The sequence below is a fragment of the Haliotis asinina genome, chromosome 5, assembly GCF_037392515.1.
Source record: "Haliotis asinina isolate JCU_RB_2024 chromosome 5, JCU_Hal_asi_v2, whole genome shotgun sequence".
NCBI classification, from domain to species: Eukaryota; Metazoa; Mollusca; class Gastropoda; order Lepetellida; family Haliotidae; genus Haliotis; species Haliotis asinina.
This window is the reverse complement of record NC_090284.1, coordinates 78,098,447-78,213,515: the sequence shown is the minus strand read 5'-3', so window position 1 is coordinate 78,213,515 and position 115,069 is coordinate 78,098,447. Positions and strand designations below refer to the sequence as shown.

Below are 115,069 nucleotides of genomic sequence, written 5' to 3'. Positions count from 1 at the left end.
ACACTGTTGTGTAGCCATGTTCTGACTGTCGATGTTATACACTGTTGTGTAGCCATGTTCTGACTGTCGATGTTATACACTGTTGTATATCCATGTTCTGACTGTCGATGTTATACACTGTTGTATAGCCATGTTCTGACTGTCGATGTTATACACTGTTGTATAGCCATGTTCTGACTGTCCACGTTATACACTGTTGCGTAGCCATGTTCTGACTGTCGATGTTATACACTGTTGTATATCCATGTTCTGACTGTCGATGTTATACACTGTTGTATAGCCATGTTCTGACTGTCCACGTTATACAACAATGTCGTGTAGCCATGTTCTGACTGTCGATGTTATTCAACACTGTTGCGTAGCCATGTAACTGGCTGTCGGTGTTATACAACAATGTTGTGTAGCCATGTTCTGACTGTCCACGTTATACACTGTTGTACAGCCATGTAACTGACTGTCCACGTTATACACTGTTGCGTAGCCATGTTCTGACTGTCGATGTTATACACTGTTGTATAGCCATGTTCTGACTGTCGATGTTATACACTGTTGTATAGCCATGTTCTGACTGTCGATGTTATTCAACACTGTTGCGTAGCCATGTAACTGGCTGTGGGCGTTATACAACAATGTTGTATAGCCATGTTCTGACTGTCCACGTTATACACTGTTGTGTAGCCATGTATTAAGGTAGGCGTTATACAACACTGTTATGTAGATATGTTCTGATGTCGACGTTATACAACACTGTTGTGCAGAGATGTACTATTGTCGACGTTATACAACACTGTTGTGCAGTCATGTTCTGACTGAACCTGACTTGGAATTCAGATTTTGTATAATTATTTGCATGCAGGCGAGATAGCCGCCCACACTGATGCCACTGTCACGTCGCTGTGTTCTGTCTGTGTATGCTGTGTTCGGGCTGTTGATCATGACGTTGCAGCTCCGGTGGATGACCTTGACCTCTCTACACAAACGGCAGCTGAAACACAGCTTGAGTGAGTTTGAGTTTCCACTATGTGTACCTCCTTTACAACACATCATGAGAACAAGCTGTAAAAGGCTTATACAGGGCGATGAAGCTGAGATTAACAGGACTAGCATCCTTAGTACCAAGGACCTTCACCTTCAGAAGGACCTAAACGTTCATATTGGTGAGTTGAGGTCATGCAGTAACTATCTGCGGTCAAGGCGATTCATTCACCACGCAATGAGAACGGAACTGGACTTTCCTATAGCTTATAGTATTTTAATATTTAAAGATTTCGATCAGTTTGTGTCTTTACTTGAGGCTATCTGGAGACCCCAGAATGTATACTGTGTCCACGTGGACTGGAAGAGCAGCCACGTGTTCCACGTCGCCGTGAGGAGACTAACGTCATGCTTCACAAACGTCTTCATTGCGTCTAGAACAGTGAGGGTGCAGTGGGGGACATTTACCGTCCTGGAACCTGAACTTGTGTGCATGAAGGACATGTGGAGGTTGCAAACAAAATGGCGCTATTTCATAAACCTGACGGGTCAGGAGTTTCCTCTGAAGACAAACTACGAGCTGGTGAAAATCCTCCAAGCATATAACGGCACGAATGACATCTTCGGGACATCTAGAAGGTAGGTACAGGTATAACCATCACGAGCATCACTTAACTCTAATCACGTCGTGCCCGATATGCACACTACTGCTGCTACTTCTACTACTGCTACTGCTGCTACTGCTACTGCTGCTGCTGCTACTGCTGCTACTACTACTGCTGCTACTGCTACTGCTGCTGTTACCGCGCTACTGCTACTGCTGCTACTGTTACTGCTGCTACTACTACTACTGCTACTGCTACTACTACTACTACTGCTACTGCTACAGCTGCTACTACTACTGCTACTGCTACTGATACTACTACTACTGCTACTGCTGCTGCTGCTACTACTACTACTGCTACTACTACTGCTGCTGCTGCTACTACTACTACTACTGCTGCTACTACTACTACTGCTACTGCTGCTACTGCTACTGCTACTGCTGCTACTGCTGCTGCTGCTGCCGCTACTGCTGCTACTGCTACTACTGCTACTGCTACTGCTACCGCTACTGCTGCTACTGCTGCTGCTACTGCTACTACTGCTACTGCTGCTACTGCTACTACTACTACTGCTACTGCTACTGCTACTACTACTACTGCTACTACTACTACTGCCCGATATGCACACTACTACTGCTACTGCTACTGCTACTACTACTGCTGCTACTGCTACTACTACTACTACTGCTACTACTACTACTGCTACTACTGCTACTGCTGCTGCCACTACTACTACTACTACTGCTGCTACTGCTACTGCTACTGCTACTGCTGCTGCTACTACTACTACTACTGCTGCTACTACTACTACTGCTACTGCTACTGCTGCTACTGCTACCGCTACTGCTGCTACTGCTGCTGCTACTGCTTCTACTGCTGCTACTGCTGCTACTGCTACTACTGCTACTGCTAATACTACTACTACTGCTGCTACTGCTGCTGCTACTGCTACTGCTACTACTGCTACTGCTGCTACTGCTGCTACGTCTTAGGGCTAAGAGTATTATGCTTACAGGCTAATTGTGCACTTTCTGGAAGTACAACCTTAGTCGTCATTTAACACATACTTGTGGACGATATGTTTACAGGGCAAATAAAGGTCGGTGGAGTGGAGCCTTACCTGCGCCACATGCAATAACGCCCATGAAAGGACCAGTCCACGTGATAGCGTCACGTGGCTTTGTCGAATTCGTTTTGCATTCGCACGTGGCGCATGATTTTCTGCAGTGGACGACAAAGACAAAGTACCCAGATGAGACGTTTTTCGCCTCACTGAACAACAACAAACATCTGGAAGTCCCTGGACATTACGCAGGTAAACACAGGTCACAGGTCATCGCTGTCACGACGTCAAAAAACCCCAACAAAACAACGTCTTCTCCGTGTCATAGCGTCTCTATGTCTACGGCGGCAAATAAACGTCATAGCTACTATGAGTCACGCAGGTAACTAAACGTCATAGCTTCTCTGTGTCACGCGGGTAACTTAACGTCATAGCTTCTATGTGTCACGCAAGTAACTAAACGTCATAGCTTCTCTGTGTCATGCAGGTAACTAAACGTCATAGCTTCTCTGTGTTACGCAGGGAAACACAGGGCGTAGCCCATCCGTCACCATTTGTGACATACCAGATGCACAGAGAACACATCTTACTTTCACGAGTTTCCACTTGTTATTTCACAACTACACACAATACCAAGAACACTCAGTTCTACAGCTAAATAGAGAACACTTTTAACTCTATCGAAACTGAGCAGCTAAATAGATAACCTGTATCTCTAACGAGGTGTAACGGCTCTTTGTCTCTAACGAGATGCAAAATCTGAACAGAGAAAATTCATCCAATTCCCTAATCGACCGAGACATTACAGCCAAGCGGAGAGCACTCCGCCATATCCTTCACTTCTACTGGAGCTGCTACTACCATGCTGAATATATTTGCCTTCAGTAAAACTGACCCGTGAAGGTCGAGGGGTAGAATAGGCCTTCAGCAACCCATGCTTGTCGTAGGAGGCGACTAACGGGATCGGGTGGTCAGATTAGCTGGCTTGGTTGACACGTCATCGGTTCCCAATTGCGCAGATCGATGCTCATGTTGTTGATCACTGGATTGTCTGGTCCAGACTCGATTATTTACAGACCGCCACCATATAGCTGGAATATTGCTGAGTACAGCGTAAAACTAAACTCACACACATTTCAGTAAAACTCTAGATCTGGTAACCAGTTGGGTGCCAGATACGTGTATTGTGTGTTACCTTTCAGCCGATAACCTCCAGTTGTGTAGTGAGTTTGTACACAGCAGGTAAAGCTGTGAAGTTACAGCACCATGACCAGTTTGCATTTCTGTATTCCAGGAGATCCAGAAAATAGAGACCGGAAGTTCTTTGGTCGCTATAAGATCTGGAAAGACTACGGTTTGCCCTGTCGGGGACGGTATGTCCGACTCATCTGTGTTTTTGGGGTGGGAGACCTAGCCAGGCTTACCACAGCTGTAGGACTGTTTGCCAACAAGTTCCACGCCAGCTTCCAACCCATGGCCTATCAGTGCGTGAGAGAATGGTACTTCCAGAAAGTAGAGCGAGAACTACATGGACACCTGGACTTTGATGTCAGCCTATACAGGCAACACGCGGAACGGGCTTCTCGTGACAGTAATGCTGTATAGCTGGGTTGCGGGTGGTGATTTAAACTCACGGTAAATATGTCTCCGAGCAATAAAGTGCAGATCATGTTCCGTGAGCATCGATGCATGACGTCTTCTTGTACAGAAAATCAAACAATTCTTTCAACATCGTTGACTGTGTGCTGGCGATGAGGTGACGGACTCTGGAAATGCGGGTTCGAATGCGGGCTCGAATCCCACATGGGACTCATCAGAACAACTGGAAATTTGCACTCCTTTTCTTCCTTGAAGTAGGATGGAATGTGTGTGTCTCCCAGTTCGACATACACAATGGCTGTATGGAGTAGTGGTTACAGGTACAATAGAGTATCATACGTCACTTTTCATACAGATTTGCAATATGATAAATGTAAAACGTCTTTATGCCGTAAATTCTCAAATGTATTTACATTTAGGTGCAATACAGCTTTTTCAGAAGAACAAAATTGACCTATGTTCTACAATGCCGAAATAAACGAAAAGCAACGAATAACGATTAACGATTTAGATGTCCAGAAGAAAAGTTGTAAAAAAAGCTCTGCTTCGAGACAAAGGTAAACCATTTAAAGTCACCATTTTCAACTTTGGAAACATGAAACAACTGTTGTAGAATGTGTAAAACTGTAAAAGAATCTTTTAAATCATTTTCTGCTGTTTGAGATTAATAAGTACAAGTAATACGCGTCCTTGATCTTGTGAAAAGGTGATTAAGAACATTTCAGTTTATCCTTGTTAACGTTTGCTTGCAAAGTAACATTTCTTCATTGTCTGTAAACACATAGCAATATGAGTCGCCAAAACGCAGCAATATTCAAGCAGTACTGGCATTCACTTGACGTGTAGGATGGTCCTATAGGTGATATAGAGTGTCTAGAATACATGATTTGACTGGGGTGGTGCAGGTGGAGACGACATACAATGCTGGTGCCTCCATATCACGGTTGCAAGATTTATTCAGCGCTAAAGACATACTGGGGTCACCGTGGACAGATCAAGAAATGTCACTCCACGCACAACGCCAGCTGGAGATAGGTACCCCGGTATTAAGGAATGAGGGTAACGTTTGTTTTGGCGTTAAGTGAGTGTTTCAGGTGCTTCATGACATGATGTATATACTGGTAATTCCAAATATCCATTTTTGATCAATTCTAATTGGCACCCACAGCTTTACTCAGAGTAGTCTTAAATCGTCTTAATTCAGTACTTCAGTACTGTGAACAACGTCTGACCATAACGTGTATTCTTTCTGTGTCTGTACAGAAGAGAATTTTCATGTTACTGCGACACCTTTGTTTAATAAAGTGGACATAATAAATTTCTTTACTTTATGTGACCAAATCATGTTTTAATCATCATTAGCTTAATAGTTTATACATTTCAATTTTAAGTATTGTATATAGTTAATATATAGTTTATATGTGTCAGCTTTTATGTGTACAAATACAATATAACAAACCCTCTCAGTTAAATGTATCCATGCACCCGCAGTCACTCAAATTAACAATATCCACTCTACTGGGTCAGGCCAGGTTCTGACCAATGCGCTTACACTCTGCTCATGCTTCTTTTGTCCTTCCGTCTCAGTTTCTCTGGTCATCTTACCACCTATTGTCTGCTAAGTTTTAAAGGTTTGGGTCACACATAGTTTGCTGGCAGTCAGATCAATATATTGGATGTTTTGTGGAATATTCTGGGATTTAAGGAGGAGTTTATTTATCAGGTTAGTACATATATTGTATATGTATTTATGGTATTGTATATAGTGTACTCCTTACAGAAGTGTTATAGTAATACTTCCGTGTATGACTGTATGTATCTATTGTTCTCCAACTAGCAGTACAATCGGTTGTATGTGTAATTTAAGTGAAATTTATCTACATTACGTCATTGAATATCAATTACCTATTTACATTAAATATGGCATATACAGTTGATCTCTAACAGTCTAAAGCTAACTAGACACAATTATAACTTAACATATGGCGTGAATGTATAATCGTGTGAATGTGATATGAAATGGTGAGAGTAGATGTGAGATTTGTTGATTGTAACATACATATCTTATTTACCATTATTAGTATTATCAAGGTTGTGTTTTAATTTTCTTAAAATGATCTGCGACTACGTGACTGCATGAGAGATTGTACTTTATAGGACTTAAGTATTAGATATGCATTTTCCTCAGCTATATGTGTGATATATTTACTGAATATTCTAAATAATTTACGTATGTATGAATAATTTTCATGTTGCTATTTATATCTAAAATGTATCTATCAGGGCTAGCTGTATTCCGTGAATATATGGAAAGTGTAATACATCTATATGCATGCTATGTTATGTATGCTAAGCTCAAATATGTAGTTACATATATGTATGTTTTCAGCGTGACCTCAAACGTTCATTTTAATGGAAATAAATGGCGGTCAACTGTGACCACCAGTAGCGTTGTGTTGTGTGCACCCCTCCACCAACATTAACTCCCTACCCGCTACTACATTTTGGAGCCCCCAGTGAGGAATTGACAGACACAGGAGAGAGAGACATTTATACTGGGGACAGACACCTAGAAACGCACCCATCAGATATCAATACGCGAGGGTGAGATGCTGATCGTTTCTTACACGTCACTGTAATTTGGTGTTTGCGCTACCTAAACCAGCATAACTATGCTTGTGTCATTTAGTGACTTCATGTTGTGACACAATCAAGGGAGACTACCATGCATCTGCGGATGTGTTTCAAAGACTTCATACTATAGACACTGGTATTTGTTCATTTAATTTCATTTTCGTTGTTTACAGTAGAACTTATTCTGTGATACTTTCACATGAGTATATCCTGGTCATATATGTCTGATCAGTATGTAATTCATACTTACTACCTAAGTACAACTACGTGGTGTATAAGTTACTTGTTTACTTACCTGAAGTATCCATAACTCAAACATATGTAGTGTAGATATCCCACTTTCCTGAAGTATCCATAACTCAAACATATGTAGTGTAGATATCCCACTTTCCTGAAGTATCCATAACTCAAACATATGTAGTGTAGATATCCCACTTTCCTGAAGTATTCATAACTCAAACATATGTAGTGTAGATATCCCACTTTCCTGAAGTATCCATAACTCAAACATATGTAGTGTAGATATCCCACTTTCCTGAAGTATCCATAACTCAAACATATGTAGTGTAGATATCCCACTTTCCTGAAGTATTCATAACTCAAACATATGTAGTGTAGATATCCCACTTTCCTGAAGTATCCATAACTCAAACATATGTAGTGTAGATATCCCACTTTCCTGAAGTATTCATAACTCTAACATATGTAGTGTAGATATCCCACTTTCCTGAAGTATCCATAACTCAAACATATGTAGTGTAGATATCCCACTTTCCTGAAGTATCCATAACTCAAACATATGTAGTGTAGATATCCCACTTTCCTGAAGTATCCATAACTCAAACATATGTAGTGTAGATATCCCACTTTCCTGAAGTATCCATAACTCAAACATATGTAGTGTAGATATCCCACTTTCCTGAAGTATCCATAACTCAAACATATGTAGTGTAGATATCCCACTTTCCTGAAGTATTCATAACTCAAACATATGTAGTGTAGTTGTCCCACTTTCCTGAAGTATCCATAACTCAAACATATGCAGTGTAGATATCCCACTTTCCTGAAGTATCCATAACTCAAACATATGTAGTGTAGTTATCCCACTTTCCTGAAGTATTCATAACTCAAACATATGTAGTGTAGATATCCCACTTTCCTGAAGTATCCATAACTCAAACATATGTAGTGTAGATATCCCACTTTCCTGAAGTATCCATAACTCAAACATATGTAGTGTAGATATCCCACTTTCCTGAAGTATTCATAACTCAAACATATGTAGTGTAGATATCCCACTTTCCTGAAGTATTCATAACTCAAACATATGTAGTGTAGTTATCCCACTTTCCTGAAGTATTCATAACTCAAACATATGTAGTGTAGATATCCCACTTTCCTGAAGTATTCATAACTCAAACATATGTAGTGTAGATATCCCACTTTCCTGAAGTATTCATAACTCAAACATATGTAGTGTAGTTATCCCACTTTCCTGAAGTATTCATAACTCAAACATATGTAGTGTAGATATCCCACTTTCCTGAAGTATCCATAACTCAAACATATGTAGTGTAGATATCCCACTTTCCTGAAGTATTCATAACTCTAACATATGTAGTGTAGATATCCCACTTTCCTGAAGTATCCATAACTCAAACATATGTAGTGTAGATATCCCACTTTCCTGAAGTATCCATAACTCAAACATATGTAGTGTAGATATCCCACTTTCCTGAAGTATCCATAACTCAAACATATGTAGTGTAGATATCCCACTTTCCTGAAGTATCCATAACTCAAACATATGTAGTGTAGATATCCCACTTTCCTGAAGTATTCATAACTCAAACATATGTAGTGTAGTTGTCCCACTTTCCTGAAGTATTCATAACTCAAACATATGTAGTGTAGATATCCCACTTTCCTGAAGTATCCATAACTCAAACATATGTAGTGTAGTTATCCCACTTTCCTGAAGTATTCATAACTCAAACATATGTAGTGTAGTTTTCCCACTTTCCTGAAGTATTCATAACTCAAACATATGTAGTGTAGATATCCCACTTTCCTGAAGTATTCATAACTCAAACATATGTAGTGTAGTTATCCCACTTTCCTGAAGTATTCATAACTCAAACATATGTAGTGTAGATATCCCACTTTCCTGAAGTATCCATAACTCAAACATATGTAGTGTAGATATCCCACTTTCCTGAAGTATCCATAACTCAAACATATGTAGTGTAGATATCCCACTTTCCTGAAGTATTCATAACTCAAACATATGTAGTGTAGTTGTCCCACTTTCCTGAAGTATTCATAACTCAAACATATGTAGTGTAGATATCCCACTTTCCTGAAGTATCCATAACTCAAACATATGTATTGTAGCTATCCCACTTTCCTGAAGTATTCATAACTCAAACATATGTAGTGTAGATATCCCACTTTCCTGAAGTATCCATAACTCAAACATATGTAGTGTAGGTATCCCACTTTCCTGAAGTATCCATAACTCAAACATATGTAGTGTAGATATCCCGCTTTCCTGAAGTATCCATAACTCTAACATATGTAGTGTAGATATCCCACTTTCCTGAAGTATCCATAACTCAAACATATGTAGTGTAGCTATCCCACTTTCCTGAAGTATTCATAACTCAAACATATGTAGTGTAGATATCCCACTTTCCTGAAGTATCCATAACTCAAACATATGTAGTGTAGGTATCCCACTTTCCTGAAGTATCCATAACTCAAACATATGTAGTGTAGATATCCCACTTTCCTGAAGTATCCATAACTCAAACATATGTAGTGTAGGTATCCCACTTTCCTGAAGTATCCATAACTCAAACATATGTAGTGTAGATATCCCACTTTCCTGAAGTATCCATAACTCAAACATATGTAGTGTAGATATCCCACTTTCCTGAAGTATCCATAACTCTAACATATGTAGTGTAGTTATCCCACTTACCTGTAGGGTTCTTGTATACCGGTAGATATTATACCTGCAGTGTATACTTCTTTATACCACTGTACATCAGTCATCAGTTACTATGGCGTCCGATGGTATGTCTGAAGAGACGACAGACCGACTTGTGTCTACTCTCAATGCACTGAAGGTACGCCCTAAGTCTGGCTCCCCAGAAGACTTTATGAACTGGATGCGTGAGTGCTCTGCTACCCCACTGGTAAAAACCGGAGGATCCAGAAGTACCATTTGATGCCAAGGCCAAGACAGATACAATAATCAAGGTGGCAGAGGTACCACGCTCCATTCTTTTCCGGAGATGTCAACAAGGATACCACACATGGGATTTGGTGCTCTGAGTTACAGTGCATCTTCCAGGACAGGATAAACTCGGAGGACAACATCAAGCAAGCCACCAGGAGACCGATCACTCAACAGTTTTACTTAGGTTAAGTCCACATGTTGATGCTACAGAGACACTTCTTGCCAATTTCTATTCAGCTAAACAGACAGAGGCGGAGTCAGTTGCTACCTGGGCTGTACGTCTAGACGATCTATTGGGCCAGGCCATCGATGCAGGAGAAGTTGCCTCTCACAAACAGGACAGGATGCTTAGATCCATGCTATGGACGGGACTTCTGACCAAGTTGAAGGATGTTTCTGGACGTAAATATGACCAGAGCCACACCTATAGTTCTCATCAGCCTTAGAAGAATAGAACAGGAACTCAGAAAGATGCTTGAAGAGTCGCCTGTCCTACTTTCCCACTCGATGAATGCAAAGAAGAATCCTACTCCTGGTGTGGCAGTTGTCTCTAAGAAGAATACGGAACTGGCAGAGATCAAGGGGGATGACCAGAGAACTTACCGGGGAAGTACCTGACCTAAAGAAGAAGTGTGATACACGCCCTCAAGCCCAGGCACAACCCCAAGTTGAGTCTTCAGGCAGCTGGTACCCGCCATTTCAAGGATTTCACACGATGTCATAACATACCCAGAGTCCTCCAGGTCGGTATTCACTCCCTACATTGTTTCGGAACGCTCGGAACAGCAACGCCCAGGGACAGCAAGCCTTCCGACCCAGCACAGTCATGCCAAGACAAGGATGGACAACTGAAGCCTATGGACAACCTACTCCCATCTGCTACCGTTGTGGCCAACCCGGACACATCAGCTGCAAGTGCACAGTTAGGATGGATCACAGTTGGGGTCTGTTAAACTGAGGAGGATCCACAGTACCGGGCGAGCTACGGATTTTAGTCTACAGAGTACCAAAGATGAGGACGTAATCGGTCTCTGGGCACTGCATCAGAAGTAGAAGTTGCCGTTCATGGCGTGGATACCAGAGCTACTGTATCAACCATGAGCGAGTCTTTTCATAGTGGTAATCTGTGCCACATCCCTATACAGCAACTACAAGGTATCCTTCATGTTGAGTGTGCTGATGGTAAGCCACTACCATACCTCGCAGATGTTGAAGCATATGTATGTGTATGTCACCAGTTGACCAGGAAGGTCTATTCTTAGTTGTTCCCGACAGTGAATAAAACGAGACAGTACCTGTTCTCATTGGCACCAGTATTTTGAATTTACTTATGGACAAGTGTAAATAGCAACATGGAAACCGATTCTTACAGTCTGCTAATCTCTTCACCACATGGTACCTTGCTTTAGATGCCTTGTACTTCCAGCGAAGCATCAGAACAAGTTATCCATAGTGAAGACTGTTGAGTGCAAGAGGATTATCATTCCACCTAACAGCGAAGTGAAGATTCATGGATATATGGGTAAACGGCTTGATTATTACCCCACTTGTGCTGTACTACAAGCCATGAGAACTTCAGCAATACCAGATGACCTTGACATTGCTCCAAGCTTAGTTTCCTACAATGGCTAACAGAAGAAGGGACTTGATGTCTATGTTTGTAATGTTACCACCAGGACTGTTGCTGTATCACCTAATGCCATACTATGTGAATTACAACCAGTGGCCGTTCAATATGTTCCTTAGATAAATGACTCTGTTTAAGAACCATTGATTGAGAAGATGGACTTTAAGGAAGCTGCCGTAACTCCTGATGAACTGGACAGAGGCAAAGATGTTATCAGACAGCACTTGCCATTCTTTCAACAAGGCATGTGGATGTTGGCTGTACTGACAAGATAGTTTATAGGACTGAGCTGACTGATGAGTGTCCATTTAAGCAACGACATAGACGGATTCCACCTCAGTAAGTAAGAGATCATCTCCAGCAACTTCTTCTTTGCGGGGGTCATTCGCAAGTCACATTCACCTTGGTCATCTAATGTTGTATTGGCATGAAAAAAAATGGCAAACTTCGGCTATGTGTGGACGTCAGACAGCTCAATAACAGGACCATCAAGGAGAGCTATTCTTTGCCGAGAGTAGAAGAGGTGTTTGATGCTCCTATAACTCCAAAGTCCTTTTGTTCCTTGGTTTCGCTGGTTACTATCGTAAGTTTGTGACGGATTTCGCAAGGATTGCTCACCCACATTGACGCCTGATGCCAGCTCCAAAGGGATCCAAAAGGACTAGGAAGGAATACTATGTCTGTACGCCTTGGTCATGGGGTAGAGAACAAGAGCCAGCTTTTCAGAAATTAAGGGGGTCATATCGTCCCCACCAGTATTGGGATACCGTGACTACACTAAAAGGTTTGAGCTACACACAGATGCCATGGACTTTCTTTCCCTGGAATCATAACGAGGATACGAAAATGTTTTGGTAATTACAGACCACTTTACCCGGTATGCCATTGCTATTCCCACACAGAACCAGACAGCAAAGACAACTGCAGAGGCCTTCTACACCAGCTTTGTTTCCATTTTACTGCGGCACCTTTGTTTAATAAAGTGGACTTAATGAATCCCATTTACTTTATACGCCATTATTTATCATTTACGTTTGGGGCATTATGTGACAATATAGGCCTTCGGCAAACATAACGTCTTACATTGTTATTCTGTAGATATCAGGGCATTGTGAGTTTCACTCCTTGATAGATACAACAATCTTCAAACAGTACCTCAGTTCATCACCTTCACATAATGCCTCTGTGTCGGTAATGACACCAGCTACATAGGCTATAGCCTTTTAATGCACCATGGAATGGAGATAGACTTACAACCGTTTCGTTATCACAACTGAAGTATCATCATCATCATAATGATGTTATCAATGTTTGAATAATCTTTGCAATAATAAAAGCAATAACTACCAATCAAAACACATTTGTATTTGCTACATTCAATACATTTATTGAAGACATCTTACAATTTTTCCAGACACCATTGAGAAAGTATTTGTTTCCTGATACATTATGTAGCAGAGTACTCAATACTCTTGTAGGCTGAAGAATAAACCTTACTAAATCAAGCGTTATCTGGTGTAGCAGACAACTTCCTGTGTTGACATGGCAAATTTGACAGCAGAAGCGAAAAGAAAGCTGGTTCTAGATGATTTGGAAAGGGGTGTGTCTAATGCGAAAGAGTTAGCTTACAGACATGACATTCAGTCAGGAGTGTGGAGTGAGCACAAGACAAGGACCGGGAGGCCAAAGACGTTCTGAAAAGCTACTGCTGACCCGCGACTTGGTCAGATTGTGAGTCGGGGAATATTGAAAAGCGTTGAGAATATCGGACACGAACTGTTTGAGAGGAAGTCTAGAAGTTGTAAGCAACAGGAATGTTCACGGATTACCAACTTCACTGCTGTGTAATATCGACGGTTCGGTAGAGATGAATATTCCGTATTCACGCATGGTGAATGAAATAGGAGAGCTAACAATGACAATGGATCATGGATGACGATGACGATGAAAACAAGTCTAATCAACAACAAATTCTCGCGTCGGTTTGTCCCATGTATACTTATTTTCGTTGCTAATTTTTTTGTTTATCATTTATTATCATTTTTTCATCGTTCCCAAGGGCACATCGTCACACCAAGGCAGAATTTTGAGAGTTTGTAAGTTTCACATACTTTGAGTTCAGTATTACCTACCCAACATAAAATGTAGGTTTATTGTTTAGTTGGCAATGTAGTTCGCCATTTTGTGTCATGATTTTGAAGGTAACTTTTGATTGTAATGAAGTTTTCCACAATTCCAAAATTTCCCTGAAAACAAACAAGAACCTTTTTGCATTTTGTTATTTGTTCTCAGTATGATTATTCATCCAAACTTCCAGTTCATTCTAAAATGTTTGTGTTTTGCTACATTCCCGATAAACATGACATATACTCCCAGTCAGCTCATTACGAAAACAACAAACATAATTTCCAACAACTTTCATTTTTAATCGTTAATTTTCAGTTAGATAGTACCAGGTGAAAATTTGTATTGGAAATCAAGTAGTCATAAAAATATTATTTTAATTGAAAGTAACATTAGCAAAAGATACGTGCCATTTAAGAAACACTCCAAGTAAATCTGCACGAGAAATCCAGGCGTAATGAAACATTCTAGGGCTGGTGCATGAGGGACCCGGCCCATGTGGTAGGAGCTGTTTCCTATCAAGGGTATAGAGATACGGGCTAGTAAACACCTCCCACCACATTAACCTTCTCGGCATCTAAACTTATTTCACTTCCTCCGTCCCCTTGAAAACTCTGGTCCAAGCCTCTACACAACGGAAATCCAAGTATCTCCCCTCGATATTTTTCTGGTTACTACAAGTTTCTTAACATTTCAAGTAGTTTCTTGTTGCATTTTTTTTTTCTCAAAACTTCGATTATTTTCGCGTTACTTTGTGTTTCTCCCAAAGAACTTTAAATGCTCGTGTTGCGTTAGTTATGTTCTAAATGGCTTTCATGAGTTCATCGTTTCATCGAATTCGTTGTTTGCCGGAGTATTTCGGTACTGTGATTATTTCGGTTTCTTTTAAAACTTTCGAATTTGCAAATGTAAGTTTTTTCATGTTAAAGTATGTGGTGAAATAATCATATTCTACTTGATATTCACTGACGAGTCCTATAATTTGAAAGAGTTAAACACTGCTGTTAGTATCATGTAATGCACTGTACACAAATGAAAACTGGTGTGATAATTGTTACATTCTGTATTTAAAAGTAATCTGCAGTATTCTGGAACACAAGACTAATTTAACATGGTGTCATACCTCGCGGAATGTATTTAGGCTATATAAATGGGCGAGCACATGCCTCTGTCAGATTATGTGAAAATATGTGTAAAAGTTTGACCACGTGCTACTGTTAATGGTATTATCAAGCACGTGCTGTTATATACTGTTCCATATTGTGCATTGTAGTTGTACTGCAATTGTATCTTGTAGTGCCACTGTCTTGTGGACTGACACTGCAATTGTTTTGAAGTAATTTGTATTGATTTGTAAATCTGGTTAACTGTATCCTATTACTTTAAACTGCATAATATACTTTCGGTCTTTAACGGTTTTACACTGATCCATTTTGCTGACAAGCGTCTTTGTTGACGTACTGCTGACCGAAATATAGCCAGTAATTTGGAGAGGTTGCACATGGACTGATAAGATATTGGCGATTCATGCTGACGGAAGGATGTTACAGTGACCAACATTTCTTGTAGAACTAGACCAGTCAGTTGTTTCAGTGTGGTCTGACCTCGGGTTGATAAGCACGGGACATTACCTCTGACTCACATACTGACGGTGTCACGTTCACTGCTGATTATAAATACAGATATTTGTCTGTGTTAGATACACACTCTCAGACATGAGCCTCCCAACTATCTTGTCTGTTGTCTTCCTAACATGTCTTCAACTTATTACTGCTGCTGACAAACCACACATCGTCTTCATCGTGGCAGATGACCTTGGCTGGAATGACGTAGGCTGGATCAACCCCGACATCCAGACACCGACACTTGACCGCCTCGCCCGTGGCGGCGTTATCCTCAACTCGTCCTACGTCCAGCCACTGTGTTCCCCCTCAAGAAACTGTTTCATGTCGGGCAAGTTCCCCTACCACACAGGGCTCCAGGATAATGTGGTGTTCATAGAGCAGCCCAAGTACATGCCAGCGGACATAATCACCATTCCGCAGAGGCTGAAGACTCTGGGCTATGATACCCACATGGTCGGCAAGTGGCATCTTGGCTTCTGTAACTTGAAGTACACACCCACCTACAGAGGTTTCGACACCTTCATGGGCTACTATGCGGGTATGGAGGACTATTTCACACACGTCAGGGACGAGCTCACTGATTACTATGGATATGACTTCAGGAACATGACAGATGTCTACAAGGACGCACAAGGGGAATACTCCACGTATGTGTTTGTGAAAAGAGCCATCGATATCATAATGAACCACGACAAATCCAAGCCCATGTATCTGTACCTGCCGTTTCAAGCTGTGCATATTCCACTACAGGTCCCTGCTAAATATTCTGATCGCTACAGCCACATTCATGATTTGAACAGGATGGTTTACAGTGGTATGGTGAGTGCTTTGGACGATGCTGTGTACAACATCACCACTGTTCTGGAGAACCTTGGATTCATGGACAATTTGCTTCTTGTGTTTACAACAGATAATGGTGGTCCGCCTGGTGATGGCGCTAATAACTGGCCTCTGAGGGGTGGGAAAGCCACATTATGGGAGGGAGGAACCAGGGGACCTGCTTTCGTCTACAGCAAGACTCTACTGAAGAAGAGAGGCTACACTCACCCTGGGATGTTCCATGCCGTGGACTGGTACCCAACGTTACTGGACATAGCTGGGGGTGACTCCAGCCTACTGGATATCGACGGGATGAGTCAGGTCGACATGATCCTGAACGGAGGCAGCAGCGTAAGGAATGAATTTGTCTACAACATATACGACGACCACTATGCCGCAGCTCTGAGATGGGGAGACCTGAAGCTGATCGTTGGTAGCCCTGGGTACTCTGGTTGGTACCCTCCTGCAGGGTCAGACATAGACGTCCCCGTCATGGACGACTCTCCCCTTTCAAGTGTCATGCTGTTCAACATCAGCGCCGATCCCACGGAGCACCAAGACATCTCCAAGGACAACCCCACCCTCGTCAACTTCCTCCTGCAGATGCTGGCCCTGAAGAATGGAACTCGGGTGCCTGCGATGGACCCACCCTCTGACCCTCGATCTAACCCGGCCAACTTTAACGGTGTCTGGAGTCCTGGGTGGTGCTAGTACTAGGCACTGACGTGCCACACAGTGTGTACGTCGTCTCTGACTATGAGGTTCCTGAGAAGTGTCTCACCAAACACAAACTGCCCTTCTCCACTGCACCAACACACGCGGCATCTAATACTTCTACACGGGATGTAGAGCTGTATGAACCAGGCAAATTCACTTTAACTTGTATATATTCTAATAAATATATGTCATGTAGTTTTTGAAAGACATTTTAGAAATGATACACGAAAAGGCGATAATTTTGGATGTCAACTTTTTTTTTTTATTTTGAGGGAGACGACAATTCTAATCCATGGCGTCCACTTTCCGCCTACCTTGCCAGTCAAGTGTTAATTATTTACTACCTTCCTTTTTTTATCCTACCGCTGTTGTTTAAAATATACATATTTTGCTGTCTGTTGCCAAATGTTCCATTCAGCCGACGAAGGAGTGTAACTACACTCTGAAACGTTGTGTATAACGTCCTCCTATGTTTAAATACTAAAACTATGATCATGTGTTGCTTGGAAATGGCAATACCAGTACCGCCAGAACGACAGAATCAATACCAGTACCACCAGAACGACAGAATCAATACCAGTACCGCCAGAACGACAGAATCAATACCAGTACCACCAGAACGACAGAATCAATACCAGTACCACCAGAACGACAGAATCAATACCAGTACCACCAGAACGACAGAATCAATACCAGTACCACCAGAACGACAGAATCAATACCAGTACCATCAGAACCACAGCAACAACACCAGTACCACCAGAACCATAACACCACTACAGTGGGAACCAATACTGAATATCAGTAAAACAACCAATACCATTACAAACATATGTCACTTCCACCAGAATCACCAATACCAACACCAGTACCACCAGAACTACCAGCACAACTATAACCAGAACCACCAATACCAACACCAACACCAGAATCACCAATACCATAGCCAGTACCATCAGAACTACCAGCACCACTACAGTCACGACCACCAATACCAACACCAACACCAGAATCACCAATACCATAGCCAGTATCATGGGAACTACCAGCACCACTACAGTCACGACCACCAATACCAACACCAACACCAGAATCACCAATACCATAGCCAGTATCATGGGAACTACCAGCACCACTACAGTCACGACCACCAATACCAACACCAACACCAGAATCACCAATACCATAGCCAGTATCATGGGAACTACCAGCACCACTACAGTCACGACCACCAATACCAATACCAACACCAGAATCACCAATACCATAGCCAGTACCATCAGAACTACCAGCACCACTGCAGTCACGACCACCAATACCAACACCAGAATCACCAATACCATAGCCAGTACCATCAGAACTACCAGCACCACTACAGTCACGACCACCAATACCAACACCAACACCAGAATCACCAATACCATAGCCAGTATCATGGGAACTACCAGCACCACTACAGTCACGACCACCAATACCAACACCAACACCAGAATCACCAATACCATAGCCAGTATCATGGGAACTACCAGCACCACTACAGTCACGACCACCAATACCAACACCAACACCAGAATCACCAATACCATAGCCAGTATCATGGGAACTACCAGCACCACTACAGTCACGACCACCAATACCAATACCAACACCAGAATCACCAATACCATAGCCAGTACCATCAGAACTACCAGCACCACTGCAGTCACGACCACCAATACCAACACCAGAATCACCAATACCATAGCCAGTACCATCAGAACTACCAGCACCACAGCAGTCACGACCACCAATACCAACACCAACACCAGAATCACCAACACCATAGCCAGTATCATGGGAACTACCAGCACCACTACAGTCACGACCACCGATACCAACACCAACACCAGAATCACCAATACCATAGCCAGTACCATCAGAACTACCAGCACCACTGCAGTCACGACCACCAATACCAACACCAGAATCACCAATACCATAGCCAGTACCATCAGAACTACCAGCACCACTGCAGTCACGACCACCAATACCAACACCAACACCAGAATCACCAATACCATAGCCAGTATCATGGGAACTACCAGCACCACTACAGTCACGACCACCAATACCAACACCAACACCAGAATCACCAATACCATAGCCAGTACCATCAGAACTACCAGCACCACTACAGTCACGACCACCAATACCAACACCAACACCAGAATCACCAATACCATAGCCAGTATCATGGGAACTACCAGCACCACTACAGTCACGACCACCAATACCAACACCAGAATCACCAATACCATAGCCAGTACCATCAGAACTACCAGCACCACTGCAGTCACGACCACCAATACCAACACCAACACCAGAATCACCAATACTATAGCCAGTACCATCAGAACTACCAGCACCACTGCAGTCACGACCACCAATACCAATACCAACACCAGAATCACCAATACCATAGCCAGTACCATCAGAACTACCAGCACCACTACAGTCACGACCACCAATACCAACACCAGAATCACCAATACCATAGCCAGTACCATCAGAACTACCAGCACCACTACAGTCACGACCACCAATACCAACACCAACACCAGAATCACCAATACCATAGCCAGTATCATGGGAACTACCAGCACCACTACAGTCACGACCACCAATACCAACACCAACACCAGAATCACCAATACCATAGCCAGTACCATCAGAACTACCAGCACCACTACAGTCACGACCACCAGTACCAACACCAACACCAGAATCACCAATACCATAGCCAGTATCATGGGAACTACCAGCACCACTACAGTCACGACCACCAATACCAACACCAGAATCACCAATACCATAGCCAGTACCATGGGAACTACCAGCACCACTACAGTCACGACCACCAACACCAACACCAACACCAGAATCACCAATACTATAGCCAGTACCATCAGAACTACCAGCACCACTGCAGTCACGACCACCAATACCAATACCAACACCAGAATCACCAATACCATAGCCAGTACCATCAGAACTACCAGCACCACTACAGTCACGACCACCAATACCAACACCAGAATCACCAATACCATAGCCAGTACCATCAGAACTACCAGCACCACTACAGTCACGACCACCGATACCAACACCAACACCAGAATCACCAATACCATAGCCAGTACCATCAGAACTACCAGCACCACTGCAGTCACGACCACCAATACCAACACCAGAATCACCAATACCATAGCCAGTACCATCAGAACTACCAGCACCACTGCAGTCACGACCACCAATACCAACACCAACACCAGAATCACCAATACCATAGCCAGTATCATGGGAACTACCAGCACCACTACAGTCACGACCACCAATACCAACACCAACACCAGAATCACCAATACCATAGCCAGTACCATCAGAACTACCAGCACCACTACAGTCACGACCACCAATACCAACACCAACACCAGAATCACCAATACCATAGCCAGTATCATGGGAACTACCAGCACCACTACAGTCACGACCACCAATACCAACACCAGAATCACCAATACCATAGCCAGTACCATCAGAACTACCAGCACCACTGCAGTCACGACCACCAATACCAACACCAATACCAGAATCACCAATACTATAGCCAGTACCATCAGAACTACCAGCACCACTGCAGTCACGACCACCAATACCAATACCAACACCAGAATCACCAATACCATAGCCAGTACCATCAGAACTACCAGCACCACTACAGTCACGACCACCAATACCAACACCAGAATCACCAATACCATAGCCAGTACCATCAGAACTACCAGCACCACTACAGTCACGACCACCAATACCAACACCAACACCAGAATCACCAATACCATAGCCAGTATCATGGGAACTACCAGCACCACTACAGTCACGACCACCAATACCAACACCAACACCAGAATCACCAATACCATAGCCAGTACCATCAGAACTACCAGCACCACTACAGTCACGACCACCAATACCAACACCAACACCAGAATCACCAATACCATAGCCAGTATCATGGGAACTACCAGCACCACTACAGTCACGACCACCAATACCAACACCAGAATCACCAATACCATAGCCAGTACCATCAGAACTACCAGCACCACTGCAGTCACGACCACCAATACCAACACCAACACCAGAATCACCAATACTATAGCCAGTACCATCAGAACTACCAGCACCACTGCAGTCACGACCACCAATACCAATACCAACACCAGAATCACCAATACCATAGCCAGTACCATCAGAACTACCAGCACCACTACAGTCACGACCACCAATACCAACACCAGAATCACCAATACCATAGCCAGTACCATCAGAACTACCAGCACCACTACAGTCACGACCACCAATACCAACACCAACACCAGAATCACCAAAACCATAGCCAGTACCATCAGAACTACCAGCACCACTACAGTCACGACCACCAATACCAACACCAACACCAGAATCACCAATACCATAGCCAGTATCATGGGAACTACCAGCACCACTACAGTCACGACCACCAACACCAACACCAGAATCACCAATACCATAGCCAGTACCATCAGAACTACCAGCACCACTGCAGTCACGACCACCAATACCAACACCAACACCAGAATCACCAATACCATAGCCAGTACCATCAGAACTACCAGCACCACTGCAGTCACGACCACCAATACCAACACCAACACCAGAATCACCAATACCATAGCCAGTACCATCAGAACTACCAGCACCACTACAGTCACGACCACCAATACCAACACCAGAATCACCAATACCATAGCCAGTACCATCAGAACTACCAGCACCACTACAGTCACGACCACCAATACCAACACCAGAATCACCAATACCATAGCCAGTACCATCAGAACTACCAGCACCACTACAGTCACGACCACCAATACCAACACCAACACCAGAATCACCAATACCATAGCCAGTATCATGGGAACTACCAGCACCACTACAGTCACGACCACCAATACCAACACCAGAATCACCAATACCATAGCCAGTACCATCAGAACTACCAGCACCACTGCAGTCACGACCACCAATACCAACACCAACACCAGAATCACCAATACTATAGCCAGTACCATCAGAACTACCAGCACCACTGCAGTCACGACCACCAATACCAATACCAACACCAGAATCACCAATACCATAGCCAGTACCATCAGAACTACCAGCACCACTACAGTCACGACCACCAATACCAACACCAGAATCACCAATACCATAGCCAGTACCATCAGAACTACCAGCACCACTACAGTCACGACCACCAATACCAACACCAACACCAGAATCACCAATACCATAGCCAGTACCATCAGAACTACCAGCACCACTACAGTCACGACCACCAATACCAACACCAACACCAGAATCACCAATACCATAGCCAGTATCATGGGAACTACCAGCACCACTACAGTCACGACCACCAATACCAACACCAGAATCACCAATACCATAGCCAGTACCATCAGAACTACCAGCACCACTGCAGTCACGACCACCAACACCAACACCAACACCAGAATCACCAATACTATAGCCAGTACCATCAGAACTACCAGCACCACTGCAGTCACGACCACCAATACCAATACCAACACCAGAATCACCAATACCATAGCCAGTACCATCAGAACTACCAGCACCACTACAGTCACGACCACCAATACCAACACCAGAATCACCAATACCATAGCCAGTACCATCAGAACTACCAGCACCACTACAGTCACGACCACCGATACCAACACCAACACCAGAATCACCAATACCATAGCCAGTACCATCAGAACTACCAGCACCACTGCAGTCACGACCACCAATACCAACACCAGAATCACCAATACCATAGCCAGTACCATCAGAACTACCAGCACCACTGCAGTCACGACCACCAATACCAACACCAACACCAGAATCACCAATACCATAGCCAGTATCATGGGAACTACCAGCACCACTACAGTCACGACCACCAATACCAACACCAACACCAGAATCACCAATACCATAGCCAGTATCATGGGAACTACCAGCACCACTACAGTCACGACCACCAATACCAACACCAACACCAGAATCACCAATACCATAGCCAGTATCATCAGAACTACCAGCACCACTACAGTCACGACCACCAATACCAACACCAGAATCACCAATACCATAGCCAGTACCATCAGAACTACCAGCACCACTGCAGTCACGACCACCAATACCAACACCAACACCAGAATCACCAATACTATAGCCAGTACCATCAGAACTACCAGCACCACTGCAGTCACGACCACCAATACCAATACCAACACCAGAATCACCAATACCATAGCCAGTACCATCAGAACTACCAGCACCACTACAGTCACGACCACCAATACCAACACCAGAATCACCAATACCATAGCCAGTACCATCAGAACTACCAGCACCACTACAGTCACGACCACCAATACCAACACCAACACCAGAATCACCAATACCATAGCCAGTATCATGGGAACTACCAGCACCACTACAGTCACGACCACCAATACCAACACCAACACCAGAATCACCAATACCATAGCCAGTACCATCAGAACTACCAGCACCACTACAGTCACGACCACCAATACCAACACCAACACCAGAATCACCAATACCATAGCCAGTATCATGGGAACTACCAGCACCACTACAGTCACGACCACCAATACCAACACCAGAATCACCAATACCATAGCCAGTACCATCAGAACTACCAGCACCACTGCAGTCACGACCACCAATACCAACACCAACACCAGAATCACCAATACTATAGCCAGTACCATCAGAACTACCAGCACCACTGCAGTCACGACCACCAATACCAATACCAACAGCAGAATCACCAATACCATAGCCAGTACCATCAGAACTACCAGCACCACTACAGTCACGACCACCAATACCAACACCAGAATCACCAATACCATAGCCAGTACCATCAGAACTACCAGCACCACTACAGTCACGACCACCAATACCAACACCAACACCAGAATCACCAAAACCATAGCCAGTACCATCAGAACTACCAGCACCACTACAGTCACGACCACCAATACCAACACCAACACCAGAATCACCAATACCATAGCCAGTATCATGGGAACTACCAGCACCACTACAGTCACGACCACCAACACCAACACCAGAATCACCAATACCATAGCCAGTACCATCAGAACTACCAGCACCACTGCAGTCACGACCACCAATACCAACACCAACACCAGAATCACCAATACCATAGCCAGTACCATCAGAACTACCAGCACCACTGCAGTCACGACCACCAATACCAACACCAACACCAGAATCACCAATACCATAGCCAGTACCATCAGAACTACCAGCACCACTACAGTCACGACCACCAATACCAACACCAGAATCACCAATACCATAGCCAGTACCATCAGAACTACCAGCACCACTACAGTCACGACCACCAATACCAACACCAGAATCACCAATACCATAGCCAGTATCATGGGAACTACCAGCACCACTACAGTCACGACCACCAATACCAATACCAACACCAGAATCACCAATACCATAGCCAGTACCATCAGAACTACCAGCACCACTGCAGTCACGACCACCAATACCAACACCAACACCAACACCAGAATCACCAATACCATGGCCAGTATCATGGGAACTACCAGCACCACTACAGTCACGACCACCAATACCAACACCAACACCAGAATCACCAATGCCATAGCCAGTACCATCAGAACTACCAGCACCACTACAGTCACGACCACCAATACCAACACCAACACCAGAATCACCAATACCATAGCCAGTACCATCAGAACTACCAGCACCACTACAGTCACGACCACCAATACCAACACCAGAATCACCAATACCATAGCCAGTACCATCAGAACTACCAGCACCACTACAGTCACGACCACCAATACCAACACCAGAATCACCAATACTATAGCCAGTACCATCAGAACTACCAGCACCACTGCAGTCACGACCACCAATACCAATACCAACACCAGAATCACCAATACCATAGCCAGTACCATCAGAACTACCAGCACCACTACAGTCACGACCACCAATACCAACACCAGAATCACCAATACCATAGCCAGTACCATCAGAACTACCAGCACCACTACAGTCACGACCACCAATACCAACACCAACACCAGAATCACCAATACCATAGCCAGTATCATGGGAACTACCAGCACCACTACAGTCACGACCACCAATACCAACACCAACACCAGAATCACCAATACCATAGCCAGTACCATCAGAACTACCAGCACCACTACAGTCACGACCACCAATACCAACACCAACACCAGAATCACCAATACCATAGCCAGTATCATGGGAACTACCAGCACCACTACAGTCACGACCACCAATACCAACACCAGAATCACCAATACCATAGCCAGTACCATCAGAACTACCAGCACCACTGCAGTCACGACCACCAATACCAACACCAACACCAGAATCACCAATACTATAGCCAGTACCATCAGAACTACCAGCACCACTGCAGTCACGACCACCAATACCAATACCAACACCAGAATCACCAATACCATAGCCAGTACCATCAGAACTACCAGCACCACTACAGTCACGACCACCAATACCAACACCAGAATCACCAATACCATAGCCAGTACCATCAGAACTACCAGCACCACTACAGTCACGACCACCAATACCAACACCAACACCAGAATCACCAATACCATAGCCAGTACCATCAGAACTACCAGCACCACTACAGTCACGACCACCAATACCAACACCAACACCAGAATCACCAATACCATAGCCAGTATCATGGGAACTACCAGCACCACTACAGTCACGACCACCAACACCAACACCAGAATCACCAATACCATAGCCAGTACCATCAGAACTACCAGCACCACTGCAGTCACGACCACCAATACCAACACCAACACCAGAATCACCAATACCATAGCCAGTACCATCAGAACTACCAGCACCACTGCAGTCACGACCACCAATACCAACACCAACACCAGAATCACCAATACCATAGCCAGTACCATCAGAACTACCAGCACCACTACAGTCACGACCACCAGTACCAACACCAGAATCACCAATACCATAGCCAGTACCATCAGAACTACCAGCACCACTACAGTCACGACCACCAATACCAACACCAGAATCACCAATACCATAGCCAGTACCATCAGAACTACCAGCACCACTACAGTCACGACCACCAATATCAACACCAACACCAGAATCACCAATACCATAGCCAGTATCATGGGAACTACCAGCACCACTACAGTCACGACCACCAATACCAATACCAACACCAGAATCACCAATACCATAGCCAGTGCCATCAGAACTACCAGCACCACTACAGTCACGACCACCAATACCAACACCAACACCAGAATCACCAATACCATAGCCAGTATCATGGGAACTACCAGCACCACTACAGTCACGACCACCAATACCAACACCAACACCAGAATCACCAATACCATAGCCAGTACCATCAGAACTACCAGCACCACTACAGTCACGACCACCAATACCAACACCAACACCAGAATCACCAATACCATAGCCAGTATCATGGGAACTACCAGCACCACTACAGTCACGACCACCAATACCAACACCAGAATCACCAATACCATAGCCAGTACCATCAGAACTACCAGCACCACTGCAGTCACGACCACCAATACCAACACCAACACCAGAATCACCAATACTATAGCCAGTACCATCAGAACTACCAGCACCACTGCAGTCACGACCACCAATACCAATACCAACACCAGAATCACCAATACCATAGCCAGTACCATCAGAACTACCAGCACCACTACAGTCACGACCACCAATTCCAACACCAGAATCACCAATACCATAGCCAGTACCATCAGAACTACCAGCACCACTACAGTCACGACCACCAATACCAACACCAACACCAGAATCACCAATACCATAGCCAGTACCATCAGAACTACCAGCACCACTACAGTCACGACCACCAATACCAACACCAACACCAGAATCACCAATACCATAGCCAGTATCATGGGAACTACCAGCACCACTACAGTCACGACCACCAACACCAACACCAGAATCACCAATACCATAGCCAGTACCATCAGAACTACCAGCACCACTGCAGTCACGACCACCAATACCAACACCAACACCAGAATCACCAATACCATAGCCAGTACCATCAGAACTACCAGCACCACTGCAGTCACGACCACCAATACCAACACCAACACCAGAATCACCAATACCATAGCCAGTACCATCAGAACTACCAGCACCACTACAGTCACGACCACCAGTACCAACACCAGAATCACCAATACCATAGCCAGTACCATCAGAACTACCAGCACCACTACAGTCACGACCACCAATACCAACACCAGAATCACCAATACCATAGCCAGTACCATCAGAACTACCAGCACCACTACAGTCACGACCACCAATATCAACACCAACACCAGAATCACCAATACCATAGCCAGTATCATGGGAACTACCAGCACCACTACAGTCACGACCACCAATACCAATACCAACACCAGAATCACCAATACCATAGCCAGTACCATCAGAACTACCAGCACCACTGCAGTCACGACCACCAATACCAACACCAACACCAACACCAGAATCACCAATACCATGGCCAGTATCATGGGAACTACCAGCACCACTACAGTCACGACCACCAATACCAACACCAACACCAGAATCACCAATACCATAGCCAGTACCATCAGAACTACCAGCACCACTACAGTCACGACCACCAATACCAACACCAACACCAGAATCACCAATACCATAGCCAGTACCATCAGAACTACCAGCACCACTACAGTCACGACCACCAATACCAACACCAACACCAGAATCACCAATACCATAGCCAGTACCATCAGAACTACCAGCACCACTACAGTCACGACCACCAATACCAACACCAACACCAGAATCACCAATACCATAGCCAGTACCATCAGAACTACCAGCACCACTACAGTCACGACCACCAATTCCAACACCAGAATCACCAATACCATAGCCAGTACCATCAGAACTACCAGCACCACTACAGTCACGACCACCAATACCAACACCAGAATCACCAATACCATAGCTAGTACCATCAGAACTACCAGCACCACTACAGTCACGACCACCAATACCAACACCAGAATCACCAATGCCATAGCCAGTACCATCAGAACTACCAGCACCACTACAGTCACGACCACCAATACCAACACCAACACCAGAATCACCAATACCATAGCCAGTACCATCAGAACTACCAGCACCACTACAGTCACGACCACCAATATCAACACCAACACCAGAATCACCAATACCATAGCCAGTATCATGGGAACTACCAGCACCACTACAGTCACGACCACCAATACCAATACCAACACCAGAATCACCAATACCATAGCCAGTACCATCAGAACTACCAGCACCACTGCAGTCACGACCACCAATACCAACACCAACACCAACACCAGAATCACCAATACCATGGCCAGTATCATGGGAACTACCAGCACCACTACAGTCACGACCACCAATACCAACACCAACACCAGAATCACCAATACCATAGCCAGTACCATCAGAACTACCAGCACCACTACAGTCACGACCACCAATACCAACACCAACACCAGAATCACCAATACCATAGCCAGTACCATCAGAACTACCAGCACCACTACAGTCACGACCACCAATACCAACACCAACACCAGAATCACCAATACCATAGCCAGTACCATCAGAACTACCAGCACCACTACAGTCACGACCACCAATACCAACACCAACACCAGAATCACCAATACCATAGCCAGTACCATCAGAACTACCAGCACCACTACAGTCACGACCACCAATTCCAACACCAGAATCACCAATACCATAGCCAGTACCATCAGAACTACCAGCACCACTACAGTCACGACCACCAATACCAACACCAGAATCACCAATACCATAGCTAGTACCATCAGAACTACCAGCACCACTACAGTCACGACCACCAATACCAACACCAGAATCACCAATGCCATAGCCAGTACCATCAGAACTACCAGCACCACTACAGTCACGACCACCAATACCAACACCAACACCAGAATCACCAATACCATAGCCAGTACCATCAGAACTACCAGCACCACTACAGTCACGACCACCAATACCAACACCAGAATCACCAATACCATAGCCAGTATCATGGGAACTACCAGCACCACTACTATCAGAACAACCAGTACCAACACCAGTAGTATCAGAGCCACCAAAACCACCACAAACATCACTTCTATCAGAGCTATCAGCATCACTACAATCAGAATTACCACTACCACCACCGGCCCTACCACACCAACCTCACCAACACCACTACCAGCCTCACTACTACTACCAACACCACCGGCAGCCTCACCATTATTACCAGCATCATCCTCAGCACTATTTCCATCACCAACCTCACCACCAACTCCAGCTTCACCACAACGTCTATCACCAGCAGCTACACCATCTCTACCACCACCAACAACCTCACCACCACTAGCACTATCAGCCTCATCACCTCTACCACCACCAGCCTCACCACTACTTCCACCGCCAGTCTCACGACCACTACCACCATCAACTTCACCACCACCAACCTCACCAGACTCACAACCACCATCGGCCTCACCACCTCTACCACCACAAGCCTCACCACCACCAACCTCACCACGACTACCAATACCAGCCTCACCACCAACGCCAACGCCTGCCAGGTGACACAACTTTAATATGTCTTCTGATGCCATGAGAACACTGAAAAGGGAGATAACTCTTCGAGCGTTACCCCTGTTGATGTCTGGGACTCCCAAGTTACATGCGACTATTCTTTAGGTTTTATTGAAAGTTATGTGTGTTTGGATTTCGTTCTTCACTCCTGCCCCTACTACTGTTGCTACTATACTACTGCCCGGAGGCGGCGGGGTAGCTTAGTGGTTAAAGCTTTCGTTCGTCATGTCGAAGACCCGGGTTCGAATCCTATCATGGGTACAGTGTGTGAAGCTCATTCCTGGTGCCTCCCGCCGAGATATTGCTGGAATATTGCTGGAATATTGCTGAAGCAGCGTACACCCATACTCACTCACTACTACTTCCTTCACCTCCACGACCACCATCACACAACACTGATCACCACCACCTGACTACGACTGCTGGTATCAACATTAAAACGGCCATTACTACTACTGTTACCACCACCACTACTGCTGCCATCACCACAACTGTCTACACATGACATCAGCAGGACTGATACAAGGATCACATTCCGTGGCGGCGACCAAGCCGGAATAAATCAAACAATTAGTACGTTATAGATCGTTTAGAAGGACACTGGCGGATAAGTATGGACGTCCAATGTGTTCCCTTTACAAACCAGAATGACGATAGATGTGTATGTTGTCAATTCGTGATCATGAACAACAACATACTGCTATATTTTGAGTAATTGGCAATGTTGGTGAGTTGTGGGCTGTAATTTTTGTATTGTTCAGCTCACTTATGGACATTATGCTTTGTATTGTTCAGTTGACTGGAGGTTGTATGCTTTCTATTGTTAAGCTGCTCCTCCGTAGTACACAGGATACTGCCACAGCAATAACACCATGTAATAACATCGTATAATGTCACCTGTAACGTATAATGACACCATTTAATAACACCACGTAATAACACCATCAGAAACGCCGTGTAAAATCAACGTATGGTAACGCTGTGTAATAACACCGTATAATAACACCGTGTAAACTCACATTGGATTGACTAAGCGAGCAACAAGGACCCCTAGCCTCCGCTCAAGGCTCTAATGAAATGAACCTTATCACATTATCGACTGCCTAGCCTTGTGGAATCCCACCGCCGTTGTGGAAGAAAAGTATTAATTATGCATGGCGTGCTGAGATGGTGAGACAGGACCAGGCTGGCAGGCAGGCTGGGGAGAGAAGAGGGATGTTGCTATGTATTTCCTCAAGAGTCGGAATTTTACCCTTGAATAATCGGCGGGGAACGAGCTAGCAGTGCGTGTCGGTTCTCATCTCTGATGACTGTCAGTCCCCACTCAGTCAGCGTCTTACTCGTGTAGCGACTACCATTCTTCACGTTCGAAACAGATCGATAAAATTGACATGCTCGTTCTGATTAAATTTTTGCTTCGGGAACTAAGTTGGACGAAGAAAGAGGACAACCTGTTTTACAGCTTGAGAGAAAGAGAGAGAGAGTAGTTAATCATTAACACACCGTTGGTGGAGTCGGAATGTTGGAGTCAGAGACGTCACCTCAGCGATTTCGTCCGTCGCCACAGCCCGTTCACCTGTAGCTGGTCAGCTGGTCGTCAGAGAGTTCGCGTGACCCGCACGGTCAGGACGTGTCCATGGAGCTTGCTAGGACTGCACGCGCATCTTGATGAAGTGAGCTGTGAGTGACTCAATGACGCGCCGGCTCCAATGGGTTGAAACGGATCCGACAGCAAGGTTGTGAGTATTAACCTACACACTTCTCACATAACTTATAACAGATGTATACCAGCTCTGAAACTCTCCTCTACCGGAAATAAGCTCGCACCAGCTTCCGTGTTTTTCCGGACTGGATGCAAGCTGTCTGCAGCATGAGCTTCACGCTTCACTTCGTAACAGATAACATAAACTCAGTTTCTGTTAATAGTGGTAGTTGTAGGTGTACATGTGCATGCCAAGCCTGGATTGGACGATCAACTAAAGGCATGTGGAAGCTACATAGCTAACTCGCAGTGGTGGAACGTTCATTGCTGTGGGAGCTGCTTGTGTCGTTGTCAAGGGTCAAATATGTCTTTACTGTCACACGAGCAACCTGTATACCCGTGTCGCAGTCTGTATCCATATGTTACAGTTTATCTCTCTTTCACAGTCGGTACCCATGTGCCACAGTCTATATCCAGGTATCACATATGTCACAGTCTGTATCCCTGTCTCTGTCCGTATCCACGCGCCACAGTCTCTATCCACGTGTCACAGTCTGTATCAATGTATCACTGTATCCCCGTGTCTCTGTCCGTATCCACGTGCCACGGTGTGTAACCATGTGTCAGTATCTATGTGTCACACTCTGTACTCATGTGCCACTGTCTGTATCCATGTATCACCGTCTGTATCTATGTATCACAATCTGTATCCCTCTGTCCGTATCCATGTGCCACAGTCTGTATCCATGTGTCAGAGTCAGTATCTTTGTCACAGTCTGTATCCATGTATCACTGTCTATATCTCTGTCTCTGTCCGTATCCACGTGCCACAGTCTATATCCATGTGTCAGAGTCAGTATCTATATGTCACAATCTGTATCATTGCGACACACGGCAACAGACTACACTCACGTACATTACAACACAGCCTACACAGCCACAGGTTGCACTAACGTACATTGCGACACTGTCTTCACGGCAACAGGTTACATTTACGTACACTGCAACGCTGTCTACATAGCAACATGTTACATTCAGGCACATTTCAACACTGTCTACGCGGCAACAGATTACACTCACACACATCAAGACACTGTCCGCATAGCAACAGGCTACACTAATCTACACCACTGTCTACACAGCAACAGGTTACACTCACGTACATTGCAACATTGTTTACATGACAACAGGTTACACTCACGTACATTGCAACACTGTTTACATGACAACAGGTTATACTCACGTACATTGCAACACTGTTTACATGACAACAGGTTACACTCACGTACATTGCAACACTGTTTACATGACAACAGGTTACACATTCAGGTACGCTAGAACACGTGTTCTGCAATCGGGCTGCAATAATCACAGTGCGATCATGTCGTGTTGTTGTCACATCTGCCGATAGTGCAATAGCCATAAGATCGATGACCAAGACTCATCGTTTGATCGGGAGGAAACGCGCTGATTGATTGCAGCGTGCCTCGTCGGTAATTGCAGAGAAAACATCACGGCTTGCCCCACCAGGACGCTCTGTCTGTCCCATGCAGTCTCTCTCTGGTTACTTCAGACAGAGAGAGCATCAGTCACTTGCGTGCAACAGCAGTGGTCTCTATGACCCATGGAACACTGTGGTCTCTGTGACCGGTAGAACACATTCGTCTCTAATGTCAGTGGGACGCAGTGGTCTCTATGACCCATGGAACACATTGGCCTCTATTCCTCTATGGCCTCTAGAACACACTGTGGTCCAAGGAAGACAATGGTCTCTATGATCCCTGGAAGGCGATTGTTTCTATGACCCACTAAACACAGTGATTTCTATCGTCGAGGGAAAACAGTAATCTCTATGATCCAGAGAAAACAGTGGGTTCTATGATGCAGAGAAGACAGTGGTCTGTATGATCCTGAGAACACCGCGGTCTCTGTGACCCGTGGGACACAATGGTCATTCTGGCCCGTGGAACACAGCAGTCTCTATGAACCAGAGAACACAGCGGTTTATGATCCACAGAACACCGCGGTCTCTGTGACCCGTGGAACACAACCGTCTCTATGATCCAGGGAACACAGCAGTGGCCGATGTAATGTTTCAGTGGGTAGCGCAACTGACTCACATTATGTTTTAGTGGGGAGATTAGCTGACTCGCGTGTTGTTTTAGTTGGAAGACCACGTGACTTACGTAATGTTTTTGTGGGGAGACCACATGACTCGCATGATGTTTTAGTTTTAGGCCAGGTGACCCAGATAATCTTTTAGAGAGGAGACCAGCTGATCAACGCGATGTTTATGGTTGGAAGGCCAGCTGACTCTTTACGTCATGTTTTAGTTGGAAGATCAGCTGACTCACGTGATGTTTTAGTTGGAAGATCAGATGACTCACGTGATGTTTTAGTTGGAAGACCAGGTGACTTACTTAGTGTTTTAGTGGGGAGACCTGCTGCCTCACGTGATGTTTTAGTGGGGAGACCAGCTGACTCACGTGATATTTTAGTGGGAAGACCGGCTAACTCACTGCACTAGTCACATCACTGTGAATACCGTGAAAGAAACATGAGTGAAATGAAATGGTGGCTTTATGCTTCATAGCGCCGGAAACTGTACTCTCGTCAAAGAAATTTCCATTAAATTTATGTCATCGTAATCGATATTGTATCTGCGGCCGGTACTTGAGTGACACCAGGTGTTGGAGGACGGTACTTGAGTGACACCAGGTGGTGAAGGACGATACTTGAGTGACACCAGGTGTTGGAGGACGGTACTTGAGTGGCACCAGGTGGTGAAGGACGGTACTTGAGTGACACCAGGTGGTGAAGGACGGTACTTGAGTGACATCAGGTGGTGAAGGACGATACTTGAGTGACACCAGGCGGTGAAGGACGGTACTTGAGTGACATCAGGTGGTGAAGGACGGTACTTGAGTGACACCAGGTGGTGAAGGACGGTACTTGAGTGACATCAGGTGGTGAAGGACGGTACTTGAGTGGCACCAGGTGGTGAAGAACGGTACTTGAGTGACACCAGGTGGTGAAGGACGGTACTTGAGTGGCACCAGGTGGTGAAGGGCGATACTTGAGTGACACCAGGTGGTGAAGGACGGTACTTGAGTGGCACCAGGTGGTGAAGGACGGTACTTGAGTGACATCAGGTGGTGAAGGACGATACTTGAGTGGCACCAGGTGGTGAAGGACGATACTTGAGTGACATCAGGTGGTGAAGGACGGTACTTGAGTGGCACCAGGTGGTGAAGGACGGTACTTGAGTGGCACCAGGTGGTGAAGGACGGTACTTGAGTGACACCAGGTGGTGAAGGACGGTACTTGAGTGACATCAGGTGGTGAAGGACGATACTTGAGTGACACCAGGTGGTGAAGGACGATACTTGAGTGGCACCAGGTGGTGAAGGACGATACTTGAGTGACATCAGGTGGTGAAGGACGGTACTTGAGTGGCACCAGGTGGTGAAGGACGGTACTTGAGTGACATCAGGTGGTGAAGGACGATACTTGAGTGACACCAGGTGGTGAAGGACGGTACTTGAGTGACACCAGGTGGTGAAGGACGGTACTTGAGTGACACCAGGTGGTGAAGGACGATACTTGAGTGACACCAGGTGGTGAAGGACGGTACTTGAGTGGCACCAGGTGGTGAAGGACGATACTTGAGTGACACCAGGTGGTGAAGGACGGTACTTGAGTGGCACCAGGTGGTGAAGGACGATACTTGAGTGGCACCAGGTGGTGAAGGACGGTACTTGAGTGACATCAGGTGGTGAAGGACGGTACTTGAGTGGCACCAGGTGGTGAAGGACGGTACTTGAGTGGCACCAGGTGGTGAAGGACGGTACTTGAGTGGCACCAGGTGGTGAAGGACGGTACTTGAGTGGCACCAGGTGGTGAAGGACGGTACTTGAGTGACACCAGGTGGTGAAGGACGGTACTTGAGTGACACCAGGTGGTGAAGGACGGTACTTGAGTGACACCATGTGGTGAAGGACGGTACTTGAGTGACACCAGGTGGTGAAGGACGATACTTGAGTGACACCAGGTGGTGAAGGACGGTACTTGAGTGGCACCAGGTGGTGAAGGACGGTACTTGAGTGACATCAGGTGGTGAAGGACGGTACTTGAGTGACATCAGGTGGTGAAGGACGATACTTGAGTGACACCAGGTGGTGAAGGACGGTACTTGAGTGACACCAGGTGGTGAAGGACGATACTTGAGTGACACCAGGTGGCGAAGGACGATACTTGTGCTGAGGTATGCCTTCACATCACTTTGGGGTTTTATCACGTCATTGGACACATACACCATCAATAACACTGACTTAGGTTAGCTCCCATAACCGTTACTGGAGCCCGCTCGGTACCCACGATATGAAGAGGTTTGACATTACGATGCCTTTGTCGGAATGGTCATCTCAGCAATATGGATCTAACTCATTGCTGCTTCCTTTGACTCGTCACTGCTTCATCAAGATCTGAGTTATCCCTGCTTCATCAGCTTTTGGACTATTGAACTCAAACCTTGGTCATTGCATCGTCACATTTTAGCTCACTTCGCCATTAGCGTAATGGCAATCCCCACCTCTTTTGACGCTAGGTCATCTCCACGTCTTTTGATGTTATGTTACCCCCACCTCTTTTGGTGTTTAAGTCATCCGCACATATTTTGGTGTTTAAGTCATCCGCACATATTTTGGTGTTTAAGTCATCCGCACATATTCTGACGTTAGGTCATCTCCATTTCTTTTGACGTTAGGCCATCCACGCGTCTTTTGACGTTAGGCCATCCACGCGTCTTTTCATGTTAGGTCTTCCCCACGCTGTAGGTCAGCCTCATGTCTTCAGGTTCTAGGTAAATCCCCTAAGTAACACATCCCTATGTGACGAGCGTTTTCCTCCGCCTTGTTGGGTGGGTGGGCTGCGTACCTCAGTGTCATGGAATCACATGTCGTATTGAGCATGTTCGTCTGCTCAGTCGTCTTACAGCTACGTGAAACATGGACTTGAACTGACAAGCTGTCATAATGACCTCTTCCAGGAGACACAATGCATGAATAGCAGTTATTACATGAACACGTGGTCTCTGAAATATTTCAAGCATATTGAAAAAGCACCCATGTTAGTTGTCTAGTTATCTGAATGATGAACGTACTAGGTCTATAGAATGCTGGTGAACGTGTATATTCCAATTTGTATGTTTCCACATTGTGTCCACAGGTTGGCTGATGATGCAAACAGTGATTACCTGGAGACGGCCGATGGATGCCAGTATCTACCCTCCCACGGGCAACCCATGCACCTACCTGCTAGGGAACGCACTGTGCTACATCATCTCGGGGATGCTGCTGCTAGTGGTCGGTGTTATCATAACGTCACTGACGTTCCAGAACCTGGAGGAATACCAAGATGAGAACAAAGAACGTTACGCGGGTCCTGTGTTGATCGGGGCTGGGATACTGGTAATAGCTCGCGGTGCGTTCAGTCGACTCCGGCCTCACCGGTCGGACCTTGCTCGGAGACGCTCGCTGTTGAGGCGTTACGTCAGGGAGGTGTACAGTCGCCCCATTCTAGCAGTAAGTGTCAGTGTTTCTTGTCTTCACCCTATATACAGAAGTATCTATAACTTGAAGTTATCTAGCTGGTTTTAGTGTGTCAACAGGCGCGTGCCTTCACCCCTTGACTCGATGCGAAACAATTTCTGTAGGACGACAGCGTTAATTAGCTGGTTTTAGTGAGTCAGGATTTACGTGCCGTCGTAATGCCGTCCATCGTGTACTAGTATCACGTCGTGTACATTTTGGTTTTTTTTGAGTTTATATACATGCAAACTCAGCGACAGGGCAATAAGGAGCATCAATATGAGGATAACCATTTCTGATTTGAAGTAAAGCTGCATGCCGAACTGATTGACAAAAATAATCGAAAGTCCTCGTGCTCCTTTCGTTTGCCGTCGATAAGGGCATTTTTGCGACTTATGATTTGCATACATGTGGGACCATATACCATTCTGTAAAGGCTTGTTTCAGCCCGGATCATGTCATAGTGTCTTTATAGGGAAGTGCTTCGTACCAAAGCAGATAAATAGAGGGGAAAAACGCAAGTGGGCGGGGAATAACATGGACATGGATGGCAACGACGGTTATCCCAGTGGGGGCTCTTAATGCGATATGGGTGATTGCCGGGACTGGCGGTGCTGGGCTGAGGTGAGGCTGAGGTGAGGCTGAGTGGCTGTACGAGTAGATTGTCGGAGGATCCCCTAGGGAAAACACGATGTACTGGAGAGTAGATTTAAACGAAAAGAGAGGCATTAAACATTCAAGAATGAATTAAATAGTATCAACACTCACCCTGTGGGATGTAATATTGGAAAACATGCAACAATTACAAATTCACAGAACATAGGAGGCTTCACTGAAAGTGGCAACGTAAATGACATGTGGTATTGAGATGATGTGGCCTAGCTGTGGGTATCAGTGGATGTGTTCCTTCAGTGTACACACACACAGAATATGGAAGAATGGGGACGGGTGCTGCTTGAGTGTGTGTACGGTGGAGCGTCAGCGGATCAGTTCCTGGTTTCACTCCTCCATGAAAGTATACCATCACTGTAGTTGATGCACAGTCAGGTGGCAAGATGGTCTAGTAAACTCAGCCGGATGTTGTTGCCTGTTTGACTTTTGTTGTGATTTTGACCCAGGATGGATGAGTCTTGATAGGTATTTGTTGAAAAACCTCTTGCAGAGAGGTTCAGGTATCTTGTCTCCACAAATATATCCCAGAATGCTTAGGATATTTGGGGATATTGTCTCTTCAATCACAGAAGTTCGTGAGTGAGTCCACTACACTATATTCGCTATATTCAAAATATACAATTACCATGATGCCAGCCGCTGTCCGAGGGTCAAGTCCCGTTACATACACAGACTGTTAGACTGTCTTGTATCGTATCACAACACATTTACGGCCAGCACTGTATCTAGAGCCTCATCCCCCATGTTAAACGTCAGTGGCCAACCAGCTGTACTATATGGTTAATTAAAGTTAATTACACGCAGGCAGCTGACGTGTACATGGCTGTGTTGATGGTCAAGATAATAAGCTGTTGATATTTCATTTACATTGACAGCACTGTGATTTAGATTTAGAAAAACACAACTTTATCCTAACTCAGAGAATATACAATCATATCTATATATTCCCTGGTAAACCCCATGTCCCGTCAAAGTGCATACGATTCTTGTCTACGTTCACCCGTACCTTGCGTTTTGGAATGTTCGTATGGAACCAGTCAGCCACAGGGCTGTCCAGACAGATTACTACAAACTCATAAAGAAAGTTTTGGGAGCGGCATTGGCTGGCAAAATGGCCATGTCACATGTACATCAAATTAACAAGTCATGTTAAAAAATGATATCAGACGGCTGTACCGTAACAGATGGAAAACGTAGGAAACGTTAGTTACACGCTGCTCAAGGCAACGTCTGTGCTATGAGACATGTGGGGAGGACTGGATGAACTAAGAAGAATGCTTTGTCCATTTGAAAAAAATAAAATGTTTGAACTCCTATGTACGTAAAAGTTGTTATTCCAGATAATGTAGGATCAGTATCTGCTATTCTTACCTTCTGCTGGGTTAAGAAGATATCTTTTCTGTCAACTTTAAGGTTGTGGACCAGTAATTGCCTTTAATACGGAGTTTCAAGTCTGTAGCTCCATCATAGTACTGCTCTGGAAGTAGGAAATATGATATTATATACACATAGTTGATATTTATGACTAGTTAATTAAACTACGAAACTACCTGTATCGTTTCAACATGAAAGATTTGGCCTCTTTTTGCTGTGGCAACCCCTGTGAGCATGTACCTCACTTCCTGTTAGAATGTAATCTGTGTAGCATTCAAAGCGAAACAGACCTTGGCAGTAAATTTTAAGAGTATTGTTAAGTGTGATTCTCGAATGTTGTCAGTGTTACTTGTAAGTCGAGATATGGCTATTCAACAGAATGAAGTGATTCTCGAATGTTGTCAATGTTACTTGTAAGTCGAGATATGGCCATTCAACAGAATGAAGTGATTCTCGAATGTTGTCAATGTTACTTGTAAGTCCAGATATGGCCATTCAACAGAATGAAGTGATTCTCGAATGTTGTCAATGTTACTTGTAAGTCCAGATATGCTATTCAGCAGAATCAGTCTGTTTTCCAATGTGTTGATATTTGTCAGTGACGTCAGCCTTGTCCCTTTCTCTTTCTTCTCTCATCTTTCGTACGTTTTTTTTTTTCTATTTCTTCCTAAGTTGTATAATATTGAAAATGCTTGTATAAAAATATCAAGGAGTGGCTTTTTAAGATGGATAAGTTGTCACAAATCCCTTTCACATTTGTGAATAAAATATGTTTAATTCCTCCAGGTGTCGCACATCTCTATACAAAATGTTGTAGTGTGTGTGACACTGGAGAAACATGTCCTCACATTAGAGCACAACAAGTGTTGGTTTTCTCCCATACAGTGAGATGTGCGGGAGCTGATTGCCGCGGTAGTCGCGCCAATCAATGAAGACCCCGCACCTGCGCTCGCTGCAGGCAACGCGAGGAGAGACCATCTCTCTTGAACTGCCTGTCAATAGAATTAGCTCGATAGTGTGAAAAAAAAAAGCAACAAATCACTGGCAGTTAGCGACTGATCTGGTGATACATCGTTGTAATTATACAAAACTCACACTTTCTCCATCAGTGCTTGATTGTCCCTATTTGACAGATCGCACATCATGATAGAAGCATATTATGCATAAACTACTGGGGTTTATTGGTTGCATCAAGCCCGATCTTTGTCAATTAGGCTGGAAAAGCAAGACTTTATGTAGGCTTCGACCTTAAGCAGCGGTGCGACTTGGGTGTGATAACATTGGTATGACTGAATCAAGGAGGAAAAAAACAACAACATTGGTTTGGTAGGATTGAATCGTGGCTGAAAAACATTGGTAGGTTTGAATCGAGGTGAAATAACATTGGTAGGATGAAATAAGGATTGGAATAACATTGATAGGACTGAATTATGTTGGAATAACATTGGTAGGATTGAGTCAGGATTGAATAACATTGGTAGGTCTGAATCAAAGTGAAATAACATTGATAGGAATGAATCAGGGTGGCATAACATCGATAGGATTGAATTTTGTTGGGATAACATTGGTAGGATTGAATTATCTTGGAATAACTTTAGTAGGATTGAATCAAGGTGGAATAACATTGGTTGGATTGTATCAGCGTCGAATAGCATTGGTAGGATTGAATCAGGCTGCAATTCAGGGCTGCTAGCAGAGTTTTAAGATAACTGGCTATCCCTAGATATAGAGTCTTTGCTTATATGGTCGGTGATGCTATTTTTTATGTAATATGTCATTTCATTCCCTGATGTCATTATGTAACCAATCAGCACATTTCCAGAAGTCACCATGTAACCAATCGTCACGTTTCCTGATCCCATCATGTAACCAATCATCACATTTCCAGATGTCACCATCTAACCAATCGTCACATTTCCTGATGTCATTATATAACCAATCGTCACATTTCCTGATGTCATTATATAACCAATCGTTACACTTCCTGATGTCATCATGTAACCAATCGTCACACTTCCTGATGACACCATGTAACCAGTCGTCACATTTCCTGATCCCATCATGTAACCAATCATCACGTTTCCCGATGTCATCATGCAACCAATCCTCACATTTCCTGATGTTGCCATATACCCAATCGTCACATTTCCTGATGTCATTATGTACCAAATCCTTTTATTTGCTGATGTCATCATACCTTCAATTTAAGTCGTTGCTTGAGCCAAAGCGTTATCTTGCTCACCTCCGCTACAGAAATATTCGCAATGCTTTTGTACGTTTTGGGTTAGGCCTTAATGATTTATTACATAACCGTGGAAGATATGTGTCTGTGTGGAAAACCCAAATATTATGCCCATTCTGTTACATTATTGAAGACGAATTCAATTTTATGTTTATTTGTCCTGTGTATGAAAATCTAAGAAACAAGTATCTGCCACAGCTGTCTCTATCTCAGATCAATACTGAACTATTGTCTTCCTTACTTTCTTACAAAGAACCGACAAGACAACACAGTGAAGCCCTATATATTTGCAATGCATTTTTGTTAAGAAAAAATTGATTAATTAGAAAATTCTTCACATATGCCATTGTTAAGATGTATCCCTTTTTGTGTATGAGCCTGTGAAAATCATACAACTAATCGTCACATTTCCTGATGCCTTTATGTAACCAATCCTTTCATTTCCCCTGATGCCATTCTGTAACCAATCCTTTCATTTTCTGATGCCATTATGTAACCAATCCTTTCATTTTCTGATGCCATTATGTAACCAATCCTTTCATTTTCTGATGTCATTATGTAAACAATCCTTTCATTTCCTGATGCCATTATGTAACCAATCCTTTCATTTCCTGATGCCATTATGTAACCAATTCTTTCATTTCCTGATGTCATTATGTAACCAATCCTTTCATCTCCTGATGCCATTATGTAACCAATCCTTTCATTTCCCCTGATGTCATTCTGTAACCAATCCTTTCATTTCCCCTGATGCCATTATGTAAACAATCCTTTCATTTCCTGATGCCATTATGTAACCAATCCTTTCATTTCCTGATGCCATTATGTAACCAATTCTTTCATTTCCTGATGCCTTTATGTAACCAATCCTTTCATCTCCTGATGCCATTATGTAACCAATCCTTTCATCTCCTGATGCCATTATGTAACCAATTCTTTCATTTCCTGATGCCATTATGTAACCAATCCTTTCATTTCCTGATGCCATTATGTAACCAATTCTTTCATTTCCTGATGCCATTATGTAACCAATCCTTTCATCTCCTGATGTCATTATGTAACCAATCCTTTCATTTCCCCTGATGCCATTCTGTAACCAATCCTTTCATTTCCCCTGATGCCATTATGTAAACAATCCTTTCATTTCCTGATGCCATTATGTACCCAATCCTTTCATTTCCTGATGCCATTATGTAACCAATCCTTTCATTTCCTGATGCCTTTATGTAACCAATCCTTTCATCTCCTGATGCCATTATGTAACCAATCCTTTCATCTCCTGATGCCATTATGTAACCAAAACTTTCATTTCCTGATGCCATTATGTATCCAATCCTGTCATTTCCTGATGCCATTATGTAACCAATTCTTTCATTTCCTGATGCAATTATGTAACCAATTCTTTCATTTCCTGATGTCATTATGTAACCAATCCTTTCATCTCCTGATGTCATTATGTAACCAATCCTTTCATTTCCCCTGATGCCATTCTGTAACCAATCCTTTCATTTCCCCTGATGCCATTATGTAAACAATCCTTTCATTTCCTGATGCCATTATGTAACCAATCCTTTCATTTCCTGATGCCATTATGTAACCAATCCTTTCATTTCCTGATGCCTTTATGTAACCAATCCTTTCATCTCCTGATGCCATTATGTAACCAATCCTTTCATCTCCTGATGCCATTATGTAACCAAAACTTTCATTTCCTGATGCCATTATGTATCCAATCCTGTCATTTCCTGATGCCATTATGTAACCAATTCTTTCATTTCCTGATGTCATTATGTAACCAATCCTTTCGTTTCCTGATGGCATTATGTAACCAATTCTTTCATTTCCTGATGGCATTATGTAACCAATCCTTTCATTTCCTGATGCCTTTATGTAACCAATCCTTTCATTTCCCCTGATGCCATTCTGTAACCAATCCTTTCATTTCCCCTTGTGGCATTATGTAAACAATCCTTTCATTTCCTGATGCCATTATGTAACCAATCCTTTCATTTCCTGATGCCATTATGTAACCAATCCTTTCATTTCCTGATGCCTTTATGTAACCAATCCTTTCATCTCCTGATGCCATTATGTAACCAATCCTTTCATCTCCTGATGCAATTATGTAACCAAAACTGTCATTTCCTGATGCCATTATGTAACCAATCCTGTCATTTCCTGATGCCATTATGTAACCAATCCTGTCATTTCCTGATGCCATTATGTAACCAATTCTTTCATTTCCTGATGTCATTATGTAACCAATCCTTTCGTTTCCTGGTGGCATTATGTAACCAATTCTTTCATTTCCTGATGGCATTATGTAACCAATCCTTTCATTTCCTGATGTCATTATGCAACCGATCCTTTCATTTCCTGATGCCATTATGTAAACAATCATTTCATCTCCTGATGCCATTATGTAACCAAAACTTTCATTTCCCCTGATGCCATTATGTAACCAATCCTTTCATTTCCTGATGCCATTATGTAACCAATTCTTTCATTTCCTGATGTCATTATGTAACCAATCCTTTCATCTCCTGATGTCATTATGTAACCAATCCTTTCATCTCCTGATGCCATTATGTAACCAATCCTTTCATCTCCTGATGCCATTATGTAACCAAAACTTTCATTTCCTGATGCCATTATGTAACCAATCCTTTCATTTCCTGATGCCATTATGTAACCAATTCTTTCATTTCCTGATGCCATTATGTAACCAATCCTTTCGTTTCCTGATGGCATTATGTAACCAATCCTTTCATTTCCTGATGGCACTATGTAACCAATCCTTTCATTTCCTGATGTCATTATGCAACCGATCCTTTTATTTGCTGATGTCACCATGCAACCAATCAGCACATTTTCTGATGTCATCACGTAACCAATCGTCACATTTCCTGATGCCATTATGTAACCATCATCACTTTTCCTGATGACATTATGTAACCAGTCATCACATTTCCTGTTATGGAGTCGAACCTTGACCTTGAAAACCGTGCTGGAGGATTCATTCCAGATAAGTCAGATTCTGCGCCAATATACCAGAAGTGAGCGAAAGTAGAACGAGGGTAGTTGATTCAAACATGTCACCAACTGATTTATGGCAAAGCAGCGAGATGGATGAATAACGAGAGAACTGTTTTACATCTATGAATAGGTTTTCATAATTGGGTTCCTTCTTTGTGTGTATCTGACCAATCATCTGTTTGTTTCAGTTTCGTAACAGCTCTTCCCTGAGCCTCTGCGACATTCAAGTAACTGACCTCCACGACTGCCCCAGGTGAGTCCATTCGCCCACGTGGCTCTTGTATGACGTCGTATGGAACATGAGACTTGAATTGTACATTACGTCATCTCATGTTGACACTATTGGTCGCTTGTTTAACACCAGGATTTATCTTACCTCACACATGAATGTCGCTTACAGGCGATGTATTAAATTTATTTTCAATAACCACTCCTCTAGTGGTTCATGGTAGTACTTCTTTGCCTCAAATAACATTGAATCACGGAAAGCACGGAAATTAACGATGTTTTGCGATTGAAAATCGATGGAAGGGAGATAACTCTAAATCAGTTTACCTTGTGTCGTTTGCAAAATGGCGATTCGCCTCGCATTCAACAGAAGTCCTTCAAACAGTTCAAAATTAAAATTCAGGAGTTTTGTAAGATATATACGTTGTTCACTGGTACCTCGGGAGCTATGGGCTCATGTACCCTCGAGTGTACATGAACCCATGGCCCCCTCGTGACCAGAGAGCAACTTATAATATACCGCCACCGGGAGGTATATATCATGTTTAGATCACAAGTTGCTTGATCAGCGGTCGTTGTGTCCAGCATTACAGGTTATTTGTGTCAGACTTCGTTTTTTACATATGAGCAGAGTCAGTTTAACATATCGTTGTCTTACAAAGGAATAACCCCGAGGAAGGTATATATTTGGTTAAGTGTATGCGTGGTAACTTTCCCAATTTGAAGAGTATCATATCCATATCGATCGTGTGGTGTGTTGAGAAATATCTGTTGTCCCTTTATAGACTGTTGGCGATCTTGGCAACCATATAGACTTATGCGCGTGCGCGTGTCTGGCTGTGCGTCTACGTGTGTCTCAGTGTGTGTGTGTGCGTGCACGTGTATTGGCGTTGGCAATATAATCATTCTACTCAATGTATGAAAGCTTCATGTTCTGGATATAAATTATACCTGATACTTGGTGACCCTCAGCCAGGCGCGATCCTGTCAGCATTTAGACCTTGAACAAATGCTGTTTTCTAATATAACAACGTGCTGGTTTCCCCACCACAGCCCGCCATGTTGCCACCACAAGACAAATCCACCCGCGCACAACGTGCTGATTTCCCCATCACAGTCCGCCATGTTGCCACCACAAGACAAATCCACCCCCTCAAAATGTGCTGGTTTCCATATCACAGTCCGCCATGTTGCCACCACAAGACAAATCCACCCCCTCAAAATGTGCTGGTTTCCATATCACAGTCCGCCATATTGCCACCACAAGACAAATCCACACCCTCACAGCGTGCTGGTTTCCCTATCACGACCCACCGCTATTTGATCAGAAGACAATGTTTCCCCACCAAAACACAATAGATTTTCATGCTAACGCACTTTTCCCATCACATCACAACATTCATCACACAACACAATGTCATTCTATCAAAGTCCTGTTTCCAGTAACAGCTTAAATGTTGTCGATTACTGCAGTGTTTCCTACGAACAACATAATGTAGCAATGTAATACGTGTGTTAAACACAACGCGGTACTAAATTGTCATGTAACATTACGTACCTGCCACGTGACCGCAACTGATTAACCCAGTTCCTACAACAAACATTGTCTTGGGTCCTGCTTTATGTATCAACCAATCACAGTGGCAGCGTTCACAGTGTTCATCAGACCTCTTACTGTATGTATCAGCCAATCACAGTGGCTACCCTCGCCGTGTTCGTCAGACCTCTTACTGTATGTATCAGCCAATCACAGTGGCTGCCGTCACCATGTTTCGCAGACCTCTTACTGTGTGTATCAGCCAATCACAGTGACTGCCTTCACCATGTTCGTCAGACCTCTTACTGTGTGTATCAGCCAATCACAGTGACTGCCTTCACCATGTTTGTCAGACCTCTTACTGTATGTATCAGCCAATCACAGTGACTGCCTTCACCATGTTCGTCAGATCTCTCACTGTATGTATCAACCAATCACAGTGGCTACCTTCACCATGTTTACCAGACTTCTTACTGTATGTATCAGCCAATCGCAGAGGCTACCTTCACCATGTTCGTCAGACCTCTTACTGTATATATCAGCCAATCACAGTGACTGCCTTCACCATGTTCATCCTATCTCTTACTATATGTATCAGCCAATCACAGTGACTGTTTTCACCATGTTCATCAGACCTCTTACTGTATGTATCAGCCAATCACAGTGGCTACCTTCACCATGTTCGTCAGACCTCTTACTGTGTGTATCAGCCAATCACAGCGGCTCCGTTCACAGTGTTCATCAGACCAATTACTGTATGTATCAGCCAATCACAGTGGCTACTTTCACCATGTTCACCCTACCTCTTACTGCATGTATCAGCCAATCACAGTGACTGCCTTCACCATGTTCACCCTACCTCTTACTGTATGCATCAGCCAATCACAGTGACTGCCTTCACCATGTTCATCCTATCTCTTACTGTAAGTATCAGACAATCACAGTGACTGTCTTCACCATGTTTGTCAGACCTCTTACTGTGTGTATCAGCCAATCACAGTGACTGCCTTCACCACGTTCATCCTAGCTCTTACTGTATGTATCAGCCAATCACTGTGGCTGCTTTCACCATGTTCGTCAGACCTCTTACTGTATGTATCAGCCAATCACTGTGACTGCTTTCACCATGTTCATCAGACCTCTTACTGTATGTATCAGCCAATCATTGTGGCTGCTTTCACCATGTTCATCCTATCTCTTACTGTATGTATCAGCCAATCACAGTGACTACCTTCACCATGTTCGTCAGATCTCTTATTGTATGTATCAAGCAATCACAGTGGCTACCTTCACCATGTTTGTCAGACTTCTTACTGTATGTATCAGCCAATCACAGTGACTGCCTTCACCATGTTCGTCAGATCTCTTACTGTGTGTATCAGCCAATCACAGTGACTGCCTTCACCATGTTCATCCTATCTCTTACTGTATGTATCAGCCAATCACAGTGACTGCCTTCACCATGTTCATCAAACCTCTTACTGTATGTATCAGCCAATCACTGTGGCTGCTTTCACCATGTTCATCAGACCTCTTACTGTATGTATCAGCCAATCACAGTGGCTACCTTCACCATGTTCGTCAGATCTCTTACTGTATGTATCAGCCAATCACTGTGGCTACCTTCACCATGTTCGTCAGATCTCTTACTGTGTGTATCAGCCAATCACAGTGACTGCCTTCACCATGTTCATCACACCTCTTACTGTATGTATCAGCCAATCACAGTGGCTGCTTTCACAGTGTTCATCCTACCTCTTACTGTATGTATCAGCCCATCACAGTGGCTACCTTCACCATGTTCGTCAGACCTCTTACTGTCTGTATCAGCCAATCACAGTGACTGCCTTCACCAAGTTCATCAGACCTCTTACTGTATGTATCAGCCAATCACTGTGGCTGCTTTCACCATGTTCGTCAGACCTCTTACTGTATGTGTCAGCCAATCACAGTGGCTACCTTCACCATGTTCGTCAGATCTCTTACTGTATGTATCAGCCAATCACAGTGGCTACCATCACCATGTTCGTCAGATCTCTTACTGTATGTATCAGCCAATCACAGCGGCTCCGTTCACAGTGTTCATCAGACCAATTACTGTATGTATCAGTCAATCACAGTGGCTACCTTCACCATGTTCACCCTACCTCTTACTGTATGTATCAGCCAAACACAGTGACTGCCTTCACCATGTTCACCCTACATCTTACTGTATGTATCAGCCAATCACAGTGACTGCCTTCACCATGTTCATCCTATCTCTTACTGTATGTATCAGCCAATCACAGTGACTGCCTTCACCATGTTTGTCAGACCTCTTACTGTATGTATCAGCCAATCACAGTGACTGCCTTCACCACGTTCATCCCACCTCTTATTGTATGTATCAGCCAATCACTGTGGCTGCTTTCACCATGTTCGTCAGACCTATTACTGTATGTATCAGCCAATCACAGTGACTGCCTTCACCATTTTCATCAGACCTCTTACTGTATGTATCAGCCAATCACTGTGGCTGCTTTCATAGTGTTCATCCTACCTCTTACTGTTTGTATCAGCCAATCACTGTGGCTGCTTTCACAGTGTTCATCAGACCTCTTACTGTATGTATCAGCCAATCACAGTGGCTACCTTCACCATGTTTGTCAGACCTCTTACTGTATGTATCAGCCAATCACAGTGACTGCCTTCACCACGTTCATCCTAGCTCTAACTGTATGTATCAGCCAATCACTGTGGCTGCTTTCACCATGTTCGTCAGACCAATTACTGTATGTATCAGCCAATCACACTGACTGCCTTCACCATGTTCATCAGACCTCTTACTGTATGTATCAGCCAATCACTGTGGCTGCTTTCACAGTGTTCATCCTACCTCTTACTGTATGTATCAGCCAATCGCAGTTACTGCCTTCACCATGTTCATCACACCTCTTACTGTATGTATCAGCCAATCAGAGTGACTGCCTTCAGCATGTTCGTCAGATCTCTTATTGTATGTATCAACCAATCACAGTGGCTACCTTCACCATGTTTGTCAGACTTCTTACTGTATGTATCAGCCAATCACAGTGACTGCCTTCACCATGTTCGTCAGATCTCTTACTGTGTGTATCAGCCAATCACAGTGACTGCCTTCACCATGTTCATCCTATCTCTTACTGTATGTATCAGCCAATCACAGTGACTGCCTTCACCATGTTCATCAAACCTCTTACTGTATGTATCAGCCAATCACTGTGGCTGCTTTCACCATGTTCATCAGACCATTTACTGTATGTATCAGCCAATCACAGTGGCTACCTTCACCATGTTCACCCTACCTCATACTGTATGTATCAGCCAATCACAGTGACTGCCTTCACCATGTTCACCCTACCTCTTACTGTATGTATCAGCCAATCACAGTGACTGCCTTCACCATGTTCATCCTATCTCTTACTGTATGTATCAGCCAATCACAGTGACTGCCTTCACCATGTTCGTCAGATCTCTTACTGTGTGTATCAGCCAATCACAGTGACTGCCTTCACCATGTTTGTCAGACCTCTTACTGTATGTATCAGCCAATCACAGTGACTGCCTTCACCACGTTCATCCTACCTCTTACTGTATGTATCAGCCAATCACTGTGGCTGCTTTCACCATGTTTGTAAAACCTATTACTGTATGTATCAGCCAATCACAGTGACTGCCTTCACCATGTTCATCAGACCTCTTACTGTATGTATCAGCCAATCACTGTGGCTGCTTTCACAGTGTTCATCCTACCTCATGCTGTATGTATCAGCCAATCACTGTGGCTGCTTTCACAGTGTTCATCCTACCTCTTACTGTATGTATCAGCCAATCGCAGAGGCTACCTTCACCATGTTCGTCAGACCTTTTACTGTATATATCAGCCAATCACAGTGACCTCCTTCACCTTGTTTATTAGATCTCTTACTGTATGTATCAGCCAATCACTGTGGCTGCTTTCACCATGTTCATCCTACCTCTTACTGTCTGTATCAGCCAATCACAGTGACTGCCTCCACCATGTTCATCGGACCTCTTACTGTATGTATCAGCCAATCACTGTGGCTGCTTTCACAGTGTTCATCCTACCTCTTACTGTATGTATCAGCCAATCGCAGTGACTACCTTCACCATGTTCGTCAGACCTCTTACTGTGTATATCAGCCAATAACAGTGACTACCTTCACCAACTTCATCATATCTCTTACTGTAAGTATCAGCCAATCACAGTGACTGCCTTCACCATGTTCGTCAGACCTCTTACTGTGTGTATCAGCCAATCACAGTGACTGCCTTCACCATGTTCATCAGACCTCTTACTGTATGTATCAGCCAATCACTGTGGCTGCTTTCACCATGTTCATCAGACCCCTTACTGTATGTATCAGCCAATCACAGTGGCTACCTTCACCATTTTCGTCAGACCTCTTACTGTATGTATCAGCCAATCACAGTGGCTACCTTCACCATGTTCGTCAGATCTCTTATTGTGTGTATCAAGCAATCACAGTGGCTACCTTCACCATGTTTGTCAGACTTCTTTCTGTATGTATCAGCCAATCACAGTGATTGCCTTCACCATGTTCGTCACATCTCTTACTGTCTGTATCAGCCAATCACAGTGACTGCCTTCACCATGTTCATCCTATCTCTTACTGTATGTATCAGCCAATCACAGTGACTGCCTTCACCATGTTCATCAAACCTCTTACTGTATGTATCAGCCAATCACAGTGGCTATCTTCACCATGTTCATCAGACCTCTTACTGTATGTATCAGCCAATCACAGTGGCTACCTTCACCATGTTCGTCAGATCTCTTACTGTATGTGTCAGCCAATCACAGTGCCTACCTTCACCATGTTCGTCAGATCTCTTACTGTGTGTATCAGGCAATCACAGTGACTGCCTTCACCATGTTCATCACACCTCTTACTGTGTGTATCAGCCAATCACAGTGGCTGCTTTCACAGTATTCATCCTACCTCTTACTGTTTGTATCAGCCAATCACAGTGGCTACCTTCACCATGTTTGTCAGACTTCTTTCTGTATGTATCAGCCAATCACAGTGATTGCCTTCACCATGTTCGTCAGATCTCTTACTGTCTGTATCAGCCAATCACAGTGACTGCCTTCACCATGTTCATCCTATCTCTTACTGTATGTATCAGCCAATCACAGTGACTGCCTTCACCATGTTCATCAAACCTCTTACTGTATGTATCAGCCAATCACAGTGGCTATCTTCACCATGTTCATCAGACCTCTTACTGTATGTATCAGCCAATCACAGTGGCTACCTTCACCATGTTTGTCAGATCTCTTACTGTATGTGTCAGCCAATCACAGTGCCTACCTTCACCATGTTCGTCAGATCTCTTACTGTGTGTATCAGGAAATCACAGTGACTACCTTCACCATGTTCATCACACCTCTTACTGTATGTATCAGCCAATCACAGTGGCTGCTTTCACAGTGTTCATCCTACCTCATACTGTTTGTATCAGCCAATCACAGTGGCTACCTTCTCCATGTTCATCAGACCTCTTACTGTGTGTATCAGCCAATCACAGTGACTGCCTTCACCATGTTCATCAGACCTCATACTGTATGTATCAGCCAATCACTGTGGCTGCTTTCACCATGTTCATCAGACCCCTTACTGTGTGTATCAGCCAATCACAGTGGCTACCTTCACCATTTTCGTCAGATCTCTTACTGTATGTATCATCCAATCACAGTGGCTACCTTCACCATGTTCGTCAGATCTCTTACTGTATGTATCAGCCAATCACAGTGACAGCCTTCACCTTGTTTATTAGATCTCTTACTGTATGTATCAGCCAATCACAGTGACTACCTTCACCATGTTCGTCAGACCTCTGGCTGTATGTATCAGCCAATCACAGTGACTGCCTTCACTATGTTCATCAAACCTCTTACTGTATGTATCAGCCAATCACAGTGACTGCCTTCACCATGTTCACCCTACCTCTTACTGTTTGTATCAGCCAATCACTGTGGCTACTTTCACAGTGTTCATGAGACCTTTTACTGCATGTATCTGCCAATCACAGTGGCTACCTTCACCATGTTCGTCAGATCTGTTATTGTATGTATCAGCCAATCACAGTGGCTGCTTTCACCATGTTCATCCTACCTCTTACTGTATGTATCAGCCAATCACAGTGACTGCCTTCACCATGTTCATCCTACCTCTTACTGTATGTATCAGCCAATCACAGTGGCTGCGTTCAGAGTGTTCATCAGACCTATTGCTGTATGCATCAGCCCATCACAGTGACTGCCTTCACCATGTTCACCCTACCTCTTACTGTATGTATCAGCCAATCACTGTGGCTGCTTTCACAGTGTTCGTCAGATCTCGTACTGTTTGTATCAGCCAATCACAGTGACTACCTTCACCATGTTCGTCAGATCTCATACTGTTTGTATCAGCCAATCACAGTGACTGCCTTCACCATGTTCATCCTATCTCTTACTGTATGTATCAGCCAATCACAGTGACTGCCTTCACCATGTTCATCAAACCTCTTACTTTGTGTATCAGCCAATCACTGTGGCTGCTTTCACCATGTTCATCAGACCTCTTACTGTATGTATCAGCCAATCACAGTGGCTACCTTCACCATGTTCGTCAGATATCTTACTGTATGTATCAGCCAATCACAGCTTCTCCGTTCACAGTGTTCATCAGACCATTTACTGTATGTATCAGCCAATCACAGTGGCTACCTTCACCATGTTCACCCTACCTCATACTGTATGTATCAGCCAATCACAGTGACTGCCTTCACCATGTTCACCCTACCTCTTACTGTATGTATCAGCCAATCACAGTGACTGCCTTCACCATGTTCATCCTATCTCTTACTGTATGTATCAGCCAATCAGAGTGACTGCCTTCACCATGTTCGTCAGATCTCTTACTGTGTGTATCAGCCAATCACAGTGACTGCCTTCACCATGTTTGTCAGACCTCTTACTGTATGTATCAGCCAATCACAGTAACTGCCTTGACCACGTTTATCCTACCTCTTACTGTATGTATCAGCCAATCACTGTGGCTGCATTCACTATGTTTGTCAGACCTATTACTGTATGTATCAGCCAATCACAGTGACTGCCTTCACCATGTTCACCCTACCTCTTACTGTATGTATCAGCCAATCACAGTGACTGCCTTCACCATGTTCATCCTATCTCTTACTGTATGTATCAGCCAATCAGAGTGACTGCCTTCACCATGTTCATCCTATCTCTTACTGTATGTATCAACCAATCAGAGTGACTGCCTTCACCATGTTCGTCAGATCTCTTACTGTGTGTATCAGCCAATCACAGTGACTGCCTTCACCATGTTTGTCAGACCTCTTACTGTATGTATCAGCCAATCACAGTGACTTCCTTCACCACGTTCATCCTACCTCTTACTGTATGTATCAGCCAATCACTGTGGCTGCATTCACTATGTTTGTCAGACCTCTTACTGTATGTATCAGCCAATCACTGTGGCTACTTTCACAGTGTTCATCCTACCTCATACTGTATCTATCCCCCAATCTCTGTGGCTGCTTTCACAGTGTTCATCCTACCTCTTACTGTATGTATCAGCCAATCGCAGATTCTACCTTCACCATGTTCGTCAGACCTCTTACTGTATATATCAGCCAATCACAGTGACCTCCTTCACCTTGTTTATTAGATCTCTTAGTGTATGTATCAGCCAATCACTGTGGCTACTTTCACCATGTTCATCCTACCTCTTACTGTCTGTATCAGCCAATCACAGTGACTGCCTTCACCATGTTCATCAGACCTCTTACTGTATGTATCAGCCAATCACTGTGGCTGCTTTCACAGTGTTCATCCTACCTCTTACTGTATGTATCAGCCAGTCGCAGTGACTACCTTCACCATGTTCGTCAGACCTCTTACTGTGTATATCAGCCAATCACAGTGACTGCCTTCACCAACTTCATCATATCTCTTACTGTATGTATCAGCCAATCACAGTGACTGCCTTCACCATGTTCGTCAGACCTCTTACTGTGTGTATCAGCCAATCACAGTGACTGCCTTCACCATGTTCATCAGACCTCTTACTGTATGTATCAGCAAATCACTGTGGCTGCTTTCACCATGTTCATCAGACCCCTTACTGTATGTATCAGCCAATCACAGTGGCAACCTTCACCATTTTCGTCAGAACTCTTACTGTATGTATCAGCCAATCACAGTGGCTACCTTCACCATGTTCACCCTACCTCTTACTGTATGTATCAGCCAATCACAGTGACTGCCTTCACCATGTTCATCCTATCTCTTACTGTATGTATCAGCCAATCACAGTGACCGCCTTCACCTTGTTTATTAGATCTCTTACTGTATGTATCAGCCAATCACAGTGGCTGCTTTCACCATGTTCATCCTAGCTCTTACTGTCTGTATCAGCCAATCACAGTGACTGCCTTCACCATGTTCATCACACCTCTTACTGTATGTATCAGCCAATCACTGTGGCTGCTTTCACAGTGTTCATCCTACCTCTTACTGTGTGTATCAGCCAATCACAGTGACTGCCTTCACCATGTTCATCCTACCTCTTACTGTATGTATCAGCCAATTACTGTGGCTGCTTTCACAGTGTTCGTGAGATCTCATACTGTATGTATCAACCAATCACAGTGGCTACCTTCACTATGTTCATCCTACCTCTTACTGTATGTATCAGCCAATCACTGTGGCTGCTTCTACAGTGTTCGTCAGATGTCTTACTGTATGTATCAGCCAATCACAGTGGCTACCTTCTCCATGTTCGTCAGACCTCTTACTGTATGTATCAGCCAATCACAGTGGCTGCTTTCACCATGTTCATCCTACCTCTTACTGTATGTATCAGCCAATCACAGTGACTGCCTTCACCATGTTCACCCTACCTCTTACTGTTTGTATCAGCCAATCACTGTGGCTACTTTCACAGTGTTCATGAGACCTCTTACTGTATGCATCTGCCAATCACAGTGGCTACCTTCACCATGTTCGTCAGATCTGTTATTGTATGTATCAGCCAATCAGAGTGGCTGCTTTCACCATGTTCATCCTACCTCTTACTGTATGTATCAGCCAATCACAGTGACTGCCTTCACCATGTTCATCCTACCTCTTACTGTATGTATCAGCCAGTCACAGTGGCTGCGTTCAGAGTGTTCATCAGACCTTTTGCTGTATGTATCAGCCCATCACAGTGACTGCCTTCACCATGTTCACCCTACCTCTTACTGTATGTATCAGCCAATCACTGTGGCTGCTTTCACAGTGTTCGTCAGATCTCGTACTGTTTGTATCAGCCAATCACAGTGACTACCTTCACCATGTTCGTCAGATCTCATACTGTTTGTATCAGCCAATCACAGTGACTGCCTTCACCATGTTTATCCTATCTCTTACTGTATGTATCAGCCAATCACAGTGACTGCCTTCACCATGTTCATCAAACCTCTTACTGTATGTATCAGCCAATCACTGTGGCTGCTTTCACCATGTTCATCAGACCTCTTACTGTATGTATCAGCCAATCACAGTGGCTACCTTCACCATGTTCGTCAGATATCTTACTGTATGTATCAGCCAATCACAGCGGCTCCGTTCACAGTGTTCATCAGACCATTTACTGTATGTATCAGCCAATCACAGTGGCTACCTTCACCATGTTCACCCTACCTCATACTGTATGTATCAGCCAATCACAGTGACTGCCTTCACCATGTTCACCCTACCTCTTACTGTATGTATCAGCCAATCACAGTGACTGCCTTCACCATGTTCATCCCATCTCTTACTGTATGTATCAGCCAATCAGAGTGACTGCCTTCACCATGTTCGTCAGATCTCTTACTGTGTGTATCAGCCAATCACAGTGACTGCCTTCACCATGTTTGTCAGACCTCTTACTGTATGTATCAGCCAATCACAGTGACTGCCTTCACCACGTTCATCCTACCTCTTACTGTATGTATCAGCCAATCACTGTGGCTGCATTCACTATGTTTGTCAGACCTATTACTGTATGTATCAGCCAATCACAGTGACTGCCTTCACCATGTTCATCAGACCTCTTACTGTATGTATCAGCCAATCACTGTTGCTACTTTCACAGTGTTCATCCTACCTCATACTGTATCTATCAGCCAATCTCTGTGGCTGCTTTCACAGTGTTCATCCTACCTCTTATTGTATGTATCAGCCAATCGCAGATTCCACCTTCACCATGTTCGTCAGACCTCTTACTGTATATATCAGCCAATCAAAGTGACCTCCTTCACCTTGTTTATTAGATCTTTTACTGTATGTATCAGCCAATCACTGTGGCTGCTTTCACCATGTTCATCCTACCTCTTACTGTCTGTATCAGCCAATCACAGTGACTGCCTTCACCATGTTCATCAGACCTCTTACTGTATGTATCAGCCAATCACTGTGGCTGCTTTCACAGAGTTCATCCTACCTCTTACTGTATGTATCAGCCAGTCGCAGTGACTACCTTCACCATGTTCGTCAGACCTCTTACTGTGTATATCAGCCAATCACAGTGACTGCCTTCACCAACTTCATCATATCTCTTACTGTATGTATCAGCGAATCACAGTGACTGCCTTCACCATGTTCGTCAGACCTCTTACTGTGTGTATCAGCCAATCACAGTGACTGCCTTCACCATGTTCATCAGACCTCTTACTGTATGTATCAGCAAATCACTGTGGCTGCTTTCACCATGTTCATCAGACCCCTTACTGTATGTATCAGCCAATCACAGTGGCTACCTTCACCATTTTCGTCAGAACTCTTACTGTATGTATCAGCCAATCACAGTGGCTACCTTCACCATGTTCACCCTACCTCTTACTGTATGTATCAGCCAATCACAGTGACTGCCTTCACCATGTTCATCCTATCTCTTACTGTATGTATCAGCCAATCACAGTGACCGCCTTCACCTTGTTTATTAGATCTCTTACTGTATGTATCAGCCAATCACAGTGGCTGCTTTCACCATGTTCATCCTAGCTCTTACTGTCTGTATCAGCCAATCACAGTGACTGCCTTCACCATGTTCATCACACCTCTTACTGTATGTATCAGCCAATCACTGTGGCTGCTTTCACAGTGTTCATCCTACCTCTTACTGTGTGTATCAGCCAATCACAGTGACTGCCTTCACCATGTTCATCCTACCTCTTACTGTATGTATCAGCCAATGACTGTGGCTGCTTTCACAGTGTTCGTGAGATCTCATACTGTATGTATCAACCAATCACAGTGGCTACCTTCACTATGTTCATCCTACCTCTTACTGTATGTATCAGCCAATCACTGTGGCTGCTTCTACAGTGTTCGTCAGATGTCTTACTGTATGTATCAGCCAATCACAGTGGCTACCTTCTCCATGTTCGTCAGACCTCTTACTGTATGTATCAGCCAATCACAGTGGCTGCTTTCACCATGTTCATCCTACCTCTTACTGTATGTATCAGCCAATCACAGTGACTGCCTTCACCATGTTCACCCTACCTCTTACTGTTTGTATCAGCCAATCACTGTGGCTACTTTCACAGTGTTCATGAGACCTCTTACTGTATGCATCTGCCAATCACAGTGGCTACCTTCACCATGTTCGTCAGATCTGTTATTGTATGTATCAGCCAATCAGAGTGGCTGCTTTCACCATGTTCATCCTACCTCTTACTGTATGTATCAGCCAATCACAGTGACTGCCTTCACCATGTTCATCCTACCTCTTACTGTATGTATCAGCCAGTCACAGTGGCTGCGTTCAGAGTGTTCATCAGACCTATTGCTGTATGTATCAGCCCATCACAGTGACTGCCTTCACCATGTTCACCCTACCTCTTACTGTATGTATCAGCCAATCACTGTGGCTGCTTTCACAGTGTTCGTCAGATCTCGTACTGTTTGTATCAGCCAATCACAGTGACTACCTTCACCATGTTCGTCAGATCTCATACTGTTTGTATCAGCCAATCACAGTGACTGCCTTCACCATGTTCATCCTATCTCTTACTGTATGTATCAGCCAATCACAGTGACTGCCTTCACCATGTTCATCAAACCTCTTACTGTATGTATCAGCCAATCACTGTGGCTGCTTTCACCATGTTCATCAGACCTCTTACTGTATGTATCAGCCAATCACAGTGGCTACCTTCACCATGTTCGTCAGATATCTTACTGTATGTATCAGCCAATCACAGCGGCTCCGTTCACAGTGTTCATCAGACCATTTACTGTATGTATCAGCCAATCACAGTGGCTACCTTCACCATGTTCACCCTACCTCATACTGTATGTATCAGCCAATCACAGTGACTGCCTTCACCATGTTCACCCTACCTCTTACTGTATGTATCAGCCAATCACAGTGACTGCCTTCACCATGTTCATCCTATCTCTTACTGTATGTATCAGCCAATCAGAGTGACTGCCTTCACCATGTTCGTCAGATCTCTTACTGTGTGTATCAGCCAATCACTGTGACTGCCTTCACCATGTTTGTCAGACCTCTTTCTGTATGTATCAGCCAATCACAGTGACTGCCTTCACCACGTTCATCCTACCTCTTACTGTATGTATCAGCCAATCACTGTGGCTGCATTCACTATGTTTGTCAGACCTATTACTGTATGTATCAGCCAATCACAGTGACTGCCTTCACCATGTTCATCAGACCTCTTACTGTATGTATCAGCCAATCACTGTGGCTACTTTCACAGTGTTCATCCTACCTCATACTGTATCTATCAGCCAATCTCTGTGGCTGCTTTCACAGTGTTCATCCTACCTCTTACTGTATGTATCAGCCAATCGCAGATTCTACCTTCACCATGTTCGTCAGACCTCTTACTGTATATATCAGCCAATCACAGTGACCTCCTTCACCTTGTTTATTAGATCTTTTACTGTATGTATCAGCCAATCACTGTGGCTGCTTTCACCATGTTCATCCTACCTCTTACTGTCTGTATCAGCCAATCACAGTGACTGCCTTCACCATGTTCATCAGACCTCTTACTGTATGTATCAGCCAATCACTGTGGCTGCTTTCACAGTGTTCATCCTACCTCTTACTGTATGTATCAGCCAGTCGCAGTGACTACCTTCACCATGTTCGTCAGACCTCTTACTGTGTATATCAGCCAATCACAGTGACTGCCTTCACCAACTTCATCATATCTCTTACTGTATGTATCAGCCAATCACAGTGACTGCCTTCACCATGTTCGTCAGACCTCTTACTGTGTGTATCAGCCAATCACAGTGACTGCCTTCACCATGTTCATGAGACCTCTTACTGTATGTATCAGCAAATCACTGTGGCTGCTTTCACCATGTTCATCAGACCCCTTGCTGTATGTATCAGCCAATCACAGTTGCTACCTTCACCATTTTCGTCAGAACTCTTACTGTATGTATCAGCCAATCACAGTGGCTACCTTCACCATGTTCACCCTACCTCTTACTGTATGTATCAGCCAATCACAGTGACTGCCTTCACCATGTTCATCCTATCTCTTTCTGTATGTATCAGCCAATCACAGTGACCGCCTTCACCTTGTTTATTAGATCTCTTACTGTATGTATCAGCCAATCACAGTGGCTGCTTTCACCATGTTCATCCTAGCTCTTACTGTCTGTATCAGCCAATCACAGTGACTGCCTTCACCATGTTCATCACACCTCTTACTGTATGTATCAGCCAATCACTGTGGCTGCTTTCACAGTGTTCATCCTACCTCTTACTGTGTGTATCAGCCAATCACAGTGACTGCCTTCACCATGTTCATCCTACCTCTTACTGTATGTATCAGCCAATGACTGTGGCTGCTTTCACAGTGTTCGTGAGATCTCATACTGTATGTATCAACCAATCACAGTGGCTACCTTCACTATGTTCATCCTACCTCTTACTGTATGTATCAGCCAATCACTGTGGCTGCTTTTACAGTGTTCGTCAGATGTCTTACTGTATGTATCAGCCAATCACAGTGGCTAAATTCTCCATGTTCGTCAGACCTCTTACTGTATGTATCAGCCAATCACAGTGGCTGCTTTCACCATGTTCATCCTACCTCTTACTGTATGTATCAGCCAATCACAGTGACTGCCTTCACCATGTTCACCCTACCTCTTACTGTTTGTATCAGCCAATCACTGTGGCTACTTTCACAGTGTTCATGAGACCTCTTACTGTATGTATCTGCCAATCACAGTGGCTACCTTCACCATGTTCGTCAGATCTGTTATTGTATGTATCAGCCAATCACAGTGGCTGCTTTCACCATGTTCATCCTACCTCTTACTGTATGTATCAGCCAATCACAGTGACTGCCTTCACCATGTTCATCCTACCTCTTACTGTATGTATCAGCCAATCACAGTGGCTGCGTTCAGAGTGTTCATCAGACCTATTGCTGTATGCATCAGCCCATCACAGTGACTGCCTTCACCATGTTCACCCTACCTCTTACTGTATGTATCAGCCAATCACTGTGGCTGCTTTCACAGTGTTCATCAGACCTCTTGCAGTATGTATCAGCCAATCACAGTGGCCACCTTCACCATGTTCATCCTACCTCTTCCTGTATGTATCAGCCAATCACTGTGGCTGCTTTCACAGTGTTCGTCAGATCTCATCCTATCTCTTACTGTATGTATCAGCCAATCACAGTGACCGCCTTCACCTTGTTTATTAGATCTCTTACTGTATGTATCAGCCAATCACAGTGGCTGCTTTCACCATGTTCATCCTAGCTCTTACTGTTTGTATCAGCCAATCACAGTGACTGCCTTCACCATGTTCATCACACCTCTTACTGTATGTATCAGCCAATCACTGTGGCTGCTTTCACAGTGTTCATCCTACCTCTTACTGTGTGTATCAGCCAATCACAGTGACTGCCTTCACCATGTTCATCCTACCTCTTACTGTATGTATCAGCCAATTACTGTGGCTGCTTTCACAGTGTTCGTGAGATCTCATACTGTATGTATCAACCAATCACAGTGGCTACCTTCACTATGTTCATCCTACCTCTTACTGTATGTATCAGCCAATCACTGTGGCTGCTTCTACAGTGTTCGTCAGATGTCTTACTGTATGTATCAGCCAATCACAGTGGCTACCTTCTCCATGTTCGTCAGACCTCTTACTGTATGTATCAGCCAATCACCGTGGCTGCTTTCACCATGTTCATCCTAACTCTTACTGTATGTATCAGCCAATCACAGTGACTGCCTTCACCATGTTCATCAAACCTCTTACTGTATGTATCAGCCAATCACCGTGGCTGCTTTCACCATGTTCATCCTAACTCTTACTGTATGTATCAGCCAATCACAGTGACTGCCTTCACCATGTTCACCCTACCTCTTACTGTTTGTATCAGCCAATCACTGTGGCTACATTCACAGTGTTCATGAGACCTCTTACTGTATGTATCAGCCAATCACAGTGGCTACCTTCACCATGTTCGTCAGATCTGTTATTGTATGTATCAGCCAATCAGAGTGGCTGCTTTCACCATGTTCATCCTACCTCTTACTGTATGTATCAGCCAATCACAGTGACTGCCTTCACCATGTTCATCCTACCTCTTACTGTATGTATCAGCCAGTCACAGTGGCTGCGTTCAGAGTGTTCATCAGACCTATTGCTGTATGCATCAGCCCATCACAGTGACTGCCTTCACCATGTTCACCCTACCTCTTACTGTATGTATCAGCCAATCACTGTGGCTGCTTTCACAGTGTTCGTCAGATCTCGTACTGTTTGTATCAGCCAATCACAGTGACTACCTTCACCATGTTCGTCAGATCTCATACTGTTTGTATCAGCCAATCACAGTGACTGCCTTCTCCATGTTCATCCTATCTCTTACTGTATGTATCAGCCAATCACAGTGACTGCCTTCACTATGTTCATCAAACCTCTTACTGTATGTATCAGCCAATCACAGTGACTGCCTTCACCATGTTCACCCTACCTCTTACTGTTTGTATCAGCCAATCACTGTGGCTACTTTCACAGTGTTCATGAGACCTCTTACTGCATGTATCTGCCAATCACAGTGGCTACCTTCACCATGTTCGTCAGATCTGTTATTGTATGTATCAGCCAATCACAGTGGCTGCTTTCACCATGTTCATCCTACCTCTTACTGTATGTATCAGCCAATCACAGTGACTGCCTTCACCATGTTCATCCTACCTCTTACTGTATGTATCAGCCAATCACAGTGGCTGCGTTCAGAGTGTTCATCAGACCTATTGCTGTATGCATCAGCCCATCACAGTGACTGCCTTCACCATGTTCACCCTACCTCTTACTGTATGTATCAGCCAATCACTGTGGCTGCTTTCACAGTGTTCGTCAGATCTCGTACTGTTTGTATCAGCCAATCACAGTGACTACCTTCACCATGTTCGTCAGATCTCATACTGTTTGTATCAGCCAATCACAGTGACTGCCTTCACCATGTTCATCCTATCTCTTACTGTATGTATCAGCCAATCACAGTGACTGCCTTCACCATGTTCATCAAACCTCTTACTGTATGTATCAGCCAATCACTGTGGCTGCTTTCACCATGTTCATCAGACCTCTTACTGTATGTATCAGCCAATCACAGTGGCTAGCTTCACCATGTTCGTCAGATATCTTACTGTATGTATCAGCCAATCACAGCGGCTCCGTTCACAGTGTTCATCAGACCATTTTCTGTATGTATCAGCCAATCACAGTGGCTACCTTCACCATGTTCACCCTACCTCATACTGTATGTATCAGCCAATCACAGTGACTGCCTTCACCATGTTCACCCTACCTCTTACTGTATGTATCAGCCAATCACAGTGACTGCCTTCACCATGTTCATCCTATCTCTTTCTGTATGTATCAGCCAATCACAGTGACCGCCTTCACCTTGTTTATTAGATCTCTTACTGTATGTATCAGCCAATCACAGTGGCTGCTTTCACCATGTTCATCCTAGCTCTTACTGTCTGTATCAGCCAATCACAGTGACTGCCTTCACCATGTTCATCACACCTCTTACTGTATGTATCAGCCAATCACTGTGGCTGCTTTCACAGTGTTCATCCTACCTCTTACTGTGTGTATCAGCCAATCACAGTGACTGCCTTCACCATGTTCATCCTACCTCTTACTGTATGTATCAGCCAATGACTGTGGCTGCTTTCACAGTGTTCGTGAGATCTCATACTGTATGTATCAACCAATCACAGTGGCTACCTTCACTATGTTCATCCTACCTCTTACTGTATGTATCAGCCAATCACTGTGGCTGCTTTTACAGTGTTCGTCAGATGTCTTACTGTATGTATCAGCCAATCACAGTGGCTAAATTCTCCATGTTCGTCAGACCTCTTACTGTATGTATCAGCCAATCACAGTGGCTGCTTTCACCATGTTCATCCTACCTCTTACTGTATGTATCAGCCAATCACAGTGACTGCCTTCACCATGTTCACCCTACCTCTTACTGTTTGTATCAGCCAATCACTGTGGCTACTTTCACAGTGTTCATGAGACCTCTTACTGTATGTATCTGCCAATCACAGTGGCTACCTTCACCATGTTCGTCAGATCTGTTATTGTATGTATCAGCCAATCACAGTGGCTGCTTTCACCATGTTCATCCTACCTCTTACTGTATGTATCAGCCAATCACAGTGACTGCCTTCACCATGTTCATCCTACCTCTTACTGTATGTATCAGCCAATCACAGTGGCTGCGTTCAGAGTGTTCATCAGACCTATTGCTGTGTGCATCAGCCCATCACAGTGACTGCCTTCACCATGTTCACCCTACCTCTTACTGTATGTATCAGCCAATCACTGTGGCTGCTTTCACAGTGTTCATCAGACCTCTTGCAGTATGTATCAGCCAATCACAGTGGCCACCTTCACCATGTTCATCCTACCTCTTCCTGTATGTATCAGCCAATCACTGTGGCTGCTTTCACAGTGTTCGTCAGATCTCATACTGTTTGTATCAGCCAATCACAGTGACTACCTTCACCATGTTCGTCAGATCTCTTACTGTGTGTATCAGCCAATCACAGTGACTGCCTTCACCATGTTCATCCTATCTCTTACTGTATGTATCAGCCAATCACAGTGACTGCCTTCACCATGTTCATCAAACCTCTTACTGTATGTATCAGCCAATCACTGTGGCTGCTTTCACCATGTTCGTCAGACCTCTTACTGTATGTATCAGCCAATCACAGTGGCTACCTTCACCATGTTCGTCAGACATCTTACTGTATGTATCAGCCAATCAGAGCGGCTCCGTTCACAGTGTTCATCAGACCATTTACTGTATGTATCAGCCAATCACAGTGGCTACCTTCACCATGTTCACCCTACCTCTTACTGTATGTATCAGCGAATCACAGTGACTGCCTTCACCATGTTCGTCAGATCTCTTACTGTGTGTATCAACCAATCACAGTGACTGCCTTCACCATGTTTGTCAGACCTCTTACTGTATGTATCAGCCAATCACAGTGACTGCCTTCACCACGTTCATCCTACCTCTTACTGTATGTATCAGCCAATCACTGTGGCTGCTTTCACTATGTTTGTCAGACCTATTACTGTATGTATCAGCCAATCACAGTGACTGCCTTCACCATGTTCATCCTACCTCTTACTGTATGTATCAGCCAATCACTGTGGCTACTTTCACAGTGTTCATCCTACCTCATACTGTATGTATCAGCCAATCACTGTGGCTGCTTTCACAGTGTTCATCCTACCTCTTACTGTATGTATCAGCCAATCGCAGATTCTACCTTCACCATGTTCGTCAGACCTCTTACTGTATATATCAGCCAATCACAGTGACCTCCTTCACCTTGTTTATTAGATCTCTTACTGTATGTATCAGCCAATCACTGTGGCTGCTTTCACCATGTTCATCCTACCTCTTACTGTCTGTATCAGCCAATCACAGTGACTGCCTTCACCATGTTCATCAGACCTCTTACTGTATGTATCAGCCAATCACTGTGGCTGCTTTCACAGTGTTCATCCTACCTCTTACTGTATGTATCAGCCAATCGCAGTGACTACCTTCACCATGTTCGTCAGACCTCTTACTGTGTATATCAGCCAAAAACAGTGACTGCCTTCACCAACTTCATCATATCTCTTACTGTATGTATCAGCCAATCACAGTGACTGCCTTCACCATGTTCGTCAGACCTCTTACTGTGTGTATCAGCCAATCACAGTGACTGCCTTCACCATGTTCATCAGACCTCTTACTGTATGTATCAGCCAATCACTGTGGCTGCTCTCACAGTGTTCATCCTACCTCTTACTGTGTGTATCAGCCAATCACAGTGACTGCCTTCACCATGTTCATCCTACCTCTTACTGTATGTATCAGAAAATTACTGTGGCTGCTTTCACAGTGTTCGTGAGATCTCATACTGTATGTATCAACCAATCACAGTGGCTACCTTCACTATGTTCATCCTACCTCTAACTGTATGTATCAGCCAATCACTGTGGCTGCTTTTACAGTGTTCGTCAGATGTCTTACTGTTTGTATCAGCCAATCACAGTGGCTGCTTTCACCATGTTCATCCTACCTCTTACTGTATGTATCAGCCAATCACAGTGACTGCCTTCACCATGTTCACCCTACCTCTTACTGTTTGTATCAGCCAATCACTGTGGCTACTTTCACAGTGTTCATGAGACCTCTTACTGTATGTATCTGCCAATCACAGTGGCTAGCTTCACCATGTTCGTCAGATCTGTTATTGTATGTATCAGCCAATCACAGTGGCTGCTTTCACCATGTTCATCCTACCTCTTACTGTATGTATCAGCCAATCACAGTGACTGCCTTCACCATGTTCATCCTACCTCTTACTGTATGTATCAGCCAATCACAGTGGCTGCGTTCAGAGTGTTCATCATACCTATTGCTGTATGCATCAGCCCATCACAGTGACTGCCTTCACCATGTTCACCCTACCTCTTACTGTATGTATCAGCCAATCACTGTGGCTGCTTTCACAGTGTTCGTCAGATCTCATACAGTTTGTATCAGCCAATCACAGTGACTACCTTCACCATGTTCGTCAGATCTCTTACTGTGTGTATCAGCCAATCACAGTGACTGCCTTCACCATGTTCATCCTATCTCTTACTGTATGTATCAGCCAATCACAGTGACTGCCTTCACCATGTTCATCAAACCTCTTACTGTATGTATCAGCCAATCACTGTGGCTGCTTTCACCATGTTCATCAGACCTCTTACTGTATGTATCAGCCAATCACAGTGGCTACGTTCACCATGTTCGTCAGATATCTTACTGTATGTATCAGCCAATCACAGCGGCTGCGTTCACAGTGTTCATCAGACCATTTACTGTATGTATCAGCCAATCACAGTGGCTACCTTCACCATGTTCACCCTACCTCATACTGTATGTATCAGCCAATTACAGTGACTGCCTTCACCATGTTCATCTTATCTCTTACTGTATGTATCAGCGAATCACAGTGACTGCCTTCACCATGTTCGTCAGATCTCTTACTGTGTGTATCAGCCAATCACAGTGACTGCCTTCACCATGTTTGTCAGACCTCTTACTGTATGTATCAGCCAATCACAGTGACTGCCTTCACCACGTTCATCCTACCTCTTACTGTATGTATCAGCCAATCACTGTGGCTGCCTTCACTATGTTTGTCAGAGCTATTACTGTATGTATCAGCCAATCACAGTGACTGCCTTCACCATGTTCATCCTACCTCTTACTGTCTGTATCAGCCAATCACTGTGGCTACTTTCACAGTGTTCATCCTACCTCATACTGTATGTATCAGCCAATCACTGTGGCTGCTTTCACAGTGTTCATCCTACCTCTTACTGTATGTATCAACCAATCGCAGAGGCTACCTTCACCATGTTCGTCAGACCTCTTACTGTATATATCAGCCAATCACAGTGACCTCCTTCACCTTGTTTATTAGATCTCTTACTGTATGTATCAGCCAATCACTGTGGCTGCTTTCACCATGTTCATCCTACCTCTTACTGTCTGTATCAGCCAATCACAGTGACTGCCTTCACCATGTTCATCAGACCTCTTACTGTATGTATCAGCCAATCACTGTGGCTGCTTTCACAGTGTTCATCCTACCTCTTACTGTATGTATCAGCCAATCGCAGTGACTACCTTCACCATGTTCGTCAGACCTCTTACTGTGTATATCAGCCAATCACAGTGACTGCCTTCACCAACTTCATCATATCTCTTACTGTATGTATCAGCCAATCACAGTGACTGCCTTCACCATGTTCGTCAGACCTCTTACTGTGTGTATCAGCCAATCACAGTGACTGCCTTCACCATGTTCATCAGACCTCTTACTGTATGTATCAGTCAATCACTGTGGCTGCTTTCACCATGCTCATCAGACCCCTTACTGTATGTATCAGCCAATCACTGTGGCTACCTTCACCATTTTCGTCAGAACTCTTACTGTATGTATCAGCCAATCACAGTGGCTACCTTCACCATGTTCGTCAGATCTCTTATTGTATGTATCAACCAATCACAGTGGCTACCTTCACCATGTTTGTCAGACTTCTTTCTGTATGTATCAGCCAATCACAGTGATTGCCTTCACCATGTTCGTCAGATCTCTTACTGTGTGTATCAGCCAATCACAGTGACTGCCTTCACCATGTTCATCCTATCTCTTACTGTATGTATCAGCCAATCACAGTGACTGCCTTCACCATGTTCATCAAACCTCTTACTGTATGTATCAGCCAATCACAGTGGCTATCTTCACCATGTCCATCAGACCTCTTACTCTATGTATCAGCCAATCACAGTGGCTACCTTCACCATGTTCGTCAGATCTCTTACTGTATGTGTCAGCCAATCACAGTGCCTACCTTCACCATGTTCGTCAGATCTCTTACTGTGTGTATCAGGCAATCACAGTGACTGCCTTCACCATGTTCATCACACCTCTAACTGTATGTATCAGCCAATCACAGTGGCTGCTTTCACAGTGTTCATCCTACCTCTTACTGTTTGTATCAGCCAATCACAGTGGCTACCTTCACCATGTTCATCCTACCTCTTACTGTGTGTATCACCCAATCACAGTGACTGCTTTCACCATGTTCATCAGACCTCATACTGTATGTATCAGCCAATCACTGTGGCTGCTTTCACCATGTTCATCAGACCCCTTACTGTGTGTATCAGCCAATCACAGTGGCTACCTTCACCATTTTCGTCAGATCTCTTACTGTATGTATCAGCCAATCACAGTGGATACCTTCACCATGTTCGTGAGATCTCTTACTGTATGTATCAGCCAATCACAGTGACTGCCTTCACCATGTTTGTCAGACCTCTTACTGTATGTATCAGCCAATCACAGTGACTGCCTTCACCACGTTCATCCTACCTCTTACTGTATGTATCAGCCAATCACTGTGGCTGCTTTCACAATGTTTGTCAGACCTATTACTGTATGTATCAGCCAATCACAGTGACTGCCTTCACCATGTTCATCCTACCTCTTACTGTATGTATCAGCCAATCACTGTGGCTACTTTCACAGTGGTCATCCTACCTCATACTGTATGTATCAGCCAATCACTGTGGCTGCTTTCACAGTGTTCATCCTACCTCTTACTGTATGTATCAGCCAATCGCAGAGGCTACCTTCACCATGTTCGTCAGACCTCTTACTGTATATATCAGCCAATCACAGTGACCTCCTTCACCTTGTTTATTAGATCTCTTACTGTATGTATCAGCCAATCACTGTGGCTGCTTTCACCATGTTCATCCTACCTCTTACTGTCTGTATCAGCCAATCACAGTGACTGCCTTCACCATGTTCATCAGACCTCTTACTGTATGTATCAGCCAATCACTGTGGCTGCTTTCACAGTGTTCATCCTACCTCTTACTGTATGTATCAGCCAATCGCAGTGACTTCCTTCACCATGTTCGTCAGACCTCTTACTGTGTATATCAGCCAATCACAGTGACTGCCTTCACCAACTTCATCATATCTCTTACTGTATGTATCAGCCAATCACAGTGACTGCCTTCACCATGTTCGTCAGACCTCTTACTGTGTGTATCAGCCAATCACAGTGACTGCCTTCACCATGTTCATCAGACCTCTTACTGTATGTATCAGTCAATCACTGTGGCTGCTTTCACCATGCTCATCAGACCCCTTACTGTATGTATCAGCCAATCACTGTGGCTACCTTCACCATTTTCGTCAGAACTCTTACTGTATGTATCAGCCAATCACAGTGGCAACCTTCACCATGTTCGTCAGATCTCTTATTGTATGTATCAACCAATCACAGTGGCTACCTTCACCATGTTTGTCAGACTTCTTTCTGTATGTATCAGCCAATCACAGTGATTGCTTTCACCATGTTCGTCAGATCTCTTACTGTGTGTATCAGCCAATCACAGTGACTGCCTTCACCATGTTCATCCTATCTCTTACTATATGTATCAGCCAATCACAGTGACTGCCTTCACCATGTTCATCAAACCTCTTACTGTATGTATCAGCCAATCACAGTGGCTATCTTCACCATGTTCATCAGACCTCTTACTCTATGTATCAGCCAATCACAGTGGCTACCTTCACCATGTTCGTCAGATCTCTTACTGTATGTGTCAGCCAATCACAGTGCCTACCTTCACCATGTTCGTCAGATCTCTTACTGTGTGTATCAGGCAATCACAGTGACTGCCTTCACCATGTTCATCACACCTCTAACTGTATGTATCAGCCAATCACAGTGGCTGCTTTCACAGTGTTCATCCTACCTCTTACTGTTTGTATCAGCCAATCACAGTGGCTACCTTCACCATGTTCATCAGACCTCTTACTGTGTGTATCACCCAATCACAGTGACTGCTTTCACCATGTTCATCAGACCTCATACTGTATGTATCAGCCAATCACTGTGGCTGCTTTCACCATGTTCATCAGACCCCTTACTGTGTGTATCAGCCAATCACAGTGGCTACCTTCACCATTTTCGTCAGATCTCTTCCTGTATGTATCAGCCAATCACAGTGGCTACCTTCACCATGTTCGTGAGATCTCTTACTGTATGTATCAGCCAATCACAGTGACAGCCTTCACCTTGTTTGTTAGATCTCTTACTGTGTGTATCAGCCAATCACAGTGACTACCTTCACCATGTTCGTCAGACATCTTGCTGTATGTATCAGCAAATCACAGTGGCTGCCGTCACCATGTTCGTCAGACCTCTTACTGTGTGTATCAGCCAATCACAGTGACTGCCTTCACCATGTTTGTCAGACCTCCTACTGTGTGTATCAGCCAATCACAGTCACTGCCTTCACCATGTTCATCCTACCTCTTACTGTATGTATCAGCCAATCACTGTGGCTACTTTCACATTGTTCATCAGACCTCTTACTGTATGTATCAGCCAATCACAGTGGCTACCTTCACCATGTTCGTCAGACCTCTTACTGTATGTATCAGCCAATCACAGTGACCGCCTTCACCTTGTTTATTAGATCTCTTACTGTATGTATCAGCCAATCACAGTGGCTGCTTTCACCATGTTCATCCCAGCTCTTACTGTCTGTATCAGCCAATCACAGTGACTGCCTTCACCATGTTCATCACACCTCTTACTGTATGTATCAGCCAATCACTGTGGCTGCTTTCACAGTGTTCATCCTACCTCTAACTGTGTGTATCAGCCAATCACAGTGACTGCCTTCACCATGTTCATCCTACCTCTTACTGTATGTATCAGCCAATCACTGTGGCTGCTTTCACAGTGTTCGTGAGATCTCATACTGTATGTATCAACCAATCACAGTGGCTACCTTTACTATGTTCATCCTACCTCTTACTGTATGTATCAGCCAATCACTGTGGCTGCTTTTACAGTGTTCGTCAGATGTCTTACTGTATGTATCAGCCAATCACAGTGGCCACTTTCTCCATGTTCGTCAGACCTCTTACTGTATGTATCAGCCAATCACAGTGGCTGCTTTCACCATGTTCATCCTACCTCTTACTGTATGTATCAGCCAATCACAGTGACTGCCTTCACCATGTTCACCCTACCTCTTACTGTTTGTATCAGCCAATCACTGTGGCTACTTTCACAGTGTTCATGAGACCTCTTACTGTATGTATCTGCCAATCACAGTGGCTACCTTCACCATGTTCGTCAGATCTGTTATTGTATGTATCAGCCAATCACAGTGGCTGCTTTCACCATGTTCATCCTACCTCTTACTGTATGTATCAGCCAATCACAGTGACTGCCTTCACCATGTTCATCCTACCTCTTACTGTATGTATCAGCCAATCACAGTGGCTGCTTTCACAGTGTTCATCCTACCTCTTACTGTTTGTATCAGCCAATCACAGTGGCTACCTTCACCATGTTCACCCTACCTCTTACTGTATGTATCAGCCAATCACAGTGACTGCCTTCACCATGTTCATCTTATCTCTTACTGTGTGTATCAGCCAATCACAGTGACTGCCTTCACCATGTTCATCACACCTCTTACTGTATGTATCAGCCAATCACAGTGCCTGCTTTCACAGTGTTCATCCTACCTCTTACTGTATGTATCAGCCAATCACTGTGGCTGCTTTCACAGTGTTCATCAGACCTCGTACAGTATGTATCAGCCAATCACAGTGGCCCCCTTCACCATGTTCATCCTACCTCTTCCTGTATGTATCAGCCAATCACTGTGGCTGCTCTCACAGTGTTCGTCAGATCTCATACTGTTTGTATCAGCCAATCACAGTGACTACCTTCACCATGTTAGTCAGATCTCTTACTGTGTGTATCAGCCAATGACAGTGACTGCCTTCACCATGTTCATCCTATCTCTTACTGTATGTATCAGCCAATCACAGTGACTGCCTTTACCATGTTCATCAAACCTCTTACTGTATGTATCAGCCAATCACTGTGGCTGCTTTCACCATGTTCATCAGACCTCTTACTGTATGTATCAGCCAATCACAGTGGCTTCCTTCACCATGTTCGTCAGATCTCTTACTGTATGTATCAGCCAATCACTGTGGCTACCTTCACCATGTTCGTCAGATCTCTTACTGTGTGTATCAGCCAATCACAGTGACTGCCTTCACCATGTTCATCTTATCTCTTACTGTATGTATCAGCCAATCACAGTGGCTGCTTTCACAGTGTTCATCCTACCTCTTACTGTTTGTATCAGCCAATCACAGTGGCTACCTTCACCATGTTCACCCTACCTCTTACTGTATGTATCAGCCAATCACAGTGACTGCCTTCACCATGTTCATCCTATCTCTTACTGTGTGTATCAGCCAATCACAGTGACTGCCTTCACCATGTTCATCACACCTCTTACTGTATGTATCAGCCAATCACAGTGCCTGCTTTCACAGTGTTGATCCTACCTCTTACTGTTTGTATCAGCCAATCACAGTGACTGTCTTCACCATGTTCATCAGACCTCTTACTGTATGTATCAGCCAATCACAGTGACTGCCTTCACCATGTTCATCCTATCTCTTACTGTATGTATCAGCCAATCACAGTGACTGCCTTCACCATGTTCGTCAGATCTCTTACTGTGTGTATCAGCCAATCACAGTGACTGCCTTCACCATGTTTGTCAGACCTCTTACTGTATGTATCAGCCAATCACAGTGACTGCTTTCACCATGTTCATCCTACCTCTTACTGTATGTATCAGCCAATCACAGTGACTGCCTTCACCATGTTCACCCTACCTCTTACTGTTTGTATCAGCCAATCACAGTGACTACCTTCACCATGTTCGTCAGATCTCTTACTGTGTGTATCAGGCAATCACAGTGACTGCCTTCACCATGTTCATCCTATCTCTTACTGTATGTATCAGCCAATCACAGTGACTGCCTTCACCATGTTCATCAAACCTCTTACTGTATGTATCAGCCAATCACTGTGGCTGCTTTCACCATGTTCATCAGACCTCTCACTGTATGTATCATCCAATCACAGTGGCTTCCTTCACCATGTTCGTGAGATCTCTTACTGTATGTATCATCCAATCACAGTGACTGCTTTCACCATGTTCATCACACCTCTTACTGTATGTATCAGCCAATCACTGTGGCTGCTTTCACAGTGTTCATCCTACCTCTAACTGTGTGTATCAGCCAATCACAGTGACTGCCTTCACCATGTTCATCCTACCTCTTACTGTATGTATCAGCCAATCACTGTGGCTGCTTTCACAGTGTTCGTGAGATCTCATACTGTATGTATCAACCAATCACAGTGGCTACCTTTACTATGTTCATCCTACCTCTTACTGTATGTATCAGCCAATCACTGTGGCTGCTTTTACAGTGTTCGTCAGATGTCTTACTGTATGTATCAGCCAATCACAGTGGCCACTTTCTCCATGTTCGTCAGACACCTTACTGTATGTATCAGCCAATCACAGTGGCTGCTTTCACCATGTTCATCCTACCTCTTACTGTATGTATCAGCCAATCACAGTGACTGCCTTCACCATGTTCACCCTACCTCTTACTGTTTGTATCAGCCAATCACTGTGGCTACTTTCACAGTGTTCATGAGACCTCTTACTGTATGTATCTGCCAATCACAGTGGCTACCTTCACCATGTTCGTCAGATCTGTTATTGTATGTATCAGCCAATCACAGTGGCTGCTTTCACCATGTTCATCCTACCTCTTACTGTATGTATCAGCCAATCACAGTGACTGCCTTCACCATGTTCATCCTACCTCTTACTGTATGTATCAGCCAATCACAGTGGCTGCTTTCACAGTGTTCATCCTACCTCTTACTGTTTGTATCAGCCAATCACAGTGGCTACCTTCACCATGTTCACCCTACCTCTTACTGTATGTATCAGCCAATCACAGTGACTGCCTTCACCATGTTCATCTTATCTCTTACTGTGTGTATCAGCCAATCACAGTGACTGCCTTCACCATGTTCATCACACCTCTTACTGTATGTATCAGCCAATCACAGTGCCTGCTTTCACAGTGTTTATCCTACGTCTTACTGTATGTATCAGCCAATCACTGTGGCTGCTTTCACAGTGTTCATCAGACCTCGTACAGTATGTATCAGCCAATCACAGTGGCCCCCTTCACCATGTTCATCCTACCTCTTCCTGTATGTATCAGCCAATCACTGTGGCTGCTCTCACAGTGTTCGTCAGATCTCATACTGTTTGTATCAGCCAATCACAGTGACTACCTTCACCATGTTCGTCAGATCTCTTACTGTGTGTATCAGCCAATGACAGTGACTGCCTTCACCATGTTCATCCTATCTCTTACTGTATGTATCAGCCAATCACAGTGACTGCCTTTACCATGTTCATCAAACCTCTTACTGTATGTATCAGCCAATCACTGTGGCTGCTTTCACCATGTTCATCAGACCTCTTACTGTATGTATCAGCCAATCACAGTGGCTTCCTTCACCATGTTCGTCAGATCTCTTACTGTATGTATCAGCCAATCACTGTGGCTACCTTCACCATGTTCGTCAGATCTCTTACTGTGTGTATCAGCCAATCACAGTGACTGCCTTCACCATGTTCATCTTATCTCTTACTGTATGTATCAGCCAATCACAGTGGCTGCTTTCACAGTGTTCATCCTACCTCTTACTGTTTGTATCAGCCAATCACAGTGGCTACCTTCACCATGTTCACCCTACCTCTTACTGTATGTATCAGCCAATCACAGTGACTGCCTTCACCATGTTCATCCTATCTCTTACTGTGTGTATCAGCCAATCACAGTGACTGCCTTCACCATGTTCATCACACCTCTTACTGTATGTATCAGCCAATCACAGTGCCTGCTTTCACAGTGTTGATCCTACCTCTTACTATTTGTATCAGCCAATCACAGTGACTGTCTTCACCATGTTCATCAGACCTCTTACTGTATGTATCAGCCAATCACAGTGACTGCCTTCACCATGTTCATCCTATCTCTTACTGTATGTATCAGCCAATCACAGTGACTGCCTTCACCATGTTCGTCAGATCTCTTACTGTGTGTATCAGCCAATCACAGTGACTGCCTTCACCATGTTTGTCAGACCTCTTACTGTATGTATCAGCCAATCACAGTGACTGCTTTCACCATGTTCATCCTACCTCTTACTGTATGTATCAGCCAATCACAGTGACTGCCTTCACCATGTTCACCCTACCTCTTACTGTTTGTATCAGCCAATCACAGTGACTACCTTCACCATGTTCGTCAGATCTCTTACTGTGTGTATCAGCCAATCACAGTGACTGCCTTCACCATGTTCATCCTATCTCTTACTGTATGTATCAGCCAATCACAGTGACTGCCTTCACCATGTTCATCAAACCTCTTACTGTATGTATCAGCCAATCACTGTGGCTGCTTTCACCATGTTCATCAGACCTCTCACTGTATGTATCATCCAATCACAGTGGCTTCCTTCACCATGTTCGTGAGATCTCTTACTGTATGTATCATCCAATCACAGTGACTGCTTTCACCATGTTCATCACACCTCTTACTGTATGTATCAGCCAATCACAGTGGCTGCTTTCACAGTGTTCATCCTACCTCTTACTGTTTGTATCAGCCAATCACAGTGGCTACCTTCACCATGTTCGTCAGACCTCTTACTGTGTGTATCAGCCAATCACAGTGACTGCCTTCACCATGTTCATCAGACCTCTTTCTGTATGTATCAGCCAATCACTGTGGTTGCTTTCACCATGTTCATCAGACCCCTTACTGTATGTATCAGCCAATCACAGTGGCTACCTTCACCATGTTCGTCAGATCTCTTACTGTATGTATCAGCCAATCACAGTGACCGCCTTCACCTTGTTTATTAGATCTCTTACTGTGTGTATCAGCCAATCACAGTGACTACCTTCACCATGTTCGTCAGACCTCTTGCTGTATGTATCAGCCAATCACAGTGGCTGCCGTCACCATGTTTGTCAGACCTCTTACTGTGTGTATCAGCCAATCACAGTGACTGCCTTCACCATGTTCGTCAGACCTCTTACTGTGTGTATCAGCCAATCACAGTGACTGCCTTCACCATGTTTGTCAGACCTCCTACTGTGTGTATCAGCCAATCGCAGTGACTGCCTTTACCATGTTCATCCTACCTCTTACTGTATGTATCAGCCAATCACAGTGACCGCCTTCACCTTGTTTATTAGATCTCTTACTGTATGTATCAGCCAATCACAGTGACTGCCTTCACCATGTTCACCCTACCTCTTACTGTTTGTATCAGCCAATCACTGTGGCTACTTTCACAGTGTTCATGAGACCTCTTACTGTATGTATCTGCCAATCACAGTGGCTACCTTCACCATGTTCATCCTACCTCTTACTGTATGTATCATCCAATCACAGTGACTGCCTTCACCATGTTCATCCTACCTCTTACTGTATGTATCAGCCAATCACAGTGGCTGCGTTCAGAGTGTTCATCAGACCTATTGCTGTATGCATCAGCCAATCACAGTGACTGCCTTCACCATGTTCACCCTACCTCTTACTGTATGTATCAGCCAATCACTGTGGCTGCTTTCACAGTGTTCATCAGACCTCTTACTGTATGTATCAGCCAATCACAGTGGCTATCTTCACCATGTTCATCCTACCTCTTGCTGTTTGTGTCAGCCAATCACAGTGGCTACCTTCACCATGTTCGTCAGACCTCTTACTGTGTTTATCAGCCAATCATAGTGACTGCCTTCACCATGTTCATCAGACCTCATACTGTATATATCAGCCAATCACAGTGGCTACCTTCACCATTTGCGTCAGATCTCTCACTGTATGTATCAGCCATTCACAGTGGCTACCTTCACCATGTTCGTCAGATCTCTTACTGTGTGCATCAGCCAATCACAGTGACTGCCTTCACCTTGGTTATTAGATCTCTTGCTGTATGTATCAGCCAATCACAGTGACTACCTTCACCATGTTCGTCAGACCTCTTACTGTGTGCATCAGCCAATCACAGTGGCTGCCGTCACCATGTTTGTCAGACCTCTTACTGTGTGTATGAGCCAATAACAGTGACTGCCTTCACCATGTTCGTCAGACCTCTTACTGTGTGTATCAGCCAATCACAGTGACTGCCTTCACCATGTTTGTCAGACCTCCTACTGTGTGTATCAGCCAATCACAGTGACTGCCTTCACCATGTTCATCCTACCTCTTACTGTATGTATCAGCCAATCACTGTGGCTACTTTCACAGTGTTCATCAGACCTCCTACTGTATGTATCAGCCAATCACAGTGGCTACCTTCACCATGTTCGTCAGACCTCTTACTGTATGTATCAGCCAATCACAGTGAGCGCCATCACCTTGTTTATTAGATCTCTTACTGTATGTATGAGCCAATCACAGTGGCTGCTTTCACCATGTTCATCCTAGCTCTTACTGTCTGTATCAGCCAATCACAGTGACTGCCTTCACCATGTTCATCACACCTCTTACTGTATGTATCAGCCAATCACTGTGGCTGCTTTTACAGTGTTCGTAAGATCTCTTTCTGTATGTATCAGCCAATCACAGTGGCTACCTTCACCATGTTCGTCAGATTTCTTACTGTATGTATCAGCCAATCACAGTGGCTACCTTCACCATGTTCGTCAGACCTCTTACTGTATGTATCAGCCAATCACAGTGGCTGCTTTCACCATGTTCATCCTACCTCTTACTGTATGTATCAGCCAATCACAGTGACTGCCTTCACCATGTTCACCCTACCTCTTACTGTTTGTATCAGCCAATCACTGTGGCTACTTTCAGAGTGTTCATGAGACCTCTTACTGTATGTATCTGCCAATCACAGTGGCTACCTTCACCATGTTCGTCAGATCTGTTATTGTATGTATCAGCCAATCACAGTGACTGCTTTCACCATGTTCATCCTACCTCTTACTGTATGTATCAGCCAATCACAGTGACTGCCTTCACCATGTTCATCCTACCTCTTACTGTATGTATCAGCCAATCACAGTGGCTGCGTTCAGAGTGTTCATCATACCTATTGCTGTATGCATCAGCCAATCACAGTGACTGCCTTCACCATGTTCACCCTACCTCTTACTGTATGTATCAGCCAATCACTGTGGCTGCTTTCACAGTGTTCATCAGACCTCTTACTGTATGTATCAGCCAATCACAGTGGCTATCTTCACCATGTTCATCCTACCTCTTACTGTATGTATCAACCAATCACTGTGGCTGCTTTCACAGTGTTCGTCAGATCTCATACTGTTTGTATCAGCCAATCACAGTGACTACCTTCACCATGTTCGTCACATGTCTTGCTGTGTGTATCAGCCAATCACAGTGACTGCCGTCACCATGTTCATCCTACCTCTTACTGTCTGTGTCAGCCAATCACAGTGACTGCCTTCACAGTGTTCGTCAGATCTCTTACTGTATGTGTCAGCCAACCACTGTGGCTGCTTTCACAGTGTTCGTCAGATCTCTTACTGTATGTATCAGCCAGTCACTGTGTCTACCTTCACCATGTTCGTCAGATCTCTTACTGTATGTATCAGCCAATCACAGTGGCTGCTTTCACCATGTTCATCCTACGTCTTACTGTATGTATCAGCCAATCACTGTGGCTACCTTCACCATGTTCATCCTACCTTTTACTGTATGTATCAGCCAATCACTGTGGCTGCTTTCACAGTGTTCGTCAGATGTCTTTCTGTATGTATCAGCCAATCACAGTGGCTACCTTCAGCATATTCGTCAGACCTCTTACTGTGTGTATCAGCCAATCACAGTGACTGCCTTCACCAAGTTCATCCTACCTCTTACTGTATGTATCAGCCAATCACTGTTCCTGCTTTCACAGTGTTCATCAGACCTCTTACTGTATGTATCAGCCAATCACAGTGGCTACCTTCACCATGTTCGTCAGATCTGTTACTTTATGTATCAGCCAATCACAGTGGATGTTTTCACCATGTTCATCCTACCTCTTACTGTATGTATCAGCCAATCACAGTGACTGCCTTCACCATGTTCATCCTACCTCTTACTGTGTGTATCAGCCAATCACAGTGGCTGCGTTCAGAGTGTTCATCAGACCTATTACTGTATGCATCAGCCAATCACAGTGACTGCCTTCACCATGTTCACCCTACCTCTTACTGTATGTATCAGCCAATCACTGTGGCTGCTTTCACAGTGTTCATCAGACCTCTTACTGTATGTATCAGCCAATCACAGTGGCTACCTTCACCATGTTCATCAGACCTCTTACTGTATGTTTCAGCCAATCACAGTGGCTACCTTCACCATGTTCGTCAGACCTCTTACTGTTTGTATCAGCCAATCACTGTGGCTGCCTTCGTCATGTTCATCACACCTCTTACTGTATGTATCAGCCAATCACAGTGGCTACCTTCACCATGTTCGTCAGACCTCTTACTGTATGTATCAGCCAATAACTCTGGCTACCTTCACTATGTTCATCAGACCTCTTACTGTATGTATCAGCCAATCACAGTGGCTACCTTCACCATGTTCGTCAGACCTCTTACTGTATGTATCAGCCAATCACAGTGGCTACCTTCACCATGTTCATCAGAGCTCTTTCTGTATGTATCAGCCAATCACAGTGACTGCCTTCACCATGTTCGTCAAACCTCTTACTGTATGTATCAGCCAATCACAGTGGCTGCTTTCACAGTGTTCGTCAGACCTCTTACTGTATGTGTCAGCCAATCACTGTGGCTACCTTCACCTTGTTTATTAGATCTCTTACTGTATGTATCAACCAATCACTGTGGCTGCTTTCACAGTGTTCGTCAGATCTCTTACTGTATGTATCAGCCAATCACAGTGACTACCTTCGCCATGTTCATCCTACCTCTTACTGTTTGTATCAGCCAATCACTGTGGCTGCTTTCACTTTGTTCGTCAGACCTATTACTGTATGCATCAGCCAATCATAGTGACTGCCTTCACTATGTTCACCCTACCTCTTACTCTATGTATCAGCCAATCACTGTGGCTGCTTTCACAGTGTTCATCAGACCTCTTACTGTGTGTATCAGCCAATCACAGTGGCTACCTTCACCATGTTCAACAGACCTCTTACTGTATGTATCAGCCAATCACAGTGGCTGCGTTCAGAGTGTTCATCAGACCTCTTACTGTATGTATCAGCCAATCACAGTGGCTACCTTCACCATGTTCGTCAGACCTCTTACTGTATGTATCAGCCACTCACAGTGGCTACCTTCACCATGTTCATCAGACCTCTTTCTGTATGTATCAGCCAATCACAGTGACTGCCTTCACCATGTTCGTCAAACCTCTTACTGTATGTATCAGCCAATCACTGTGGCTGCTTTCACCATGTTCATCCTATCTCTTACTGTATGTATCAGCCAATCACAGTGGCTACCTTCACCATGTTCAACAGACCTCTTACTGTATGTATCAGCCAATCACAGTGGCTGCGTTCAGAGTGTTCATCAGACCTCTTACTGTATGTATCAGCCAATCACAGTGGCTACCTTCACCATGTTCATCAGACCTCTTACTGTGTGTATCAGCCAATCACAGTGACCGCCTTCACCTTGTTTATTAGACCTTTTACTGTATCATTGTGACTGCCTTCGTCATGTTCATCAGACCAATTACTGTATGTATTAGCCGATCACAGTGACTGCTTTCGTCGTGTTAACACATGTCAGTGTATTTATTGCTTTGTTCAAACATCACACACGATGGTTTACTGTCCATGGCCTAGACATTCGTAGCTCTCTTAGCGCTAAGATAGCCGTTAGTTAACGCTAATATTTGGCACAAATATCTAGACCCAGGCCCGTTTCACATGTCGAGTACACGTTCCAACACAGAGACGCTTAGCTCAGGCAGTGTAATAAACCATGGAATATGCAGGCTGTACAAGCTGCTTTGATAGATGGAGATGTGGCAGGAAACGGGGATGTACCCACCTCTCCCGGGACGACACTGAGAATTACACTTCGATCAAAGAATTCCAGCGTGTTGGGCCTTTTCAAAAACTCATCGATTTTACAATGGCCAGCACAATGGCAGATAGCTAAAGAGTGAACATAACAAATAGCTCCGCAACATCACCAGTGATACACAACCGCCATAAATGCATGCCTAATGGGTAAACATATCTTTATAATGATCGTACGTAGCCAACAGTGAAACATACCCAATACTGAGACATAACCAACAGTGAGACACAACCAACAGTGTAAGATAGCCAACTGTGAAACATAGGCAACAGTGCAGCATAACCAGCAGTGAAAATAGGCAACAGTGAAGCATAAGCAGCAGTGAAAGATAGCCAGCAGTGAAACATAGCCAGCAGTGAAAATAGGCAACAGTGAAACATAGCCAGCAGTTAAAATAGGCAACAGTGAAACATAGCCAGCAGTTAAAATAGGCAACAGTGAAACATAGCCAGCAGTGAAAATAGGCAACAGTGAAACATAACCATAACATAGCTAACAGTGAGACATAAACAACAGTGTCTGTAGAGACATGACTGTGTTACCATTGTCGGTAGAGACATGACTGTGTTACCGTTGTTTGTAGAGACATAACCTTGTTACCACTGTGTGTAGAGACATGGCTGTGTTACCATTGTTTGTAGAGACATGGCTGCGTTACTATTGTTTGTAGAGACATGACTGTGTTACCGTTGTTTGTAGAGACATGACTGTGTTCCATTGTTTGTAGAGACATGACCTTGTTACCACTTTGTGTAGAGACATGGCTGTGTTACCATTGTGTGTAGAGACATGGCTGTGTTACCATTGGTTGTTGAGACATGACTGTGTTACCATTGTTTGTAGAGACATGACCTTGTTACCACTTTGTGTAGAGACATGGCTGTGTTACCATTGTGTGTAGAGATATGACTGTGTTACCATTGTCTGTAGAGACATGACTGTGTTACCATTGTCGGTAGAGACATGACTGTGTTACCGTTGTTTGTAGAGACATGACCTTGTTACCACTGTGTGTAGAGACATGACTGTGTTGCCATTGTTTGTAGAGACATGACCTTGTTACCACTTTGTGTAGAGACATGGCTGTGTTACCATTGTGTGTAGAGACATGGCTGTGTTACCATTGTTTGTAGAGATATGACTGTGTTACCATTGTCGGTAGAGACATGACTGTGTTACCGTTGTTTGTAGAGACATGACCTTGTTACCACTGTGTGTAGAGACATGGCTGTGTTACCATTGTTTGTAGAGACATGGCTGTGTTACCATTGGTTGTAGAGACATGACTGTGTTACCATTGTTTGTAGAGACATGACCTTGTTACCACTTTGTGTAGAGACATGGCTGTGTTACCATTGTGTGTAGAGATATGACTGTGTTACCATTGTCTGTAGAGACATGACTGTGTTACCATTGTCGGTAGAGACATGACTGTGTTACCGTTGTTTGTAGAGACATGACCTTGTTACCACTGTGTGTAGAGACATGGCTGTGTTACCATTGTTTGTAGAGACATGGCTGCGTTGCCATTGTTTGTAGAGACATGACTGTGTTACCATTGTCTGTAGAGACATGGCTGCGTTGCCATTGTTTGTAGAGACATGACTGTGTTACCATTGTCTGTAGAGACATGACTGTGTTACCATTGTTTGTAGAGACATGACCTTGTTACCACTTTGTGTAGAGACATGGCTGTGTTACCATTGTGTGTAGAGACATGGCTGTGTTACCATTGTTTGTAGAGATATGACTTTGTTACCACTTTGTGTAGAGACATGGCTGTGTTACCATTGTTTGTAGAGACATGATTGTGGTACCATTGTGTGTACATGTAGAGACATGACTGTTACCATTGTGTGTAGAGATATGACTGTTACCATTGTGTGTAGAGATATGACTGTGTTACCATTGTCTGTGGAGACATGACTGTGTTACCATTGTGTGTAGAGACATGATTGTGTTGCCATTGTGTCTAGAGACATGATTGTGTTACCATTGTTTGTAGAGATGTGACTGTGTTACCATTGTTTGTAGAGACATGACTGTGTTACCATCGTTTTTAGAGATATGACTGTTACCATTGTGTGTAGAGATATGACTGTGTTACCATTGTGTGTAGAGACATGATTGTGTTACCATCGTTTGTTGAGATGTGACTGTGTTACCATTGTGTGTAGAGACATCACTGTTACCATTGTATGTAGAGACATGACTGTGTTACCATTGTCTGTGGAGACACGACTGTGTTACCATTGTGTGTAGAGACATGATTGTGCTACCATTGTGTCTAGAGACATGATTGTGTTACCATTGTTTGTAGAGATGTGACTGTGTTACCATTGTTTGTAGAGACATGACTGTGTTACCATTGTGTGTAGAGACACGATTGTGTTACCATCGTTTTTAGAGATATGACTGTGTTACCATTGTGTGTAGAGACATGACTGTGTTACCATTGTCGTTGTGATATTACTGTGCTGCCATTGATTATAGAGACATGGCCCCTTTAGCCTTGTATGTGAAGACACGACTGTGTTACCATTGTGTGTAGAGACACGACTGTGTTACCATTGTGTGTAGAGACATGACTGTGTTACCATTGTCTGTGGAGACATGACTGTGTTACCATTGTGTGTAGAGACATGATTGTGTTACCATTGTGTCTAGAGACATGATTGTGTTACCATTGTTTGTAGAGATGTGACTGTGTTACCATTGGTTGTAGAGACATGACTGTGTTACCATTGTGTGTAGAGACACGATTGTGTTACCATCGTTTGTAGAGATATGACTGTGTTACCATTGTGTGTAGAGACATGACTGTGTTACCATTGTCTGTTGTGATATTACTGTGCTGCAATTGATTATAGAGACATGGCCCCTTTAGCCTTGTATGTGAAGACACGACTGTGTTACCATTGTGTGTAGAGACACGACTGTGTTACCATTGTGTGTAGAGACACGACTGTGTTACCATTGTCTCTGTAAACTCGACTTTGTGACCATTGTTTATGGAAATACGACTGTGGTGCCATTGTTTGCCGACACTGTTTGGCTGTATTGTGGAAAACACAACGTTTACATGTGTGTGTAGACTGAGTGTACCTCAATGATCATGGCAGCCTTGCTGGCTGTCAGGAATATGGACGCCCCTTCATGAATATTTATGCGTTTGTAATTTCTCAAGCAGACAGTCGAATATTAGTCACACATAGTCTTCACTTTCTTTCTCCCATGGCGCAGATAGTAAACGGTTCTCGAGCGCGACACTACACATGAGTAATGGTGTCAAGACGTATCCGTAGCGACAGCAACAGGCATAGACGTTCACACTTACTCAGTCAAGGGACTCAAACCCATTGAGATAGAGGGATGAGAGCTTCAGACATATACAATAAAGAACCATGTGTACACGTAGGTGATTACTTATAGACAAATAACACGTAGGGGATTGTTGTCATAGACATATAACACGTAAGGGATGACACTTATAGATATATAACACGTATGGGATTATTGCTGTTGACGTATAACACGTCTTGATTACAGTTGTAGACATGTAACACAGAATTTAGGGTTATTGTGACTTATAGCAAGTACTATTATAGGCATATAACATAGACATATAACATAATATACACGTATGGGATTACTGTTGTATACATATAACACTTATGGGATTAGTGTCGTAGACATATACCTCGTAGGGGATTATTGTTGCAGACATATAACACTAATGGGATTAGTGTTGTAGATATATACCTCGTAGGGGATTATTGTTGCAGACATATAACACTTATGGGATTAGTGTTGTAGACATATAACACAATTTAGGGTTATTGTTGTAGACTATAACACCTAGGGATTAGTGTTGTAGACATATAACACCTAGGGTTTAGTGTTGTAGACATATAACACTTACGGGATTGCTGTTGTAGACAAATAAAACGTAGGGGATTAGTGTTGTAGACATATCATTCGTGGGGATTAGTGTTATAGAAATATAACTCGCATGAGATTGCTGTTGTAGACATATAACACTTATGGGATTAGTGTTGTAGATATATAACTCGTAGGGGATTGTTGTTGTAGACATATAACAAAATTTAGGGGTTTTGTTGTAGACATATAACACGTAGGGATTAGTGTTGTAGACATATAATTCGCAGGGGTTGCTGTTGTAGACATATAACACTTATGGGATTAGTGTTGTAGACATATGCTTCGTAGGGGATTAGTGTTGTAGACATATAACACAATTTAAGGTTATTGTTGCAGACTTATAACACGTAGGGATTACTGTTGTAGACATCTAACACAATTTAAGGTTATTGTTGTAGACTTATAACACGCAGGGGAAGTATCGGTGGCTGAGCGGGTTAGGCGGCTGACTGTGTGTGCTGGCTATTAGGTGCCTTACTCTGAGGGTGCGGGTTCGAATCCCCGATGGGACTCAAACCAAAAAGTACTAGAATTTGTACTTTACTAAGAAAGTGAATCCCAGATATGACATATATTGCACGTAGGGGATCTGTTTGATTGTGCCGTGTAGTAAGTTCGGATGCTGTTCAAAATTTTGGTGAAATTATCTGCATGTTTATATTCATTTGGCAGGATCTGTACCTAGCTTAAAGTGAAAAAGCTGGTGGTCAGGTTATGTCGGGTGGCTTACCACAACTTGCTGTATGCTGAAGCTGTGGACTTGCCACATTTTCTAGATTTGCATGGGCTTTCTTGGATATATTTGCTTCAGGGACTGTATGACAGACTAGGGTGTTAGACAAGGTGACATTAATACAGTTCAATGCTGTGATATTGAGGCTAAACTGGAGTTTGAAGTTTTGTGACGTAGTCTACCCGTGAAGATCCCGGGGTAGAATAGGCCTTCAGCAACCAATGCTTGCCATAAAAGGCGACTATGCATGTCGTAAGAGGCGAGTAACGTGATCGGGTGGTCAGGCTTGCTGACTTGGTTGGCATATGTCATCGGTTCCCAGTTGCGCAGATCGATGCTCATGTTGTTGATCACTGGATTGTCTGGTCCAGACTCGATTATTTACAGACAGCCGCCATATAGCTGTAATATTGCTGAGTGCAGCGAAAAACTAAACTCACTCACACTCACTGACGTAGTCAGACTACTCCAGCTATGCTCCAGGCTGTATTGTGGGAAGTTTTTCAAATATTGAACATGCCCCAGACAGTAAATCAATTATCACTTTAATCGTTCAGAAATTATCAAATTTTAGATTAGTTGAACAAACCTTTTTGAAGCCTGAGGGTTGTGGAGACTGTTAATGGCATGATTGAACTGTGTGCTTATCGTGTGTGTGTCGTCACTCACGCTCGTTCGAACAGCCAGACAGCGGATGTCGGGACCTCAACATTAAAAAAATGGTGCAAACTCAATGACGCTTTTGTTTGAGCGCGTGCCTCTTCCGTGGTCGGATGTTCCGAGGATTGCCGTACGCGTGGTGTCGACAGTTTGTTGAGATGTGTGCGGTGTTCCATGCAGTGTTGGGGGTATGTCGACATTGTGTGGTATATGTAAGGTCAGATGTCTTATCCATATATCATGGTAAAGTTGACAGTTGACCTCTCCCACACTTCGCATCAACCGCGCGTATGTGGCCATGATATTGTTCTTCGTGTTGTTTTACTGTGGTGACCAGCTGACCCCTGACCCCTGGTCTGTCACCGCTAACTGTACTTGAATTATTCCATCCTTTCGGGCTACGTGAGAGTTGGTAAAACATATAATACCAAGTGCAACACTGTCACATGTCTCTGCCCAGTTCTGTCAGCCCTGCATGACTTCACCGGCGAGGACCAGCGCTACGTAGACAGAACTTCAAAGCAGCCCGCCGATCTGCCTTTCCGTGCCTTCGCCTCGAGTCGTAGTAGCAAGGCCATTATAATCGATATGTGGAGTCCTTGTTATCAGGACCTACTAATCGATTCTCGGATCCTTGGAAGTATTTGCCGTGTACATTGCAGATGTTGGATGTTTGAGTTAAAGAAACGACACACGAACAGACTGGAGAGAGAGACATTAAGTTACTCAAGAGCTGTCCGTCCACTGTATGGTGAAAGCTCATTGTGGTTTACAGACAAAATTGCCATTTGCGCTATATGCAAACACAGAGTAATGCGTTATACCTGTTTCATCACGCTATTATTCCATTCCATTTAACTGACGTTATTATAAGCCTGGTGAAGGCGACACATGCATTCTAGCAGAGTAGCTGCTCTGTCGCTTTTCACAAAGGCTTAAAGACTTCAATGAAACGTTACGTTATATGAAACTGTCCACTAATCTAGTTTGTTTACTGGGTTTCGTTGATTTCCCTTCATCGATGTGAAACATTACGTAATTGTGTATTGCAGCGGCCACCCGACAGTGTCATCGGTAAATAAAGCGCACAACGTCTCTCCAGACACTGTTAAAGTGTACAGTTTCTCTCCAAACACTGTCGTGGTTAGATGCGTTGAAGAGTACTATTCCAGACAGTGTCGTTGTTAGATATGTTGAAGAGGACTACTCCAGACAGTGTCGTGGTTAGATATGTTGAATGGCACTCTTTCAGCCTGTGTCATGGTTAGATATGTTGAATGGTACTCTTTCAGCCTGTGTCGTGGTTAGATATGTTGAATGGTACTCTTTCAGTCTGTGTCATGGTTAGATATGTTGAACGGTACTCTTTCAGCCTGTGTCATGGTTAGATATGTTGAATGGTACTCTTTCAGTCTGTGTCGTGGTTAGATATGTTGAACGGTACTCTTTCAGCCTGTGTCGTGGTTAGATATGTTGAACGGTACTCTTTCAGCCTGTGTCGTGGTTAGATATGTTGAATGGTACTCTTTCAGCCTGTGTCGTGGTTAGATATGTTGAATGGTACTCTTTCAGTCTGTGTCATGGTTAGATATGTTGAACGGTACTCTTTCAGCCTGTGTCATGGTTATATATGTTGAATGGTACTCTTTCAGTCTGTGTCGTGGTTAGATGTGTTGAACGGTACTCTTTCAGCCTGTGTCGTGGTTAGATATGTTGAATGGTACTCTTTCAGCCTGTGTCGTGGTTAGATATGTTGCACGGTACTCTTTCAGTCTGTGTCATGGTTAGATATGTTGAATGGTACTCTTTCAGCCTGTGTCGTGGTTAGACATGTTGAATGGTACTCTTTCAGTCTGTGTCGTGGTTAGACATGTCGAATGGTACTCTTTCAGCCTGTGTCGTGGTTAGATATGTTGAATGGTACTCTTTCAGCGTGTGTCATGGTTAGATATGTTGAATGGTACTCTTTCAGCCTGTGTCGTGGTTAGATATGTTGAATGGTACTCTTTCAGCCTGTGTCGTGGTTAGATATGTTGAATGGTACTCTTTTAGTCTGTGTCGTGGTTAGATATGTTGAATGGTACTCTTTCAGTCTGTGTCGTGGTTAGACATGTTGAATAGTACTCTTTCAGCCTGTGTCGTGGTTAGATATGTTGTTGAATGGTACTCTTTCATACGGTGTCATGTTAGATATGTTGAATGGTACTCTTTCAGCCTGTGTCATGGCTAGATATGTTGAATGGTACTCTTTCAGCCTGTGTCGTGGTTAGATATGTTGAATGGCACTCTTTCAGCCTGTGTCGTGGTTAGATATGTTGAATGGTACTCTTTCAGTCTGTGTCGTGGTTAGACATGTTGAACGGTACTCTATCAGCCTGTGTCATGGTTAGATATGTTGAACGGTACTCTTTCAGTCTGTGTCGTGGTTAGATATGTTGAACGGTACTCTTTCAGTCTGTGTCATGGTTAGATATGATGAACGGTACTTTTTCAGTCTGTGTCATGGTTAGATATGCTGAATGGTACTCTTTCAGTCTCTGTCGTGGTTAGACATGTTGAATGGTACTCTTTCAGTCTGTGTCATGGTTAGATATGTTGAATGGTACTCTTTCAGCCTGTGTCATGGTTAGATATGTTGAATGGTACTCTTTCAGTCTGTGTCATGGTTAGATATGTTGAATGGTACTCTTTCAGCCTTTGTCATGGTTAGATATGTTGAACGGTACTCTTTCAGTCTGTGTCATGGTTAGATATGTTGAATGGTACTCTTTCAGCCTGTGTTGTGGTTAGACATGTTGAATGGTACTCTTTCAGCCTGTGTCATGGTTAGATATGTTGTTGAGTGGTACTCTTTCATACGGTGTCATGGTTAGATATGTTGAATGGTATTCTTTCATACGGTGTCATGGTTAGATATGTTGAATGGTACTCTTTCAGTCTGTGTCATGGTTAGATATGTTGAATGGTACTCTTTCAGCCTGTGTCGTGGTTAGATATGTTGAATGGTACTCTTTCAGCCTGTGTCGTGGTTAGATATGTTGAATGGTACTCTTTTAGTCTGTGTCGTGGTTAGATATGTTGAATGGTACTCTTTCAGTCTGTGTCGTGGTTAGACATGTTGAATAGTACTCTTTCAGCCTGTGTCGTGGTTAGATATGTTGTTGAATGGTACTCTTTCATACGGTGTCATGTTAGATATGTTGAATGGTACTCTTTCAGCCTGTGTCATGGCTAGATATGTTGAATGGTACTCTTTCAGCCTGTGTCGTGGTTAGATATGTTGAATGGCACTCTTTCAGCCTGTGTCGTGGTTAGATATGTTGAATGGTACTCTTTCAGTCTGTGTCGTGGTTAGATATGTTGAACGGTACTCTTTCAGTCTGTGTCATGGTTAGATATGTTGAATGGTACTCTTTCAGTCTGTGTCATGGTTAGATATGTTGAATGGTACTCTTTCAGCCTGTGTCATGGTTAGATATGTTGAACGGTACTCTTTCAGTCTGTGTCATGGTTAGATATGTTGAATGGTACTCTTTCAGCCTGTGTTGTGGTTAGACATGTTGAATGGTACTCTTTCAGCCTGTGTCATGGTTAGATATGTTGTTGAGTGGTACTCTTTCATACGGTGTCATGGTTAGATATGTTGAATGGTACTCTTTCATACGGTGTCATGGTTAGATATGTTGAATGGTACTCTTTCAGTCTGTGTCATGGTTAGATATGTTGAATGGTACTCTTTCAGCCTGTGTCGTGGTTAGATATGTTGAATGGTACTCTTTCAGCGTGTGTCGTGGTTAGATATGTTGAATGGTACTCTTTCAGTCTGTGTCATGGTTAGATATGTTGCATGGTACTCTTCCAGCCTGTGTCATGGTTAGATATGTTGAATGGTACTCTTTCAGCCTGTGTCATGGTTAGATGTGTTGAATGGTACTCTTTCAGCCTGTGTCGTGGTTAGATATGTTGAATGGTACTCTTTCAGTCTGTGTCGTGGTTAGATATGTTGAATGGTACTCTTTCAGCCTGTGTCGTGGTTAGATATGTTGAATGGTACTCTTTCAGCCTGTGTCATGGTTAGATATGTTGAATGGTACTCTTTCAGACAGTGTCATGGCTATAAGCTCCGATCTGTAGTGTATCTAAAGTGTCTAGCCCTATAGTGCACCCAGCTCCTCCCAGTGGTGTATCCAGCTCCGCGCTTTAGTGTATCCCGCTTCGCTCTGTGGTGTGTCAAAGGTGTCCAAATCACTTCTATGTTCGCCCCGTAGTTCGTCGATCCACGCCCTGTACCGTGTTCAACCTCGTCCTGTAGCGTGTTCAAGGTGTCCAGCCCAGCCCGGTTGTGTGTCTAGCTCCATCCTGTTGTGTGTCTAGCTCCATCCTGTTGTGTGTCCAGCTCAGCCCTGTAGTGTGTCTAGCTCCATCTTGTTGTGTGTCTAAGGTTTCCAACTCCGCTCTGTAGTGCGTCCAGCCTCGCCCAGGACTTGTCCTGCTCCAACCTATATAGTATGTCCAGCTCAACTCTGTGGTGTGTCTAAGATGTCCATCTCCGCTCTGCAGTGTGTCCAGGGCGGCTTCGTAGTGCGAACACCCCGCCCTATACTATATCCAGCCCCACTCTGTGGTGTGCCTGAAATGTCCAGTCCTGCCCTGTATTGTGTGCAGTGTGTTCCTCCAGTATGATCAAGGTCTGTTATATAGAGTGATAACAGGTTGCCTCTAATATGATCAATGTCTTATATAGTGATGACACAATTCTTCTAGTATGATCAAGGTCTGCCATAGAGTGATGACACAATTCTTCCAGTATGATCAAGGTCTGCCATAGAGTGATGACACAATTCCTCCAGTATGACCAAGGTCATTTATAGAGTGATGACACAATTCCTCCAGTATGACCAAGGTCAGGTATAGAGTGATGACACAATTCCTCCAGTATGATCAAGGTTTGTTATAGGGTGATGGCACAATTCCTCCAGTATGATCAAGGTCAGGTATAAAGTGATGACACAATTCCTGCAGTATGATCAAGGTCAGGTATAGAGTGATGACACAATTCCTGCAGTATGATCAAGGTCAGGTATAAAGTGATGACACAATTCCTGCAGTATGATCAAGGTCTGATCCTCTAATATGATCAAGATCTGATATAGATGGATAATACAATTCCTGCAGTATGATCAAGGTCTGATCCTCTAATATGATCAAGGTCTGATATAGAGTGTTGACACAATTCCTGCAGTATTGTCAAGATCTGATATAGATGGATAATACAATTCCTCCTGTATGATCAAGGTCTGATCCTCTAATATGATCAAGGTCTGATATAGAGTGTTGACACAATTTCTCAAGTATTATCAAGATCTGATATAGATGGATAATACAATTCCTCGAGTATGATCAAGGTCTGTTATAGATTGACGACAAATTTCCTTTAATACGATCATGGTCTGAAATAGTGTGATGACACAATTCCTCAAGTATGATCTGGGTCTAATATAGAGTAATGACACAATTCTTCTAGTACGACCAAGGTCTAATATACAGAGAGATGACACACTTCCACCACCTGTTGTACAGTTTTATCAACAACCTCTTACTAGTGGTAGAACATTTCCTTTGGATGGTATGGTTTCCCTGTAATTATTTCCGCAACACGAGAAATGAGATTACGAAAAAATACCTTATGTAAATTGATTGATTCCGGTATAAACCTGACCGTATTATCAGGGTAATTTAAACGATCAGACTAGAAGAAAATTGCTGTGTCTATGTGTTCCCTTGTTACATTCATCACTGACGAGTGTTTCCACTGAAGGTTGTTCCACTGAGGAATAGCTCGGGTGTGGATAGTTACACCGAACGGTGGTTCAACTGAGGGGTGGTTCCACCGAACGGTGGTTCAACTGAGGGATGGTTACATTGAGGGGTGGTTACACTGAGGGGTGGTTCCACCGAACGGTGGTTCAACTGAGGGGTGGTTACACTAAAGGGTGGTTACATTGAGGGGTGGTTACACTGAGGGGTGGTTGCACTGAGGGGTGGTTACATTGAGGGGTGTTTACATTGAGGGGTGGGTACACTGAGGGGTGGGTACACTGAAGAGTGGTTACATTGAGGGGTGTTTACATTGAGGGGTGGGTACACTGAGGAGTGGTTACATTGAGGGGTGGTTACACTCAGGGGTAGTTCCACCGAACGGTGGTTAAAACTGAGGGGTGGTTACACTGAGGGGTGGTTACATTGAGGGGTGGTTACACTGAGGGGTGGTTACACTGAGGGGTGATTACATTGAGGGGTGGTTACACTCAGGGGTAGTTCCACCGAACGGTGGTTCAACTGAGGGGTAGTTACACTAAAGGGTGGTTACATTGAGGGGTGGTTACACTGAGGGGTGGTTGCACTGAGGGGTGGTTGCACTGAGGGGTGATTCTACCGAGGGTGGCTCCACTGAGGGTTGTATGCTGACTATGCTATCACAACTCGTCTACTGTCGGTGTGACGGTATAAATAGGTTATCCGAAATCATTTACTGTCAGTGTGACAACTTGACGATGTTATCACAACTTGTCTTCTGTCTGTGTGACAATATAACTATAATATCACTACTCGCCTTCTGTCGGTTTGACAATATAAACATATTGTCATGATTCGCCTACTGTCGGTGTGACTATGACACAGCTAAGACCGCTCCTCTTGGAGTCTACACAACACCGTCCCTTTCCCGCTCTGCCGGTGTAGCAGTGTAACTGGTGCCTCGTCTAGGCAGACCATCACTGCAGTTGCTACAATTCCCCCTGGCTGTTATTGGATTCTTATTAATCTCTTCTGTTCCATCGCTTACACCCTTCAAATTCTGCTACTGAATGGACCCCCGGGGACCTGTGCTCGTTTCAGTAATTCCGTGTCGTTAGTGCATTACAAACTGTGATAACAAGATTTCATAGCAATGAGTAACACAAGCACTGTGTCGATGGAGAGGGCGCTTCGTCCCTCAGAGAAATATTGATATCATATGTATACATTCTGGCCTACTGGGGGACCTGTCAGCTCGTCACGACTGACAGCAAAACTACATGTCAATTGGCAGGGGGAAGTACAGGTACAAAGCGTGTTTTGTTTTCTGTGACAACGTCTGTCACCATGTAGGTGACATGTAAATCGCCATGTGGGAATCACATGTAACCTCACTTTCTGGTCTGTCTTCTTTTTCTCGTTCTTGAGGAGTGATTTGTTTTTGAAGTGGCGTTCTAGAATGAATCATCTCCGTGCATCTCCACTGAAGAGTGCATAAGTTACATCAGAAACACTATGTCGTCACACTCCCTCAAACTGAATGATGATAAACCAGATCTTACAGTATGCCACCATAAGCGTCTCCGAGCCAATATCTCTCTTCCTAATTCAGCAGCGGTCAGTGTGAGATTAAACCAAAGCCTGACTCCTTACTGTCCATGAAAGCGCACATCAATAACATCTGTGGAAGAGCGTACCACCACGTGATTCGACGATACCTGGACGTCAAGACAACAGCATCTCTTATTCATGCACATTCTTGACTACTGTAATGCGCTTCTTGAGAGTCTCCCACAGTATCTTATACACAAGCTCCAAGGTGCAGAATACACCAGTCAGAGTGATCTCACAGTAAAAGAAACCGGACCATATTACTCCCATTAATGACTCACTTCATTGGCTTCCCACTCATCACGCACATAAAATGAAACTCAACTCAAAAGTAGGTATGGCCGACTCCTCATAACATCTTCAGTGATCTGTTCCACCGTTGCCCTGCACATTCCCTCTGATCAAATGGCCAGTGTCGTTTGACAGTTCCTGTGAGTAGGTCAAAAGCATATGGTGACAGGTCACTCACACAGCTGACCCTCAAGAACAATCTCCCATCTCACAATACAACCAGATTTAGGTGTCAAATCCAAAGACATGAATGTCTGCCTGTCTGTATACGTGGGTCCCATCTAGGTCGCCATGGAGATCACATGTAGATCATAATTATGTAGCTCACGCGTAAGTCAGATACTGATCATATGTACGCAATGGGGATCACGTGTAGGTCGTCATGTGGGTCTAACCTAGGTCACAGTTTGGTCGCCATTTAGGTCACATTTCGGATAACATGAGGGTCATATACAGGTCGCCGACCATGATCATCCAGCGTCTTCCGTAAGGGAGTGTCTCGTCCATTAGCATCGGTCACAGCACGGCTTTGGCGGGAAGAAATTACTTGCCACTGTGTTTGTGTGATTTGGGAATGGTGTACTGTTGCTATTCTAAAAATTTCAGGTAATATTGATTATCTGGGGTCCTCTTGCCCTTTGACAGTGACAACAACAGCCAGCTTGGGGACAGCATGTGCTTCTGATGGAGTCTCACGTTGCTATTGTGGTCGAGCTAAGGAAGGGTCAGCCTTGTTCCCGCCATTCAAGCATGATAGACCTATGATACGTACTACATCAACACTTTCAAGGGTCTTTGTTAAAGCGACTTGAGTCGTGGCCACACTGGTGGTAAGCGCCTTGATATAATCATATGTGGTCAAATTGGAGGCATGCTATCACACTCCCTCGCGAACACACACGCACACGTTCCTTCATCACATTCCCTCAAGAACCGAACACTCGTTCCTTCATCACATTAACTGACGAACACAAACATACGTTGCTCATCACATACCCTCACCAACAGACAAGCACACATACACACACGTTCCTTCATATCGTTACCTCACGAACACACACACACACACACACACACACACACACACACACACACACACACACATTCCCTCATTACCCTTCTCACAAACACATACTGACACAGCTGATCTACTTTCACTTTCATGCCCCAGGTGATCTACTTTCACTGCCATGTTGTCCCAGCTGATGTACTTTCACTGTCATGTTGTCCCAGTCGCCCGTTACACGTGATATGATCTAAAACGTCGCAAATATGCGGTGCTAACTGTATGTGATGACACGCAGTGTGGTGTCCCCTCAGTGCCTTTTATATTTGCACTGGACTGTAAAATCCGTCTACACCAATTACGGGCAAGGATGTTTTTAATATCTCCTGCAAGCTCGAGGGGCAATGAAATGGCTCCAAAGAAAAAAAACCCTTGGCTGTATACTGTTTAGTGTTGTGAACAGACACAGACGACTCGCTGCTCGGGAGGAAATCATAAAGAGATTTGATGTTATAAGGTGGAGAGACAACAGTCACATAAGGGAATTTGATTTTCTAAGGTGGAGAGAGACTGTGTTGCGGTGTGGTGTTCAGGAGACGTGAAGGTCGATGTAAACACTTCCCGGATTGGGCTGTTTCGGTGCCATCTTTGGTGGATCGATTCTGCTAGTTTCCATGTGATCTATACGACTCGTCATACTGTGTCTCCAGATGCCGGCGCATGCCCATAATCTCACACGAGCGTTGTGATCTATTGTGATCTATTGATCAATAAAATATGGAACACGTTCAGTACAATCATATGCCGACACCACTATGTCACACAGTGCCCCATTCCTTACACACCACCATGTCACACAGTGCCCCATTCCTTACACACCACCATGTCTCACAGTGCCTCATTCCTCACACACCACCATGTCACACATTGCCCCATTCCTCACACACCACCATGTCACAAAGTGCCCCATTCCTCACACACCACCATGTCACATAGTGCCCCATTCCTCACACATCATCATGTCACACAGTGCCCCATTCCTCACACACCATCATGTCGTACCTGCCCCTTATCCTTTACATCATCATGTGACTAAGGTCCTTACCCTCATACACCATCATGTCGTACCTGCCCCTTATCCTTTACATCATCATGTCACTCAGGTCCTTACCCTCACACACCATCATGTCACATAGTGCCCCATTCCTCACACACCACCATATCACATAGTGACCCATTCCTCACACATCATCATGTCACATAGTGCCCCATTCCTCACACACCACCATGTCACATAGTGCCCCATTCCTCACACATCATCATGTCACACAGTGCCCCATTCCTCACACACCACCATGTCACATAGTGCCCCATTCCTCACACATCATCATGTCACACAGTGCCCCATTCCTCACACACCATCATGTCGTACCTGCCCCTTATCCTTTACATCATCATGTCACTCAGGTCCTTACCCTCATACACCATCATGTCACATAGTGCCCCATTCCTCACACACCACCATGTCACATAGTGCCCCATTCCTCACACATCATCATGTCACACAGTGCCCCATTCCTCACACACCACCATGTCACATAGTGCCCCATTCCTCACACATCATCATGTCACACAGTGCCCCATTCCTCACACATCATCATGTCACACAGTGCCCCATTCCTCACACACCACCATGTCACATAGTGCCCCATTCCTCACACATCATCATGTCACACAGTGCCCCATTCCTCACACACCACCATGTCACATAGTGCCCCATTCCTCACACATCATCATGTCACACAGTGCCCCATTCCTCACACACCACCATGTCACATAGTGCCCCATTCCTCACACATCATCATGTCACACAGTGCCCCATTCCTCACACATCATCATGTCACACAGTGCCCCATTCCTCACACATCATCATGTCACACAGTGCCCCATTCCTCACACACCACCATGTCACATAGTGCCCCATTCCTCACACATCATCATGTCACACAGTGCCCCATTCCTCACACACCACCATGTCACATAGTGCCCCATTCCTTACACATCATCATGTCACATAGTGCCCCATTCCTCACACACCACCATGTCACATAGTGCCCCATTCCTCACACATCATCATGTCACACAGTGCCCCATTCCTCACACATCATCATGTCACATAGTGCCCCATTCCTCACACATCATCATGTCACACAGTGCCCCATTCCTCACACACCACCATGTCACATAGTGCCCCATTCCTCACACATCATCATGTCACACAGTGCCCCATTCCTCACACACCACCATGTCACATAGTGCCCCATTCCTCACACATCATCATGTCACACAGTGCCCCATTCCTCACACATCATCATGTCACACAGTGCCCCATTCCTCACACATCATCATGTCACACAGTGCCCCATTCCTCACACACCACCATGTCACATTGTGCCCCATTCCTCACACACCACCATGTCACATAGTGCCCCATTCCTCACACATCATCATGTCACACAGTGCCCCATTCCTCACACACCATCATGTCGTACCTGCCCCTTATCCTTTACATCATCATGTGACTAAGGTCCTTACCCTCACACACCATCATGTCGTACCTGCCCCTTATCCTTTACATCATCATGTCACTCAGGTCCTTACCCTCACACACCATCATGTCGTACCTGCCCCTTATCCTTTACATCATCATGTCACTCAGGTCCTTACCCTCACACACCATCATGTCGTACCTGCCCCTTATCCTTTACATCATCATGTGACTAAGGTCCTTACCCTCATACACCATCATGTCGTACCTGCCCCTTATCCTTTACATCATCATGTCACTAAGGTCCTTACCCTCATACACCATCATGTCGTACCTGCCCCTTATCCTTTACATCATCATGTCACTCAGGTCCTTACCCTCATACACCATCATGTCGTACCTGCCCCTTATCCTTTACATCATCATGTCACTAAGGTCCTTACCCTCACACACCATCATGTCGTACCTGCCCCTTATCCTTTACATCATCATGTCACTCAGGTCCTTACCCTCACACACCATCATGTCGTACCTGCCCCTTATCCTTTACATCATCACGTCACTCAGGTCCTTACCCTCACACACCATCATGTCGTACCTGCCCCTTATCCTTTACATCATCATGTCACTCAGGTCCTTACCCTCATACACCATCATGTCGTACCTGCCCCTTATCCTTTACATCATCATGTCACTAAGGTCCTTACCCTCATACACCATCATGTCGTACCTGCCCCTTATCCTTTACATCATCATGTCACTAAGGTCCTTACCCTCATACACCATCATGTCGTACCTGCCCCTTATCCTTTACATCATCATGTCACTCAGGTCCTTACCCTCACACACCATCATGTCGTACCTGCCCCTTATCCTTTACATCATCATGTCACTAAGGTCCTTACCCTCATACACCATCATGTAAATCAATGCATCTTACCCCGACACAACACACACCATCTTCACATACGGTGCCTCGACCCCCACACCATATCATGTCATATCGTGCCCCTGATCACACAGACTATCGGGTCACACAGTGCCCAAGCCCCCACCTCCACACACACTCTCTCACACAACACACCATCATGTTCCAAACTGACAATATGCATGTGCAGAGGCTAAGGTCCCAAACTGACAATATGCATGTGCAGAGGCTAAGGTCCCAACCTGACAATATGCATGTGCAGAGGCTAAGGTCCCAACCTGACAATATGCATGTGCAGAGGCTAAGGTCCCAACCTGACAATATGCATGTGCAGAGGCTAAGGTCCCAAACTGACCACTGTGAATGCAGATGCTAATGTCCAAGGCTAACCACTGGATGCGTAGGTCATCGTCTCACTGGGTATTAAAGACAGTGCTGTATAGACTTTACTGAGTATAAAGGACAGTGCTGTATAGACTTTACTGAGTATAAAGGACAGTGTCGTATAGACTTTAATGGGTATATAGACAGTGTTGTATAGACTTTAGTGGGTATAGTAGACAGTGCCGTATAGACTTTACTGAGTATAAAGGCCAGTGTCGCATAGACTTTACTGAGTGTAAAAGACAGTGTCGTATAGACTTTACTGAGTATAAAGGCCAGTGTCGCATAGACTTCAGTGAGTGTAAAAGACAGTGTCGTATAGACTTTACTGGGTATAGTAGACAGTGTTGTATAGACTTTACTGGGTATAGTAGACAGTGTCGTATAGACTTTACTGGGTATAGTAGACAGTGTCGTGTAGACTTTACTGAGTATAAAGGCCAGTGTCGCATAGACTTTACTGAGTGTATAAGAGAGTGTCGTATAGACTTTACTGGGTATAGTAGACAGTGTTGTATAGACTTTACTGGGTATAGTAGACAGTGTCGTATAGACTTTACTGGGTATAGTAGACAGTGTCGTGTACACTTTACTGAGTATAAAGGCCAGTGTCGCATAGACTTTACTGAGTGTATAAGACAGTGTCGTATAGACTTTACTGGGTATTGGAGACAGTGTTGTATAGACCTTACTGGGTATAAAGGATATTGTCGTATAGACTTTACTGGGTGTAAAAGACAGTGCCTTATATATACTTCGCTGGGTGTAAAGGAGAGTGTCGTATATAGACTTCACTGTGTATAAAGGACACTGGCTTATATATTTCACTGGTAATAATTATATATTTCACTGTGTGTGTAAGCTAATATCATAAGCACATATCACCTGTGGGTGAAGGCTGTCATCCTTCATATATCTCATGGGTGTGTAGACTAGTGTTATACATTACATTGGATGTACGGGATATAGCTCACCATTAAAGTCATCACCACCATAGTGTCTGCTACTCACCCTCTTCGTTCAAGACACAATCAGGACACTACGCGAGCGGGAAAGCGGCCCATATCGATCTCAACAACGGTGCTGGAAAGCAGTAATCTTTCTAGAGGAACATTTAGAAAACTGAAAACGTTTCAGAGATTTTATTAGACAACGAAATTGAATGTTTGAGAGCGACTTGAGCATACGGAGTTTTTCTCCTTGTATTGATCTCTTCACTATATCGCGCTCACGTGACCAACCTCCAGGGTAAGGGGAGTACATTCCGTGAAGTTGTACCTGCCTCTGCAGGTATCTGTGGGGTATAACTTATATCTGTGGGGTAGGGAACAGAATGCATAGGAGAAGTGCTACTGTTCAAGGAAACGGCGGTATGTTGAGGCACGAAGGAAGAACAACAGGATGTTGAGGCACGAAGGAAGAACAGCGGGATGTTGAGGCACAAGGGAAGAACAGCGGGATGTTGAGGCACGAGGGAAGAACAGCGGGATGGTGGGGCACAGGTGAAGAACAGTGGGATGTTGAGGCACGAGGGAAGAACAGCTTGATGTTGAGGCACGAGTGAAGAACAGTGGGATGGTGGGGCACGAGGAAAGAACAGCGGAATGTTGAGGCACGAGTGAAGAACAGAGAGATGTTAAGGCTCGAGGGTAGAAGAGCGGGATGCATTTCAGGCACGAGTGAAGAACGTCTACTCAAGTATTAATCTTGAATAGGTGTGTAGAAGTAGTACTGTCATTACTAGAGGCGACCTCGTCCCGGTACAACCCCATGTATAAATATGATCTCAACCTGCACATATGTACCAGTTCACTATGGAAGGCATCCGTCCACTAGCTGAACCCAAACAATATCCCAATACACCGATAGATATGCAGTCGAGTGGCATGTCACTTCCTCTTGCCGTCGTCTACAGGATTATTGATCCTACCTGTGATGGATAGGTTCAACCAAGCGAGGAGTGTCAAACACAGGCATCGGGATCAATACGTCTGATTGGAGAGGGCTTTTCTAAGTTGGATAACTTGTGCCCAATCCTTTTCTTAATGAATAAAATATATTTAAATCAAATCATCCTAAATGAAACACACCCCACTGTACATCTTGTTGAGTACAACTATCTCCGCTCATGACACAACACTTTGGACACTCGTCAAGATCCGTGACGGAATTGGTCCTCATAACCCGTGCTTTCCGCAAGGGGCGACTAACGGGATCGGGTGTCATCTTATCACAATTGCGCAAAACGATACTCATGATGTTGATCACTGGATTGTCTGGTCCAGGCTCGAATATTTACAGACTGCCTCCATACAGCTGGAATATTGACTGAGTGCTCGTCTATCCACTATCCATCCCATCCACGACCTCTCCGCACACAACACAACACCTTGTCCACCACTATCCACATAACCACGATTTGCCACCATGTCCATATTAAGTAGGCGAGGATGTTACTGCTAACTGCTTAATACGAAAACAGGATTGATGAGTGCAGTTGAGGCTTCAGTGCTGACTGGAAAATGTACTAATCGATTGATATTATCGAAAACGACAGTGGCAATCCATCTTTGTTCTTGCTCGATCATTGGATCGAACCCCAGTAAACAGGATGTAGGCTGTGATTTTGTGTTTTAATGCATAGTTAAATTGTGCATGTAGACTCATGAATATGCTCAAAGGCAAAAGTTATTGTGAGACACAGGATCAACAGAATCAGTGGTTCAGAGCTGGTTCACCTTGTGTTGTGATGCCAAACACCTTCCATTCGCTGAGGCCACTAAATGGTGATAAACGATCATTCCGCCTCAGCCTCTTGAACGAACATTCTGTAGAAGCCTTGGTGACAAGATCGCTCCTGTGCTGTCTTGCACGGACGCATAGACATCGTCAAACTGAACGCCTCGCTTGTCGGTTATTTGAATGTAAAGATATGCTAACTTGAGAGAAATCCACTTCAAGCAAAAAACACTGAAACCCAAATACACAGAAATTATTACTTTCTACCGTTATCACCAAGTCCAAACAATAATTTGTAAAGGGTAATGTTTGTGTGTTTACAAGGAGGGAATGATCAGACCTCCATATAGAGAAATCCGAAACGCAATTCTCAGTATTTGGAAACGAACGTTGCTAAGAGATGCAAGTGTCCTGCAGGTGTGTCCTGCAGGTGTGTACCGTGCCACCAGTGTGATGAGGCCGCGACCTAGACTACTGGAAACAACGGAGACGCCTCGCTAAAATGTGACGTAATGTAAAGCTTCCTCAAAATTTGATGTATTCATGCTACATGACGACAAAGAACGTTAACGCATATTCCAGTGATGTCATGTGTAATGATAATAGATGTGAAGACAACGGGTACTGTTATGTGTTGTTTATGTTCGCGGTTGGGTGTTGATAGTTATGGACAAGGAATAGTGTTATGTGTTTGGGTATGTTCGTTGTTAGGACCCAGACAATGTGTTATCTGGTCCCAGGCAGTGTTTAGTCTGGACCCAGGCAGTGTTAAGTCTGGTCCCAGGCAGTGTTTAGTCTGGTCCCAGGCAGTGTTTAGTCTGGACGCAAGCAGTGTTTAGTCTGTTCCCAGGCAGTGTTTAGTCTGTCCCCCCGCATTGTTTAGGCTGGACCCAGGGAGGGTTTAGTCTGTTCCCAGGCAATGTTTAATCTGAACCCAGGCTGTGTTTAGTATGCCCTCTTGGTGATTTTCTATGTCATGTTTAGTCCGGATCCTCATATATAGTGTTTGTGCTAAAATAAGTTTCGTCTATGTACTTCTAAACTGATGTTGTGAGTGGCCATCGCACTCTGTCAGTAGACTACGTCTTAGAATAGCCTTGTTAAGAACAATGTAGCTGTGTGCCTTCATGACGTTTCCTGTTATACATTTCAGAACTCGACTGTACAGCGATGAGCCGCCGCCATACGACATCGTCACCAGCGACGAGTATTTAGCTCGTCATTGCCAGGCACAGACGAACCTGGGCAACCAGGTGGAGGAAAGCAGCTGCAATGGAAGTGACACCTCTACTCTCGAACCCCCACCAACGTATGCAGAGTTCATGAGATCGGAGGAGATGAGGACTACACGGTTGTAGCACTGATGATGGAAATACATTTATAAAGGTGCATGCTCTGCATGGGAGCAGTGGCGTCAGTCGGCTGAGCCGACCGACTATCCCCTGCTGTAGGAGTAGGAGTCAACCAGTGTATGGGGCCTCATGTTCGGATTCGAGGCGTGATCGGAGATGTGTGTAAGATTCTAAAACTAGAGCAGTGGATATATCCATCATGCTTTCACCAGCACAGAATGCGATGGAATCGTTGATTCGCCGATGGATTTCGAAGAAGCTCAGACAGAGATTGGAGGAAATATCTTGCTTCCGAATGTTATCGCAGGTCTCGTGACAGATACATACGAACTGATCAGTTGATGTACATGTGCAGGAACCCTGGTCTGGATGACAAACAAACAACTAATCCACCGAAACAACGAAATATATATTCACACTGAAACTTCGCTTCATGATGAGCAATAAGAAAACTGTCTACACAACATTTCAAAGTTTCTGTGGAGGAATAAGTCAGCAAGCAATTATTTCACAGTTTCGTGTTGTGCTAGTTTAATAAGAATAGATATAAGTGTATAGTGGGGACATATACACAACCACTGGTGCTGAGGCTTGGACAACTATTTGATAGTGGTTGTGTGGACGCCCCTTATATGTGAATGTTTTCCACTAGCAGTCATCAGTCGGCTCAGCGTCCAACATTTTAGAAACTGCCCAATGGTTGAATTTCATTTCTCATTTCTGCATTTATACATTACTTGTTCAGATTATTCAGCAGCATTGTCCCTATTATCGTGATTTGGCCTGTTCCTGGTGCAGTATGAAGGTGTCTATCCCTACATTGGTCAGTGCTGCTTGTCTCTGAGGGTTCGTGTGCAGGCAGCTGGTATCTGAATCACCGTTTCAGAGCGACTGTATTTTAACTACATATCAATTTGGTCGATCTTCCCACATGGTTAGGTGTTTATCTGTACAACCATCGCTACAGTTTACATGAGGAAGGATGCTTGTCGCCTGGTGTTTTTTTTTCATTTGTACAATCATCCCTACAATCCACACGAGGAAGTGAGCGTGTAGGCAAGTGTTTCTTCATCACTACAACCATCATTGCAGTCTACATGAGGAAGTGACCGTGTAGCCAGGTGTTTCTTCGTCAATACAACCATCATTACAGTCTACATGAGGAAGTGCACGTGTAGCCAGGTGTTTCTTCGTCAATACACCCATCATTACAGTCTACATGAGGAAGTACACGTGTAGCCAGGTGTTTCTTCATCACTACAACCATCATTACAGTCTACATGAAGAAGTGCACGTGTAGCCAGGTGTATCTTCATCACTACAACCATGACTATAAGTTATATGTAGGGTGAATGTCTGTCTTTGATACTATTTTCAGACTGCTATTTGCTGATGGAATATTTTGTTGTATCATAAGATTGCTGTTGCTGCGCGCCGATGATGTAGGCAGACAGTAGTTGTTTCAGCACACAGTGATGGCTGTACGTCCCCTTAGCTCCAGAGGCAGCGCTGCTGCTTACATACGCAGCTATCGCCATTCTGCATGACGTTGTAAATAATTCTATAGACTTTATAGCATATTACACGAGACACAGAGTTAAACGGTATGATGCATATATACCATTAAAAAAGTGTATAACGATCCGAACATTCCTGTAGGATTAGTGTCTTTATAATTTGAAACTCGAACATTGTTTTCGTGATGCCGGATCGGTCTTACCACATATACCAGCTAGCCTGTACCAGTTGTATTTACCAGCAAGTCCAACAGTACACTCAACCAGGATTAGGCATTAAGGTGGGCTTTGTGCACCCTCCACAGCCAACACTAGCACGATAGGATCACTAGGACTAGCCATCTGCACGCAACTAGTCATACCGCCGCGTATGTACTTCCGAAGGCACATTGAGATCAATGCAGCTAACAGTGCAGCAGCGATAGCTCCAAGCATAGGCGGTAATTACGGTTTATCTGTGTCAGAATCGACCCAACATAAGGACATCGGACACGAAGCTGGTCAGTGGTTTCGAATTGTCTGCTGTACTGCATCTCATGGCACATGCAACAGCCACAGGTGACCTGCCAACCTGGAGCATGGCAATAACCACACTTCGCTCTACTTTTGTAATGAGTGGCAAGGTTTCTTCATGTCTTTTTTTTCACGCTAATCTACACACGTGTGGCTGTTGTTGGTGGTGATGGCGGTGATGTTTGTGGTGGTTAGGTATTTAAATTAGTGGTCACATGAACCGCACACGTACACGTTTCCACGTAAGTCTACACCCCACGTCGATGAGCACAGCTGGATTGGGCGGATGCGTCTAGTTAGACCTGGCATTAAGGTATTTACACATATCGACAGCCTTGTGATGACCATTTTCTATGTAAGTGTAATTTCTGGTGTCCCCCGCCTTGGTATTGCTGGAATAGTGCTTAAAGCGGTGTAAAACTCGACTCACTTACTCACTATAATTGACTTCTCCGGGTGTGAAGTTTCTTGCTTTGTTTGGTATGTTTATATACCATAAAAGCCGCAATGAGTTATCAAATACTAGTATTCAAAACACTGGTGGAAATGTGTGTGTGTGATTTCAGTGACGGGAAAATTATGTGCTGAACTGATGGTGACCTGAGTGACCTCCATTCAACCATTAGCAACCGCATCTCGCCTTGAGTAACATACCTCACATGGCTTGTCTTCAGCAATAGGCTCTTAGTTTGATAATGTGTAGTACTTTGTGTGTAATGGTACAGGACTTTGATGATACAGGTTGTCAAAATGTTTTTCTTACAACTGTTTTATGTATGTACAATGCTGCGGCTTGGGTGCATGAAGGCGAGGTTTGGATGTCCTACTGTATAAACACAGGTAAATAACAGCAATAAGCTGCCCAAAAGCCATCAGACTACTTCGCTCTGACATACATGTTCAAGTCGACTGTTTAGTATTCGACTTACATGATGGAGAGGGGGAACTTCTTTTTGAAACATAATATGTGTTCAGTCAATACGCACAATACATGCTCTGAAATACGGCAGTTGTTTTGCCCACTGTTTTAGAACATCTCTCATGGTAAGTGAAACATCTCATTGTCAGAATATCATTAGTCGGCTAATATTCAGTGGTCGAAACGGTATCAGTTACACTGGACCTGTAAAGGTGGTAGTGGTGTTTAAACGTTTATATTGTGTGTGTGCGTGCGTGCGTGCGTGCGTGCGTGCGTGCGTGCGTGCGTGCGTGCGTGTGTGTGCAGTCAATATACTGGCGGGACATTTTAAGCTCCCACACCAACTACTCACGCCCACTAGGACGAACCCGCAGCCGTCATGGTTCACTAATTCTTTAGTTGTATAAATCACCAAGCAGCAGTTCATGCTCAACATCATCCTTTGGAACTAAGGTTGGGTGGTGCGTGATGGATATGACAGACACGTGGTGATGGATGGACATGATAGACACGTGGTGATGGATGGACATGACTGACATGTGGTGATGATGGACATGACTGACACGTGGTGCGTGATGCACATGACAGATATGTGGTGCGTGATGCACATGACACACACGTGGTGCGTGATGCACATGACAGACACGTGGTGCGTGATGGACATGACAGACACGTGGTGAGTGATGCACATGACACACACGTGGTGCGCGATGGACATGACAGATATGTGGTGCGTGATGGACATGACAGACACGTGGTGCGTGATGGACATGACAGACACGTGGTGATGGATGGATATGACTGACATGTGGTGATGATGGACATGACATGTGGTGATGACATGTGGTGATGATGGACATGGCAGACACGTGGTGCGTGATGCACATGACACACATGTGGTGATGGATGGACATAACTGACATGTGGTGATGATGGACATGACAGACACGTGGTGCGTGATGGACATGACAGACACGTGGTGCGTGATGCACATGACACACACGTGGTGATGGATGGACATGACAGATATGTGGTGCGTGATGCACATGACACACACGTGGTGCGTGATGGACATGACAGATATGTGGTGCGTGATGGACATGACAGATATGTGGTGCGTGATGGACATGACAGACACGTGGTGATGGATGGATATGACTGACATGTGGTGATGATGGACATGACATGTGGTGATGACATGTGGTGATGATGGACATGACAGACACGTGGTGCGTGATGCACATGACACACACGTGGTGCGTGATGGTCATGACAGACACGTGGTGCGTGATGGACATGACAGACACGTGGTGAATTACCTACATGGGGAACAGTTCGTGAATTACGCACATGGAGAAGAAGCGGCGCATGATGTACAGGGTTTACATGGTTCTAGATAACAACGAACATCTCATCTCGCCGTCACTGTAAATCCAATATTGATATTATTTATGTACAGTCTATTTCCGAGTTATATATAGCTTACATGCATGTTTTCCCGGAAGTGATGGTGTGGGCTTTTTTATCACCCGCGCATGGTAACGACAACAATGACTCAGTGACTGACAATAACTCCAGACGGCGTCGACTACAATCGCTACTACCCCTTTAATCCAGACAGTGTTGAGTTCAGTGTCGTTCACTTGGGCATCCGTTATTCCAGACGGTGTGGAGTTCAGTGTCGATCACTTGGGCATCCGTTATTCCAGACGGTGTGGAGTTCGGTGTAGTTCACTTGGACATCCATTATTCCGAAAGGTGGTAAGAACAGTCATGTTGCAAGAACATATACATTTCTTGTTAAACAACACACGGGCAGGGTTTTTATTTATGGCCTTCCGTCTTTTATCCCCCTCACCATGAGGTAACAGACTGGGGGACTTCAGGATGAACTGGGTGTCACACACTCGCATGGCTGTAGGAACAGCTGTGTCAAACACGTGACCGGTGCTATGTCACGGAATCTTGATCGTGACAGTCACAGTCCCTCGAATCCCTTTGAAGACCACATGAGGCGTTGTCTAAGCGACATTATTCGGTATCTGTAATAAACGGCCAAACTGTATTCAGTGTGTTTTGGCAATGGGATGTCACATCGAAAAAACACCACGAGCATTTGAACATGCCTCTGTGTACATTCATGTGAAACGCCATGGTTACATCGTGCAGGCTGTCCTTCAGGCTGTTGACAAAACTTGCTGGGGTTGGGATCTATGATTCTGGCGATGCTTGGTCCATTTTGAGTGTAGCCTTCTCAGGTGACCCTTGAGACGTTTCATCATTTTGGGAATGTGATATTATCGCCATTTACTTGGCCAGCATACGCTTGCCCATTCTGTTATTACCAATAACTAGGACATTATGCAAATATATTTGAACGGATTTAATAAAGATACAACTAATCAATTACGAAGTGTTGGTTTTATCTGCTCTCAAAATGTAGGGTTAATGGGGGCGTGAAATGTCGACGTGACTGATAAGGTCATGGGGTGTATTGACTTGACTCGCATAGACCCGTAGGTGTACTGCCGTCATGGCTGATAGAGGCCCTGCACAGGTGTGCATGTATACATATAAGCACACAACAAGCTTACACTCATAATATACATTTATAAATATATACATAAACAAACAGCATGCATCCACAAATACAATATACACACGCATCCATACATACAGAAACATGCACTCATGCGCATACATTAAGGAAAATGCACATACACATTGGAGCACTCACGTCATGTATACATGCATGCTGTATACACGGCCCCTACTTCAAGCCGACTTCACCATCGGTCTCGATCGTCAACTCATCCAGGGCGTCAATACAGGTCGCACATTTTAACCGCAGGCAGATGATGTCACGCCCACTGACATGTTCTCACCACTAACATTTGTACAAAAAATCCATAGCGGTTACTATAGTAACGTAGACGCTTATCGCTACAATGTTGGTAAACTTAATACAACATAAGTGATTCTACTGTCGGCAATCTGAATGAGTCAGGATGCCCGTATGACTAAGACAGCCATGATGGAAGTCTAGGGGGATTGGATCCTACTGCTGTGTACTGGAGCATGTGGGTTGCAGGGGACGCCACACGTCAACGTTCGGAACAAATAATGTTGAGCAAATGATTGCCTATTTGAAGTGTTCCGTTATATGGTCTATTTAATAACAAACCATTTGCTCGTTAAATACTTCTGAAAGACACATAAAAACATACTCTCTCCAATATTCGTACTGTGTTTACTCAACGAGTATAATCAATCCTGTTTTCAAAAACAGTGTTGGTCGAATGTGTCCCTCTCATCAATTTTCTTTCTCTTTCTCAATCAACATCCATCTCCCTTCTTTCAATACGACATGGAGATACTGACATTGAGAAGACACTGACACACATGCTCTTACATCTGACTGTTATACCCCTTTTACGCACTTTCACGTGCTGTTATATCTGACTGCTTGACCCCCTCCTTTTACACACTTACACATGCTCTTATATCTGACTGACACGAGGTGCGTGATGCACATGACAGACACGTGGTGCGTGATGGACATGACAGACACGTGGTGCGTGATGCACATGACAGACACGTGGTGATGGATGGTCATGACAGACACGTGGTGCGTGATGGACATGACAGACACGTGGTGAATTACCTACATGGGCAACAGTTCGTGAATAACGCACATGGAGAACAAGTGGCGCATGATGTACAGGGTTTACACACTTACACATGCTCTTATATCTGACTGCTTTACCCCCTCCTTTTACACACTTACACATTCTCTTATATCTGATTGATCTACTCCTCCTTTTACACACCTACACATGTTCTTATATCTGACTGCCATACCCCCTCCTTTTATCACACTTAAACATGCTCTTATATCTGACTGTTGTATCCCCTACCTAGCTCTACACACATATGCACTTACGTCTGACTGCTAAACCCCTCCCATTAGACACTCACACATGCTTTATATATCTGACTTCTATACCCCCTCCTTTTACAAACACACACGCTCTAATATCTGATTGATATACCCCCTCCTTTTACACACTTACACATGCTCTTATAACTGACTGCCATACCTCCTCCTTTCACACATGTAACAATGCTCTTTTATTACTAAAAGTTCGGGACAGTGAACATTAATTTCACTCGGGACATATTTCCCGTAATCATTCGTACTTCGTGGGTTATTCTCTAAATATCCGGCGGTTGTACCCCGACCTTTCACACACTTACAGAAAGTGTCTACACGTGTGAGTATTATTGTGAATATCTTGAAGACAAAAATGGAAAGGCACTAGTTTACCATTCATGTAGTTTAAAAAATCGGTACTCCCAATGCGCGTGGGCGACACATAAACGACTTGTGGGAACATACTAATTACTTCAGGTTTCGTTTAAAAGATAATCTGCTATATTTGACAAGTTTCCTGTAAGTCAGGGATCCCCACCTGCTTCACTGTGGCAAAACATTGCATATAGACTTTTGGAGTATGACAGTTGGAACTGCTCACATAAATACATCCAGATGATCCAGATGACACCATTAACGCTGGTTGTCCTCTCTTTGCCCGCATCCTCCTCACGCGCGTCCTCTTCCACCTGTCGTGTCCTCACACACGTGCTCTTCCATCCGCGTCGTCCTCTTCCTCGTCCTCACATACGTCCTATTTCCCCCATCGTCCTCACACACGTCCTCTTCTACCCGTCCTCCTCACAGACGTCCTCCTTCACCCGTCGTCCTCAAACACGTTCTCTTCCACCTGTCGCCCTCACACACGTGCTGTCGTCCGATACAGGAAGATAGACAAGCTAGAGGACAACGTCAAGCTGCTCATGTTATACGTATTGCCATCGGACACCACATAAGACCAGTACCAGTGGACTTAATTAGCGCCTAATACGACTTGATCAATTGAATTAGCGCTGCCTGTGTAGTGAGAGACCACAACATCACCAACCGGATTACTGGGTGTCCACGTTAACGCTGAAAGGGTCTGGTGGTCAACACGACTCTGACCAGCTGTCATGTCTACGAAGTGAAACAGAACCCCCACATGTACTTTGTTGTTGTTTAGAGCCGCTTTCACATGTGTTAACACAAACATACCCAGATAGATCAAGGTGTGTTGCCGCGGTATAAATCTTGTTCATACACGTGATGAACGTACATTAAACCAGGATTAGGCATTAAGGTGCGCCTGGTGCACCCTCCATAACCAACGAAGCACGATGGGGTCTCGTTCTTATTTCAGAGGGACAGGGACTCGTCATCTGTGTTGGAACTTGGTTTGGAGCAGTACCGCGTATGTAACCCAGGGCACGTTGTCTCGTTGACCACTGACTACAACATTAGGAAAAACGTGCCAATGCTGTGCCACGAACACGTCTTCCAAAGGCCATCCATACGTGCTTGGTGGGATTGAGGTCAAGCAATCTCGATGGTCACTTAATGCCCTCGTTTTGCAGGATATTTAGCCATCTGTGGCGTAGGCGTTCATTACGGTTTACCTGTGTCAGAATCGGTCCAACATCTGGTGGTTTCCATTGGTCTGGGCAGTTATGTGGTTTTCGTTGTGGATTATGCAAATGACGTAGACGAATTGATTGTCCTCGTGACTTGTGGCCGTCAAGACCTGGGGCAATCAGATGTGGTAGCCGTTTAATGCTCACGTGTCCTCAGGTTGGGAATTGTCCTGCATCTCATGGCACGTGCAACAGCTAATAGCACAGCAGACTGGCCACCGTAGAGCATGCCAACTGTACGTTCGCGTTAACATTTGTAAACCGTGTCATGAGAATTGTTTATCTCTCAAGTATTTTTGACGTATTAATACAGATTCTGCACACGCATTCCACTTTAAATTGTGGTCACATGACGCCACAGTAGGGTGCTGTATGCACCCGTGTAGTCCAGCACAGTCATAATGGCGGATGTGCCTGGTTAGACTTGGCCTTTGCTATATTCGCACATATCAACTTCCATTGACTAACTATTTTCAATATAATTAGTCTTTTCCGAATGTGAAGTTTCTTTTTATTTTGTTCAGTATGTCAGCAAAGTACAAAATGCTGGTAGCTGCATTAGATCCCTGGCATCATACTAAGACAACACATGCTTTGACTGACGACGTCGACAGTTCTCTGGCCAGGTGAACTTCTCCAAGGTGGACGAAAAGTAACTGCATATGTGGCAGTAGTACCGCTATCTGTTCTGAAAAGCAGACATGTATACTCACTCATCTTGTAGTGCTGGTCATGCACCTGCTATCCCAGATATCAGACGCTGACTGAAACTCGGCTCTGGCTTAGTGTTGGAACAACTGAAAACCTATATGTAGAAGATAGGTTAACTATTTTGTCACTTCAGTTTAGGTCAAATACTTGTTATTAGTGTCAGTATTGGGACAGCAGATTTGTACTTAAGTTTCAAGTCGGTATGTTATAGCTCACTGGCTTCCATTCTCGATTCACCGCGAAGACAGACTAAATTAAGTCGACAAAAACTCCTTTCACACATTCGTTTAATTTTTAGAAGGGAAACATACCTTTTAGTTGGAAGGTATTTTCATCCAGTAGTGATAGTTTTATGACTTAAAAATGGTTACGGTGTATTTGAGGTGTGTGAAAAATATGACATATCGCCGATCTGTTCTGATCAGCCATCGACATACTACACGACGTCGTTCGAGTGTTCCTAGTCATTGCTTCAAAAACATCTTTCACATACATATACCTTTCATTCTTATGACGGGAATATACTATCGGGTGAAATGTGTTTGCATCTAATAGTGATAGTTTCATCATCTAAAAACACGTGTTAGGGTGTATTTGAGATGTGAAAAATGAGACATATCGCTGATTTGATCGGATCAGCCAGGGAAATACTACACTGTGTTGTTCGAGCGTTTCTAGTTATTATTCTAAAACATCTTTCACATACACCTTTAAGTTTTATGAAGGGAATATACCATCAGGTGAAAGGTGTATAGTGATAGGTTTATGATTTTAGAAAAATTGGTAGGGCGTATGTGATATGTGTGAAAAATATGACGATCTGATCTGATCCGCCAATGACGCTGGCGATGCTTGTGGGTTATAGTTCTGTAACTTCTCTCTTTTTTGTTGATCTTAATGGGTTTTTTTTGTTGATCTTATTATTTGACAAAACTGGAAAGGTGTTTATAACGCTTTGTGAACATGTTTTGGGGGTGATGGCCGTGGTGTATCATTTATTCTTTTATTCATTCAAATATGTACTTTTTTCTTTCTTTCATTCATTCACTGATAATACTTGCTCTTAATTCTTACTATAACTCATTCATTCATTGTAAAATTCCGACTGATACAATAAACTGTCAGAAGTTCTGAAGCTGAAGTTGCGCTGTGAACGAGCCAAGTCACTGTGTACGTTGGAGCATGAAGAGACACAAATGGTAAAGAAAGCAAGGGAGTCACCTATCCCTGTTGTAGATTATCCGTGATTTAAACAATGTAGAGTCTTGCATGATATAGTTGTAAGAGTGCTTTCTAAGGCAGAAAACAGCTCTCACCCATCATATCATTATCACTGTTGGTGGAAAACAAGAGGTTTCGGCTATTCTAGTGCCCACGTGCGTTAGGGTGGTTGTGAATTACAACAGCTGGATATGAATACACAGTGCCAAATAGAACATGTTGCATTAGCAGGAGAGTTTTGTTTAGCGAGAGAGAGCCATACTGAACATTTCAACAATGTATGACATAACAGGATAGCGAAGTTGAGCTTTCATCTTTTCCAGTTTTCGTCATTATATACTAGCGACATAAAGAAACTGTGCACACAGACAATGCATACAGAATTGGAATACAACAGAGCAAAGGCGGAATGATGTATACACATTATAAACTGAATTAAAGTTCAAAATTGAATAAGGGGTCTCGACGAAGTCACAAAGTCATGAAAGGGTTTGCAGTGTCTCAATGACGTTGTGTCAGAATGGCCCGTATAGCAGGGCGTCATGGTTGAATCCAAAACTGAAGTAACTCACGATTCCTGACAGTCTGGGGTGGATACGGCGCACTCCTGGAATGGTCCAGGGCGTGGTGACAGCCGTCTGGAACCTGTGTCGGAGATGAGTCACCCGAATTCACCTGTCCTGTCTTGGCGTCTTTACTTTGGGACGCTCAGAACGTGGGTGGTCGGCGACGTCATTAAAGCGTTTCGATAACGCCAGCTCAAAACAGAAATCGTGTTGCAATGTCATTGGAAATGAGCTGACACCTGTTGTTGGCTCATTCCTGCTGAACCATTCCTGTGCATTCACGACGCTGAATGTTAAAGTTGGTATGATGTGAATGGGACATCTCAGGTGAATTTGTGTGCGTTTGTATGACCAAGCAGGCAGTGACAGCAATTTCGGACTTTCATTTGATGTCTGCAACCGCATGGACT

General features: G+C 44.2%; 3 protein-coding genes and 1 pseudogene across 3 annotated transcripts; all 4 read left to right on the top strand.

Annotated features, from left to right (window-relative positions):
- Positions 1 to 934: 934 nt before the first annotated feature.
- On the top strand, positions 935 to 4,248 carry LOC137284049 (beta-1,3-galactosyl-O-glycosyl-glycoprotein beta-1,6-N-acetylglucosaminyltransferase-like). The gene is made up of 3 exons (XM_067815705.1): positions 935 to 1,614; positions 2,669 to 2,895; positions 3,938 to 4,248. The coding sequence occupies exons 1-3, from the start codon at positions 935 to 937 to the stop codon at positions 4,246 to 4,248; spliced, it is 1,218 nt and encodes a 405-aa protein (XP_067671806.1).
- Positions 4,249 to 15,570: 11,322 nt separating this feature from the next.
- LOC137284502 (arylsulfatase B pseudogene) lies at positions 15,571 to 17,219 on the top strand (annotated as a pseudogene).
- Positions 17,220 to 17,541: 322 nt separating this feature from the next.
- On the top strand, positions 17,542 to 30,036 carry LOC137284048 (uncharacterized). The gene is made up of 2 exons (XM_067815704.1): positions 17,542 to 17,727; positions 29,563 to 30,036. Exons 1-2 carry the CDS (start codon positions 17,542 to 17,544, stop codon positions 30,034 to 30,036), a joined length of 660 nt encoding a protein of 219 aa, XP_067671805.1.
- A 1,163-nt stretch (positions 30,037 to 31,199) lies between these two features.
- Positions 31,200 to 106,854, top strand: LOC137284328 (uncharacterized). The gene is made up of 4 exons (XM_067816097.1): positions 31,200 to 31,773; positions 36,963 to 37,318; positions 44,837 to 44,901; positions 103,467 to 106,854. Exons 2-4 carry the CDS (start codon positions 36,971 to 36,973, stop codon positions 103,669 to 103,671), a joined length of 618 nt encoding a protein of 205 aa, XP_067672198.1. The 5' UTR covers positions 31,200 to 31,773; positions 36,963 to 36,970; the 3' UTR covers positions 103,672 to 106,854.
- The last annotated feature ends 8,215 nt before the right edge of the window (positions 106,855 to 115,069 follow it).

Bases quoted from the DNA above. Each gene is read 5' to 3' on its own strand.
- LOC137284049 (XM_067815705.1), top strand. From the start codon at position 935: ATGACGTTGCAGCTCCGGTGGATGACCTTGACCTCTCTACACAAACGG. The intron at 1,615-2,668 runs GTAGGTACAGGT...ATATGTTTACAG, and splicing joins ATCTTCGGGACATCTAGAAG to GGCAAATAAAGGTCGGTGGA. The intron at 2,896-3,937 runs GTAAACACAGGT...TCTGTATTCCAG, and splicing joins AGTCCCTGGACATTACGCAG to GAGATCCAGAAAATAGAGAC.
- LOC137284048 (XM_067815704.1), top strand. From the start codon at position 17,542: ATGGCAATACCAGTACCGCCAGAACGACAGAATCAATACCAGTACCAC. The intron at 17,728-29,562 runs GTACCACCAGAA...CACTTCTATCAG, and splicing joins GAACGACAGAATCAATACCA to AGCTATCAGCATCACTACAA.
- LOC137284328 (XM_067816097.1), top strand. From the start codon at position 36,971: ATGATGCAAACAGTGATTACCTGGAGACGGCCGATGGATGCCAGTATC. The intron at 37,319-44,836 runs GTAAGTGTCAGT...TGTTTGTTTCAG, and splicing joins ACAGTCGCCCCATTCTAGCA to TTTCGTAACAGCTCTTCCCT. The intron at 44,902-103,466 runs GTGAGTCCATTC...TATACATTTCAG, and splicing joins GACCTCCACGACTGCCCCAG to AACTCGACTGTACAGCGATG.